The sequence below is a fragment of the Dicentrarchus labrax genome, unplaced genomic scaffold (assembly GCF_905237075.1).
Source record: "Dicentrarchus labrax unplaced genomic scaffold, dlabrax2021, whole genome shotgun sequence".
Lineage (NCBI taxonomy): Eukaryota > Metazoa > Chordata > Actinopteri > Moronidae > Dicentrarchus > Dicentrarchus labrax.
Window position 1 is genome coordinate 19,570,850 of NW_026136723.1, and position 121,896 is coordinate 19,692,745.

Sequence of the window (121,896 nt, forward strand, 5' to 3'; positions counted from 1 at the left end):
TAAATCCGGATCATTGACTGAGATGTTGGAAGGCCAATTTTGTTTATTTTGGTATTAAATAATGCATTAAGGCACTTGTTTTCATTGTCAAACTTGTTCTGAACGCGCACTCTGACATTTGTTTACCTTCTGTCCTTTTTTTACCACCACGTACTGAGCTGCTCTGCTGTCGCTGAGGCAAACATTTAGCCTTGAATTGTTCTGTGAACTTGTGCCTTTTTTGTAGGTCTTACACATGTAGGTTTAGAGCTGTTCTACCTTTTCAGAATTATTAAAAAAAAATCAATGTGGGCAAAGTTGTGATGCATTTAGTCTTTTATGAAACAACTGAAATGAAATCTGTGTTGGATGAAATGCTCCTCTGTACTCTTACAGTGGTGTGTGATGGGGTTTGGCAATATGAAAGAAACGCTAGGATATTGAATTACTACAGATGGCGTGTGGAACTGACATTGCTGTTTTGCTTTGCAACAGTATCTGTCTGCATCAAAATGGAAACCTTTACCTAAGTGCATTTACCCTTTTTTTTTTTTTTTTTCCCCACTAATGTGTGCAAATATCTTATTTTTAACAGTCAGTGCTGGCAAAAAAAAAACCACTTATCCTCACTTTGTTTCCCATCTGTCAATTAAAATAAAAGGAAAATGCCACCAACAATTCTATGTAGAAATGTACCGTACACACCGGATTTACCCCTTACTGCCCTGTGTCTCTTAACAGCCTATCTATCCAAAATGAATAGATCACACTAACATAACACAATTCTGTTCATTCATGAGCTGCATGGCACGATGCACCCAGGGTAACCTTTGCATAATCATAAATGAATTGACCTGCCCATGTGGCGGTAGGGTAGGAAGTGGCTGGCAGATTTTAAACAATGATTTACTATTGAGTAGCTGGTGAATTTGAACATTTGTCAGTGGCTGGTAGATGTTCACATTTTAAAATGTTACTTTCCCACCCTGGAACAGTCATATCACATAATATATGCCATCTGATGCCTTTGTCATGATCATTATCACGATTTTACTTTAAATGAGTATACTGTAATATATAACATTGCAATTAATGATCTGTGGAGGAAATTCAATCAGGCCCGCAGTGCTTTATAATGTTTATTGTAACAGCTTTCTGCTTGCTTTGGAGACTTTTGCTCAACAAGTTGTAGATGTGACTCCAGTCCTTAATGTTTCTGTATACCATTTCTTCATCTAGACCACACCCAGTTGGTACCAATCACTGATGGGGAAAATAAAATGACTGAAAAGCTAAAGTGTTATCCCTGTTTACAACACTAACAATCTATAGTGTCCAAACAGCTTTTATAATTTGACACTGATATACTACTTTCCTGAAACAATCAGTTTATTCACAGCTTAATTATAACTCGACATACGTGTCACTAGAAGAAGTGTGAGCCAAAACCGTGCTGTAGAATTGCCACGTGTAAGATAATCAGGTGTTGGGGCACATCACCTTACCTGTCATACTATAATGTGACGATGCCTACTGGGATAAAGCTGTAATCTGACAAAAAAAAACGTGTTTTGCCAGACAGCACACCTCGTATGTGTGATATTATGGTACACAGTTGGTGTTCATCCAGTGGCACAGAGATGCTGCATCTGTTGTCTGGCACTGTGACTGGACTCTTGTTTTTCTAATTAGTTGCCTGTGATATTGCCAATCTAACAATTCCAGTGTCTCCCGTTTTATGTGTAATATGGGTTTCATCTACCGGTAAATGTCTGTGAGCTTAATGGACAAAATGTTTTACTGAATGGGCAAGTCGTTATGATGGCGTACGTGCATAAAGGGAGAGGCAGGCACAGCATCTGCCACATATTTAAAAGTTATACTTTAAAATAATTATTGTTGTACAGAGGTTTTAATGAACAGGCAATAACAAAAACAGTGTGGCTGGATAGTTCAGAGGGTCTGTTCTTTTGGTTTAGGTGTCAATTTTAAACAGGATTCAGCTCTTTATTAAAGAAGTTTTGCTCCCCAGGACTTATGATAAGTTGTCCTGCCCCCTGTAATTATTTTAACCCTGCAAGTTATCTATGAACTTACGTTAGATGCAACAGTTGCTTGGTGAGAGGCCAAATGTCTTCGACAGACAGACGGACTCCCATAAAAATGTTATGACCACAAATAGTATAACAAATTACACCACCGATAAGGGAATACATTTGACTGAAGCAATAATTTGGGTTTTTAATATTACTGTCAGGACTGCAAATTGTCCCATTAATCTGCTGATTATTTTCTCAATTTCTTTATCAATTTTCTTTCAATAAAATGACTGAAATGAAATGAATGAAACAAATCCAATCTCTTGTTGGTTTCCTCTGACCAGCAGAACAAAACCCAAAGACTGTCAGTTTAGTGTCACAAACGTAACAAATATTCCCATTTGAGGAGCTGGAACCACTGAATTTCAAGTATTTTTCCTGAATAATTGTAGCGGTGAAGCTACAGATAGATTGCAACCAACTGAATACCGCTCGCATCTGTATTTGACAACCTGGGAATGAAAACGGGCTGTGTAGTCTGTAGGAGAAACCACGCTGTCTGTGAGGAGGCTCAGTCTTACTTTGAGAACCCCTAAACTAATAATTTCAGGTCTAGCTACTGTTCAAATTTTAGGCATTTGGCTGACATTAAAGCAAATAATGTAGTTCACTTCTCTTGGTTGCTTCAGCAATAGCACCTCCAGGTTAGATAACACATGATTGCTGAGGTTCCTGCAAGTGGGACAGAAAGTGGGGTAATACTTTCACAGAGCTTCAAGCAGTAGGAGCCTTTTAAGAGATGAAAGGTGTAAAATACTCTGTTAATTTCGTCACCATTCCACAATGTGTAGAACTTGGACAGCTTGTGCTATAAAAACTAAACTAGAAATGACTGTCCCTCCATATGTTATGTTTTAACCCCCCACCCCATTGCTGAGGCATAACAGGTTGTAAATAAAATCATGGTAAATAAAATAAACCTTGACAGTAATAACTGATAAATATCAAAATACCAAAGGTAAATAAAATGGGTTGCTCTAAACATGATTCAATTCAATTTTATTTGTATAGCGCCAATTCATAACAGAAGTTATCTCAGGACACTTTTCAAATAGAGCAGGTCTAGACCGAACTCTTTAAAACATTAATTACAGAGACCCAACAGTACCACCATGAGCAAGCACTTGGCGACAAGGGCAAGGAAAAACTGCCTGTTAAAAGGCAGAAACCTAGGACAGATCCTAGGTGGGTGGTCGTCTGTCTCAACCAGTTGGGGTCAGACAGACAGACAGACAGACAGACAGACAGCAACGGCAATCTAGGAGGACCATGGCAGGAGGCTCCACCAGGATCGATAAGAACCTGCGAGATGCATTCAGTCACTTTGGTAACAAGCTCAGGGATATCAAGAACAAAGCTCCTTGTACAAATTAACTATTAGTTGACATTACTATTCACACAAGTCATATTTTATAATGTTATACACTCCATATGCAATACATATAGTAGTTTAGAGCGACCTGTATTAAATGTTATCGATAATAGATTAGACTTAGTCTTTTTGGTAATTGGGGTTATTTTAAAAAATAATGGCAGGTTGTATCAAAAACAGTCACTTTCAATTTAAGCAGTTCAACCACGAAAAGGGTTGATGTCTTATTAGTTATTGGCCTTTGAAAATAGTCTTTTTGTGGTAAATCAAAGACGGTGCTCTGTTGCCTTAGGCTGAATGCTTCTAGACACTAATAATCACAGTAAGACCAAATAATCCATTCACAAAACAGTTCAGTGCAAAAATGAAATTCCCCATTCAAATACAGCAGGGTATAAAACACATAGACCCCCATGAAAAATATATTTTCTGTGACATGCCACTTTTTAAAAAATAAGTTTCACACTGTGGACTGTGGAGGGCAGTACAACACAATAACGGCAAAGGAGGAGACAATCTATATGAATTCAATTGGCTTTCTGCATATGTGCTGCATTGAACACAGTATGTAAACCGAATGTTTATCACTCAGGGTTACATTTAGACTGAATCTGCACTTTCTATTTGTCTACATCACATTTTGTAAAACCATTTTTATAATGTGATGTTGCTCTGACCTAACCAAAGTAAATCTGTGTGCCCCAGATGCACACAGACCAACAGTGGGTGCAAACGGAGCTCGTGGTGACCGTCAGACACCGTGGGTAGTAACTGTCCAACTTTGGGACTCACCGGTAATGGAGGAAAGAAAATGTGTTGTGAATCACAGGGAGATTTCTGACAATTTCTGGAAAATGTTGCAGAGGTAATCACTAGGCTGTGATGGTCAGCAATCTGAGCCTCCTGCTGAGATACAGAGATGTGTGGTGGGCAGAATAAGATGTTTGACGCCTTAAGGTGGGAAAAAAAAGCTTGAGCGTCTCCGAGAGGTATCTATGAATCATACTGAAAATTGGTTCCTGTTGGAGTCTTAAAGGTAAATGATAACCTAAATCTGTAAATGTATTTACAGAATAGCTAGGTGCAGCAAAATAATGAACCAGTTTATCTAGCCGACGACCTTTTTATTTTATTATATAATGTTATTGCTATTACTGTGCTCATTTAAAAAAAAAAGTGTTCAGAGGATGTTTAACCTTGAACTAAAATCTAGGGGTCAAACACTGAATGCTTGAAATTAGGGCTGTTAGTTATTTCCATTATTTATTAAGCTTCAGCTTGTTGGCAGAAAACAGTGAAAATGGCTATTTCCTAAACCCAAGGTGACATCTTCAAATGTCCTATTTTGTAGAATCAAAATGAATATTTGAATGAATAAACAGAATAAATGAAAGAAGATAATTTAACCAATTTATGTTAATGGTTCTCAGACTTCCTCCGTCATGGCCCCCTATGGAAACGTATTCCCTCCCATGCATACCAATTTATTTTTTATCAACCATCAACACTATTGGGGAAACTGACAAAAAAGTGCAAAGTTGAACTTTTAAAACATTATTATCTTGATCAGTGGTTTCTAGGCCTCCCTGAGGGCTGCAGGATTATCAACAAGACATTAAAAATTGCAACACAAAATTAAATTTTTTTCTCCAATCATTGCTCTCTTGTGAAATACTGCAGACTTTTACTTTTTCAAGCCTCTAAAAAGAATTCAAATGAACAATATGAGAGGCAGACTCCTCACTTCCAAGTCAAGGCTTGCTTAATTTCCATTGCTTGATTTCATTGCTTTATATTTCTAAGTATGTTATTTTTTACTAATTAGAAATGCAACTTAAAGAGTGCGTAAAAGTTTCTACAAACAAAAGACACAAATGCTCAGAAGGACATCTTGCTCTCAAGCGTTTGTGAATTTTACTAACCATTTTGCTTAATGGTGTCTCATTTTTCATCCCTGTCAAAAATCTGTCTGTGTTGTTCTTTACATGTTGTTCTGCTGTCTGCATAAATCTTGCTAACCTTGCAGCAGCATCAGAACACTTCTTTGGTTCGTGTTCAAATAACGCCCCACCATGTTTCTACAGCAGCCCAGATTAGAACGGACACACTAAACACTGACTCTAGATAGGGCAGTTCACCGTAGTTTCTACATGCTTGGAAGGCAAGCATTCAGTTGATTGCAATCTGCTACTTCATTGCTAGATGCCACTAAATCCTACACACTGGTCCTGTAAAGTAAAACCCGAGCTTGTTGTATCAAACACTGGCAAAAATAATAGTTTGTTAAATAACCCAGCAGTTTTGTAAAAGAATAATACTAAGACAGGGTAAAGTTAACCCAATCAGTCTTACACTGACTCAAACTGGGTATTTTTTAACCCATTGATTTTTATTGATTAAATTATAGTTTCCCAGCTAAAACCACAATATCATGATGTATTTTACAAGCTTTGCAGTAATGTTAGCTTTAACATCCATGGTTGGCCTTGTTAAGATTGTGGGTGACAGTTGTTTGTAGATATTAGTGGACTTAATTTATAAGCTATAACATTAGCTAGTGTTGCACACTGTAGGGAAGCAGAGAGAAGGCACTTCAGGAATATTCATAAATCCTTTGGAGTTTTAGCAGAAAATCCGACCCTGATCACTGCATAGAAATCAGTCCACAGGCTGTTAGGTAACTGAGAAAGTCAAGAAAGGTCTCATTTTTTAAGTTGCATCACAACAATCCCACAACACATTCGCAATACAAAAAGCATGGTTTTTGCCCCAAACTACATAGGATTAGCATAAAGTGGGCATGTCTACAAAGGGGAGGCTTGTGGGTACTCATAGAACCCATTTTCATTAAGATATCTTGAGGTCAGAGGTCAAGGGATCCCTTGGAAAATGGCCATGCCATACATTTAGCCTAACTTTGGACCTGTATTTAGCCCCCTTCCTGACATGCATGACAGTGTACCAATGGATGTGTTAGGTCATCTAGTTTCATATGATCCCAGTATCTTCACTCTTGCTTTAAAATGGAGCCTGCTACAGCCTCTGAAAGACAATGCAGAGTGGAAAAGGTAAGGATAATGGGGTGGCCAATCAGATTTCAGGGGTGACCAGTGCCACCCAAGACATATCCCTGTTGACAGTATAGTTTGAACACAGACTCCATAACTTACATTATGACCATTAATACAGCATGATAAAATGATCATAACAAAGAATCACGGTTTGGTTCTTTATCTTAGTATTGGAAATTGCCATTGTACCTCCATTCAATAAAGAATACTACCTAAAGAGCTCTGAAGTGTTATTAAGTTAAGCCAGGTACATGAATAATTTAAAGTGAAATGAAAGGCTGTAAGAAGAAAGTGTGATTGAGGATAACGGGGTGTTAAGATATATTCAGTTGAGGACCAGAGGAGAAAAAATGACAGAAGGAAATTTTACACTGAGAAAAGGAGGTGAGACACCAAGAACAGAGCAAAAGGTAAGTCTTTACAGGAGCAAAGAGGAGAGAGATGTGAATGGAAAAGAAATACAAATCGGGAAAGTCAGAGAGAGAAAGACATTGGAAGAGAGAGAGAGGAGAGAAAGAAGGTCAGACAGGGAGATGGAAAGTGCTCTGGCGAGAAGGGGTATTTATGTCTGGGTGTCGTCGGCACAGCGGGACGCCTTCTAAAAGGAAGCCAAGTTTGATACAGAGTGCGAGAGAAGAGAGAGCTGCTGTTGAAAGACGGCTGATGGAACAAAGAGCCCAAAATTGCTCCATTAGACTGTCCAGAAAATCACATTCTAAAAATGAATTTTAGAACAGCACGAAATAATTTATAAGACTAATCTATCAAAGTATACAAAAAAACGGCAATTCATTCTAAGGTTAATATTCTGTGAAAAAACAAACTGTCTGTGACAAATTAATCTTTGAATAATACATTTCACAAAATGTATAATTTAGTTAATGTGATTTACCGATTTGCGTCAGACTGATACTGTCAGGGAAAATGAAAATATGAAATGATTCCCCACTTTCGAAGACACATGACGTGAGACCTTGGGGCCAGAAGGGCAATTCTGGCGAAAATGAGTGTCATATATTAAATTAAAGCTCCTGGTGGAATCTATCCAGAGGCAAAGGCGCACTGCTGAGCACATTATAGAAGACAAAAAGAAATGGAAAATAACTTGTTTCAAGTCTTAATATAATATTTGAAAAATTCCCACTGTGAGTTTCTTGGGTGGCATGTTTTTTTACTTTTTCTTTTTGAAAATGAAACGTCACTCACTGCAACAACTTGTTGGCTCCCTTGCGAAGTTTTACATAAGCTTGTTGAAGTTGCCTTTAATTTTTCAAAGGAGTCTTTAATACTTTGTAAGTTTGGTTGTCTATAGTGTTATTTTAGGATATTAAAAATGACTTATGGTGCAGTATGTGTCAATAGATTATGATGTCCAAAAGCCACATAGCATAATAATAATAACATCTTTCAATAATGACAAAGTATCTAAAACAACTGTCTCACATAAGCATAATAAATCAACTTGTAATCTATAAGAACATGATTCAAGTAAGTATTGCCAAAATTTCAATCACATTTTTTGGCCAAAATGGCTTTTACAGACACACACTTTTGTCATAACAGTTTTCTCAGATAAGATATATTAATAATCATAGGTTCAGTCTAGTGTTTAACAGTTCCAATTTTACAGAGAATTAGAGCCGCAAGACTAAATGAGGTCATAAATTAAACTTCCAAGGAGCTGTGTTTAACACCACACTAATGTTGTTGAACCGTGGCAATATTGTAAGAATGAAGGGATAACCACATTGTGAAAAGACCTCTAAGCAAAGTCAACAGCGTTATGTACAGTCAAACATTTTCTATGGTTTTCCTGGATTCTGTAGCCATTCTATAGTTTATCTGAAACATACTTGTATGGCAGCATTTATTTGAATGTTTTCAGGACCAGACTTTGACACTTATCAAAAATGTTCACAGTAATTGAAATAGCTTTATCTCACCTCACCTCCAGCTGAGTGGAAAATACTCCTCTGTGACCAGCAAAATACATACAGTGCATCACACAATGCATACTTGACTTTTATTATAGTTAGTATTGGTTTATGAAAGCTACTGTTTATAAACTCCTTTGCATCAAACCTGCCAATGAAATAAAACTTTTCAGCACAGACCCATAATATCATAATGTATTTCACAAGCTTTGCAGTAATGTTAGCTTTGACTTCAATGGTTAGACTCTGTGAGGTGGTAGGTGACGGTCGTTCGTAGATATTAGTGGACGCAATTTATAAGCTATAATGTTAGCTAGTGTTGCACACTGTAGGGAAGCAGAGAGAAGGCACTTCAGGTTCATGTCACATCCTTTGGATTTTTGTAGAAAATCCGACCCTGATTACTGCATAGAAATCAGTCCACAGGCTGTTAAGTAACCAAGAAAGTCAAGAGGGGTCTCATTTTTTAAGTTGCATCACAACAATCCCACAACAACACATTGGTAATATAAAAAGCATGGTTTTTGCCCCAAACTGTATGGGATTAGCATAAAGTGAGCATGTCTGCAAAGGGGATATCTTGAGGTCAGAGGTCAAGGGATCCCTTGGAAAATGGCCATGCCGGTTTTTCCATTGTCAAAAATGTAGCCTATCTTTGTAGCTTTATTTAGCCCCCTTCCTGACATGCATGTCAGTGCACCACATGAAATAAAACTTTTCAGCAAAGTGATTTAAATGTTCATCTTTATGCCAAAAATACGAGGTTCCCATTGAATTTTACTCCTAGTCAGACACGTGTATGTAAATGTGGTCAAGCAGGGGTCACTGAAATCTGTTAGAAGACCAGTAGCTGCCAATTAATCGACTGGTTCAACTAAGGTTTGATAGCAATAGCACTGATCGAACATTGACATACAAGTATTTCCACGTTATAAAGTTTAAATGGAAAATATGCTACCTGTGTTTGACAAACACAAACATTTACGTTCAGTTGGAGTTTCTGGTCACCTAATGAATGTAAGTATTCACTCTCCTTTAGCTTTAGGTCTCCACTGACTCCTAAAATAAATATCTGTCTCTGTAACTTGAAGAGAGTGGTGCAAGTGAACCAAAACAGTACATTTGAGGTCTCTAAAGCCAAAATAATGAGTGAAAGAGGCTGAAACACTCAGGGATTCAGGGAACTGCAGAGAGTTTGTCAAAACGACACCTTTCACTTTACACATAGTAATTTGATTCATTGCTAAAATAAAGATGTTCATTAGAACAGCTTTAACTTGGGATTGATCTAGTGTGTAAAGATTTTTTTTTAAATCTTATATGTTGTGTTAACTCACACTAACGTTTTAATCAGACTTTCTGCATAGCCTTTCTGTATGGATCATTCAACACACAGTGACAATTCCAACAAGTTTATACAAACACGACAACCACAATGTTGGCAAAAGGCACAGTCACTTTCTGCAATTCTACTATGATCAATAAGCAAGGAGAAAAGTCTGTCAGTCTGTTCTGCAACAAAGTCTCTATAATTACAATTAACCACAATTAACCACAACATATAAAATACAAGTCCGACAATATTAGAACAAACTCACTACAGTTTCTAACAGCTATTTTGGCAGCAGCCACGTGGAAAATTGGAACATGAAACTGCTCAAATTGCAAGACAGCCAACCAAAATGTCAGACTTGCCAGAAATCCACCCGATTTGTCCAATAGCCAGATCATTGATTGTTCAGGGAATTAATCAGATGCCATGATCTCCTCAAACTGCATGTCAAACAACAATCAATTTGGCAAAGATTTTGCCTGATTCTCAAGTTAGTCGGGGGCAAAGTTAAAATCAGGCTTAATCCGTACAGTGTCTGGCCAGCTTAACGTAGCATTTTGAATACACTACCTCCTTACCATTTCCTCATCTTGTCCTTGTTTCACTGGTCAAAGCTTAGTCAGCAAATAAGCAGGAGTTTCTCCAAGATCTCAAATAAGTTCATCCACGTAAGTGCAACTGAAACCTATTGCAAGAGGTTAAAACTGGAGCCAGCTCTAACTCATCCACCTCTACCAATCACTCCTGTTGATACAAAGGTCCCCTAATGGAGTCAGCCGGTCAGCCATTGATCTGGTCCGAGAAGCATTTCAGGCCCCTCTGGTTGTACCAATTTTAAGATGTTTGGTCACGGGCATTTTGCCGGTTAGCTGTATTGATCTGACCTCGCAGACTCCGCTCATTGGACTTTTATGGCGCGTTTGTGTAAGAGTTGTTCTATGAGTTGGACTCATTGAAAAGGATATTGAGATTGGCAGTGAGAGTTCTTTCATGAGCTGGCCTGTTGGGATTGCTAGCGGCACGCTGGGTCCTACAGCTGAAAAATCAGTAATGTCTGTCGATATGAGCAGCAGGGGTCAAGCTGCCTGTCCTTATAATGCTGCACTGTAAACACAATACACAGCGTCTCAGGGTCTCTTAGTTTCCTCTCCATCATTCCCCTGAGGTAGCTTTAAGGCTGACAGAATTATTATCCGACCATATTTTTGGATTACGTCCTGAGACTCTATTCAAAGAGCATAAGCCTCAAAATGAAATCAGCCTTAAACACTGTGGCACCAGCTCATGTATTTTCAAGAGGTCTTTGTGAGAGGTGGGTTATAAATCAATTTTAGGATCGACCGAACACTTTATCTTGATTTTCAACCTTGGCAGATCCTTTAGGGGTCTTTTAAACATTAGTATATTTCTTGCACTGGCAAGTGGCGGTCGAAGCATCTGACTGCTCTCTTTATGTAGAACAAGGCGACTCAATCGGGGCTGATTCAGTGACTCACTCGTATACTATAAATGAGGCATATTAAACTGTACCTGTTGATGGGATGTTGGGCACAAATGGAGTGCGTATGCATGGTGTATTGATCCAGCTGGAATAGAGCTGGGGAGGACTTCCACATGGCCGTCATGTGTGAGATGCTGTCTGGACCTGGAGACAGCACTATTGATCAGCATGTCGAGGCTTAAGTAGCCTCTCCATTCAGACCCCTTGACGGCAACACACATCCAAAATGAAAGTAATCAATGGAAATGGTTAAATGACCCCACACAACTCAAACATTATGAATTGCCTTGGCACATTGGATTTATCTTTGTGGATTATGGAGCACTGTCTGACTTATTGACCACACGTGAGGCTACGTATCCTCCCTCAGGATAGACATTGTGTCAAACTAGAGCTTTGTGTTTATGAACTATACTCCCAGTGAGTCAGTGAATCTCTACTTCTATTCCCTTGCTGGTGCAAAAGACCCTCTTTGCATGATAGATAGGCAATATATGAGCCATTTTCCCCTTTTCACTCCTCACTGCTTGTAATCCAAACACATTTGAGTGGATGGTTGTCAAATGGTAGCGGGTAATCAGACACAGACAAAAATGAATAATGCATCACAATATGTCTGGCTATCATTGTGTTGATTATTGTCAGAACGAGCCAGAGCAGTGTTGTTGAAATAAAAAGACGGCACAGTTCTACCTCTACATCCAACAGCAAAATATACATTGTCAGTCTCTTTCTAACACACAGAATAAACTGCAACACAATACCAGAAAGTTATAAAAAGCCAGAACTGCAATTGTCAGTTCCTTCCCCATATATTGTAGGCTCCAGAGGCAAGAAGGTAGTCAAGTCGTCTATCACTTCACTTTGCCCCAGTAGTGTAGACACATTGACAAACAGTATAACGCAGACAATTGAGATTGATACAACCGTAGAGACACCCATAAAGCTCTGGACATAACAAAGCCAACCACAGCAGCAACACAAAAGCTCACACACAACAGTTAAGGACAACTGGGCTCAAGTGATCAAGCAGGAGTGGAAATACCAGAATATGCAGACTGAAAAAGCGAAATACAGAAATGTAGGTATAAATGATCACATCTGTCATCAGGACAAAGGGAAAATGGCAGATGGGTGTAAAAAAAGACGTTATAAATTTGAAACAATTCCTCCTTTTGATTCATAACACGAAGAATTGTGTGGTGATTTGTGAGGATTATTACAGTGAGAGGACAGTGTTTAGGAGGAGGACTTCTCACATCAGCGAGAGTGACAAAGACAGAGAGTGTGAGAAACTAATTGTAAAAATGACAGCAGCATTTAGCCACTGTTAAACGGCAGAGCTAAAAGGTTGGCATGCTGCAGAGATGGCGCTTTATTGAGCTGTTAGCCATTAGAGAGCAAGAAAATGTGCATACTCAATTGTCTTGTCATACTATTAGTGGCATATCTAGGAATTAAAGGGAACGAGTAAGAGCTGCAGTGTTATAAAAACCATAGGGAAAAACAGACATGTATGATAAAGTGGCATGAATGTCCAAAGCATGCATATAAAACTATAATCTTTTCTGACAAGAGTCTGACATTTTCAGTGCTGCTATTGCAATTTTTCAGAGCGTTACATGATGACAAGCCCTCTCCATTTTTATCTAAGCCTTAATGCTTTTAGCCCCACTTTCTGAATTAGCTGTCAGCCACTGTGGTCTCCTTCTCAATGCTTCTTTGGAGCTCAAATGACTGAATTAGGTTCTACCTTTAAAGATAATTGCTTAATTGGGGTCTTTTCATATGCTGTCGGTAGCTGAGGACCTGAGAAAGGCTCTGATAACTCTGTAATTATGCGGCTACAGCAGATATACGCATTTGTAGCAGAGCTGTGAAGAATGAGCTGACAGCCTCATGCTCTCTCTACGTCCACTCTCCCTCCATGGACTCTGAGATACAGCAAAAATTGCATGGGCCTCTTTCAACACAAATACATGAGTATTTGTGTGTGTGGCTGTCTGAGTGTGTCTGCATTGTCAGGACTCATGACTGTATCTCAGTAAATGAATGAGACGTCAGAGTATGTCTGAATCCAGCTATGCTGCAGGTATGTCTGGGAAAAACCTTGCCTCTTCTTTTATTCCTGCTGCACTGCCACTGTCTCCTTTTTGAAAGGTGGGAGAACACTATTACATGGTACATCTTCCTTATTCAAGTACAGCTCTTGGATACAAAGTGTCAGATGAAGTCTATTTGTGTAAGATGTTTTGGGGGGGGAACATCACATACATGGTGGCAGCTTTCACCTGAGCCTTTTTTCCAAAGGCTCAGCTGTCAATATAACTTTGCCCCGTAGAGAGCATGAGAGATGTACTGTGATGGGGAGGGAGCGGGGAGAGAGGTAAATACAGTTATGGTCTGAGGTGAATAACAGTAGGGTGTCAGAGGAAGAAGTGCGAGCCAGAATGGGAAGGAGGGAGGGAGGGAGGATAAGAGATGAGGAAGGGGGGGAGGGGGGGAGATTAGTTTTGCTCCGGTAACGACAGATCATAAAAACACGAAGGGGAGGAAAGAGGAGAAGAAAAAGAGAGAAGGGGGGAGGATTAGTGCCACTTCAGGAATGACAGAACATGGGGGAGTGAGAGAAAGAGGAGTGGGATGGGAGATGGGAGGAATCCTGGGAGTTTAGTTAGGATTAGTTTTGCTTCAGGGACTGGGGATTGAATGAGGGAGAGGGAGTTGGGTGATCTGGGTGGCGTCATGAAAACAAAACCTCTTATCAATCAATTGTTGACAAAGTGAGACCCAGAACAATCTTTCTCTCCCTCTCACCCTGCACTCGCAGGCCTCTGGGATGTGTATATTTACTGGACATCACTGGCAGCACACTTTTATGACTAATGATGCAGTGGCGAATAAAAGTGTTGAACTGCAGTCAGTGGCCGTCATATAAAGTCATATCTAAAAAAAATAATACAAATTTTGCTTTTTAAATTATCTATTTTGTATCCTATACATCGATGGTTGAGAGTTATTTTCATCTCTGATTGTTATTGGAATGAGATCAATGGTAAAACTATCCAGTAATTCAAAAGAAAATAGCAAAGATGGGAGAAATATCTGAGGCTGGGCGGAAACCACTGTTATATATTAATTTTGTATCTGCTTGTAAAACAGTGGGTAAACAGTGTGTGACTGACCAGATGATGGATCACATCACCTCATCAGCGGACTGAAATTTTTCTTGTTTTCTGGAGGTAATCCATCCCAAAAAATCACGACTAATTACCTCCATCAGTCCAAAACAAGAAACTAGTTTACAGCATGAATCAGAATGAGCATCTACAGCTGTTCCTTTTTTTCAGCTGGCAGGAATCTATTGTTGCCCCTATTTTGCTTTGGAAATGAAAGATTTGCTTGTGAGATATTTTTTAGTTTTACTGAGGCAATCAGGGGAGCCTTTAACATAGAAATAGTGCTCGACAGGGTGTTCTTTCCTGTGATAGAGGGTATGAAAAAGATGCAATAACAAAACATTTGTGGTGTCTGAAGTGTTCTTCCAAGTTGTGTAGATATAGGAAGATAAATGAGATAACATGGAAGATTGCTAACTAGCTCCATGGTTAATAGAAACTTTGTATAGCAGCCAAAAAAGGGGAACAAATAGCCGTGCTTAATGGGAATAAACACCACGGCTGGATCATATATTTGCTAATCAAGTTTCTTGGATGAAACTAATTTCATAAAAATATGGCAGTGACAGATGTCTTCTGTTTTTCATGCCAAAATGTACATGTAGGGAGAACTGACTGACATGTTGCCAAGCCAGGTGAATGTTGCTATGAGGTTGCGTATATTTTCTTCATGCTGTGCCCTGACAGGAAGTGATGGGGTGAAAATAGAAAAAGAGAGACTGAGAGAGAAAGCAGTACAGCGGGTAACTATGACTGGCCCATTAACAGGGCTGGTTGTCAGTGTCAGCGGACTCAGCTGTGGACAATGGGCAACAGTAGTTGCCGAGGAACATTGTTAAAAAGGAGCAGCACTGTCAGATCTGGACATTCTCCTAAAGTGTACATGGCTGAGGTCACAGGGCGCATGGTTAACACTAGCAAAAGAGAATAACAAGTCCACCGCTTTGTACAGATTGACTCTGAAGACTGTCCCAATGTGAATATCAAACCTCTACCATGACAAATAGGCAAAGAGGGCGAGGGATGAAGGGCCAGGCGAGAGTTGTGAAAAGAGGGAAACACGAGTGAATTGATGGAAAGAGGTTGCTGGGAGGAAGAGGGGGTGGGAGAGAGAGCAAGAGGATGTGAGGCAGATGGAGAGAGGTGACAGTGCAGGGAGAGAGAGAGAAAGAAAGAGACAGAAAGGGGGAAGGTTTGTGTTTAATTAGTGGCCCTGGAGAGTGTCTTGGTTGAGCCAAGAAGGAACATGGGATGTTCTCTAATTGGCCCTGCTCTGTGGAGAGGGAGGGTAGGAGGAAAGGCTAGAAAGAGAAGAGACAGACACAACAGGGAGGAGAAGAAAAAGAGGAAGAATGACTGGACTTTTGTCTGCTTGGCTGCATGTGTATATGAGCAAGCTGTTGTGTATGCATTTGTCCATAGAGGTATGTAACCTTAGTTACTGTACTCATTACATAACAATGTAAGTTTATGTTGTGTTATTGAGCTGTAAAATAAGCTGTGGTAAATTGTGCCTATGTTTCATTAGTAAATAGATACTATTTACTATATACTACCATACAAACATGAGAGCAGGATTGAACTTCTCATCTAACTCGTGGCAAGCAAGTTAATATGTAAATTTAAAAAAATGTTGTACTAGTTTCTTGTTCATTGCTCATTCTTATCCCCTTACTTCAGGGTAATTTTAGTTCCTACCTGCCATTGTTTTATGGGGCACAGTTGTGCGTGTAACAGTAGAATAAATAGTCTGATGTGAACCCCGAGAGAGCGAAGTTGGGTGTTTACTGACATACCAATGAAGAATTCAAGGTTACAGATTACGACCAAAAGTATGGTGACACTCTTTTCAACAAAACTTTTATGGATATTTGATCTAGTTCTAAATTCATCAGGTCGGACTTTCCCCCTTTGTCTAACTTGATGTGTGGCTATTTAAGCAATTTCATAAGTCTGCACTGAGTTGCATTAGGTGGAAGAATGAGGACGAACTCATCCCAGAAGAGTGGAGGCTGATATGGCAGCATATTAATGCCATAGTTTTGGAGTGAGATGTTCAACAATTACATATGGGTGTTATGTTTGAGTGTCCATATACTTATGTCCTATTAGCATATAGTAGAAGGTTGTGGTAGTGGTTGAGGAAGGTGGTGGTAGAAGGTGGTAGAGATAGTGAGTAGTAGGTGGTATATATAGAGATTTTCTATTAAAAAAATACATCCATATATTGAGTCAGCTATAACAATTTATATAGTTATTGCAACTAAGAGTGCATGAAAACTAGTTAACATAAGAACAGAGGAGCTGAAATAATTAACTAAAAGTAATGGATAAATGGTTACAGTACAAATGCAAACCTTAGCAAACTGAACTAAACACTGAGGTTCAATTGTATGAAAAATATTGTAACATCCACTATTATATACATGTTTATATGATTAGTCTGATGGTTAAACATACTCCAAGAGTTATAACTGGTTATAAAAAAGTCTCAATTTAATTCTGATGCAAACCAGCAAGAAGATTGACAATTTCTATTCTGCCTGACACAGGATTGGTAGAAACACAGTGGTTACAAGAATCAACACAAAATAAAAGCTCCTTGTAGGGGCTATAAATAACGTCCAGTTTGAAATGAATTTAAATGAACACATTTGGAACATGAATGGTGGTGTTGATGTGGGGTACATCTTACAAAACATCACATGAATAGATAGATAGTAGGTACAGGTATACATTGTATTGTAGCTGGTATATAAGGTGGTACTAGGTGGTATAGTAGATAGATAGATAGATAAGAGATGTAGCATAATGTAACACAGTGAGAAATATAAATTACTTTCTAAAAATTATATAATCCCATACTTGATGTATTTCACAGTAATGTGTGTGTTTTTACTGCACAGGGTCAAGGAGAAACTTGGTTGCCATGACATGGAACAAAGAGGAGTGGAGAGAAAGCTCAGAGGATATGAATAAGGGAGCAGGAGAGATGGATGAGGGGAGTGGGGAGAGGCAGGAGAGAGACAGAGATGGATGGAGTGAAGAGTCTGGCTGTACAGGGGCACAGCTATGGAGAGAGACAATTCACAGATGCACAGAGGAGATCCGGGAGACGCTTTGGAAAAATGACAAGTCAAGAAGTTGGGGAAGGAGGGATAATGAGCAAAGACAGAGAGGAAGGAGAGTGTGTTTGTGAGCAAAAGGGAGACACCGAGGCCTAGTGGGAGACATGGAGAAAAAAAGGGAAGTTTATAGGGGAGAATTTTGAGAGGAAAGGAGAGGAGGAGATGCAACAATAAGGAGATTCAGTAAAATGTTTTGAGAAAATAACTGTGACAGAAAGGAAAAAGAAACAGACTGAAAGAAACAGACTGTAGTGAGAGCAAGGGCTGTCCAGAAACAAATCAGGCCAGCTCAGCACGTTCTTCTTCATCCACCCCATTTAAGACGGTGGCATTATTCTAACCATAGCCCTAATCAATACGTGTGACAGCATATTGGTGATCAATCAAAGTGCCAGGACAGAATTGATCATGCTCAGTCAAATGTGACATAAACAAGGCCTTGCAGTCGATATGATGTTAGTGTATTCAGTCCGAGACAAACACTCTGTATCTCAATTAACTGCTCATTTTGCCACTGTATACTTTGATAAAGAGAGTCATTTATGCACACCTAAACAGCAGCAGAGTGAAAGATGATGTGTCAGAGCAACTACTGCCCAAAAAAAGAATTAAGTAGTAACTTGTTAAAAACAATGTTAACGTCATTGAATTATGTATACCTTTACACCTTTACCTCACCTTTATTCAGACAAAAAGAAAAATACATACTGAGCTGTCACTTTAATACGCTTTGTTTCTCCTTGTCATCTGCAGAGGGGAAAAAGGTAAATTACTAGAAACAAGAATTACAAAACATGTACACCGGAAGCATTTAAGTTTAAGTGAGTACTTAGTGAAGAGACAATCAGCAGAGAAACGGGAGCCAGGGAGTTTTTTTCTCTGCAAAGTTAATAACACAGCACACCACAGCAAAACAGTCAGATAGTGAAGAGCCACGAGAGGTGCCTTAATTATAGGTAGAAGCTAATTATGCTAGATTGAAGTTATGCTTACAGCACAGATGTCACCATATAATGAGACAGAATGGTGCGAGGGTCACGACGAAGGTGCAGAAGGCAGTGGACCACACATCTTGATGCTGGGGTCATACCAGATCCAGACACGGATTTAAAATCTTCATTAAAGCTCTGATAATTGTGCAGCCTATTGGATGTAAATGAGGCTTGAAGATCGATACCCCAATGCTCGGTTCAGTCTAATGGAGAAAAGAGTGATGGTGATACATGGTTATAACTATGCTGCTTCACATTACGGATAACCCTTGCTAACCCCGTGTACCCGCTACACCTGCAATTAAATGAGGATGCCTGTGGGAGAGAGCGAGAAAGAGAGGCCCACAGCTCAAAGCACAGATGCTTCTATCACAGCTAAATGATACTGTGTCTGACCTCGGGTGTAGCTAGCCACGGTGCATTGGGAGCTCTCGGAGCTGTAATGCACCATTATGATATCGAACGTCCAATAGCTTCCCCCCCTTCTCCTATCACCACCCCCACTAAGTTCCACACCAACCCCTCTGCTCCTCCTCCTCCCTTAGCATCGAATGGGAGAGCGTTAGCGTGATTTCCAGTAGTTGTGAACCCCGAGGAAAAAGCAGAATGGCTAAATTGACCAGATTACTGAGACTAATTGGTCCAATCGTGAAGAACTGGCTCATTAAGGTGTGTGTGGAGATAACAAAGCATGCTACTGGATGCAGAATGTGAAATGTGTGAATAACACACATGCAAACACCATGCAAAGTAAACACACACACATAAACACAAGCGCACGCAAGCACACCTGGTTTCAGATAATTGAGATTGTTATTTACAGTGTGGCACAGCATGGATTAATGAGATCTTAAAGGGTCAGTTCACCCAAATTACACAAACATATTTTCTCACTTACCCCTAGTAGTATCTAGCCATGCAGACAATTTTACTTTTATTTGTCCAAGTTCTGAGATATCCGCCTCTGGGGTTTCTGCCTCCACCTGAATTCCTAAGATTTCTTTTCTACCAAAGCAATAGTCCCTATGCGACCATATCTCCTGGAGAATATGTTTATATGCAACTCATTTGCGACAGCAAAAATGGTTCGTCAGCAACGTGATGGCACCTGGATTACATTTTTTATCAACATAATTAAGACACATTAATTAATGTATCTGGCAAGTTGCAAAAAGTTGTTATAAAATGTTTGCTGACAATGTGCTTACATTTTTGCCAATATCCTCTCTTGAAATACAATATTCTTGCCAAGCAACTATAATCTGGTGGTCTTCAATACTGTAAAAAGTGACTGGAGCTACATGGTGTGTTTACCTAAATAGCATTTAACTAAACAGCAATCTTTTCCAAACCCGAACTAACGTACTTTTGTTGTCTAACACTAATAACACACTGACCTCAGGATGTGAATCCTGGTCTCTGGTGCCGTAGTCCTGTACTTCGTACACCCACCATCCAACCTGGCCACCTCCCTGAGCCTCTCTCTGGTATGAAAATATAACACTTTGTTCCCACCAAACATAATCTTGGCAAGACTTACATTTCCTTCACTACTAGTAGTATAGTAGTTTCTAGGAGACAGGGAAGACAGGGAATAACTGTTCACATTGTTTCTGGTAACAGTTTTCAGTGTTGTAACCACCACAACAAAACAGAAGAAGAAGAAATCTCAGAGACTGATACCCCCCATCCTAGATAAATAAAACTAAAATGATCTCTATGGCTTTATACAACTACAGAGAAGAGAGAAAATATGTTCTTTTAGCAAGTTTGTTGGACTGACCCTTTAATGTAACAACAAGTCAGCTGTGATGTTCTGAAATTTTACATACAGACAGTAAATAATTAATCTGAATGATGTTTAGGGGCAGCAAAAGATGGCAATAGAGGGAAGAAAGCGTGTGTTTTGCCGCGCTGAAGGTCTCCATCGCTTCATCGCCCCTTCACTCCACAAGCCATGCCTCCATCACAGAGTGAGAGAGGGGAACGGACAGCGTTGCCTGAAGCTGACAGAGCAGTAGAGCGAGCAGCAGAGAGAGAAAGAGAGAAAGTGAGAAACACAAAACAAAGGCAGTGGGGGTAGAAGAAGGCAGAGCCAGGTGTGGAGGAGAGAAATACAGAAAGACGGAGCAAGAGAGCATGAGAGAGACGCAAATGCTACCCAGAGAAGTTGTCCTCTCCTCTGGTTATCCTCCATCACCCTGCCTGTGTTTTCTCCATCCCTGTGACTTTCTTCATGGCCCTTTGGCTCTGTGACCCCTGTGTCGGCTGCCATTTCTCAGCCCGGCCTTGTCACTCCGCTCCTGGCTCACATGCAGCCCACACCGGAGGGTCGAGTGTCGTCAGCGGAGCTTGAACCTCACACCATTGTTGTAAGACAGAGCAGATCCTGTGACGGACTAAATGTGACAGTTGAGCTGCTGACCTTTGGTCCGAAAACGACAGACAGAAACCGGCAGCCGGAGCCGCAACGCCCATGCACACATGGGTACTCCATACATAGAGAAACACAACCAAAGTAACACACACACACACACACACACACACACATTGTCTGTGTATGAACGTGTGTATAATTTCCTTAAACATACAGCTGGTTAAAATGTACCATATCCTTTTATAAAAGATGGTTTAAGGTAAGTGCGCAAATTATAACCAAGTAGTGTGAGATAAATATGTTGTGATTATGCGGGAAAATTGTTAGCTGGACTATTTCTTGGCTGGGAGCCATTGCCAGATCAAATGGTGGGGACTGTAGGAAGTCCTTGGTATCAATCTTCTCATCAAACTCTCTGCATGGAAGTGAATAAGCATATTTCCCAATATGTTGGGAAAAGTGACTTTTATTACTATAGCCTTTTATACAGACCTCTCAATCGACAGTCACATTTGAGATGTTTACAGCCATTAATATTAGTCTGGATACAGCACTGGAGGCTGTTCATTCATATGAAAGCTGCTCAGTGGTGCAAAAACCCAAAAGTTCCACTTAATACAATTTCCCAATATGTTGTGAAATATACAATGACTTAAACTACTGCATAATCCACCCTTGTCGCCATCTATAATTGCTACTGTTTATGAATGTTGCCAGGTAGTTAGCTAGCTATGTCCTCCTTCTTAAGTTAAATTAACTACTAAGTTCTGATTGGTCAATTGTTGCTGTGTAATTGCAGCAATGGCGTCCATCATGTGATAGACACTGGCCCAAAAAGGCTTTTTCCCATAAGCTTACATTGTGAAATAAGCGGCTGTACGATGGATACAGCGTCACAACCCTCGTGAAATTATTTGTTTTACTACCAGAATTTAATCCATTCAGTCCAATAACATTTTTAAAGTCTAGAAAATTTGCAAGATTCAATTATTTTTCCCCTTTCATGCAGGGATAAACTTGAAGTTAGCTGGCTCAGCCAGCGGAAGTCTCTAGTGTGCATCCTCTATGGGCCACTGGGCCCCTTAGAGCATGTGCAGTTTGTATTCATCCGGGTAATTTCTTTGCAACGCCAGACTCATACGTATGGCTGTAAACATCTAAATTGTGGCTGTCGATTTGGAGGTCTTTATAAAAGGCTAAAGTAATAAAAGTCACTTTGGGATTTGAAAAAAACAAACACATACATTATTTTCAAGACTTTTAGCTTCATTTGAAAATTACATCAACATGAATAATGAACTTTATATGTTCTGAATTAACAATGAACCCATGCATATACACAGCATAATGTACATTAATAATCCATGCACTGTGTATGAAGCAAAGTTCTTTTTTTATTATTATATACATACACCATTTTCTGTATCTGGGAGTGCAGAAACCATATCAGCCCTGAAAGCTCCACAGATAGTGTTTGCATAAAGAGACTCACAACATTAGAAAGAGATGTAGGAAGTGCTGGATGAAGAGTACCTTAACTACAGCACTCATCGTTGAACTACCATTTGTTTTTGTAAATGTCAGTTAATTTAAATAGGTTGTATAATCCCTGTAGAGTCATGACTCTGACTTCTCAATTAACAGACCGTGCCAACACTGGCTGTAGTGAATATGGAAATTACCGGGATTGGAGGTAAAAGGTTTCTCTGTCACAGCAGCGTTATGTGAGTTAAGGCAGAAGCGCTCCCTGAGGCATTTTTTCCCCCTCCGGCAGTCATCGTTTCCGTTTCTATCCATTCACTCTCCTCAGTCACTTACTATTTTCCCCTCTTTTTTGGCACCTTTTATACCAACCACATTTCACCTTCATTGCCTCCATCTTTTAAAACACTCCACCTCTGAGTCCTATTTTATGGTCTGGTTTGTTATCTGGCTCTTTATCTCTTTTTTTTGGGTGACTATCTCCTTAATGCTTCTCCTCCTCTTCTTTTTCTTCTTCTGGCTTACTTAAAAAATAGCCTGCGTCCACTCTCTTCCCTTTCTTCTTTTGCTTTCTTTCTCCCTCGCAGGGGCACACTTTCTCCCCCTCCCTCCACCCCTCCTGCTCTCTTGCAGTGTTTATTTAAGCAGTTTCACAGTCACTGCACCCTACTCTGACTGTGTCCACTCTCCTCCTCCTCCTCATCTCTCATGGACACACTTTGTATTTGTGTCTCTGTATCTCTGTATTTCTGTACTCCTCTCTAAATCCTTGTCTACTTCTCCTTTACTTTATCCCTCTTTCCTTTCACTCCTCTTCCTGGTGCTCCCTGCTTCTTTAGACATTCAGAGATTCAGAGTTACTTTAAAGACTTCACAGCCTCCCTCTATCGTTGGAGCTTTTCAGATCTGAGAGGAGCAGGCAGCAGAAAACTGGGCCAGATAGAACTAGGCAAAGGCAAGAGAAAATATATCTTTACACTTAGACTGTCTCAGAGACATGTAATTGTTAAATAAAAGGAAGATCTTTCCAGGCAGCTCGTAATTATCAGAAGAGATGGATGCCCTCAATGGGCAATTTAATAACCTGGAGAGGGCAGGGACTGTCGGATCTAGCTAATGTTTGAAAAGAGCAGCGTTAAGACACTAATCCCATTCATCTCAAGTTCTATATTCATTTTTCTTGTGTTAATAATAGCTGCACAAGGACATGCGAGCGCTTCAGTAGACTCGTCTCTTTTTAGTTTTAAAATGAGTTTGTAATGGAATTATAGATATCATATCTCAAATACCTGCTGAGAGTAATAACAATTACATGAGAATTCTTCCAGAAAGTGTTGGCTGGAGCCAGACACTTTCATCAGTAGGTTAAAGTGAAGATGGACTGATCTGCAGTTTAGTTATATTCTGTTCCAACATGCTAATTCAAACTTTCTCTGCCATATTAACACTAATGTGACATTCATAGTCAGAATGCAGATTTAAAGGGGAACTCCACCAATTTCGCACGTCAGTCTGTTTACAGGACTACAGATAAATTGCCTCAAGTGATGTCACTTGAGTGGCGGTTGAAAATGAAAAAAAATCTGTGGGGCCTGATCCTTGTCTCTTCTTGAGGCTAACAACTCAAGGCTACATTAGTCCCTGCTAGCGTAACACAGCCAGCTCTCCCGGAATATAAGAATAGTTATGTTTTTGTAACCTTAGAGTGAGCCATTTATATCTACAGATGCTACAGGTACAGGCCATCTTCCATGGGGTCCACCATGTTTAACCACTGTTACTACTGTAGCCCAGAACAGAGATTTCATACATTGGCTCTTTTTCGTGCATTTTGCCACCATATTTCTCCTTTCTGCTTGGAAGGGAGGGTAAAGTGATGAGTTGCGCTTTGCAACTACACCGCAAGACACCACTAAATCTTACACACTGGACCTTTAAGTCTTGTCATCACTGTGGGTTTTCCAAGCAACCAGCAGAGACTTAAGTTATTGCTCTCAACCAAGACTGTCTGGCACACAACTCCCTATAAAACCACAATGTGCTATTCCCCCATTTGTGCTAAGCGAAGCTAACTGGCAGTTAGTAGCCTATATTTAAGAGGGCAGACATGAGAGTTTTAGCTTTAGAAAAGCACTTTAGCAGGACTGAGGACTGAACACCTCTTTCTCTACGTCACACTGTTGCTCAGTTTGGCATCGGAAGCCTATTTCTGGTCCTCCATCCATGCTTTACAAATGAAGCATGAAACACTCTTAAGTGACAGCCATTCAAATATTCAACCACTCATTTACCAGTAAGCTCACAGTTGTTATTGTAATTCATTACAATGCTACACTATATGTGCCTCTACTGCACTACCACCCACCACTACACACAGAAACACACACATACATGCATACATCCCCAAAGCCTGTCCCCTACATCATTCACAGCCCCATTGACAGCTAGAACACTTTGTAGTTCTATACAATCGGTTGTGTACTGCGTTCCGCTCGCTCTCAAGACTACTTTCTAGCCCGGTGAGTCTGGGGAACTGTGTCGTCGATGACAGTAATGTATTCTGGCCCTCCCCACAGGCCTCCATGGACCTGGCTCCCTTCCTCTTCTTTTCCTCCTGGGACTTCCTTGATGTTGTGGGAGCTGAGGCCTGTTGACTACCTCCCCACCCATCCTTTTATAATGTGTTTCCTCCCCTGTTGATTCTGTCTTCCTGCCTTTATTATGGGTTAATGTCTTTTCTCCTAGACCCGGCAAAGTCGGATCGGAGAAGCTGTAAGAGAGAAACCACAAGGCAGACAGAGAGGATATAGTGCAATATAGTCTCATAAAACTGAAATGCAGATTATGTGCTGTAGACCCCGAATAATGCCAAGATTACATTCCTGCTCCAAAAATTGGATTATGTGACAATAGCATGATTTGGATTATGAAAAAGTGGCACAAATTGGATGAGCCTTTTTTCATCAGTGCGTCCCATTAAAAGCTGGATAAATGTTAAGTTTGTGGCAAGTTTAGGGGACTAAAATGCGGTTGGGTTTAGAAAACTACAAACAAATGAATTAAAAACTCTCTCACTTTGTATCCACCCATCTGTCAGCCAAATCTCTGCACCTTTTCATTCCATATGTCAGTGTCAAGTTGCTGTCTGTTTCTAGTCATTAAACCTTCTTTCTTTTGCATTTTCTTTGCAGAACTCACTCATTTGAATGAAATTTCAGGACACCAGGCGCTTTACAATATGTAAATGATAGACTACAGTATACTCACGCCACAGTCGTCACTCCTCAAGATTGTGCTAAATCCAGTTCACACACAGTTTGGACTTTGAAAAGAGTGACAACTACATTATACCTGAGATTTCAGGTAGTTACTGTCAAATCTGAGTGCAGACATGGTTATTATCTGCAATGCGTATTAGATTTGTACGAGACATCTAGAAGTTGTTGCAGATGCCGGTTAGTCTGAGATAGCGATAAGAGAGATGTGACATTCTCAGTTCAATTCATCATGGTTTCACCGATTCTTTTCCACCAGTTCTTGCATTCAACACCCGAAAATGATGAATTTGTTAGACGAAAAAGCTTGCGGTCAATTTGTCAAGTAAACTAATGGACAAACACACACCTCTCTTTGTCTGGCTGTTCAGGTGAGGCATAAATACTGTTGCTGCTGAAGTCACCATCTTTTGTCTGAATTAAACGTTGCTATGGTTACAGACCTTAATCACAGCTATGGCATTATTCATTGGTTATGGGAGCTAACTGGGTTTACCTGTTCACATACACACAGTGCGTTTTCATTCGCCTCTGCTTTGCACCACAAATTGAAATCCACTCTCATTAGTGAATAGCTTGTCAATCTCAAACACTGACGGTACAAACGTAGCCACAGACGCACAGCGGGGTGAGCCTAGGAGGAAAAACAGAAGAGAAAACAAACAATGTAGCATGGTACAGCCTCTAAAGTAAATCTATTTCATCTTTTTGTCAGCCACTCATGATGTTTGGCATATATGCTGTGACATGATCAGCTGCCACTGTCAACAATTTGGTATTCTAGCATGAACAAAGAGAGAACAGTGGAGTTTCTAGTTGTGAGCTGTAGCTGGTAAGCACACAGATGGCCTGTGTGTATCTATGTTAAACAAGGGATAAATGTTTGCACGGAAGAAGAGGCATCAGAAGAGTAACGGTGGTGTCTTTTTATCTTTCTTCATTCTCTTCATATATCTTTGTACTCCCTCGCTTGTCTGCTGTGGACCCTGTGTTTGTCCTCTAAACCGAATGATCACATTGACACAGAGGACACGTATACAGACATACACACAGGCCGCACAGACACATGGCCACATAGTGCTCAAACTTTAAATTAATTTACTGATGATATGTGTGGAAGAATGCACACACACAAACACACAAGGACACAGTCAGACACACACCTACAGGGAAACTTTACTCAGCTCTCTGTATCTTGGGTAAATCTGTTTGGCAGAAGTTGAATTTGGCAGAGCAGTTCCTCCACTGTGAATAACACTGAAACTAATGAGTTCATCTCTTCCACTCCTTTTTTCTCTCTGTCTCCTTCTTGTTCCACATTTGCACTCTTGTCCTCTCTCTTTTCTCTCCTTAGTCTTGCCCTCTGTCTTGATCTGTCTCTCTCACGCACACTCTCCTCTTCATTTCTCTGCTAGTTCTCCGTTTCTCTTTCTCTCCACTTCTCTGTTGGCCCTCTTGGACATCCTCTCTTTACCTGCACAGATGGTTTCAGTGCCTCCTCTGAGTCTTAATTATTCCGTCAATTACTGTGGGAAAATGTGCAATTAAAGTGGACAGTTATTCTGCGCCGTGTGGCTCTGTATTTATTGGGGTTACACCTGATTTCAGGGGCTCAGGAGTTTTTTGATGCTCTGTGCCATCTTTTCCGTCGCTTCTAGGTATGTGTGAAGGACATCTTGGGGGAATTTATACATTTTATTTCCCTAATCTTTTTCTCTGTAGGGATTCCCACTAATGGATGAAATAGTATTGTGAGCATATGGCCGACAAACAATTAGATGACATGGCGCAGTATATCAAGTATCTTTCTGGATCGCTTTACAGCCTACTTTAGTGTTGAAATAAGAAACCATGTCAACATGTACACATTTGGATTTTGTTCTTTGTAGTGGCATTGATCTGTTTTCTTGATATGCCAATCTCACTCAGACTCACTGTGCTCATTGCTGGCTTCACAGCAACCCACAGAGAGTATTTCCCTGGGAATGAGTTTGTCAAATCACGAACTGTGGTGCAACCAAACACTTATGTGCTGCGTTAATCCGTTGGAGTACTGTTCTAACCCAACCTTCGGGTCCGTGTCTCTCCCTCTGCTCTTCATTACGAGGCCTTAATCCTGACAGCGACACTCCACACACAGGGCAGCGTGGAGACGGGCGAACAACAGGAGACCTGCTTCTTCGCCGAAAGCCCAAAGCAAACACTGCAGCTGCTACGGGTGGGTGATGCTGACAGCTAGAACAGTGTGTGGGGGCTAGAGAGATGGAGAGAGAGAAAGTCATAAGTGCTGGATATGTATATCTAGACCTGTACACAAGTATCACAAGCACTAGAGCAATCGAGATTAGTATCCAGTGTAATGACACCCCCACAGAGAGAGAGAGAGAGAGAGAGATTGATACAGATACGGGGACAAAAGGGAAGATGAGAAGAGGATGCTTGGCTGACGAGGAGAGGAAAGAAGAGAGGAGAGAAAAGACTGAGAAGAGGAAGCTGGAGAGAACAGCAAATAAAAGAGAGAGAGAAGTGGAAGGAAGGGGAAGAAAAGAGAAGGAATACGAGTGAAAGATTAATAGGGAGAAGACGGAGATGGAGGATGGTGGTGGAGTAGAGTGAAGGGCCCGTGGCGCCACTCTAAGTCATCCTAACCAATGAGGACCTGGATACTGAGAGGGCTTGATCACAGCAGGCAGCTGCTAGCACATCATTTTGAAACCCCTCTCACATCCCTCTTCCCCCTGTCTTTCCTGCTCCCCTGCTTCCTTTTGCTTAGATTGCACGTCACTTATTATAAATTGTTTATTTATTAATTATTTTATTGTTGGTTTTTCAGTGGCTCAATATGAAGCTTCTGTCTTGGCTTGAAAATGAGATCCTAGATCACAGTGGGAGTAATTTGATAAAAGGTTAATTAAAATAAGAAAATAACATTAAAAAAATCTCTTCTCCTCCTCCTCTTTTTCTCTCCATCTGTAGACTGGCAGTAACTGTATTGGGTGTAACTGGGAGCCTCCTCCTCCTGCTCATTAATGAAAAGATGAGAAGGAAGCCGAGAATAACACAACATGATTTGTGAATATATTTCTCTCTATCTTGAGGGAATATCAAGTTATAAGCCTTTACAAGTTAATGTTGAGGAACATTAAGCTGCTGATGGAAAACAAAACGGGCCTATCTGCATAATGTGTCCGGTGAGCATATATTTACCATCTTCCAGACATATTCTCAAGTCTTTGGAGCCAACTTCAGTCCCATCACATTGACTGACAGGCTGACAGTGGCCACATTGTGTCAGTTCAGTGTGGCGTCAAAATAAATCCATACTATCACTCATTGAAGTTCAATAGTGGAGTACAGAGGCAAAATGCATCTCACACTGATAATTCACAGTTAATGGGAAGCAAGAAGAACAACAGGGAACCTTATCAGCTGCATGATGTAATGTTTACCGGCTTTTTAATTAATTATGAAAATTAGCCGAAGCGGTAGGCACACTGTGAAGTGAAATCAGATCTTTACGCTTATCGCAGCCTCGCAGCACTCACAGTGCGCTATTTGAATGACATCTCACGCAGAACACACAGTCCCACACACTGTCCCTCACGAGCCAACACACATACACTAACAAATACACCTTAGCACACACAGACACATTTACAAAGTATCTACAAATACACATACACTTGCACATGGATGCTTATAAAGTTCACAGATTGACATTAATGTATGCAAAAAACACAGTACCACAAAAACAAAATGCTATTGATTGGTTTTTACAGTTTTCAAGGTCTGAATAAAATTAGATTTTGCCCTTTGATTCTTGTATGATGACAGAGTGCTCCTCATTAAATGCATCTGTCAAAATGGACTGCAAATGTGAGCTTGCCTGATCTATATTTGTATGCATTGATCTGGAAAAAAATAGGTGAACCAAATATGCACAAACAAGCAATTACTCCAGTGGCTGACATGACATTTCTGTGGTGTTAGTTGTTCAAAAAACATATTTTTCTTTGTGTCTCCAATCAGCGATCAGTTGCCTCAGAGTTTAGTCAAGGAGAGTTATTGTTTTTGTTTTTGCAGGGGAGAAAATAATTCACAGACTGTTGAGAATATGTGGGCTCTACAAGCTAGTATAGTGGTATCACTGCCGTAGCATCATTGTTTCAGTTTGTAGTGTTTATCATTAACTGTGCAGCACTGTAGCAGGGAATCTCCTCTCTGTTAGGTCTTGATTACTCATCACACAAAGTTGGTCCCTGCAGGATGGAGATGGGCAACAGGCAGAATCCAATATTCCACCTTGGAAGACAACCTGCTCTGTTCCCGTCATCTCCAGCCGGATTAGGGAACAGGATATTTTCGGAAATGGGAGAGAGAGAGAGAGAGAAAGAGAGAGGCAACCCAAGCTGCCAAGTTTCCTCCTCCTCCTGCTCCTCCTCCTCCTCCTCCTCCTCCTCTTCCTTTTCCAATTGGACTTGTGTGTGAAGAAGTAGTGCAAACGACAAACGCGCACAAGACAGGAGGCGCTTTTTCTTTTTCTCAACTTCGGATCAAAGGAGGGGAGCCAAGAGACACGATGTGTCCGCGGGGAGAGACAGGATTAGCTGGATTAGCCCAAATGCACCAGTGATAGGACTGGGCCCTCCTGGACAGATAGGCAAACGCTGGCAGCTGGGCCTGTGTGCAGGGGCCAGATGAATTGGGGCCCAGCATTGTCTCAGTAAAACATTGCTCAGGACTGGGTTCAGCTGCATCTACTATTTCCCTCCCTCTCGTGTTTGTTTATCAATGATAAAATGGACAAGCTTTTGCTGTCAGGTGCAATGAATTCTAGTTTGGGTCCATAAGTAGGTCTTTCACCTCCTCTTCTTTAGAGAATTTCCTGTTTTCAGCATCAGTGCTTTACAGGGTCTCGCTGATAAAGTGTTATGAATTTGCATTGCATAAGCTGATTCTCAACTGGCGGTAGATATTGAGAAGAGACACTGCTATTAATCACTGAATTATTAGAAATTTATGCAGGAATAAATAATAAATGAACAAATAAAGCAGCATAAACATAAACCAGTCATTTATTTGGTTGATCGGCCTTGTGAAACTGCATTAATGATACACTGCCATTGCACCCCACGCTCTTTTGATTTAACATGTTTTCCTCTTGGGACATTAAATTTATCTTTCTTTTTTACTTCTTTGTGCATTATGTAAACTTTTTACACTGTAATTTACAGTGCAGATGCTTTTTTGCAAACATAATCCCCACGAGTCTTCTATGGCTGCATATACAGTATGCAGCACACAGCTGAATTTAAGTACTGTGCATCTTGTGTGATATGGTCTTGGCATTCATTTCTCTGCATGATGCCCCAAGGGTTACCCCATGGAATAGATTTCCTGTTATGTATCTATAACAGAAATCACAGAAGAGAAAGAAAAATAAAAGAACAAAACAGAGAGCAAACGGAGAGGAAGCAAGAGAGCAAAATGAGAAAGAGAGCGGTGAAAAGATGGGAGGGGAGCAATTAAACGAGGGGGGAAGAGAGGCAAAGTGAGAAATAGAGAGATGTGGAACTGTGAAGAAGGGGGGGGGGGGGTGGCATGTTATTAGCCATGTTGGTGTCACATTACAGCACAGCGGAGTTTGTAAAGTGGCGAGATAACTCTCACCTGAGGCCGTATGCCGCTGCCTTCACTCACAAGGACGGTCATGTGGCGAGACTAATGCCGCTGTGCCTACTGTTACCACTGTGCATGCATTTGTTTGTGTAGCTGTGCACAAGTTTGTGTGTTGCTGTGTGAATTTCGTGTCTGTCTGGGTCGCTGACAACATGTGTATGTTGCTGGGAATTAATGTGGTCCATGTCGAGGACCAGAGCTACCAAGAAGCAGCTCCTGCAGGCAGGTCTCAGCTGGTCCGTAGGACTCGAGGAGCAGCTGATTAATTCTCCAGTCTGCATGGTGTCCAAGGAGTCAAGCATGCACTGTTATTTATCTGCTCCCTGGTTAGTCCCTGGGAGGGCTCCCCCTTGGTCTCTGGTGACACCGTGGGCTGCACGAGACCACGGTTTTATTGTTGTTCGCTGCTGTCTTATCTGCAGCCCTGTCAACAAAGACAGAGGGAGAATGGAAGAGGGGAGGAGGTAGAGGGAGGGAAAGGGCAGCGAGGGGCAGAGCTTTACACAGATTGTCTTTACTCCAGCTTTGCAAAGAGAGATTGAAAGTATACCGCCTCATCCCTTGACTCAAATATTCCTGGTCAATGGAAACTGTCATAAATTTGAATGTAGATTAAAAATTTTCTATGGCTGTATGAGTGGCTTGGATGACAACTTGATGAAACAGTTTATCACACACTCCAGATGTAGCACCCTGCTATATGCATGTCAGGAATGGCATATATAGACATATTACTGAGATTTACCAGTGGAAGTGGGTTTAAGGCTGATTTTGCATACAATCCCACCCATGCCTTCGCTGTGTATTACAGGATCTGTGTCTCACGTGTGCATTATTTGGGCGTGTGTGTGTGTTCTAGGGAGACAAAGACAGAGTCATAGGGGAGGAGAAAGGAGACATGGGCCACAGTAATAGAGAATGGCTGTTTGTTACAGTACATTAGAAAACATTATGGCTCAGTTAGCAGAGCCTCAATGATGAAAGAACAACAACAGCAAAAGACACGCACACTTGCACATTTGCACATTTGCACACACACACACACCCCATAATCACTATGTGCAATCACACAGCTAAAGGGTAATTGCACATAGTAGGAAAGTGCTGCAGCTCTGTGCGGTATGTGAAGCACGTACTGATACAGGAAAAATGACCTCTACGTTCCATGTTCAGTCTCACCTTTTTTGTCTTTACTCTGCCAACATTATCACCTACCTAGTGTAGTAAAGGTGGGCTGTAACTGCTTGTGATTTTACACAGCGAGGCTCAGAGCACCCTGGAAGCTGCTCACAGTAAAAGGAAAGGATGGAATCACTCCCCCAGCAGGATAAAAGTACAGACCAATCACAGAATTATGGAGCCCTAGGGAGCACGACCTGTTTTCTGCTTGTGTTTAAAGAAAAGACATGCATGTCGTTTCGGTTTTCTTTCTTCATCTTCAAGTCTAAGATTTTCCTCTTCTTTTTTGTTTTTATTCCAAGCAACCTCTGAGTCAGTTTTATCTTTTAATTTATAAAGCCCAGCCTTTCCCTTTGTTCTCCTTCTCTGTCTCTCTCTACTGTAATAACTAGCCTGATTCTAGTGATGCTGGTAAATGGTGGCCCAGTTTGTCCCCCCCCGCCTTTCCCCACACTCCCGCTAGTGAAATTACCAGTTGGTTACTATAGAGACGTGTTTATAAATGCAGCTTATGACTCCCTTTCTGCCCTTTCTCTCGTTGCATTTACCTCCTCATTTTCCACACCTATCTTCCCTTCTCCTCTAAAATGACATCTTTCTTTTTCCTTTTTTCTTTCTTTCCTTTTGCTGTCTGTCTGTCTGTCTGTCTGTCTGTCTGTCTGTCTGTCTGTCTGTCTGTCTGTCTGTCTGTCTGTATGTCTGTCTGTTTGTCTGTCTCTCTGCTTTCTCCTTCATCTGTCCCTTCCATCCGGTTCTTTTGCCCTTTCTCCCCTTTCTCTTTGTCGAAATCTCATTATTTTGTTAATTTCGTTGCCAGCCGCTGTCAACGTGACTTGCTATGCAAGTCTCATTGCACAGAATTAATACCTAATTTACCCCAATACTCGAATGGGCTCCATTCAAACAGCTTCCCAATCTAGGTGTTTACAATACCACAGGGCTTCCATCTTTTTCCGGCTCGGAGCTCTAAACTCCTTTTCTTTTATCATAAGTAACTGTAGGGCTCTTCTTTATGATAATGCATTTGTGTGGGTATGTGCCATATATCATTGTTTGCTACCTTTGTGACCAGAGAGGTAATGTAAAGGAAATAAAAGCTGTGGGTTGTCTTTCTGCTCCCTCATGAAAGTCTAATGGAGAGCTGATTCATGCTTGTATCTAGCCAAGAAGACAATGGACGTATAGGCGTATTTATACCACTCAAAGCAAAGTGCTGCTGAGGCTACAGTTTTACTCCTACTGGGTTCAGGTGTGGAGGGGAGCTAATGCACAACAAAGGGTTACGCTTCATGTAATTATGTAATAACCAACCTACCCCCACTAGCTCCAAGCGAAACACTTATCTCCAGTTTTATTTTTTTTTGCAAATTCTAAGAGCTTGTTTAAAAACATATTTCACAGTGAGACGGCTATAGTTTATCCCTTAAAAATTCCCTCCTGTTTAAAATTCAACAAAAAAGACCTTTTTTTATTGTTGATCCTCATCTATGTATGTCTCTGTGATTGACAGGTTTTCCTCAGTGATAGTGATTGTGAGTATGTGGCTATGCTCTGGTCATTTCAGTAAAATGTCACTCTTCTCTGCAGCTTGGGGAGTTTTCAACAGAGCAGATTTGGATGCCTCCTTTTGTTGCCTGTCCAACTCTAATACCACTTTCATTCTGTCAGCATTGCGGCATGCCAGTCTGGTTGTATTATGTGTAGAAGGTAAAGCAAACCGAGCCTTGTGCATAGAGGCTGTCACCTTTTAACATCGACAAAAGTAAAGAAATGTGTTAAAAGTTCTCGGGTATTTATTTATATGTTAATGTAAGTTTTGGATTTTTAATATGTTTCAAGAATCATTTTTTGATGAAACATCCTAAATTGCCTTAATGGCGTATCTGCTTTCCTCCCACAAGCCTTTCTTCACTGCTAATTTATGGATGGGATTTTTCTGTTTCTTAGTGAACTTTGCTGCATTTAGTGGCACATTTACCCTTAATCTTTTCCTCATTTTGTTTATTTTAGAGACATGTGTAGCTGGGGAATAAGTGAAACATGGTAACATGAACATTTTAAATCCTTCCTTTCCAAAATAGTCTCCCAGTCAAACACAACATATTGTGTGACTTCTTTGTATTCTGGTTTATTTAGATAATTGCATTAAAATTGCACTCTATTGCACTGGATATTTTAACTAACATCAAAACGGTAAATATGTAATAAAGAACCTTGATGTCTGATTCTACAGGGCTGTTTCAGGGTTATCCTCAATACATAATGATGTTTGCCAAGTTTAAGTGAAATTTAAAACATTTCTGTTATCAAACTTTATTGTTACAGCACTGCAAATGATCTCAATATGATTTTACACCAATTATGTTTGGGCATTTATCTTCAAATATAAGAAAAATATACCAACAAGCTACATAATGTGCCTGGAATTACTTGGAACCCATTCAACAGAGGTCCATAATTCAGTTTCAGATGGATATAACTGTATGTGCGTGGGTGGATATAGACTCGGATTATGTCTGTCTGTTTGTGCATCTGCCTGCATCATGTCCCTGATTTTGTCTGTCTTGTCATTGCACCTCCTTTCCAACAAGCCATGCTGGCATGGCAGAAAAAGCCTGTCTAACACCCAGGCTGGTTAGATTATACCGTACAAGACAGCGGGACGCGCTGCCATGACATCGATGACACGACGTGTGTCACCCCTCCGCTGTCTCTCTGCCATTTAGCGATGTGGCACTCTATGTGGGGCCCTCACTGTATTTCTTGCCTTCTCTCTGTCTGGGGATGTGATGAGGTGCAGTAATATATAAGAAATGACTTGCTGGCAACTCATCTAATATGATTTGTGTAGGAGCTCATAAAACCTCGCCAAGCGTAACTTTAAAAGAATGAAATGGAAGGGCCATGTTGATTCGGCTCCCTCCGTCGCATTGCAGGGATCATAAATGCGTGTAGAATCGGGCTGTGGGATGAGGATTTTCTGTGAATTTCTATCAGTACTAATGAAAACCATATCATTTTATCATAAAATGTGAAAGTGCACAACGTGTGTCATCTAGCAGCCACTTTGGTTACAAAGACCTCTACCTGGGCAACTCTCCTTCAGTGTGTGTCATCCTGTAAGAAAGCAGTGAGGCGTCTGATTCCCCCGGCTTCCCCCCTGCAATGCCTCTGGAAATAAATAATAAACACATTTAATTAAAATGAAAATGCGCTGCATTTCTGCGTTAATCCTAATTTATTCGCCTTAATTGAGCTTCCATTTGCTTTGCCAATGGTTGGCAGAAGTGTTAATAAATAAGCCATTGTCTAGATGCCATGAAGCATTTAGCTGAGCAAATCCTAATATACTGTAGCACTTCACCTGCCTAATCAGCAGGAAGAAAACTCCTCAATGTCATAAACTTCTATATGCGACATCACACACAAACACACATGTTAACTGGCATGCATACACACACACTTATGCATGCCTAAGTTACACATATGCACGCACACACCCTGGCAATTTTTCTGCAATAATTACATCCTTTTCATTTTGGAGACCCATTCCAACATTAATTATACCAGTATAATGCAATCATAGCATACTGTGTGTTGTATAATATGCTGTGATAATATTTCCTTACTCATTTATCTTTTTCCTTGCCCAACATTTGGTCGGTGGTTGGACAATCGATCTATTTGTCCCTGTATCTCTCAGCTCTGTGTGTTGCTTATTAGTGTCATTTGGTAAGAGGATATCTCTCTGATGGCAGCCTTTACTCCCCTATTTGCTCCTCATCTTTCCCACCTTGTCTTGCTGTTTTTTCTCCTCTAAATGAAAGCTAGCTTTCTTTCTCTCAGGGCTAGAATAATCATTTTTTCAAAGCAGGGATTTAATTGCAAGTTAAAAGTCCTCTTCAGAGTCTTTCACTGTTCTTGAACTATGCTCCTTTGTCTGTCACCAAACCAGCATGGAAGTAAACTCTCTCTCTCTCTCTTTCTGTGTCTCTCTTTCTCATTAGCAAAGTTTTCCCTTCATTACCCTAATGTCACAATTTTGTCTCTTTCTTCTTCGTTTCAGAAACTGTAATTGGGCTTTTGCATGTTGGTGATTGTCTCTGTATCTGCTGCATGTAAAATCACCAAGAGCGAAATTTCACCCTGGGCATATTTTCACTGTCTCTTAACCTCCCTCTTGGCTCCCTTGGACTCCTGTTGGGAGATGATGAATAATTTTTGGAGAGTGGTGAATTCAGAGAGCATGAAAGAAAAGGTTGAATATGGACAAATTTCTATCTCTTCTTTTTTTCTGCCCCCTTCACTACCCAGTCCAAATGTTTCTCAATTTAATACAGGCAAGCTGGCCAAATATTGCACTTCATGCATTCAAAACAGTGTTTATTTGGAGCATCTGATTAGAGTCCATGTGTTTTTCTAGGGGCATAGCAGATATCTGGTGTATATATATCAAGTGGCATGGTCCTCTTCCATGTGGCTCCAGGCGAAGCATCTGCACACATCTGCAGAGTGCAGAGTATCCCCCGTTGCCTCGTTATCTTCTCCAGAGCTGCTTAGTGATTTATTTACCTGCTCACCACATGCCGCTCAGGCAAAAAGGACGAACGGAATAAAGGGAGAGAAAATGGTGAGAAAGAAAGGGGGAGGGAAAAGGACTGGATGGGGACAGGTGAAGAGAGACAGAGGAGAGAAAAGAGGCAATGAGCAAGAAAGAGTGTTCGGGCTGATGATAACATGCTGATGATGAGAGGAGCAGGTGGAAAGACACATTCAGTCGTCGTTTACAGACTGACAGAGCCAATGAAGGACCGGGGCGAGAGGAGGGAGGAGAAAATGAAAACAACACGACTGAGATTCAGTAAACTCATTGTGCCCTGTGTGCCGCTCTCAATTCTAATCAGGAGATTTGGTTTGAAGAAAATAAAATCCATGCAAACCCAAAGTATGCCACTTCACATTAGTCTGGGCCCTGTCATACATAAGAAGACATCACCCACAGCTAAGAGAGACCAGGTGGTGAGAGAGGAAGGGTATTAGTCAATGAAAAGTGACTGGTTTGTGTCAGGAATTTCAGCAATAATCAATGTGTTTGTTTGAATGTGTAAACATACTCTGTAGTGTAGTACACACAATTACATTTTAGAGACAATTTCCAGTATGAATGGATATTTTGAAAGACACAGAAAGGTACAATCTGTGATCCAAATGTAAATAAAACACTAAAAAAACATCACAGCACCAACAAAATCCAAAGCTCTATCAGTTTCAAATGGACTTTGCACCATAGAATCAAGCAAACAAGATGTTTTGTTACTGGACTAGTATAGTGACAATAAACTGAACTGATATGACAATCACACTAAATGCAGATTTTTAATTGTTTAGAAAAACTCAGTATCACTTTATTCAAAGGTGAGTGCATATGACTGAAGTGACACGTCTTTATGACTGTTGTCATTGAGTGTCATTCAGTCGATTATGTCATTTTAATGGGGTTATGGGTAGGGTTAGGGTTAACTGACTGAATGACAATCACAACAGTCAGAAAGATTCCTTTTTGTTCAAAGGCGTTTTGCCTTCGTTTGATAGGACAGGTCAAGATAGACAGGAAAGGGGGAGAGAGGAAATGACACACAGCAAAGGGCCTCAGGTCAAACTTGAACACATGGCTGAAGCAGCAAGGACTCAGCCTTGATACATGAGGCGCCAGCTCTACCAGGTGAGCTCCCAAGGCACCCCAGAACCCTGGAAAACTTGGTTACAAATCATTAGCTTTTCACCATGAAATATTCACAACTTAACAACCAAAAAATCAAAGTTAAAGTTTGGAAAAAAAACCCATCTGAGTTAAACATTCAAAAACGCAGCCGATGTGCTACATCAGGACTGTGTGGGTGTAGTTTGATCAGATTTGATTGACAGCAAGCAAACAACCCACCAACTGACATCAAATTCATTCATTGTTGAATCCTGATTGGTGCATGGTATTACATGACATCATCCTGTCCCAGCTGAGCCCCGCCCACTTGAAACCAGTGAGAAAATCTGTCATGTGATATAACCAAAACTGTAAAACGACAAATAGAAGACAGATAAATAGACAGATAGATGTTTTCAGGACTTTACATAATGGACTTGTTATTCATACATACATCACAGTTACATTCATTAGACCTATTAGCCTTTTTTCATGCTGTACATATTTATGTTTATTGTTCATTCTATATTTATGAATCATCGTACATCTCTAAATATAGTATATCTATATCCACTTTGCTAATGTATGCACTTTCTGTTCTGACACTAAACTGTTTTTTATTGTACAGGTATTCACTCTGCAATGAAAGTTGAATCTAATTTAATCAGTCTCTTAGATCCAGTACACAATAAGTGGCTATACAAAATGAAAAAAATAGGTAGATGCAAATGTGAAAATGTCAGCATTATGTGAGATTTGCTGGTTTCCCTGTTTGCTGTGAGATTATCATTGTTTTGATTTTGATCTATGAATTAGTTTGTGTCAGTTTGGTACATGCAACATTTTAGACAGATTTCTAATGATAAACATGGTACCTCAGTTACCACCTTAACTATTACATCTCTATAATGAGCAGATGGGTTGGCAGTGACTGCTGGCTTGCCAAGGTCAACCCCCGGGTACTCAGAGATATCGGCGCCTGCAAGGCAGCACTTTTATCCACAGCCAAGACTCACGCTGCTCCCTGGAGCTCTGCCTCTCCTCCCCATGCCACCCCCTCTGTCCCCTCTGGATCTGCGAGCTTAGCTAACTCAACCGTGTAAGCACATCTCCCCCACCGCTGGAACCAGCCTCTGTGGGGGCCCTTGCTTGCTTTGCCACACAGCACGCACCAGGCACGCACCGCCAGTTTCACTGGAAGCCAGACAGACGTTCATGGAGAAATCCCCCCGCAACCACCCTCTTGTGCTCTCAGCCCTTTCCCAACCCAGCATGCTGGTTTTACCCCAGAGGTACAGTGCCAGTCATGTCACAGCCAAGCCCTAAATTGTCTGGGGGTCTGAGATCTTGCTACCACATTCCACTGATTTCTGTCTGCTGCAGTTCGGGGGGTGAGGGGAGGCCTTGTTCAGACCAATCACGGTTTTCGGAGCTGGAGTGCTAAATGACCCTCTTAATGTCACTGGGGAGAAAAATGGGCAATCTCTCAATTTGGCATGAGCCGGTCTGTGGCAGCAAGGCAAGAACTTGATAGAGTGTGGAGGTTTTAAGCGGCGGGAAACCTGGTGACCTTTCCCTGTTTTCTGACGCGCTGACTCGATTGCCCTTTTGAAAATGCTAATACCAAATGGTTCTCTACAAAACAGGTCCTCTGAGAGGGCCCTTGGCGTGTCAAATAAAAAGGTGGAAGAAGACCACAAGCAGTGTGTGTTCAGAGGGCACTGTGTCAAGTTTTGGGGTTAAAGCCCCGTGTAATGTGAGACTGCCTGCATCCATTATAGAGTGTGTTTATTTTATAGCAAAATAACTTTTCGCCCAGTGTGTAACATTCAGGAGGCTCTATTGGTAGAAATGGAATATAATATTTATAGGGATGTTTTCATTAGTGTATACCTACCTGAATATAGGAATTGCTGTGTTTTAGCTACCTTAGAATGAGACATCTTTATCTACAGATGCCACAGGTCGCCTTCCATGGAGTCCGCCATGTTGAATTACCTTTGTTTCTACTGTAGCCCAGCCAAACACTGGCTGTAGAAAGGGACTTTTCCGCGAGTTTGACAGCCATAGGAGTTCCTCCTACACACTCCACAGCCAGTTGTCATTCCCAGGTCATCAAATAGAAATGCCAGCAGTGTTCAGTTAGTTGCTATATGCAACTTCGCCGCTAGATGCCACTAAATCGTACACACTGGTCCTTTAATGCACAGAATAAAACTAAATTGGTCTCATCTGAAGGATCAGTTTTGATTTGTATGGAACTGTTATGAAATCACTGTAAGCCTGCGGTTTATGATGAAGTCAGGCTTGTTTCTCTGCTGAAAAAGTATTTATTTCTCTCCTTGTAGCATCTACCCAACCTTGCACATGGCACGTAGCTGCTTAGTTTCTTGAGCTCTGCAAAAAACACATAAAGAGCAACTTAATTATTTGCGATTTTATTCATTCAACGGGCCACAGAGGTGTGCAAAAGGCAATAGAAAGCATAATTATCCTAATGGAAGACTGAGATGCATGCCCTTTGTAACACAAGCACCTCTTAACAGGCAAATCAATAGCACACTACGGCTGTGCCCTCAGCCCTGGAGTGGATCACCTCCATCTCCACTATCGAGCACTGATGATCATAATAAGCTGCTTTGATGCGATTCACATCACCACAAATAATGAGGCATCCTCAATCGAGAGAACGCTATTACCTTTTCCATCTCTCTCTTTCCCTCTCTCCCGCAAAGTTCAACATTAATGTAACTAAACAAGTTTCTCTTCAAACCTCTCCAGGGTTTTAAATCCCACTCAATCATTTACTTTTTGCCTTTCTCTTTCCTTCTCTTGAAGTTTGAGTGGCATTTTTCAAAAGATTAATTAACATTTGGAAAAACCATCATGTCATGAGAAACTCAGTCTGGCAGTGTGATAAAGACGAAAATAGAACAATAGAATCTGATGACCGTCTCTGCAAAACATCACCCTTGTCGATTATCAGCTCATCAGACAGCACAGAAAAAGAAACAAGTAGGACATATTCCTCCAAAATGGCCACCGTACATCTGGGTATATTCAGCTTAAAAACAAATGTAGCGCCACAGAAAGTCTCTTAGGAGGCTTGTATACCTCGTCAGCTGTGTGTCACTGTGCTATGAACAAGTAATGCTGATTGCTTGGCTCATTACTTCTCCTCACTGGACTACTGACTAACAATACTCCACTGAGACATTGCACTTGGCCTTTGTACAAGTGCTTACAGCAGAGCGGACTGTGAGGCTTGCTGAAATAGCTCTCTGAGCATCAGCTGATCCCCCTGTGGCTCATACTGACGTTCACAAAAAAAGGAGCCAGGGTGCTAGGGGAGAAGGAAGAACAGGGGGATTTAAATAGAGGCAGATATTGCTTCGTGACTCTCATTTGGGAGTGCTGTCAATAGGGTCAATCTGGAAGAGCTATCTTGACATGTGATCAGGAGCAGAACAAAAGGAGTAAGACCTCTCAACTTGTGGACGATGAATCTGACTGCTCATATATGCGCCATTACTGCGGTGGTATAGTTGAATGCATTTAAGTCCGTGGAAGTAGAGATGTTTGGGTTGTTCATGGTCAGCAGCCGGCCCTTCCAACAGATGAAGCCTGTGTGAACGTGAAAGGTATTCGTCTCAAAGAACTATTCTGAAATTGGTTATAATACAGGGGGGAAATAACGTGAACACTGTTTTTTTCCAACCCGCACAGTGTGGATGTGAGTAACAGGTAGCTAATTAAACCCAGCAGGGATGCAAGCCAATGATTTCATGATTTCAACTCCATGATTTCTTGCACTGTAATCTTAAATAATGCATTTCTTTAATACAAACTGGAAACATGTGAAAGACACTGTGAAAGAGTTTTGGCTAGCTATGCAGGGTGATTACTTGGTGGTCCCTGGTTGAGTCAGATTGGGAGGAATAATTTTGATTTATAAAAATGAAATTGATTTAGTGGGGCAGAGGCTTGTGGCTTTTACTTTCCCATTTTTTCCAAAGTTTAAGTTCAAAGTTGGAGCAGCTGATAACAGTACCGAAGAGAAAATATGTCTAAGCATCTGATGAAACTGGAATACATTTAGTTACCAAGTTAACATTTTGTATGATTATAAACTTTATTTCAGAGACAATTGATGACTAGATTTTAATGTAACATCTGAGATTTCTTGGACAGATTTCCTGATAAAATAACTTAAAAAGTGAAATCCCTTAAAGGTACACACACTACGGGGTTTGCCCTGAGTTAACAAGTGAGGTGTGACAGCAGTAATGGCAGCTTGTCTACTTTTGCCAACAACCACAATTTGTCTATAGCAATGAATGAAAGGCACCAAAAATGTTTCATTTTAGCCCAGTCATTGACCATCTGTTCTCAGTGTCACTCTGTTATGTAGACACGAGCACTAATCACACACACACACACACACACACACACACACACGCATTCACATATATCCAAATCAGCCACATGCCAGACAGTACGGCAATTATTCAAACAGCTAATTAGGTCAGTCAGCTCCTTCGGCCCTGCATGCGGAGGGTTGTGCAAGATGGTCAGGCCTGACACAGTGACCTCATGACGGCTTGCCTTGGCATCACTATCTGGGATTGGCCCAAAGCCAAAGGGATGAGTGACCCAAGCATCAGTTGGACTCATGATTGAAATCCTGAGCATCAAGTACAGGCCTTCTGGGCATCCTGCCATGTGTCGCTGTGATACTTTACTCTACAGATATAAGACAACCAGGAGTAAAGTCCTTTTGAACATTTGGACAGGGTTTAATTTTTCACCCAGCAGACAATCCCTTGAATCAACATTTGATCTTAATTTGGGAGATAAACACAGACCATTCACATACATCTGCGCAGGACCTGCACAGATGTATGTGAATGTGTTACTAAGACCTCAGTTAAATTGTCATTTCTAGCTTTTGCTTCAACGTGTAAATGCCAGATGGAGTTTACAACATGGCACAAAATGACAGTAAGGGAGAGTAAACGATTACAAAAAAGGATACAGTGTTAATGTTTTTCAGAATAGTGCAAATTTGGAAGGAAATGTGGAAGGCAACCAGCATTATCTGTAGATAAAAACAGTTCATTCTAAGGTTACGAAAACATAATGATTCAAAATTTTATGAAATTAATGATTCTTAAACTTTATTAAGTTTATTATAAAGTACTATAAAGTTTATTCGGAAGCATGCACTGCTTCCCCTGATTTGCATTAAAAGTTTCCATGACCATAGTCAGAATGGCCACAGTTATGAAAATAAGTTACAGCCTCCTTTAATCTTCTCATGAGACCTTGAATCTTTCTTGCAACCCCTTGGGGGTCCTAAGCAGCAGTGCTGAAGGAAGTATTCAGAGTCTTTACTTAAGTATAATAGCAATACAAAGTCATTGTAGCAATGCCTACATTGAAACTGTTAATTAGGTGAGAGTACAAAAGTATTGTAAGGAAAATTACCTGAGGGTCTTTCTGTCCCCCCCAGAAAAAGGGCAGTTACAGTAACTTGTTGCATGCAGACCATTTGGTAAATACAGCAGTCTAGCACTGGCTTTGTTATGAGTAATAATAGCCTACAGGATGTATACTGTAAATGACACTGCATATTTCTCTGTCTGACAATATATCAATTAATCAAACCATTAGTTATCGGCTAGATGAATATTGAACCTACTGTGTAATCATCCTCCATAATCAGCTTGTCTTCCTCCTCATCTCATTCAAAATCTGTGTTCCCATTTCCTAATGTGAAGTCATAATCCAGCGGCTGTGTTTTTTTTTTTCTTTCTTTCCAGAGAGCTCACACAGGGAAAGGTTGATGTCCGCGCCAGGACTTGCTCCGGTAGTGATTGTGACATTTCTCTTTCTCCCTCAGGGCTTTGCTTCACCCCCCTCCTCTGTACACCCTCTCATCCAAAATGCTCCAATTTCTCGGGAGCAATATCTTCTGCTCGCAGAGAAAAAGGTCACATGCTCCATTATTTCAAAGTGAACTTTCGACCTAACATTTACAGAGGAGGCAAAAAATAGCTGTCGATGTGAAGACGCAGCAGGTTTAGTATGTCTGTATATTTTTGGATGAAGGATAGATGGATAGGTGAGTGGAGGCAGTGTGGCAGGATTATCATTGTTTGACAACACAGAGCTAAGTCTCTATACAAGGGATAACAAGGCTGAGAGGGCTAAGTGGTCACACATTGATCTAAGTCTTTCAGCCACGTGCTGTACAAGCTATTATGGCATATTGCAAGTAATTTCTATGCTAATAATAACTGTTCTCCTTGTGCATTGTGGAGCCCTTACGTACAGGACACAGCCAACCCCTGAGGCTGTGATGGCAATGACTAACTCTGCCTTTTGACTCTGATTCACACTGCCAGTCAATCCTCTCTTTCCAGTGCAATTCTACCTCCATAGTTTCTCATTAGAGCTGTGGGCAAGCACGGTGATGAGATGCAAAGTGAAATCTTTGCCATTCAGGGTGTGTCATTAAGTAAGCAAAGAGACACCGAGAGAGAAGCTGTGTTTACTGGTGACGCCCACCTTCCAGCCAATTGCTGATCATTAAAGGATTTCAGGGACACTACCATTACTTACCATCAGACAGCAATGAGGACGAATAGAGAGGAAGAAAGAGAAGAGAGAAACAATCCTTTATGAATACATTCAGATTTTTACTTAATTGCTTCCTGAGTCGATGCTCGTCCTGTGGTCAGTTGAGGCTGCTGATTTGAGCCTGGTTATTGACTCAGCTGTTGTCTTTTTTTCTGTACAAAACCAATCCTCAGAGTGTCACAAGAACAGACCCAAGTGAGGAAAAAAAAACTCTTAACCAGATAAAAAGTAGTGTACAGTAAACATCACCTCTTCCTGCTTTTCTCAGCATTTGTTTATACCTCTTGTAGCTCTCGACATGCAGTCAGGTTTGTCAATACTTGTTCATGCTTGTACTTGTTAAATATTATTGCAGAAGGCTTATGTAGGCATTTTCAATCTCAATTCAATGATTGTGTGTCTTTCATTGAAGCCTCTCTTCCCACCTTTATTTGCATAATATTCAAATCATTCTGGATATTAACTATAATAAAAAAAACTAAACAAGATAAAGGCTTCCACTACCTGTGTTTAACATGTGTTATGAAAGCCTCGTCCCATTTTTTAGAGGGTCGATATTCCCAGTGCTATTACAACGTTTATAGTTAAAAAATCAGTTCTGAGCCTTTTTGGATTCACTGAAACACAAATTTTCTGCATTGTTCAGTTACAGCTTTCTGGAGCTTGTGCAGTGAAAAATATTCCTCTTCCCTGTAACAGTCATGCTAATACTTTTCTCCTCTTTTTGTTTGCTCATCAGACACATGCTGCTCGGCTCTTGTTTTCACTCTCCTCTCCTCAATATTTCATGCCATTGAAAGCACATCTATTCTTGGCGTTCCCCATGCCCTACCACCTACTGACTGTCAAAACATAATTTTCTATCATTCGACACCCCTCCACCTTCTTAACCCTCTCAGTGCCTCTCGGTCTTCCAAAGAGAAGCCATTAGGCTGACCTTAGGTGTACTAAATGATCTTTTTTTTACCTTCTAAGCCACATTTAGGTTTAGTTAAGAGTTTAAGCTTGAAGCTAATCCTGTGGCCTAAAATAAAACTTGACTTTTGTCAAAACAATGCAGAACATGGTGTGTTTGCTCTTTAGATGGTTTCAAGTGAGGCTGCATCACTTGCTCTGTATAGCAAAGGCCACAAACTGTTAATCCAATCTTGTGGATGAAATGGTGAGATTTGATACAGATGCTCGAGGGCAATCTATTATACATTAAATCTATTTTGAATTGCTCGATTACTGAATACTGAAAGTGTGTGTGGCCTATAAAGAAATTACCATCTAACCAAGACTCAGCTTCTGTTGGCAAATCAGAACTGAATTTGGCACTCTTGTCCTCAGAAAGGCTTTTAAATAGGCCTCCCAAATTTGATGTGATGGTCCAATCTTAGATTTCTTATTAGTTGGTCAGTTTGCACCAAATATTGTAGAATGCTATATGTATATATTCAATGTAAATACTATACTAACAATAAACCAGCTAATACCTAAGAGAGCTGTGGGTCAATGAATTTCACTCAGGACACAAGTGTTCCAGTTCTAGCATATTCCATTTATACACAGGCACCATAAAGCCATCTATGCTTCAACCATCGTGCTTGTCACATAGTCGAACACCATCCTTCACTCACACCTTTATACTGCTGGAATTGGAGGGGCTGTGTCCAGCAATCTCTGCTTTTCTGTAACTTTCCAAAAACAACATTCGGGCAAACACAACCAGTTTGACACAACAATTGGCCAGGTGCGCAGGATAAGAAAGAAAGAGCTTTCTTTGTTTTTTCTTCACAATATTGCTTCTGTCACTTATGGGTTATGGTTCCATTTTTGCCTTCAGACATGGTCTGACAACTCATCACTGCATTACACTTATTTTTTATTCTAAGCAACTTACATTGCATACATAGAAGCCAACAATTGCAAGAATCATGCAAGTTGATCAAACTTCCTGAAATATGAAGTGCTGCATTAAGAAACAATGAGAGAAAGATTTTACTAAGATATTACTGTAGCTATTTATTTATTTCCACCTTAAATCTTAATAGAAGAAGGCGTGATAATAACTTTAACTTAATTACTATAACATACAATGGCTTTACAGGCCTAACCCACCACACCAGCAGCTCTCAAACTCCAGCTCTTTAAGAAAATAAAAGATTAGATTTCTGATTGTGTTCCAAGCCCTCATATGTTGACCTTGTCTTAACTTATTAGCAAGTATCGTGCCCTTAATCCATGCCAATTTACTCCTTACATTATTTTACCATTTCATTTCTATTTGTTCCTCTAAACAGATTGTCCTCACAGTTCATCCCCTTGCTCTTCCAACCCTCTGTCCTTTACGAGCATTTACCAGCACATCACTCCCTTCCCCAAAGGCTCAGCCCTCATCCTAGCATCCATTTCCCGGTGCTCCCTTTTCATCACGGGCCGACGCTGAGGAACATTGTCCTTGATTGCTTGGCAGATGCCATTATCCTGGGCTTATATCTTCACAATCACATTAGCCATTTGCACAGCTGGGTACTTACTGAAGCGAGGCAGGTTAAGCACCACACTCGAGGGGACAAAATGATGGAGGCCCACCTGGAGCTTAGGCCAGGACTCTCCTCAGCATCATGCCATTACCAAACACACTGTTGGCCTTTCTTCCATTTAGGTAATGCCTCCATATCTGCCTCTCCATCTTCTCTCTCTACACTCTTCTTTTCTCAGTTTATACTTTACTCTTCTTTTACCTTCCCTACCTGCCCCATGATTCCTGCACTGTAATTTCTACCTACGTCTAACCTCAATCTATCCGTGCCCCCAGGCTTTCTCTATTTCTTCCTCTCACACTCTAGAACTTTTTTGTCCCTCACTCTTTTTTTATCAATCCCTCACTTGTATGGGCATGTTGGAGTTAAGGGGACTGCAAAATGCAGATTTGCACCAAATGAAAGAAGTAAGGAAAGGAGGATGAGGAAGGTTGGTAAGGTGACTGTGTCAGCACAGTTTGCTAACACAAAGCTGAGCCAGAGATACATTTTTACACACTCTTACTTTCACACAGAAGTATTTATTTGTCTGTGTCTCCAAGTTCAAAAGGCTTCCGTTGGTGTTGTTATTTTTGTCACAGTTACTTTATATTCAATGTTTGACATTTCACTAGATTAACTGATTAATCAAATAAATTGTTGTTTACTGACACCGCCACTGGACATTAAACTCAATCAAGACAGCATCATTTTAATCCATTAGCATTAAAACTGAGATTACTCCAAAATGAGGTATAGGGAAGAGAGGAACAGATAGAGGTATAGGAAATTAGAGATAGCACAGATGGAAGCCAGGAGGAAGAATGAAGAAATCCCGAAACCAACACATTTTATAGTAGAATATTGCTTACACTGGGAATGAAGTTGGTAGGAAATCAATATGAAGTCAACAAGGATATATGAAAGTGTTGAGGCTGATTGATGATAACAAATTATCTGAATAATCAATATGCCCATAGCTGCTGTTCATGAATTAATCACAAACAGAGCCAGAGTCAAGGTAAGGAGACATGGTTACTGTTACTATAGTGTGTACCAATACTTATAGAAAAATACCAACCATGCAGCTGCAGAGGCTGCAGGAGGCAATAAGCATTTATAAACAGAGCATCACATGGTACAAAGTCGAAAGAACAAACGTGTTCAATAACTTATGACACTGGGAAGCTTTACTCAGACACATGTTCAAAATACACAATCATACACACAAAGCACATCATAAATATGCATTTGTGCCTCTGCTGGATGAGACGGGTCCAAGAAACATATTAAATGTCACTCTCTATATTTCCATCTCACTTTTATTGGCGCTGCGTGGTCGGTGCACGCAACAGGAAGCGAGAGATCATCAGTTTATGAAGAAATGGAAGAATATGCTCCCTGTGTGCAGCACTTTCCTCCTGAGTGCGAGGCGACAAAAGGATGACAAATGTTAGAGTGGATGGAGGCGAGTGATCCAGTGGAGCCGCACAGATAGGTGGTGGGACAGTGAGAGGGAGAGTTGGGAGGAAAAAAGTGATGGTACTTGCTCTTTCATCCGCCCCTTTACTCCAGTCGCCACGGCAACATGCCTGGAGGGCACTCAAGAGAGGCGTCATCACTGACAAAACAACAGAGAGGCAGAGAGTGAGTGAGAGCAAACGAGAGCAAACTAGACAGACAGCGTGTATGAATGAGAGCTGAGAGAAGAAGTAGGTAGCAGATCTACAGCTGACTCCAGATACTTCTCCCCACTCAAAGAAGTGTGAATTTGACCTTCAGGGACTCGGCTAAGAAGTGTGATGAACATTCATTCATCATTGGAGGTCATTCAGATTAATCTTTGGATCGCTCAGCTAAAGTTTCACCAACAGCGTCTACGTACACGTTTATGGGTGTGAATATCACTGATATCCCCTCCAAAAAGGACACTATTATGAGATATGAAATTGGCAAAGTTAATCAAACCGAGGCTAATGCTTAATATTTGGAATTAACTGAGCCATTAATACTGCAGGCTGCCTTTAGGATAGATAGAGTGGTTAAACCACCACCGGCTAAATTAAACAGGTTAATTAAAGTCTCAAATTTTCATACACTTCCCCTCGGTCTGTATTTCACACACACATGTATGCACACACATACACGCACACATAATTACTTACACACATGTTACTTATGATGGCCTTCCATTGGCTGTATTAATTTTCTAATCTGAATCCTAATTCTAACCTTAAAGCCAGTGGAACAGTGTCTCCAAAATAACCTCAAATCCAAAGACCTAAAGAATGATCTCTTTCACAAAAAAGAAGCAAACAAAATAAATCACACCAAAAGTCATACATTTGCATGTATATTTCTAATATGGAATCCAGATTAAGCCTTGACCACCACACACAGATGAGCACAGGTGGCACCAGGGGTGGGTTTATGAGGGTTAAGCTCCTGATGTTTTCAGCAAAGCCCAGAATCATTTGCTGTTCCTCATGCGTCATCTCGCCACACCAGAAGATCAGCGATTTGCCCGCCTAACAATTGTCTGGGGATTTCTTAATGCAAGGTAGCAGCTTGAGCTGTGGCGAGAATGGCTGCTAACAAACTTTACGCCCCTTACTTCAAGGACACGCCTTTCTTCATACGATGCTCCCCCCACTCTCCTCTGTAGTGATATAAACTGGAGATAAAGCTAATCACTTTTTAACATGGAGAGATTAAAATGTCGAAAATGGATCTCCCAAGCAATGCTATATGGTATGATTAACACTGTGTTAAGAAGCAAGTCCTGGACCTGAAAATGTGTCTGAAAGCTGAATGGTGGTCGACGTCAGATTAGGTGATTATAGAGCGTTGTTGTTGTGATTTGGTCAAGAGAATAGATAGATGATAGACTACACATTGGACCCTGATCCATCATCATGTATTCTGATCCCAGTATTAGACAACTCTCTCCACCAACCATGTTCGCTTTTCCTTTAATTTGTCACCCATTTGTATATCAAACAGCTTCCACTTTTTCTGGTTGTCAACAGGAATTTAAACAGTGTGCTTGTAATTAACAATGATAATGATTCAATGTGTGATAATGAGTCATTTCACAGCTGGTGAGGCTTTTTTTTTTGTTAATCCCAAAGTCAAATCTGAGCCTAATCTATAACAAATAAAAACAGTAGACCTTTTCTACAGGTGACATATGCTGTATCTTCAACAACGTTAAAGTTACTGTCCATTCTATTATCCTAAATCCTTCCTTCCCTTCTAACAACCCTTACTTTCTTATCCCAACCGACACTTGCTGCTTATGATTATTAAGCTATTTAAAACTTAACATTAAATCTTTTTTTCTTACTGTTTTAATTTGCAGGATTGTCTCCACACAGTTATTGATACACACACAAAGTCACGCACGCACGCACGCACACGCACGCACACACACACACACACACACACACACACACACACACACACACACACACACACACACACACGGCGCATGTTTTGAGGGGGCGGGGCCGCAGGATAGATGGACGTGTGAGCGCATCTCCTCCATCAGAGGGCGGGCTTGTAGCGTTGTGTGCGCAGCGTGTGGTTGCTGCTGCTGCTGATGATGAGAGGAGCGGCAGGTACACAAACCTTTCAACGGAGATCGAGCGGCTTCCAAGCTGTGTAAAGAACAATAAACACCGCCGACCTCAGCTGTCAGCCGTGAATGTGGTACCTTTCTCTTGCCTTACCATTAGCCTACCTGTGTGGTTTCTCTCTAATGAAAGCAGAATTTTGCCAAACAAATGAAGGAGTGAGTTTGAAAGTGCGCAGCGGGTGCGAGAAAGAAGTCCAAATAGATTTTGGCACAAGTGAAGACGTGCAGATGGGTCTCCTCGCAATGGGATTTGAGTTGAAGAACACGTAACCAGTCAGAAGTCACCCTGATTCAACCCGTTGTTAAGGTAACTGGGAACTTGAAAAGGCGTCTTTTGACCGCTGGGATGTTGTGAACGACGCGTCGCCTGGGACAGAAGGAAGAGGGCAACCAGGGCTGGACGAGCACCGGAGGGATTATGGCTCTCGCAACGTTTTCTCTCAGCCTCATCACGCTGGCGCTTGCAAACTTGCACCTGTCGAGAGCCAGCGACCGGCATGCGGTGTACTGGAACAGCTCAAACCTACTGTAAGTGGCTTTCTGCAGCCGTAACGCAGCCCCGTCCGCGTTAACAGCAAATTAACTTGTGTTCCTCTTTGTTGCTGCGCACCTGAGCTGATAACTTGTTTACAACCCAGTGTTCATCCTCTGCAGCGACGTGTTTTCTTTTCTTTACAGCATCAAGCCCTTGAAACACCACGGAAATACAGTAAATAAGCCACGTAATTTACCAGTTTTATGATAAGACATCGTTCTATCAACCTGGTTGTCTGCAGTAGTCAACAGCTGCGCGACTAAATACTTTATTAAATACTTCTTTTCATCTAAAATAAAAATAATAATAAAATAATAATTCCGAGCCTCTAATTTATCTTTGTTTTCCAGTCATTTAAGAGTACAGTAATGCGTCTCCACAGGGGAACTGTCTCTACAATGTTCCTTGCCCTCCTTGCAGAGTGGTTACTATATAAACATTTGATTTCTATCCCACATTTAATCAATCTACTGCTTCACAATAACGACTCATTTAAGGCGTCATCTTTTCATTTACCCTGCTCTCAGCTTTGCGTTTGTCCATCATCCTGACGGCCCCCATGCAGCACACGAACATCACTCACATACACAGCTCAAAACTTCCATAAATCTGCTTTGAGCATGTACTTGACATAACATGCGTTTATGTATTCAGGCACACATACACACCTCTGAGCCTATACTTGGACTTCCTCCTACAACAGTATGGTTGCTTACCTCAGGTAAGCTCCCCCAGGCTCTGCTATCTCTGTCTACCTGTGAGCTATAAAGCCAGCTTGCTGTGGGGCAGAGATCGATGTGGATTCTACTGCCTTTGTCTTCTCATTAGGCAACAGTGAATCCATCTTTTTCACATTCTTTTATCTCCTCTCCTCACACAACCTCCCTCTTTGCCCCCCCCCCCCCCTCTCTTCCTCCTCTATCTGTGTTCCTCCTCTGTCCATTTGTATTCACCTCAGACTCCTATCGCCTCTCTCTATCTCATACTTGGTTATTTTCTTCCCTCTCTTATTTTTCTGCTGTGTCTCACTAGCCGGCCTGTCCCCCTCAATTCCCCTTTTTTCCCCTGCATTTCATTACCGCCCCCCCATCTGCTTCTGGTCCCTTATTCACCTCCCAGGCTCTCAGTTGAGAGTACACATACAGTAGATAATTAGAATTAGAAATTGTATGAACGTTATTTGATTGTATGTGGCTGTGGGATAATTCAAATATTTGAAGGTTTCCTCAAGTCAAACAGGGAGGAAACTGCTCTAAAACCTGATGGAAACAGTCAAGGTGGTGCTGCAGCACTCTCAGTTACTCATTAATGTTAATGTATGAATGGCAGAGTCACATTCAAAACTATTTTAGATTTATGACTGCAGTTAATCCCATCAGTGTGACATGAATAGCGAAGGGGTATATTAACTGAGACTTACTTCCATTTAAGCTCTGTAAAAGTGCTCAGGTTTTTGAGTGTCACAATCAGTATTAGTCCTATCTATCAATTTTAATTAGTCTTTCAGCGTGTGCTCCATCTAAAATGATTTTCACAGGATGGGTAACGTTGCTCAGTGTAGTCATTCATTACAGTGTTAGCACATTTTCTGGCTTTAAACTGGCATTTATGTGTTAAAATTACAAATATGGGCTCATATTAATGAGTCCAAAATACTGTGTGTGAGGGAGAAGCAGAGAGGGAGGGAAACAGAGAGAGAGAGAGAGAGAGAGAGAGAGAGAGACAAAGTGCAGGTGTGGGTCTACATGCCTGCGTGTGCAAAACCTCTCCTTTCACCACAGCGAGATACAAATCTCTAAAATAATGCAAAAATTGACCCAGTTTGCAGGTAGCAGACAAATCCTCAGAGGCTATGGCAAGAATACTGATGGCCATCAAGCTTTAAAAGGCCTTGGGCTCAGGGCCACTTCTCTACTACTCCGTCTACATGGAGAACCAGCTGAAGGCCTCAGTTGTTCAACGATACAGCTCCTTCTCTCATCCAGCTCTGGTTATAGAGACAAGCTCAGGAGGGAGTAACAAGAAATGAAGGCAGCGACAGAGAGCCAGAAACCAGAGGCCTTCAGGGCCAAACTCGGGTTGAGGCCTTAATGTTTTACCCTTGAGCGCAGCATTCAGTGCAGATGGTTATGGCACAGCTGCAAGAAATGGGATCACTTGGAAGCCAAGCTGTTTGTGCCAAAGCCATGAAAATGGCTTTTTATGATAACGCACAGCTAGAAACGTCTTGCTCTGGTGTATTGAAAGTCAAAAGGAGACTGTCACACTGTTGATACCCAGTAATACTGTGCTGTTTGATTCTTTGTGGTTTTTTTTAGGTAAACAAGATCAGACGATTTAGTAAAGCTTTTTCCTCTGCTGCGGACAATTTGAAACGAGATGTCTCGATTATCATAACCCTAAAGAAATAGCTCAGAGTGCTTTGATTACCGCCCAAGTCCGTCACGATCGCACTACCCCCCATTAGAAAGTGTTGCTCTCAGCTTCCGCTCTCAGCAGTGTGCCTGGCCAACTCGTTACAGATGTCCCTGCTAATGGCTGACTGAGGCAGGAAAAAACACACACGCAGGCCATTAAATCATCTCGCATCTGAGGCCATCTGCCAATTAGAGGGGGGAGATGTGGAACATCTTGAGAGCACGCGGGAGCAGCGGTGCACTGCGGTAGCCTCGCCTACCCACAAGCAGCGTCCCATGCTCATGCCACCTCCTCCCATCAGGTGTTTGGCCTCAATGGTTAGACAGGCCGCATCTCCATAATTGGGCACCCCATGCCAGCATGATCAAAACAACGGCGCAGCTTTCATTCACTCTCCCACTCCTTCCCTCAGTCACACAGTGGCTCTACTAATGCTTATAACTTAGCAGGACACCACGGCAGAAAGTCTTTGCACATGCGTGGGAAGGAATAGCAGGGAATTGAGTTTGAAAGTGTGCCACACATTTCTTTGCTAAATCGCCATTCCCTTGACTGCTCAGCAAGATGAAAGTCTTCTTTTGCTGTTTGTGGCTGATCCTCAGTGAGTTACAGCGCTGCGTGTTTCATGCTACACATTATGACCCTGAATTGGACCTGAAATGGTGTCTGTCAAGCCCCTAGACCACATGAAGAAAAAACAACCCAGTCCCCAGCACACCGTATCTGGTGCTACAAAATAAATTATCACCTTGACGAATAGCTTCCCTGAGAGTTCGAGGTACAGAGGCCTGGTGATCAATGTTGAGTCGAGGTGCCGTCTTACTCAACAGGCTCATTAACCGCCAGGTCGGCCTGTGTGGGTGTGTGCAGACCCAGATAGAGTTGGAGGTGGTTCCCTGCGGGGCAGAGGAGAACCCCGTAGGGAAACATTTGTAGATATTTAGTTGCAGTAAAAGGGAATTGTTACTGAGAAATAAAGAAAAGAGAGAGTGAGTGATGGAGAAGGTGATGGATAAGGAGAAATCTGAAAATAGAGGGAGGCAAAAAGAAGGATGCAAAGTGTGAAGAATATTACTGTAGGGAAGAGGTAGGCGTAATGGAGAGACTGTGGTGGAATGGAAGGAGAACATGCTGGAAAGGTTGAAAGTGGAGCAGTCTGTCAGGAGAAGAAAGTGAGGGAAAGATTGATTGAATTGGCCAAAAGTCAGGAAGGGTGAAAAAGAGCATGAGTTTTACCGGATATGGAAGTTAGGTTATTTGGCCGAATGTGTTGTAGCCGCTGTTTTTCCGAGGAGATGATACCCACAGGAGTTGATCCGTGCTAATGTGGACACAGGCTGGGTCATTCATGTGGACCAATGCTCAGAGACAATAGCACCCACCATCCACCTGCCCTTCTGCCCTGCGCAACACGGCGCAGGCGGAGCATACAGGAGACAAGCGGATTTGATATCTGATTACATGCACGTCCGTCTGCCTGCAGCTCCGTCTCTGGGCTGTCTCGGCAATTTTGCATACAAATGCATCTTATTCACTGGCATTCAATTTATTCTTTCACATTCATCGTACCACACAAGTGCCTCAGACAGCATTACATAGCATGTAGTTTTTTCCCAGATGGCAGTTGTTTTAAATGAGACTGTGTGAATAATATTAATTGAAAAGTGCAATTTGACCTTTTATACGTTTTTGAATCAAACATTTCTCCCCATCTCTAATAAAGAATTCCTCTCTCCAGCTTTCTAAGTTGTTTGTGATAATTTGATGCTTTATATTCTTTATCTCTCTTTGACATCCAGAAGACTAGTTTGATGAACAGGCATTTTGAATGAATAGTTAACTTGACATTATCACCTGGCTTCATTATGCTGTATATGCACTGGTGTCTCAAAGCTTGTTGGACTGCTAAGCGGTATGCTGGCCATTTTTAGCTCAGAAGAATCTGCTATGAGTCACATAAATGGATGGAGAAACACTGAAAGGATGTTTAATGGTTTGCATGGATCCAAGAGTGGTTGTGCGGATCAATACATTTATATGGTATGGGAAGGTGAATGGACCCTGGCCGAACAAAAACACAACAAGGTTGCTTTCTGAGTAGCAATCAATCTGGGTGCATCAGGTGATCAATGTCCAAATGCATTTTTAATTGGATTTCATGGTGTCAGTAAATTGCCATGAAGTATTCGGAGCCCTGCCCGGGAAGCACAGATCAAGTATTGCCTCGGAGGAGCATGCTTGAGAATTGATTATTACGGGCTTGTCAGTCACTGCTCCGGGGTCCATGCTCCATGGAGGCCTTAACTATGTCTACACTAAACAAGGCCTTGGTATAGAAGCAGCAGCCGCTTCAGACAGACAAAGGTTAAAAAAACACGAGGCTGAGCACAGATGAAAGAAAAAGTTTGAGAGCTAAACAAAATGCAGAGCAATATTCCTCCATTAGATAAGCATGACAGAAGAAGATGTATTTGACTAAGTCTGCGAGACCTAAACAACAACTGTAAGTTATTCATCCACAAGATAAAAATGAAAGTTTTTTTTTAACAGAGCATACATTTAGATTCGGTCTGCTTCACACATTGAAAGGTTAGGTGAGAACATCAGTATACTGTATATTTTTGCCAAATGTCTTACTGCTCATCTGCTTAAGACTTTAAAGCAAGCTAAGCAAAAAAAAAGAAAAAGCGATCCATTAACGATTTGTAGTTTATATTTGAGGTGCATTGTTGCTGTTGTTGAATGCTCCACAAACAAAATAATTGCAAAGACTAAAGAAAACAGCACAAACACATTAATGTTCATTGTGGGCTGTTGCTCTTGGCGAACGCTAATTTGACTCTACAGTGAAGTGAACATGAGTTGAATTAAAAGGTGGGTGGGGATACAGATAAAATCTCATGAGGAGGCACTTAATCAACCTGGAATTTTATAGATAACAAAAGGGAAATTGTGAAAACTTTGACTACTGTGTCACAATAACATCAGCTAGCGGGTTACTTACTTTATCCTCTCTGGTCCCTCTAGAGGTCTGAGGCACCCCAAGCCTAATGAGCTTCATTATTATATGGAATCGGCAGGTTTGGTGGGCCATTATAGCCTTTTCATGGGCTCTGATGGGAAAGTGCCATGGGACTCATCTGGAGCTACCTCAGGTGCTACTTTCATAGGGAGAGTCCAAAGAAAAACATAGTTAGGCCTTCATCAAAAGCTATTAGCATTCCTTGTGCTCCAAGGTTATAAAAACTGCACTTAACTGTCAGTGGGAACCCAGAGGAGATAGTCCTGATCCCAGACAGGTAGAACCAATTTCAGACTCAATGATTTGAATGCAAATGCTTTCCACAATGAGGGCTTTCCAACTTCCGAATGGTAGCTCCACAGTACATTACACTGGGAGTCTGCACCGCAGTGGCCGTTACCCACTGGGAAATTACATTGCCGCTATGATGGAAATGGCTGCCATGTAGGAAAAAGATCAAAGCTGTTGATAGGTGGACGGTCACTGGCTGGAGTTTGATTATTTGGGAAATGGGCCTTGTTACGCTACATCGCCTGGAAAACGATATGGCAGCCACAGCAGTTGGTCAAAATAATTTGTTTTGTTATTGAAGCAGAAGGCCTCTTCTGAGGTATGGCAATTGAGGTGGTATTTTGCACCGACCAGCGCCCTCAGAGTTATCAGTATCCCTTCATAAAAAAGGCAGCAAGTGAGGACACAGGTTTGTGCTCTGTCATATCTTGTTCTCTGTTCATTCCCTTCAGGTCTTGAGCTGTGACAGGTCTTCCCTCTAATGCTCTTGGGTGCTTAACAACAGCGGTGTTACGAGAAGTGGAAACTGTCCTCACAGCTTAGTGGATGATACGGCTCTAGTTTTCCTTTCATGTGAGGGCAATTTCGAATATGGGCAGCGTAATAATTAGGTATTCTGTTATAATTGAGATTTTTCCTATTGAAGATGTAATTATATGAAGGTCTGAGACCCTTTGGCAGCCGTCATCTCTGTAATGAGAATATTTGAAGAAAATTGAAATCTCTCTCTAGTGCTCTGCGCATCCAGAATGACTAAAAGTAATTTGACCCTTCAGCAGCAGCAGCCACCACCTCCAGTGGCTTAATGTATCCCTCTTATATTGTTAGAGGGAACATTTAAATCGGTACATCTTCAAGCGAAACTGTTCTATTACAAATATGATAGCAAAGTCTTTAGAGCTTGAAAGTGTGATGTAAGTGGATTGGACGGGAAGCTACCTACTGGCAAAAAATGAAAGATATATTCTTGTGAAGAAGCTGGAGGGCTGTGCTGCTCAAATTTTTCATTTGCAGATATTTGAATACTCTGCCCGGTGAGGTAGCTACACATTGGGTGAAACAAAACACTTTTTTGGAGAGAGCACACTGTTGTTACTGTTACTGTTAAACTATACAGTATGATCTGGCTCAAATATGCATGGCTTGTGTGTAGAAGCCATGCATATTTGAGCCACTAAGGACCACCGCTCCCTCAAACAGAGACCGTAAACAATAATGTGAAAGCTGCACAACTAGTGCTGTAAAATAATATTAAAACTGTAAAGTGTCTATTACACATATTCTATTAGACATATAACTAATTTTGTTTTTCATTACACTTAAGAAATTATTTTTTTTAATATAAAATCTTATGGGGTGAGGAAGTACTGTGATCTTGTCTTAACTGTGCCCTGACAAACAATTTTATCAGTATTTTAACTTAATTAATCTGTATTGAGAAAACCAGACAAAGCTACAGTAATGTAGCTCACACTCAGTGATAATAGCGAGGTCTGTATTACTGGGATAACTAAAATTAGTTATATTATTATTATTATAAGTAATCATTACATTGCTGGTTAGTCACATCTGATGATAAAAGCTGAAGACATCAACATCTAAATTTGTCCTGTTGACAGCTCTCAGTCTCCTCTATTAATGCTGAGATAACCTTACGTTAGCTAATGTATGTCAGGCTGTAAACCTTTTTTATTTTTATTTTGGCCTTTCCATTACATCTTTTTTTATGTCTTACTCTCATCTATCAAGTACCAAGCTCAATGTGGTCAGAGTCAAAGGTCAAATGTAATTATGTCATTAAACAGGTGACTAATTGTAACCTTCTGTGCTTCTGTTAGGGTAATCTAAATGATCTATTTATGAAATTATTGTAATGTTTACTGACCCTGTCAAGCCCTAACAACCAGACTAGTTTACTAGCCGCTAGCTGTTGGCTGGCTGTAGCTACAACGTGCAGGCATTTCACTCCCAACACTGGCTTGTGATGCATGTTTACCAGACAACAGTGAACCGGTTCATTTTGTAGTTTGGGTAACTCACAAAATAAATGTTGATGTGTAAAATCTAAAAATGAGAAGCGTGCTAACAGCTTTGATTCTGCCTTTGATTTTATGGGCAACAATTGGGTACAGGAAAATTGTAGTGACGGTACATTTTATGCTTTAAAGGGGTCATTGTCACAATCTCTGGCTCAAACCCTGAATACTTAATACAAAGTGAGCGGATCAGAGTACAACTCTAGTCAGTGGTACAACACTCCTTTCTCTCCTTCCATGTTTCCATATCTTCAACCTCATCTTTTAATCAGGTCTCGTGTTGGTCTGCATCAAAAATCTATTTGGAATTCATTTGCCGCCTTGATGTGTAAATTCAGTTATGGTTAATACATGAGCTACGGCACACGCATAATCATGTCTCTCTACTCACACACATGCATTTTTTTCCCTGCCTGGTGTTCTCACCCATTGATTTATATGGACAATACGTGACTCATCCCGCACTATTGGCATCCTCCATCAGTGGGGGGTGTTCCTTTCCCCTCCTCTACCCTGCCTTCCTCCCTCTGGATCAGTGTGTTGTGTTGGTAAGAGACACGGCTGTACAGTGCAGTGTGTTATTTGCATTTGTTACAGCCCAGGGGGTAATTTGAAGAGGGATGAGAAGGGGTGTTGCCCTGCTCGTTATCACAAAACTTTAAATGCTGCACTATTAATGACTAAATTATAAAGGAAATGTATAGCGGAGCAAGTAGCCTACCTGTTTGCCATAGTCCCTTGTTAAAACTGTGCTAGTTCTCCTCTGGCTATGTACCAATCTGCTGCAATGCTTTGTTTGTTAAGGTATTTATTTGGTTGGTTCAGCTGCTTTTCGATAGCTTTGGGCTATGTACAGCAGGCATCTGTGTGTGGTGTTCTTGTGACCGTAATAGTGTTAAAGCCACATTTCTTACATGACATGTACTTTGTGTGTATAGTATGTGTCAGTAAATGGCTTACATCATGTTTTTTTCTCATGGTAGCAACCTGTGTAATGCTGCGTGGGACTGTGCCTAGACCAGCGTAGTGTGTAAAACTGGGAGACACACAGAGACGAGTCCAAATCCTCACCATGCTGTGTGTGGGTGTATAGAATATCAATGTCCTGCTGAGCTCTCTCACTCTGTGTGTGTGTGTGTGTGTGTGTGTGTGTGTGTGTGTGTGTGTGTGTGTGTGTGTGTGCATGTCTGGCTGCTATTAGGTGGCATTTAAGGTGTTTTCATGTCTCATTATCTGTCTGGCTTATTCGTGTGTGTGTGCGTGCATGCTTGTTGGATTGATTGTCGCTGAAAGTAATGATTGTATCTCCTCGTCTTTGGCCCTCTCTGTCTCTTTAGGTCAGTCCTTCCCTCATGCCTGTGTTTCCTCTCAGTTTGTTACATTTGCCTCGCAGAGCAGCAGCCCTCTCTGTCTTCCTGCCGTGTCGTTTGAAGTGTTTTTGCTCAGCCTTCTGTTCCTGCTCCATTCTCACCTTGTGTGGAGTCAATGGGAAGTCCCCAAAGACCGCTTCGCTCAACCGCATTGCTGTGCGTGGGAGGAGAGTAGGCACTACCGCCCATTTACCTCCCTTTAATTTATTGCTCTATTGCTATTGAGAGAGTGAATCACATATATTGAATCGTTATTTAGATTCCTTTCGCTTGCTGAACATGCACTTGACTTTCTAGTACAGTGTAAGTACACATGAGTGGAGCTATGTCTTCTTTTTCTCTGCAGTCTGTGTGTTTATGTGTGCAAGTGTGTCTTTCAGTATAGCATGAGATATATGTACAGTAAGAGATAGATGGTTATGATAAATAGATTTGCTTTTGCAGCACTTAAAGGGATTCTGTGCCACTTCCCAGGAGGAAGAGGAAGAGAAAGTGGTAGAGAAAGTTGTGACAAAAAATAACCAAAAGGAAGAGGAAGAAAGTAATGTTGGGGGAGGGAAGAGTGGAAAAAAAGGGAGATGGAAGAGAGAGATATAAGGTAGTGCAGAGATGTAAAGGCAGAGTGGAAGTGGGGTTCGGGGAGGTGGAGGTGGAGGGGGGGAAGGGGGTATTCGTATGTAGAAGAGAGGAAGAGTCTGTATGGAGAATATTAATGGCGTGTCAGGAAGTGGAGTATCTTTAAAGACCTCAACCTTTCTTCTGTGCTCATGCGTACTGTATCGTAACAAGCAGCTTGGCGGCACTGCTGTAAAAACCAGGAAAAAGAGCAGAATATGGAACTGAATCAGTGGCAGAATTGAATTCACACATTCATTACAAGAAGTAGTATTTGCAGGAAACAAATTGTAATAGCCACAACAACTGGAAGTGAGAAACACCCACAATATCTTTCCTTACCCCTTTAGTCCAGCATTTAAGAGCATTTATTTGGCTCTACAAAACATGTTTATTAGAGGTGACTTGTTTGTTTTTCTCTCATTATCAAAATCACTTTGCCTGAAGGTAGAGATCTGGCACACAACACCTGCTCCGCTTGCTGATTTAGATACAGCAAGCATTTACTCTCCTTCTCACACTATCTATCTATCTATCTATCTATCTATCTATCTATCTATCTATCTATCTATCTATCTATCTATCTATCTATCTATCTATCTATCTATCTATCTATCTTTTTAGTCTTTCCCATTCACTCTATGTATCTTTCTCTCTGTATTATACGCACATTCTCAAACACGCTCACCGATTTTTGAGTTGCACCTGTGTCAGGACTCTGAAATCCCTCCCAGCACCTGTCAACAACGGGATCTACAGCAAGAGGAAGAAGAGAGGGAGCTGCAGGTGTGTGTCTGTGTGTGTCTGTGTGTGTCTGTGTGTGTCTGTGTGTGTGTGTGTGTGTGTGTGTGTGTGTGTGTGTGTGTGTGTGTGTGTGTGTGTGTGTGCGTGTGAGAGGAAAGAAATCGTGAGGAAGTAGAGAGACAGAGGGAGAGGGAAGTGATGCTCATTTACCACATGATGCAAGGAAGAAACACGCTGTCTTTCATGGAAGCCTGTGTCACAGGTGACAGTCAATGACAGGGCCAAGAAGAGGCCTGTCAGAGAGGCAGGAACCAAAGAGTGGAGGAAGCACAGGAAATTAATATGGTATTCCTCATATAGCAAATGACAGAGAGATGCAAAGGGAGTATAGGAATGTAGTATGGGGGCAGGGAGAACAACAGCTGAGCACATTTTTAAGAGCTAAATGATGTAGTGAACATATACAGCCTGAGGTCGTTGTTTGTGATGGGAAAAGCAAGTGTGACACACGGCGACTGCAGAAGATGAATTCCTCGTGTGGAAATTGGTCTAATACCAGGAGGTTTATTCCCTGGGAGCCCTGACTGCCGTCAAGAACATTGTGGGTCATGATTGAAAAAAAGAGAGACTGTAGACTGATCAAATTCACATCTCTTGCATTTATTTTTTTCATTTGATCTGGAGTAATGTAAATTGGAACATCAAGCTCTCTAGTTCTGGTCTCTGTCAATATAAATCCTGTCTGCTGACAGAAAGTTTTCTTGAAGCATTGTCACGATTTCCTAATATCTCTTAACAACTTCTGTCTTGGCATTTGCAATTCATAAAACAGGTTGTAATCCCTAATTAGCAAGCTTTAATTTCCCTGACAGGAATTAACTTTTGGTCAAATTAGAGGTTCCATTAAGTTTTGATTCTAACCTCCAGCGCCTGCTGTATAGGGGTAAATTAGTGCCAAGGAAACCATATCTCTAGCTAATGTGCAGTGCCAGGAAGATAACAGCAGTTTCAAAAATGCCAGGGACATTAGCATTCCTGCATCGTGCTGTGTGTGCGAGGTCTCCGTTTTTAAATCTATAAAAAAAATAAATTGCTGTTCGTCAGCAAAAACCCTGCTTCCCCTCCCCCTCTGCCTCCTCTTCATTAGACAGTTCATCAGCAATCTATCATCATATGTATTATTTATGAGCACAGCCCAGTTCATTCTAAACACACAGCACAGGTTTCTTTAGTTATTTAGGTTTCAGTTATATTTTCAAACTAGTGTCAGCCCTATTGTGTATAGAGGGAGGGAGAGAGAACTCTAAGCCTCAGAAAATGACGCTTTTCTGCTTAATGAGGACTTGTTCCCTCCCAGCATTGCCACCTCCACTCGAGCGGAGAGGTTTGCTGCTCTACCAGCCCCTGCTCAGTGTCTTGTATGCAAATACCCATTTTTCAATCAACCTTGTGGTTCATTCTGAGGCGTTCGATATAGCTCTGGCCTTCTGCAAAGTAATTTACCCAGAATTCCTTTGACCTCCAGGGTCACCTGAGGGAACGACACCTTTAATCACTAACCTCCACTCAGTTTTCATGGCCTCCGAAGAGCCAGAAGAGGTCACTAAAAGTAAACTGGCTGTGAGTTTGTATTTAGAGGTACAGATGGTGATGTAAATGACTGAGCCATGTTATCACCACCAAATAATACTAATAAAACATTAGGATCCAGAGTTTGGTAATTTTACATGGTAATAACATAAGCTCTGACCCAAAGTTGTTGATGATTGACCCACCACTAGCTTCTTTCTACATGCAGGAAAAACTCACCCAGGTATCACAGAAACAATCTCAGGTCAGGCAACATTTTACTGAAAGTAAGTACGAGCACACATTGTGATATTGTATATAAGTTAACAACTGCAGCAGCACTAATGAGGCAATTAAAAGTGAGTAGAGTTAACTTAAAGTTATTCATGGGGATACATTGCCTCTATAATTCAAAAGTTCAGTTTCTCAAAACAAATTTAAACATTAATGTGTTAATGTGACTGTGGTGACTCTCACAGGCCACGTGACCTCCACAACTCTCTCGCGACATTTCATTCACACACAAAATCCCTAAAACTCTTCCCACCAGTCAATAGAACAAATTAAGCTTCTTGATATATTGTAAACACACAAGCTTCTTATTTAGCTATGGCAAACTGATTTTGTATTTAAAATAAAAAAATATATCATTATTTTATCTTTTTACTGTAGCACTGAGAATTGTATTCTGAAAACCCAGTTTTCACCAGACTTTTTGTATTATTATTCTTCCTAATATTACTATTATCATTTTTGTAATGTTTTCACCCCTTTAAAAGAAACTCCAATAATTATTTTGTTAATAAAAACAGAGAAATTGTGAATTCAAGGTAATAAGATTGGGGCAGGTGCAAAAAATCTTTTGCACTCAACCCTATTACCATACCAGCAAGTAGGATATACTTGCTGGTGTGTGTGTGTGTGTGTGTGTGTGTGTGTGTGTGTGTGTGTGTGTGTGTGTGTGTGTGTGTGTGTGTGTGTGTGTGTGTGTGTGTGTGTGTCAGAGAGAGAGGTTTCTGAAAATATCTCAATATTCACCCCATTTCATGATACGAACATTCAGTGCTATTGCTGGAAAGCAGTGGTTCCTTTGTGTGGAGATGGTGATGGGTGTGTAGTGTGTCTGACATTCGTGCAGAAAACCGGTGTTCGAGTCCTGTCACCAACTTGCAATGAAAGTTCACCTTTTTATTAACCCTAAGCATACTGTAGCTTTTTGCCATAACCACATTTTTCCCCTGATCCTGTACTTCCTGTACCACTACTGTAGAGAAATATGAAAAATGTTGACGTTGGAAGTGAAAAAGCCTTTTCTTTGAGCGTAATGTTGCAGAATACTTCAACACTGACATTCAATAGGGTTGAAATATGTGCTTGTGAGTCCCTGAAAGAGAGAAGCTTCACCCTTTTTCAACCGTCAAGGTGCCCTTGAGCAAGGCGATAAACTTTTAATTGCTCAAGTAAGGCTGTTTAATGGCCAGTGGTGCAGGACTGGTTTTACTGTGTGTGTAACCCTCCTCCTTTGTGATTTTAACCCAGTGCTGTAAAAGTGTTTCTCCCAGCAGCCTATATGACAGGTCTGAAAATGTAGGGAGGAATTACACCTGAACACACTCAGTCTCTGAGATGTTTCCCTTACACACGCTCACCCACTTCAGCACCAGTTAAAACCACTGAACAGTTTATACTGAGATGTAGCATCAGTTTCTGTGCAGTAACCTTTAACACACAAACCCAAACACCGGATCTTCTGCTTTCCTTCCATAAGCCCCGCAATCTATACCAAGACACACCGTAAATCCCCTTGAAGATTCTTTACATCTCCTGTGAGCGCCAACAGACATGCGTCCATGCACAGTGTGGTTCGACTCAGATTAAAGATCCTTAATCGAGGAATAATTGTGAAATTGTATTGACTATTGAGAAATTATGCAAATGCTCTTGTTCCACCCTTTTTTTCTGCGAATACACGTAGAGTAATCATCATCACAAATTGATTAAAGTTTTGATTTGGGGAGAGTTTTTAAATGCTGTTCAGTTATCAGTGATGTGCTTTTATAAAATGGCTAATCAACCAAAAAAAGTCTTTGTACAGCCTGAATAACATAATGTTTAACTAATCAAGGAAGAAGGGTTTACACCCACACACACACACACATGCACAGACAGCAAAGCCGGTAACTCTGATTCCTCTCTGTAAAGCCCTGCAGGTGTGGTCCACTCCTCCTGCGCTGGCTATTAGCACAGCCTATCATTGGTATTCATTTCCCGCTCCTAATTCCCCCACAGTATTTTTTCCCCTCTCACTTGACAGAGGACCGTGGGTTAAACGCCGGGGGGAGTGCTCCATCACGACTAGATCTGATCCAATTAAATACAGATTTAATCAGCCCCGCAGTCGGCAAGTGAATACACAATCTGATCAGGCTGGTGGTAACTGGAGGCCCAGCAGCACGGGCGCTGGTTTCCATCCACCGGCCGGAGGATTGGCTTAGTAGATGAGGAGACACCTTGATCCTATCTGACCTGTCAATTGAGCACATCCAAGAAACTGCAGACAGGTTCGGTTTTCACTTTTAACACGCTGATGGCATGATGAAGCTGCTCATACTTCTCTGCAGTGTCCACAAACCCTTGCTCTGATGATGCCTTAGTGATCGCTGATGATTTAGTGTTGTGAGATGATGCTAAGGCGACAGAGGCTCCTGTGGAAGATGTGCAAGATTTACCGTTGATGCAAACACTCAATTAATTAATGATTTAGGGATTGGATTATATCTGTGGCAGGCGGGAACGATCTGGAGGAGGTTAATCTTTGGTTTACTGGCAGAGGAGTGGGGCCCGTCTACCAGCGGCAGCGTAGAAAGTAGGGAGAAAACACCTCCCCCTGCCAGGGAAGGAAGATTTTTTGCCTCCTTCTTCCCAAATGGCTGCAGCTGCTGATTGTTGAAACCTTTTACTCTGCAGAGGAAGCAGTACTGTGATATGAAGTACAGCTCCCCAGTGCCCCATCAAAGTCCACTGTAACTGCTGTGTCACCTTCAGAGTTCCAAGGGAGGATTGTACATGGGGAGCTGCTGCAGAGCCTACTAATGAGGAGTCATTGAGCAATGGGTTGCTTTTTAACAGAGCCCGATGTCCAGGGTCATTTCAGTTACGACCCGAGACTTAATTACAAATGCTGCTGTTTAGTCTATGGTGTGTGGTGGTGTGTTTGTGTGTTTGTGTGTGAATGTGTTAGTCTGTGACTAGACATTGTTATGAAAAATAGCGATTCTGGCTGTCACTCAATTGTCTAACTTTAAATAAGTAATGGCTGCCTCAGTTAGCCACGTCCCACACAATGCAAACATAACACACTATGGCATTAAGTGCACTGTTTAGTGTCTGAACCAAATCCAACCTGGCAAGCAGATCGCTGTGGCTGGCGAAGTTAACAAGCTCGGGGTTTGTTCCTCATCCAGCATGCCAGTCATTTATGGTAATGCAAACAAGTCCCCTTATTTTCTGTCTCTCTAATGTTTACAGTGATGAATTATGTGCTATCAGATCGTAGACTCATATCCGGAGCATCATTGACATTCAAAGCATTCCTGCAATCTTTATTGAAAACCACAGAGGATAGATGCCTGGGATTCTTTGCATTATTCAGAAAATCTTATCGCAGCTTATTGTATGGAAAAACCTGCAATTAATACAAAAATGACTTTAGGAGATCTCATAGTGCTTGCCAAAGAAAGGTCTAAAGAGCTATAATTTGTTAATTACACTGTGAAATGATTCCAGTTTTTACTCTGAGTATTTCAGCCACATTCTGCCCTTGGGATGGACATCCGATCAGTAGTCTTTAATTGCCTCATGTGTTTAGAGAAAGACTCACCTCACTTGTTATTTCCAGGTGTAAATGAGTTGAGGAAAGAAAGGTTACCCTGAGCCCCACAAGACTGTGCAGTCCTTCAGGGTGGTCTTGGATCACCCCTGCCGTAGTCTGATATCTCAAACATAGCTGTGTTTGAAGTGCTCGGTTGGGTGCCTCCACTTTCTGCACTCGGGCGAGAGTCGTGGTGCTTGTTCAACTCTGGCAGCCCCTCTGTAAGTTCCTTCTTTTGTATTTGCATACCGAACAAACAGGAAATTGTGTTCATTTGTATGCAAATGTGTTTGTCCCCAAGGCTGGGATTTTGAATTAAAAGTTTTACCGTCCCATTAATTCCAAATTACACACAGGCACTGACATGGGCTCCTCCGCCCGGCAGGGGGGTATCCGACTTGCCATCCGAACGCATCTCTGTCAGTTTAGGCTGTTTAGTTTGCCATCTGCGAAACGGAGTCGGAATTTGGATTTAATCTGGTCCACTGATTTGCAGATTGATCGTCTGCACCACGCTGCAATCTCCTCTTAATTATCTCACAAAAATATGCAAAGATTTCGGTGTGATTGATATTCGAGGATACTACGAGAGACAGACGTGAGGAGGCCTTGAAGTGGTTGACTGACAGTTTGTGAGGAACATGGTGAATGAGAGGGAGTGGTGAAGGCCGTCCACCGTTGCCGATGTAGCACACCTCATCAGCCCTGCTCATTAAAATACATGTACAACCTTATGAAAAATGCATGACCCCATCAATGACGTGTGGCATGTATGTCCTGATGCTGACAGTCAAGGTAATATGAAAAATTAGTACCTGCACATCAGCTTCTTAAAAGGGATTTAGCATGAAGGGCCTTGTCTTTGTCATAATGTTGCTGATCAAGCACTAACATTGTATAAATTAAGCTGTTCAAAGTATTGATTATAGTGACTGAATACCTTGTTGTAATATTGAGTAGTAGATAGATAGATAGAATTCTGTCTTTTTTAAAGTGCGTTTATTTTAAATAAATGAAAATAGCTTACAATTTAACCTGCATTTAAAACTACTCAAGGGTAACCAAATCTGCTAGTGGCACTTAAAATAATGAATGTGAAAGTCTGTGTGCGAGAAAAGATTAATTAATCAGAGAAACAGATGAATCGATACATGTTCTGATCTAAATTACGCCCTGTCCAGCCTTCCTTATTTCACTAGCACCACATTCAAGAGAAAAAAAGCCACCAGTGTAACATGGTTCCAGCTTTTTATCCGGTTATTTTTATTGTTTCAGTCTAGATCTATATGGAAATACCATAACGTAGAAGTTATAAAGGCATTTCATTACTGGGCTGTTCTTACAGTATAAAGTGATAGGCCTGCTGTCACTGTGATAATGTTCTTTTGTGTTTTTAGTTTTATGGCTATGGTTATTAATTATTTATTATGGTTTATTCACATATAGCTCAAGACTTCTACCACTAATACACTAAAAATATATGCAAGATATATTCAGAAAAATACAAATCTAATCTGGTTTTCACAATGATGTTGCAGCTGCTGGATGAACATCATCTATGAATGTGTAAAATTATTAATCTTTGCACACAGAGAAACAAACACACACACACACACACACACACACACACACACACACACACACACACACACACACACACACACATACACACAGTGCTGTTCACAAATTAATAATGCATGGAGCACATCTTGTACACATGCAGACTTTTGGCAGGCATCTGATGTCTCTGTGTGATGAGCCAAGGGGGACACATCATTTTTGACTCTACAGTCAGAGAGTGATGGTGGCTGAGTGCTCAGTTGCCAGGTTTTGCTAATGAAAGAGGAAATTTGGCTTTGTGTCTTTTCAAAGACTTTAAAACGGGTTATGTCCTTTGGAGGTGGTACAGTATCTAACCTGGAAGGAGCTGATGCCTGACAGGATAAAAAAATGACTTTGACAACGAGACAGACTTACAATCAGTAATGTCAGCTCATAGGGGAATTCTCCTTTTTGCTAGAAAACACAGAAATAAACATATTATGGCGTAGGCGCGAAGGAACTCAGGCAACAATACTAGCTCAGAAAATGTTTTATCAGTAATATGCCTAAATCTATTCCTTGATTTTTTTCATTTGTTTTCTCATTGAGGGTAGCAGAATATGGACAATATGAGAACTTTGTGTTTTGTTATAATAAATGCATTGTTTTCAAGAAAATCTACCTGAAGTCAATGTTGTCCAAAGAGAAAAAGAAGCTGCCAAAAGATAAATCTATAAAGTGTGTATTTTGTGTGTAGTATATTAAATAAAACACAATAGACATTCAGCTTTCATACTGTGTATAACAATCTCCCTGTATTGATTTTGAGTGCATAAATGCAGCTAATACGAAATTTAGTTATTTTGCCAATACTTTATCTCAATAATAAAACAATATTCATAACGTCTATTCAAAGAAATTGTTTCTACATTTCATGGAGTTGTTTATTATTTGTTACTGGAAAAATCAATTAGAAATTTATCAAGACCAGATGGCATCAGGGTTGTTTTGCACCTGAACAAAACCATTTTTCAACACTCGGCGAAAACACCAGGCAGATTTCTGTTTTCATTAGCAGAACTGGCAACCACACACTCCCTGCTCAGCTCAGCTCACATCACTCTGATTGCAAAAAGGATGTAAAATCCCTCATCACTGTTTGTTGTCATGTCAGACACCTGAAGTCTGTATCTGTGAAAGATGTCATATGTAAAATTTTAATTTAAGCAGCTTCTTTTATACCATACCATTTTTAATCATTATATTTATATTTGACTGGAAACGCAGATCGGATTATGCTTAGAAAACTTGGATAATAAAGAGAATAAAAGGTCTTTAAACGTGTGTTGGTTTAGTCAGTATCTCAGTTGCTGGTTATTTTAGTAACAACTGCAGGTCTGGAATAGATATGCAGTGGATTTGGATTCAGGTAATTGGAGCGAATATTTAATGTAGATATGATTAGTCAGTCGTGTTATATGCTGCACCGTCCTTTCTCACTATTTCAGAGGGCCTGCTGCCTTTGTACCCTTGTGTGACAGAAGGTACTGCTTTGTAATGAGAGTTGTTGATATGTTTCTGCACCAGTGCCACTGAGACAAATTAGAGTCTGTTTATTGTACTTAGTAGACAAGGTGAATCGCAGAGTGTGAGAGGAAAAGGTAAGAAAAATAGTGTTTCAGGACGAGCGTACAGGCAACACACTGGAGCTACTAATTATTAAGTTATAATGCAAATAATGATGTAGACGTGTTATTTTTAATGATATTTAGGGATAAAAGGCCACTATTTCTACTGTAGAATAAACCCATTCGGTATCCCTGGTTTTGGCAGTCACACTTTTAAGCAAATGCATGCAGAAAATAAGAAGCAGCTTTAATCAATCACAAGACAGAGCAAGTGACAGCTGATTAATATTCGTCAGAAGAAAAACCTCAACTTTGCTTCAGAATCCATCGGTAACTATTGAATCCGTTGACTGCCCGTGAGCCTCTCTGCTGTTTCAATTGCCTCACTATTGTTCTGTCCTTGAATGAACTGTCACAGAGCACAATATAGTCAGTGGTGTGCATTTCCTGAGATGGAGAAGGTTGTCACAATTGCTACAAGTCATTCTCTCATGTGAGTCATCATGAGTGTTTAAGCAGTGACTTGGAACACAGACTTGGACCAGATGAAACCTGTGTCTATAGGAAAATTGTTGGTAAAAGAGGACGCAAGGTTAAAGGACGTGGCAGAAGAATGTGGCACAAAATGTACCAGCTCCATTATCGCAGCCCCCAACTTGGACATCCTATCCACCTGTTATTAGCACTGAATTGGGAGAATTGAATTAGACTGACTTGTCTTTAAAAGCTCCTAGAATCTAGCTGCCAAAGCCTTTCTGCCTTTCCGCCCAAGAGCCAGCGAGGGTCAGCGGGAGCGCGTGAGTGGGCAACGACTGGCAGTCACAGCCACTCAGAGACACCCTGGAGGGGGGAGAGGAGAGAGCCGACCACAGCTTGGCAGCTCCACTGGAGTCTGATAAGCTTTAATGGCACCGCCACAATGATTCACACCATGTGAGACACACACACACACACACAGGCATGAACATACACACACACTAAAACACACACACTAAAACACACACACACACACACACACACACACCTCTAGCAGGCTTGTGAGGAATGATTTCTGGACCCTGGATAAATTTGCAGTTGCAGGGAGTCTCTATTTACCAGTAATTGCATTTCTCTGCCCTCTTTCAGCCCTGCCTTCAAAAATGTTCTGTGCCTCAGGAAGTTGAAGGTGGCTGGGGAAAAAGCAACAGAACATGTTGTCGGCCTCACATGGTGCTCTGCCACAAGTTGACAGCTTATAGGCCAATCTGTACCATACATGAATACAAGCCGTGTGCGATACATAACCTGTCAGACAGACATGTTGCATCATCTGGATTTCCTGAAAGCCTGCTCAACCGAAAAAATGTTTTAACCGCAGTGCATGGGTGTCTACTTGCTATACAATGACTTAATTGATCCATTTACCCACCATCACAGACGCAGCAGCAAATACATCCCAGCAAATGAAGATGTTCAAACACAACATCTGTATTCACTGCAGCTGTCTGTTGGTGTAAATTATGATAAATGGTTTGGGTATTTGGTTAATTTTTCATGGTGAAGTAGGCTTGGGCTTGCCTGTTGGCATCAGGGCAAACAGTTATGGGAATAAATAAATAAAACAGCCCAGTATCCCTAATAATTATGCTTATATTGAACAATTCTGAAGCACACAACTTGCGTCCAATGCCAATGTTCAATCCCATTGAATGAAGGATGGATAAGAGACAAATATAAGGGGGGATGAATGTGCAGCATACTTTTACACTGGAGATTGGTCTTTACATCCTGGCACAGACAAACAATTCATGGTCACAATCTTTCCCTAACCTTGAAAGGGTGTTTCAGTGATATAGTAGTTGAAGGACATGTGAGAGAAAGATTTTACAAAGTCTAAATAAGAGCTGCAGAGTAAATCAACTCAAAAGCATCATCTAGTAGAGCTCTAATAACTTGTAAACACCCATGTTCTTGTACTACTACTACTATAGTACCAAATTACTGTAAATCTTAAGGTCCAGTGTGTAGAATTTAGTGGCATCTAGTTGACAGTCTAGTTGAATATCATTTCACCCTTCCAAGCGCAAAGGAGAAATTACACTGGTTGCGAAAAGTGCGGAAAACACAATTGCCCCTATCTAATGCCAGTGTTCGGTTTGTCCTTTCTGGGACTTCATGGAAGGCAACCCGCAGCATCTGTAGATACAAAAGGCTCACTCTAAGGTAACAAAAAAAATATTATTTCTATATTCAGGTGATTATACACTAATGATTATGCATATTATATTCCATTTCTGGCAGTAGATCCTCTTAAATGTTACACACTGGACCTTTAAGCTCCAAAAACCACTGGATGCTACATTATCTCATAATTGATATTCATGTATTTCATTAAAAAAACCTGGTAATCGTCCATATTTTTAAAAAAACATCCACGTCCCCAGTTTGTAACACAGGTTTTCTGTTATAGATTTGCAGCTCAATCCAAAACAAAAATAACCTTGATGATATTGCTACGACATCACCAGGGTTATTTTTCTCAGGCTTTACAAACGTCCCCGAGAGCCACAGAAGACATACAAATGTTTTCACAGGCTAATAAAACCTTATACCAACCGTGACGAGCAAACTGATCTTCTTGTGTGAGAATGGTGCCGTGTCCCTTTAACCATACTGTAATTGCCACATACACTACATTAGGTGCAGGACAGGGCTGGCCATTAATCATAACGGTTGGCGGCTTGATCCCCAGCTCTCCCTGTCTGTATGTTGAAGTGTCCTTGAGCAGGACACTGAACCCCAAAATTGCCCCTAATGTGTGCAAGAAAGAAATTAAGTGTCTTTTGACAAAAGCATCTGAATGGAATTTAAAAAATCAATAATCTAATTATTTGACAGTGAATGTAATCTGGCATTCTGCAGAGTCGTCTTATGATTAATGTTCTGTCTGACAACAAGGCTAAATAAAACAACAATGCAGAGAGAGATGCACCGACTGCGACATATGTATCCTTATTGAGTGTCTCTTGACTGATCAAAGGGATTGTGTATAGAAACTGCAGGGTTTGGGAATTGTTTGATATCAAGATATATGTTCATGCTGGAGAGAAATAGAAGAAATACGTGTGGCAAACATGAGTGATGGACTGGAGTACCACCACAAAGTAGTGCCTTCACTTAATCTACACTCAGCTAAGTTGGAGACACACAGGGAAACACCACATGGACAAGAAAAAAAATCAATAGTCTGAAACAGTTACTTGAATAAAATACCCAACTCTGTCCAGCTCACTGCAGTTTTTGAAGCCTCAGCCTCCCTAAGTCTAAGAAAAGATCCTTGTTAGTGGGAAGTCACTACAATGCAATAATGCACTTAGCAGCTTTGTCTGTAGAGAGTGACTGCTGTGCAGGCTGCTAGCAAGTGGAACAGATTGCAGTATTGCATATGACTCAAAATGTCCATCTGCCCCCATTATGTGTGCAGTGTCTTTTTTTTCCTCCTTTTTTTTTGCTGCTTTCAGCATTATGCTTAAAGTGTGCTCACACATCTCTCTCTGCTTCTGGGAGTTCTGTTTTTTGCATGCAGAGGGTGGTACTTAAACACACACACACACACACACACACACACACACACACACACACACACACACAGGCAGCCTCGGTACAACAGGTAATTATTTGCAAAGAATGGAGCAAGTGCGTGGGGTGCAAATTGCATTGTAGGATGGCTCTGCAGGACAGAGAGATGTCAATTGAAGAGGCTGCCATTTTTATGTACACCTCATCCATTGTTCTCCACAGTGAATTGCAGGGGGCAGTGTCACTGTATTTACATGTACCTCTCAGGACGTGGGTGTATTTGTTTGTCTCTGTCAGAAAGGATGATTTGCCCCTCACTGGAGAACACTGGCTGTGCACAAACTGCCGGTAAATGGGAACATGAGTTTAGCAATAATTCTGAACCCCTCTTGAGAGCGACACCGAGGTGCGCAGAAAGCCTGTCGCCACCTGTCATAACCCTCAAAACAGCAGGTAGGGCAGAAAAAAAACACCTGCCTGTCAAAACTCTTTTCTCTCTCTAATTGTTCTACACACATTCAGAGGATTACTGGTTTAATTCTGCTTTATAATCACTGCTCATTGTTCCCACTTATTGTTTCCTTGCTCAATTTGTTTGTTTGTGTTCACACTTTGGCAACACAAATGTTCTTTTGTCATGCCAACCAAGCGATTTGTGTGCAAGGCAATTTAATTTAATTTAATTTAATTTAATTTAAGGAGAGAATAGAGGAGGAGGAGCAGGAGAATGGGACGGGGAAATGAAGAGGCACCTGCAGACTTGGGAAACACGTAAAGCAAAGAAGGGGATGCAAAATTAAGACTGTTTTAGTTGTATCTTTCAGGCTACATGGACAATGTTTTAACCAACATACAGACAGAAAATGATGGATTATTCATTTAAAAGGACACAATTACCATATTAAGTAGGCCATTTTTTAAATTCATGAATCAGGCTGCTATATTTGGTATCTATTTGTCTGGAGATACAATAAGAACAAAGCAGCCCATGCATATGCCTTAAGAGATGTGTTTGATAATCCCAGGTCGATGCTATACACTTATCTATTGAGATTAAGTTTCAGGATCCAGTAATCCTCGATAGGATCTCCTATTCATTACAGCTACTACAGCTAAGATTGTGTTTCCCTTATTTTCTAGTTCTAAACAGAAAATATTGTCAGCCAAAAACAGAAAATGAATTTGCAACCGTAGAATGGATTAATAAAATATATAATTCCTCTAACTTTGTGATAAAAGAATACGACTGCTGCTGTAGTGATAAAAGAATATCACAACTAGCTATTAGTGCTGCTAGAAAAATGTATGATATACTGAATGATGAAAGACAAACAGTCTTGTTTAATTTTCAAGAATCCAGTATTAACGGTACAAGTTATCAGCGGCTGTTTGTCCGGTTTAGCAGAGAACGGTGCCTGTTTTGTGAAGTGTGACGTTCTACAGACTGGAAAGTGTCCAGCTCACTCTCAGCTGTGGAATTGGGTGGTTCAAGGCCCTTTGCCCAGCACGTAGCGGTGCCCAGAGCCAGCGAGAGAGGAGACTGATCGAACTGGTTGTACACTGGGGTTGTCAGGGGTCTCCTAACTTCCTCACAAATCAATATGGGCCTTAAACCGCAGCCAACCGGCTGAAACTGGCTTCAATTTCCTCCCAACTCAGGCATTGTCCACGTTTCTCATCAGTAATGACTGAGCAGTTTGAATTGAGCCAAACGCCCCTGTGGGCCAGAGAACACTGACTCATGTTGTTCGCACACATTAATAATGCATTATAGCATGTAACACAGGGTAATTAACTCTGCTGCTAAATACAAGCTCAGTCCAAAGTGCCATTCTGCCAGGATGCTGTTTGCCTAGAGTGAGAAAGTGTAGGGTGATGACTAAGCCATCCATCTTTGTTGTGAATGATTATAGGCTTTACACTTGTTTTGTTTTTTTTAGTTTGCTTTGCATTTTGTTTCATCATTATGTCAGCAAGAAGTGCTACAATTAGATGCATATTATTCAGCTGCTCAGTTGTGAGCCAGACAGAATCTCCTTTACTCCTTGAATCCAACAATATTCAGTCTGAAGAACAGTGTGTGTCATTACAGCACCTCCTATAGGACTCATTTAAAATGTTTATCTATAGATGCTAATACGAGTTTCAGTACTGATACCAAAATGACTAATACTTTTTTTGAACATGAAAGAGGAGCTGAAACAATTGGCTGATAAGTCAGTTGGCAGACAAGTAATCAGTGACAATTTTGAATGATTGATTAATCATGTTAATTATTAAGTAATCTTTAAGCATATCTTTGGACTGTTGGATAGACAATGTAAACAATGTGAGGATGGTATTTTAAATTTCCAGCATAATATGACAAGATTTCTCACTATTGTATGACATTTGATAGACCAATCGGTTAATTGATTAATCCAAAAGATAATAATTAAGATATTAATCAATGATAATTAAATAAGAAAAAAAAAATCATAACTCTACTTCTACTTATCAGCTTTTCCCAAACCCCATCCACACTGAGGAAGGTGGAAAGCTGGTTGAAAGCTCTGGAAAAAGCTAGTGCACCTCGAGTTAAGATTTTATTCTGTCAAGAAGTTCTTTTCCATTTCTTAATTTGTAGAGTCGGAAGGTTTTCCTTAAAACAATCTTTTTCATTTGAAAATATGCCAAATGTCTCAAATGCATCAATTTAATGTGGTTTTAACAGGATCAACCATCCAATAACTTTGCCTGAATGTAATACAAAGTGAAATAAGCACATTTTCCAGTTTTAGACTGAGACTAAGAATGCTACCAACCATTTGATGCTAACTTTCATTCCTTGAAAGTTTTTGATTCTTGATGCTACAAACATATCTCGGTCAATAGTTAAAAAGTATTTAGGTTTGACGCACAGCGCTGCCTATTTACCATAGTTCACTGGTTAGTTCACTTTCACTGTTTTCTTACTGACCGTGAAATCCTGTTTCTTTCACTCTCTCTTGCTGCTTTTAAGTTAAGACAATCCACATTACGTTGGCTTGCACATTACAAATAGACTGATTCTGATTGTGATTTTCATTCTGCCAGCCCTAATCTAACCACTGTAACAATCTAATTGATCACTTAAGTATAATTGGAATCACTCGAAGCTTTATGCTCCAATCCATGTTAGCCATGCTTCAGTCCCCTCTAACATTGCTTTTTTTCATCCTCCTTCCTCTCTCTTTCCTCTCGCTCTCTCTCTATCCCCAGTGGTTCTGGTCCACTGCTCCCCCTCCATCTCCCTTGCTCTTTATTGACTGTTGAGTGTAAGGCGGTGTTAAACCAGCATCGATGTAATAGTAGGCATTAGCCCTTTGAACTGCCCTTAATCTAACTGTAATAAACTCACATTTATTTTGGTGGGGTTTTTTTTGTCTCCACACACACACACACACACACATACACACACATAAATATTTGTGGATAGATATCTAAAGTGTGTAAGGGAGAGTGCTGGTCCTTGCATAAATGGCCTTTGTTATGGGGATAGCACACCCAGAGCAAAGCCCTGTCAAAAGCTCTTCTGTGGTTCGGTGTACTAGAGCCGTGCTTGAGACTGGCCTTTAATTGGAATGTAATTGGAGAAGCACCATTGATCATGAATCACATTCAGCTCCGGCTCCCTACTCCCTGAACTCAGGGCTGCTCCGTTTTCCACTGACTGACTCTTTCTCTCTCTCTTTCTATCCCACCTCCCCTCCTCCTCCTTCCGTAAGGAGAACGTCAGTCATGTGCAGTGGAGCGACGCAGAGGAACAAGGCCCCCTACTGGGTCCAGAGCGTGTGGGTCAATGTGTGTCTGGGGCACAAACCACAAGAAACAGGAAAATGGGAGGAGAGGAGGGGGGGAAAGGGAGAGAAGAGAGGAGATTAAGAGAAAAAGAGGGTGGGAGCGATGAGATGGAGAGCAGGAGTGGAATCATTTGTAATAGCCTGCGCGCTCTATTGCGCCATTTCATCCAGCATTTAGTTAAGCGAGATTTGTTTTGTTTTGCCTTTGTTGTTGGGAATGCTCGGAGAAGTCAATTTGTTGGCTCATTTGTCAAACGCTGGACTGCGTCAGTGGCATCTCAGCGATGTCATGGAGCGGAGAAAAGCTCTCTCACTCAGCTGGAGTGTAGATGGGAATCAGGCTTGTGGAGATTGCCTGTGTACCATTTTAAATGTGGACTGGAAAACAATGAAAACTAAGGGCACTGGCAGAGCACCTCTGTCCCAAATTGATTCTTAAGTGGAATAGGGCAGCATGAGCGAAGAGGTGGAGGGAGGTATAGAGAGAAGCAAAAAGATTGCAAGACACTGTAGGCAGGGAGCAGAGCTGAACCATTAATAATTTTTGTATCGAAATTGAAGTTTGAGTGTTTTTAAATTGCAAAAGCTGTGATTTGAATCATAACATCACATAAATAACAGTGTCTCAACAAACTGCAGGAGGTGAAAGTTTAACTTGACGACCACTTATTTCCCAAACTATAATGACAACTGTTGATAGCAAATTTACAGACATATACTGTTGTCGGGTTATAATGCTCTATGCATGCTGGTGAGCACATGTCAGAAGATGGTTTTGTTAGGAAAGAAACACCACTCTGTTTAATTTTGATGTACTGATCACCACGTCAGTTTCACACAGGAAGAATGAGGACAACTGGCAGACAGTGCACCTGTTTTTGGCTGTAAATCTATTTGTAGGCTATTTTCACCGAAGACATTTGAACACATCACAGTAGAAAAAGCACAGATGTAAATAACAAAATTAATGATGGCTGAATTCCATTTAGCTGCTTCAGTTTCAGGGACCTGGTATTGTTAATGCTGACTCAATGTCACACTGTCGTGGCTTACTGGGATGCTTGAATAGAACAGAGGCACAGGCCTATTGGAAGAAATAATATGTCCATTGTAGTCAGTGCAAGGATATTAAGAAAACATGTCTTGCATGCACCGCACATTTAGAGCATATTGCACTTTTGCAGTTTTTGTACATAATGCTGCTATCAGCCACCATTGTATTGTACTGCTAGGTCACTTTGTCTCATTTTTAACTTTTGTCTTTGTCTATATTTTGCTTTTATTTTTATATACTGTATTTATATGTTCTGTGCAATATGTTGAATTCAGTTAAAAGGGTTTATGCTTGATCCAAAAGGTTATTCAAATCTGTATCGCCGTGGCAACTGTGTAGACCCAGATCATTTATTGTTTACAAAAGGTTTTCATAATCCAGACGGTTATTGTTAGTGGTACATATCTTATCATAATTTAAAGCTGACCTCCAGGATTCAAAATTGGTCATTTATATTAAAAAACCTGTCAAGTTTATGACGTTTTGAGCATGGTTAATGGCGTTTTCTACTGCCTACAAGTGTGAATCTCACTCATTTCTTTGAAAATAAGTGAGGACATCACCAACAAGCAAGTGCATTATTTTACCTGATTTTATTCATGTAGAGATAAGTTCAGTACTATATACAAGAAACAGTGTGTTTTGTTTGTTTGTTTGTTTGTTTGTATTACTTTATTAATCCCACAACGGGGAAATTCCCTTGTCACAGCAGCAATTTCGTGAACTAAATAAATACAGATATATGTGTAACATATAAAGAAACAATCTTAATTTAAATTCTTATATTGCTCCTTTATGCATTTCAATGTCCTTTCCTCAATTTGTTCAGCTCTAGTAAGGAGTGAAGAAGAAAAAAGGAATGAGGAAAAGAGAGAAGCTGATTGTGCTAGAAACTAGAGAAGGGTCAGGGATCCTTCTTGGATATTTATGAGACTTAAAGAGTGACATGAAAATGTGATCAAATGGATGAGAGCGAGTGAGAGATGAATGTTTGAAAGCGATTAGTGATGAAGGCCTGAAAACTGATGTCGGGTTGCAGTATTAGAGAGAACAAGAGCAAACAACAAGCCAACACTGTGCAATCAAACAGACAAACAAAAAACGGCGATGAATACGGAGCGGCAAATGAAAATGAATGAGGAAATGAAGTGGGGGGTTTGTGAGATGTGAGAGGGCCAGGAGAGAGGCCAGAGGGAGGTTGAGAGTCAGAGTGAAAAGAGATGGAGAGAAGGATGGAGAGGGAGAGGAAAAAGTGAGCAAGCAAAGGGGGGAGGTTGTTGTTTTAAGATCAGTACGGATGAGTGCGTCTCCCCTCTCTGGGGAGGGGGACCATCGGCTCTCTGTGTCTGTCACTCCAGTCGTTTATGCCTCACTTCGAGGGAGAGGTAAAGGGCGCTCAGTCGTTTTTGTGTGTGTGGGTGTGTGTTTGGGGTGGCTCATGTGAGAATGGGGGCGATTTGGAAAGGGAGTGTAATCACCGAATGAGTCACCCTTCCTTTCATTAGGTTGTTTTTCGTCCCTCTGCCACCCTTTTTTCTCTCCTGCCTTGTTCTTCCTTTCCAAATACACGTTATACTGTTCTTCCAGCTTGTGTAGTTGCTGATTGCCTTGTGTTCTCAAAAACATACATTTTAATATACTGTTGTTTGGAGGTTTAGATGACCACTGGTATGGTTTAAGGGTGCATTATTTGAATGATATATAATTATTTATTCTGTAAATGTAAAAATGCCAATCACTGTTACCCAGAGTTCAAAGTGAAGTCCTAAAATAGCTACGCAACAGTCTAAAACCCCATGACATTCCATTTACAACAAAATAAAAAGGAGAAAAGTAGCAAATCCCCAATACCAAAGCAACCACTGATGTTGAAATACTGGTCTATTGCACGGGGAAATAAACAGCTGAAATGTAATTTTAAGATGTCAGTGTCACTGCACTTTATTATGGTGGAATTAAAAGTAGTACATAATGTAGGGTTGAACTAATTAAGAAGTTTAGAAGAATAACATTTTCATTAAATCAGTTGACAGTCAATATTTTGTGCAGATAATTAGCTTTTATTCATTCTTTTATTGATTGATTCGTGAATTTATTCCAACTCATGCTGTTTCAAGAGTTCCAGTGGCTCATATGCTTTTTTAATTCCACACTGAAACTGTGTTGAAAGACTTCCAAAGAGTTTGACTCAGGCTAAGGCAAAATTATTGTTTTTTAAAAATACAGGTGTGCAAAAAGTGACAGCGGTAATTGCAATTAGTCACTTTCCACCCCTGTTACTCACTTTAATCACTGAATAATGAAATTAATTAAGAATTGACTCTGCATGCTTATGTAAAAGGATGAGATACATTGCTGCTTTTAAATAAAAGATAAATTCTCAAAAACATATTAAACAACTAATGACTAAAAGTCATTGCTGGTTTTATGGTCTGTTTTTAAATATCTTTAGAAGGACGAAACCCCATTATTTTATTTTATGTCACTGACTGGCTGACATCTGATATTTAATTAAAGGCCAGTATCAGTCAAATATATTAGCAAGCTGATTTATCCGTCTAACCCAAGCAGTAAGTAATATCCGCCCTGTCGTAAAATTAACACTAAAATAGGACTCTGTTTCAATGTGATAACGTTCATTTGGCTTAAATTACAACATGACAAATGTTCAGTTTTTGGTACTAATAATTCTATCATTGTTGTAACTAACTGGCAGCAGCCTCAAAAGCCCTCCCAGACAAAGTTATCATTGTTTTTGCAGGTAGGCAGGCCTGTCACCCTGAGTGTGTGTTTAGCCCAGTTGCCATGAAGGTTATCAGGCCAGTGCACAAACTAGACTAGAGGTGGAGGTGGAGGGGAGGCGGGGCGGGCTCCCCACAGGTTAGGAGGCATAAGTATGCAGCACCAGTTAGGTGCTTATTTTTACCTGTGTGTGTGTGTGTGTGTGTGTGTGTGTGTGTGTGTGTGTGTGTGTGTGTGTGTGTGTGTGTTTATGGAGCTGTCTGTCCATGTCTGTTTATCCGCCTGTCTCTTTGTGTGTGTTCATGCGTGTGTGTGTGTGTGTGTGTGTGTGTGTGTGTGTGTGTGTGTGTGTGTGTGAGCATCTCCCAGCAGGAGCAGCCAAAGTGCGTTCCTCTAATGTCATCCTGTGGCCGTCCTCCAGCTAAAAGCCAGCGGCTCGCTCTCCTCTACACTCCTCCCCCAATGTCACCTTTCCTCTCTCCACTTTTTACTTTCTCCTCCTCTAACGCCTCCTCCTCCTCTTCCCTTACTCTCTCTCTCTCTCTCTCTCTCTCTCTCTCTCTCTCTCTCTCTCTCTCCGTGTTTGTCATTTTTCATCATCTGTCCGTGTTTGCTAATCTCCGTCCTTTCTCTGCTCTCCGTCTCAATTCATCATCTCTACTTGGGTCTTGTGCTGAAGGTTACCGAATCGCTGATAGAGAGAAGACGAGGAATAGACGATCATAAAGACTGACAGGGAGGGAGGGTGGGGGTTATCCTCTTATCTGTCTTTTTTCCTCTTGTCTTTCTTTCTCTGTATTCTATTCTCCATCTCTGCATCCCTTTCTCTCTCTCTCTCTCTCTCTCTCTCTCTCTCTCTCTCTCTCTCTCTCTCTTTATTTCTCTTTCTCTTTTCTCTCTGCCCCTCCTCACCTGACCTCTGACCTCTCAATCTTCTTTTTCCTGTCATTTCTACCCTGACACCGCTCACCTCTCCCTCCCTCAGCTCCTCCCGCTGATCCCTGCATACTGACAGCTGTCAGTTTCAGACAGACGGACAACACTTCACAGAAACAGCATGTGAAGTGTGTGCGGGTGTCTATTTGTGCTTAATATGATGTGAAGCCTGTTAGTGTGATCCGTGGATGAGGTCAACACTTAACCCTGTGTTTGCTTTGCCGCTCTGAACAGCACGTGTTTACAGTTTGATTTCTGCATGTTAAATACGGTCAGATCACCTTGCTCTGTCATGCCTCAGCACAAATGAATGTAAAGCTTCACACACTCACACACACATACACACATACATCACAGCTCAGTACATTAGGCTGTTAGAGTATTCTATCTTTACGCACATAAGGTCACATTCAGAGTTCCTGTATGCCTCGATACACCGGCCGGCTGCATTAGGCCCAGGAATCATGGCAAAGCAGCCTGCCTGTCTCTATCTGAAATTCTAATCACCACTCGCAGACATTACTATTCAGTCTGTGCTCCTGCTGGCTGCATGCGCAACGGCTAAGCTTTGCACTAAAGTTTTGGTTAAACCGTGAAGGCCAAAGCCCATTTCATAACACCCATATTTGTATTACATATTGATAAACACAATCTGCCTGTTACTTTCTGCCCCCAATCTCCCGTCTCCTTCCCCCGTCGGTCTCCCTTCACCTTGGCCTCCACCGGTCCCCGTTCCAACTTCAAAACAATGTTTTTTTTTCCCCCCACATTCGCTGCGCATTCAGCGGATCCATTTCCTTTGTCACAACTTATTTATGCATTACACATCTTTTCTTAATAATCTCTCCTCTCATCTTTCAATTTTCCCTCCTTTGCCGCCCTCCGTCTCTGCATCCCTTTCCTCTGCCTCGCTTAAAGCGTTTCACCTCTCCACTATCTCAATGCCCGGGCACACTTCCTCCCATTCGACTCAATTCTTATCTTCCCCTCTATATTCCTTCATCTCTTCTTTTCCTATCCTTCTTCTCTATCTTTCTGCCCAGCTACCTCTTGCATCCTCCCTCTCTGTGCCCTCTATCCCCTCCCTCTCCGTCCTCCTGCCCCCACCCCAGCTGAAATTAAACCCCGTTGGCGTGAGCCTGGCCCGACCACGTCTCCCACCGAGGCTCAGCCACATGGACCCAAGAAACAGACCTTGAAAAACAAGATAAAGTACATCAAAACTGCAATGGGTTCACTGCTCCATGGGCAGTGTATATTTTTGGATACCATTTCACATTTTTACACTCTCCCCCGCCCTGCTCCACCCAGTCTTGTCTGTGTTTCTCTCCCTCGTCTGTTTTGCTCCGTCCCTCCTTCCCTTCCCTTCCTTCTCAGACAGACATTGTCGCAGTCTTGACAGTGAGGCGAGTCTGCAGTGATTAACATTGATTAAAGTGGCTAACGAGTCTCCTTTTCATTCTGTTGGTGTGAGGCTCTGTGTGTGTGTGTGTGTGTGTGTGTGTGTGTGTGTGTGTGTGTGTGTGTGTGTGTGTGTGTGTGTGTGTGTGTGTGTGTGTGTGTATTTAATGTATGTGTTTCTGTGAGTGTGTTTTTGTGTTCAGAACATGTCCATAAAGCTGTCACTCATCTGGGCTGGGTGTGTGACAAAAGAAAAGCCCAGCTGTGAGTGCTTAGCAGTTTAGGTGTCTGTGTGTTCATGGGATTGTACGCAGGATAATGTGTGTGTGTGTGCATTTGTGTGCTTGTGTGTACGTAGTATACAGTGCACATGAAACACACAGTAATTGGTCTGCCTGTTAAGCAGACTCTCGTCCTTTGTTTTCCTGCCACATGGACCATTTTACCCACAGATTCACACATGCTGCTCTATTTGGCTTTCAATCAAGTGACCAATCAAATCTGTCATTTAACCTCAAGAGCAAATTAAGTGTGTCATGGTGTTTCATTATTTCAAAATGTGTGGTTTTTTTTTCTTTTCTTGTGCTTGAATTTGTGCATGCATGCATGCATACATGTCTAGAGTTTTTTTCTTGCTAATCTAAGACAATATTCAAAATTTCTGTCAGTGTTTGGTTTAGACAGCATCAGTGGATTTGGTGCACAAAATAATGGCAAATATTGTTAGCTAAGTTGTTGGCCATGGCTGGGCAAAATTTTTGAAATAAATGCAAGGATATTTTAAGCTGCTCTAATCAATATTTTATATTAACAATTGATTACGTAGTAAGGTCGAATATCAAAGGGGACTCTCATAGTGATGAGATTTATTATCTGACTTTGAATTTCCCCTCCACGGCAGCGACAAGGCTGTAAAAAACCCACTATATGCTTCCCAGCACCAAATGGAAGATAAAGTACACAACTAGCTGATGAACATAGTGGAGCATTTGGCAACTTAAGAAAGAGCCAGATGTTTCCATCACGGGTGGTGGAGACCAAAACTAAAAGAGAGTGAATATCTAGTTCACCTCAGTGGCCACAAACGCAACTTCAAATGATTTCCAGTGCTGTTGTGTGTTTGCACAATAAGCCACTTTTTGCAAACACATTCACCTCAACAGTGTATAGGGCAATAATGTATCGTTGTGTTTACAGCTTTTTTTGCTGCCCCCAAGTGGCCATAAAACATTTAATTCAGGTATATGGAATGCACCAAATACATCAAATATATATAAAAATATGGCAAATCCATTTATAATCACAAATACAATAATCATATATAAAATAAATCAAACTGTGCTTCAATCATTAAATGTGTGAAATAACTTCACTGACTAATATTTTGAATTATTAATTACATCCTGCCTAGAATCTAATTTGTAGAACAATGTACAATTCCAGCTGCATAAAAGCATACCAAATTCACTTTCAAAAATAGGTGGCGTATCTGTGGGGGTTTAAACAGAAGCAGAACATTTGCATGTGCTGTATGACCCAGGTGTGATTGAGCGTGTTGATTTAGTGTTGTATGGTACCTGAGCACAGTAGCCCGTGCAGTAACCCTCCTGGCTGAGGCAGTGTAGGCTGAGTGAGCCTTTGAGGCGCACAGATTCACATCCGACATGGCTGCCTGAGCCATAAGAACAACTCCATGAATTATGAAAGGGCACAAGCCCATCGCTGGGCTGCACTGAGAGGGGAAGAGATGGGGAGAGAGATAACTACACATTGTAGATAGATAGAAAGATAGTGTAGAGTGAAGTAAAGTGGAAAAAATAAAGGAGAGAAAGATGCACTGGCACAATAGGAGAGGGAGATAAAGTGTGCATGTGTAGTGGAGTGAAAGGGTGTTTGTTTTGGACTGAGGAAGAAAGTGTGTGCTTGTCTTTGTGTGAATTTTTTGCCTGTCTGTGTATGTCAGTAAGATCGACGCTGCATCGTTCCCAAATCTAACCAGCTGCGTAACTATGCCATTGGATTAAGGCTCATAGCTGGGCCCACAAAGGCAACATTTTCACACAGACATTACATACACCACACAGGCTTTGTTCCAGCCTCTTCAAACAGTTTTCACTGCGGAGGTGTGACAGCACGCCAGGCGGGGATCTGCTGCCCACCATTTTCAGACCTCAGCAGAAAGGAGGAGAGACAGAGACGGGGGAATTTTTTGCACCAATTATCTAATGTGTGATCTTAGGGCCTGGCTGCCTGTCATGCGCAGCCTCTGGTTTATTCTGTCTTTTAATCTTTCTAGTAATCTTTTTGCCACTGCTGAGCCGGTGTCACAGCAGTGAACTCCAAGACAAGGCAATTCCATTAGGAGATGGCATGAAGCGGCATTCATTAATGGCGCCAGCCAGATGCTGCACCATATATCGAAGGGAGGCAGGGGGGTGTTTGAATTTGATTTGATTCCTCAGGATAATGTATTGTGCCTCATAACAAAGTTGTTCCAGAAAGGGGGTTTCCATATTCAGGATGAGGCATTGTGACTACTGAGAGAGCAGGTGGATTTCCTTGAGTATCATTGTGTGGTGTAACACACTCCCCTCCCTTCCCTGGCAAACCCTCACTTCGTTCCAGGTCTATATCCGTGAAGCCTCACCTGAGCCTGCTCAGTATTCAAGGTTTTCAACTGTCCACTCAAATCTTCTGTCAATCTATGGAAGGCATTTAAGCAGAAAACAGCCCAAACATGTAGCATTTCAGCCTCCTGCACCAAGTCTCTCCAGTTTCCCTCTTGTCACTGTCTGCATGCATTACCAAACAGCAGCTGTGGTGTTAGAAATTGTCCTGAAGAAGTAAACATGCTGTACGATGCCTCGCCTCTCCAAGGATGTCTAACATCGAATGCTTTCTGAACGCTCCCCTCTTTATCTCCTTAGTTACATAAGCGCCTATATGTACCGGCAACCTTCACATTCCATATAGCCTTGGGAGACAGAAAGTGAGAGGAATGATAGAGCGGGAGGTGAAGAAAGTATGAAAGAAAACACAAAAGACCCAGAGAAGGGAAGTACAGGAGAAAAGACAACAATAGGAGGAGAGGAACTGCGCAGGTGACGCTAGACGAGATAGAGAGGAACAGAGGGGAGCGAGAAAACGTGGGCTGTGGCCAGTCAATTATTCAGAAGAGAAAGGTCTAACGTACCTTGGGAGCTGCTTTGAACATGCCTGCATGGCATCACTTGCTAATGGGCCACAGATTGACATGCTACCTGAGCAAACTCCCCCACCCCAGTAGCTCTTTTTGTCCTCCTATACAGGTTCTTATCAGTGCTCTCTGGTGGAACGTGTAAATAATTACTCCATGACCACTCTGCTGTGCAAGCTGGAGGGTTGTTTGCACAAAGAAAAGAGGGTATATTTTAAAAGGGCGATGGGTTATTTTAAGAAAATGGGTGAATTATTTATGGAGGCCTGCTCTGGAGTGTTTGTGCTTCTGTATGTTTGCTGTATTTGGGGATATCACAAGCTGGAAATGACGTAATGTGAGGGTGTTTATTTGTTAAAAACTAGGTGTAAGTTAATTGTATTTAGCCTCAGTCATCAGGGAGTGTGCTTGCTTTGACATTTCTTTTATAGTTTTGAAAGTGCATGAGGGTGTGCGTTTATGTGTGTTTGGTGGTCTTTTGGGGGGGGGCTGCGTACCTACATGAAACCCTGGAGTTGCCATGGCTCAGAGATAAAAGACCAGATTATTCTACTTGGCATCCATTAGGTTGGCGCTGCCTGAATATCATCCAGTCTAAATCTGACCCAGAACCACTTTCCTTCATCTTTCTTTCTTCCCTTCCTCCTCTTCCCCACTCCCTCTCTCCTGCCTTTGTTCTCTTTCCTCTCTTTTTCGTTCTCGCTCAGAGAGGGATATGTGTGCCAGCCCAGAGTAGAGGCTTAAAGACGGAGGTTTTTGAAAGCGAACACCCTACTGTGGTTGACTTCCTGTGAGAGCAGCCGAGCCCCTCACACACTGAACTTCAAAGCTTGCATACCGCACTTTATGAAGATAGTAGAAGTTGTCTCATGGCTCACAAGTCTCTCTGTGGGTTTACTTTTGTGCTATATTTTACTTATAGTTTTCTATATGTTGTGGTAATTCTGTGTTCTGTTTTACCTGCCTGCCTGTTCCAATCTTTAATTTGTCGTTTTTTTCTTTAGATGAATATTAAGCTGAGGTGTGAACCTGTGAACCATCTTAGTCTTTTTCTTAAGAGTGTCCTCTGCTCTGTCAGTGGCCAGACAGTTGGAGATGGGCGAGATAAGCACTTTGTTTTTGGACATGGCCACAGCGGGCTAACAGGAGCTGCCTGGCACCCTTGCTGAGGGTGTGTACTGTGGAGAATTCATCTTGATGAGAGCTTCTTTTGTGTGTCACAGCCCTTCTGCTATCTCGCTTTCTGTCTCTCTGCCTGTCTGTCGGACTCTTTCTCTCTCTGAGGCCAGCACCCTTTACATTTAAGCAGCAGTACACAGCAAACAAAATAGAAATTGGTATGTTCCCACAGATAATATGTCAGGTTTGTGGCAAAAAAAATGAGGCTGCATTGGGCTTTGATTTCCATTTTGGTGTCCCCATACCAAATTTCCCAGCAGTCTCATTTCCACTTTGGGGAGATTGTAGTACCAGTATTGTTGTATGGAATGGTTGTAACAAGTACAATATGCAAAAAAAATTATAAAGGTAAAATGTATGACATAACAGCATTATAATGAAGTACTGCAGCCCCTACAAATCTTGTTCTCCAGATTTAATGAAACATGTTTGTTTGGTACAGACCCCCCAAAACATTTCACATTATCCTGATCATTACCACACTAATCTTGAATCAGATTGCAATATCAGACAATATAATTGCAATAAGATGTTTATATCATATCATGCAGCCCTACTAATTTTCACATGATCCATGATTTATCATTTTCTGATTTAAGGCTGCTTCGTTCCAATGCAGCAGGCATCATATGAGGTCCATTTGGTGAAGGTACTTAACAGATGTTAATATGTTACGTACATAATTTATCAATCATGGTGTTGGAATTATATTTCTGTTCTGTTTTGAAAGAAATTATACAGATTTATTTATATTTTGAACAACCATTGCTTTGTCACTGTGATTCAGTCATTCAATGAAAGTTTTAGAAGATTGCAAAAAACATTCAAGCAGACGTTCAACTCATTCCTCTTCCTCATGCTTTGCAAAAAAGGAGTAATCTCTCTTTATATATACATCCCCCCAAGTTCAGCATTTCCTCTTCAAAAAGCAACTTAAAATTCACAACTGCTGTAGATTGTCTTTATTTTGGGTGCCATCTCCTTCACAAACTCCAAATCAGTCTGATTTACACCTGGTGCCACATTCAGCGACCTGAGAACATGTCAAATTCAGTGTTGTTTGGAGTAATCTGTGTCCTTACCTGAACTCACACATACACACACACACAATCGTTTTCCACAAGGCTGGTACAGTCCATTATCCATGTATGAATGCGGGACCTTTGTGGGAGAACGTGAAGGAAGGGATGAGGGGAATGAGTGGTCCTTTTCATGATCTGACGACATCATTCTGCAAAGAGGATTAATAGTGAAAGAAAGACAGGAGTGTGTTGGGGTGTGAGACAGAGCAAATGAGAAGTGAGCTTGCAGTGAGACCAAGAGAGCAGATGTGGGCGATCAAGCCTTTAATAGTGAGGTACAATTAGAGCCTCACCTTGAGAGAGATGGACCCTTGTTATCGCGGCTTGTCGCAGGATGTAATCACACCACGAACTCAGCGGGATGGATGACTCTTCAAGACTGGCCGTGACCGAGGTCTGACATCACCTCCTGACACCTCTGAAGGTTTTCTGTCTTCTGTCATTAGAGGAGGAGGGCTTCCATTTATCTGTTTCCCATTTCACCATTTTATTGTATTGTGTGTGTGTGTGTGTGTGTGTGTGTGTGTGTGTGTGTGTGTCATCTATTATAATTATAATATATTTTTGGACATTACACAAACTATAGCACTGATATTTTGGCCAATTAAAATCTCAGTTGGATTACTAAACTAAACCATAGTCAGTAAAATAGGGAGTTTATTGTTGGATTTGAATGCTCACTAATGTGTAAGCCATATTGCTGCCAGTCTAAGATGCCACACCAATGCAAAGCCCAAAGCGCAGTAGCCAATTATAGTCAGAAAAGCATTCCCAAGTGGTCCTTGGAAGCATTTCACTGTATTAAAAGGAGAAAACATGCCCAGTGTCCTCTATTACATTTTTTATGCAAAGTCTAGCTGGAGGAGAGCCACAGTTTAATATTCAACTGTGTCATCCATATTTCTGTTTGATATTTAAACTTCCTCTGTGGATGTCTAGAAAGTAAAGAGCAGCTTAAGCCACATAGATTAATCAATGAAATTTATGCCTGTTCATATTTCCTCTGAACAAGCTGGCGGCATCCCATAATGCATTGCGAGTGATTTAATCAGAAGTTGGAGCTGTGGAAATGGCGTTATTATGTTGATCATGATCATGTTTTCTTTCCCTCACTGCCACAATTCAAATAAGAAAGCCCACTGAGACAACTAGTAAACATGAAGTGCCCTTTGCATTAGGCCAGTGTATCCAAACATGTTTTTTTTTTCATTCATGACTCCTTAAAATGGAGCGATGTCTGACCTCGTTTAAAACGTTTCATGCAAGTTGTGTGCCATTTAACCAAAGGGGGATTTTCAGTTCTTGAATTGTTTTAAAGGCTTGAAGAGACAAAACTATCCAGTATTTCACCATTAAGTAGAATTTTAATTAGTTGTTAAAAGCATTCATCAAATGCTAAACATTGTTGGTTCTAGCTTCTTAATTGTGAGGATTGGCTGTTTCTCTCTGTTTTGTATCATTGGAAAGTGAATATATTCGCGTTTTGGACTATTGGTCAGACAAAGCAAGCAATTTGAAGCTTGGGCCAAGTGAATTGTTGTAGGGATTTCTCACCATTTTTCAACATTAGTAGTAAAGTAATTAATCAAAAAGAAAGAAGAATGTTTTTTTTTCTAAGTTGTTATCATGCTCATCATCCTGTGCCCACTTTGGAGGGTTCCAAACCCTCAGCTTGTGTGTATTTGTGGTTTATGTTGTAAGCACCCGCTGATGTTGGAGTCCTGACTCATCTCTGCATCATCTCCTCCACCAGCTTGGACTATAAATCCAGTGGTGCTGCCAGAAATTCTGTGTTCCCTAATATGTGACAGACTGCATGCCCTTCTCATAGGTGCATTTGCCTCAGTTATGTTGGCTAATGCTTTACATTTCAGAACGGGTCCCCCGAGCCCCCGACCACCCACCCACTTTACTAAAGGCACGCCAAGAGCAAGGCTGGGGGAGACAGAGACACCAAGCAACTGAACTGCAGGGTGGAATAGTGAGCAGAGAGAGTGTCCTTTAACCAAAAAGATCTATTTCTCAGCCCCTGTGTCGGCAAGAATCAGCCCCACAAGCTGCTGGATGTTCTTTAGCTGAGGCTGCACTGTGGTGTCCCTCTGAGAGGGGAAAGCAAAGAGATTTTGCTTATGGGAGATCAATAAAGCATCACTTTAGAGCTGAAATCCATAACTTTCTGCATGTTCAAACTACAACAGCAATTCAATTGAGCATTTAATGTTGCACTTGAAGTTGTTTCACCTCATTGTTGTTGGCATGCAGTGTAAATGCCATGACCAGGCAACATCAACACAAATGTATTAATTACTAGAGTGATTAATTGATTTGAAAGCTTTGGCATTTCAGCATTTCTCAGCTGCAGACTAGAGAGTGTCTCCTAGCAGTGGAGCACACTGTGGATGTGATTTGACTGAAGTGGAGCTACTTTATAAGAAACAGCTGAAAGCAAGCTTTGTCCACACTGAGGTCAGTCAAGGAACAGAAAGGCTGAAATGTGATTCAAATTGATAAACTGTTCTTGAGGTGATCGCCTTGAAAAGGTAATTGCTGTCAAGGTGTCCTTGAGCAAGACTTGTAATTTCTGCACCAGAACTATAGACCGAAAATGACGATACTGCAGCTTTACAGGATATATCCAAGGTGTAGATGTCTGTAAATGTTAAAGAATTTTATTGCAAAGCTTCCCTGAATTAAATAAAGGCCAGAAAAGAAATGTGGCAGAGCTTTTTTTCGAATGAGGGAAGCAAAGGTGGAGGGCCGGGGAATATGCCGTGGGGAGGTTTATACAAGGATGGGTAAATATGAAAAGGTAATGTTCCTCAATTTCTCTGAGGCCAGAGTGGACAGAGGTTGTGGAGGAGACTGGTGGATGACTCCCAGTGGTCTAATAGTGATAGAAGAGAGTTGCAGCGTTTGCCTCTTCCTACAGACTGGCTCAGCACTTGTTCCACCCTCAATCCTCCATTTTGGATCGAAACATTGTAAACCAGGCCGTTAATTGCGGCGTTAACTCAATCAGCGACGACTCACAGGAGATATTGTGCTTGTGTGCGCGTGTGTATGCTCGCAATGCATGTCTGATGGTTGTCTGTGTCTTCTGTGCGCATGTGTGCGTGCACGAGTAATGAGTTTTGGTGCTGAGGTACAGAGAAAAACAGCAGAGCCCAGCTTGTCCCTGCCAGGGGACTCGATTGGAGGAGTCTTGTCGGTGGTAAACAGACGATTGGTGAATGGCATTTAAGTCACGCTATTTCGCGCATCGGTAGTTTATCCTCCTGATGAGGCTGATGTTGATTACCCCAGAGAGTGTGTTTTTAAGGTCATCAATGATGATGCCACGCTGACCTCATCTTTTCTGAAATAAGCTTCTACAAGAGCTAGACAGCAGCGCTGTAGAGGTACACAGAAAGTACAAGATTTTACATAATTACTTTGATAAAAAGTTTAATGAACTAATTTTTCATGGCAGCCATCTTCAAAAGCAATAATGACAAACAACGCAGACACCAAAAAACAGCTTTGTACTGTTAATTACACATAGATTACTTAGTGTTGGTGTGGATGGTGTGATAGTCTGTGCAAAGACGAGAGCATTTATGCAAAAGCCGATTCTTTAAATGTAATCTCTGGTGCTATTTTTGACTCAAAAAGCTCTGTTCATAATTATTATATATATTATATATTATTATATACAAGTACATAAAGCAAGTGGGAGAAGACGTCTTCAGATATCTTGGCAAGGAAACTGAATCAAGAAGGACATTTTGGCCAAATAAGAGAAAATTGGTACTGTAAGCGTTGGAAGAAATAAAAGTACTTTGCTTTAAAACAGTTATTTGACTTTCATGGTCTATAAAAGTAAGCCTCCAAGAGTTTTGTGATATGTGTATTTGCAAAGGATAATACTGGTGTAATTATATTCTTACTGTACCTATCAGCATTAATACCTATGAAGAGATGAAAACCCACAAGTGTTTCTTTTCCACAGTCAGAAGCTATTACTGTCTTTTCTCCTGTAAGGTTGGACTACTCTTGTCAAAAGCAACAACTTGTCTCTTCCAGCTGTTTTTAATGGATCTTTGGAAACAGTTGGAGCCTCTGGCAGTAATGTAGGGCGAACCTGTAGCAGAACAAACAGCACTAACTTCAGACTGTGAAGAATACCTTGGTGGATTTAGACTTTTCCTATCCATTCATGTCAGTAGAAAAAATAAAAAATAAAACTCAGAAAAAATAAAACAAATACAATTGCACTGGTATTATTTTCCTTGAAAGCCAGCAGCGCTCATGCTTCTGCTTTCACTTTGATGCAGTCTGGCAAAATTATTATACAGAGAAATGACAGAGGACACAGATTTGTTTTAGTTTTAAGCCTGGTGAAGCAAAACAAAAAATGATTGACATCGCTCATGTGGAAAGTGAGGGAAATATTTTCTAATAATGTTTCATATTTCTCCTCGTTTTTGTGACTTACAAATTATTGTTTATGATCTTTGCCTGTTATTTTTCACTACAGGAATTATAGATTTGTTCTGTGGTTGTAGGAGATTCTCAGTTTCTGTCCACTGAACTGTACGTTTTAGAGTGTCTTAGCTGTAGCGCTACTTCACCATTGTTATTTATTGATACCGTTGGTATTCTCCAAAGACTCTTTTTAACGCAGATGTGAAAGGTGCAGTGGTGCTATCTTTGTCTCACTCTTCCTCGCCCCCCTCCTCCTCTTTCTGTCTTCCTCTTTCTCTCTCTCTCTCCCCTGCTATCTGCCTCCCCTGGCAGTCTTCACCAGCTTGTGCAGCCTTTACTAACTAGCTGCACACTCCCACTCATAGGAAAATGATGATGAGACAGCAAAACCACCATAGAGACGATGCACAGCGGAAAGAGAGGAAGAGAGTTGGAGAGAGGGAACCGGCTGCAGGAAAAGAGAGACAACAAGAGAATGAGAGCCATCAGTCTTTTTTATGCACTTTTACCACATATATGTTCATCCCCGGGGAGCACTATGTCTCTGTCTGAGCCTCTGCCTCCCTTTCTGCGCCTTTCTCTTTGTTGTCATCATTCAATGCATTTTCCTCCCTCACCCATCCCCCTCCTCCCACTACCGTAAGTTATTAAATCTCCTCTCACCCCCTTCTTCTGTTTCTCTTCTCCTCTCTTTCCTCCGTTCCTCTCTGCCCTGCAACCTTTCTGTCTTGTGCCACTAAGTGGACTGCTTATATAACAGCGTACACCTAGAGGGACTCCTCTCACCCAGCCAGCCTGTTCTTCTCACTTCACCCTTTTAGTCTCCTTTCCTCCTGTTTTTCCCCTCTGCACCACCTTACCTTCTCCTCTTCTTCAAGTCATTTTCCCCCTCCTCCTCCTCCTCCTCCTCCTCTTTCTTACTTCCTTTCTTCCCCAGCTTCTTCTACTGCTGACTTTACGTTTGGAACAAATGGTCCTCCTGCTGTGTAGTTATGTCTAGTGAGTCAGAGTGATAACCAAAACAGTAAAGTAACAGGGTTGCTTGTTCATCTACTGCTGAAACAATTAGTCAAACAACAGAAAATTAATCAGCAACCAATTTGGGTTTAATTACTGGTAATTATTTAAGTTATTTACCAACCTGAAGTGCTAAACATTCCAAAATGTGCTGCACAAATGTGAGTATTTGCTTCTTTCTTTCAGTTTTATATCACTGTAAATTGAATATCTTTGGATTTTGGAGTGTGTATTGGACAAAACCAGCAGTATGAAGATACCTCCATTGGCCCTGTACGATTGTAATAGTCATTTTTCACTACATCCTGACATTTTATACACTAAACAATCAGTTAGGGATGTCAAGATATATCATGAGCCACCATACAAATGTGTGAAGATTAAAAAGGAAGAAAAGGAATCTTTTTCAGTTATGATTTGTCTTCACTTTGTTAAAAAACATTGTGAGAAAATGATATTGAGTACTGTTAATTGTGTTAGATTGTGAGTTGAATTGTAGCGTTACAATAGAGTCATCTAAACCTTAAAACAAAAGAACAAATGCATCGCTGGTCCTTTAGCTGCATTTGCTGTACTGTCTCAGTATAACCCAGCATGCTCAAGTGCTCAAACACAAACACACACACACGCTCCCTTACTCCTGCTCTTGCCTCCTTGCATCCAGCTCCTCTCGCACGCCGCCATCCTCTCACCTGTTTCTCAGTGACTGCATCACTCTCGACTTTTTTACACGCCACTCGCATCCAGGATTCTCCTCATCGCAGGTTTTCATATTCAACGCACCCTCTTTCTCCTACTTTCATCTTAGGTCTATCTACTTACCATTCTCTCTACCCCACACCCATTGTACCTCTTTATCTTTCTCTACCCCTCTGCTCTTCCCCCATCACAACCTCCCCCCCTCTCTAAATATAGTCCCTTTGAAGCATAGCTGTGTTGTCTCTTCCCGCAGCACTGCAAGACAAAAGTCTGTCATCTCACATCTGAGCAGCAGGGATAGAAAGCACAGATAAGATTGATGGCCCAAAAAGAAACACTGGTTAAGAGAATTGATATTCATCTGCCTCAGCGTGTGTGTAAACGAAGACAAGGAGTGGAGATGAAAAGGAGGATGGGAGAAGATCCAGAAAAGAGAACAGTTGTAACGCCACTGCAAGAAAGATGGCGAGACAGAAAAAGAGAGAGAGAACGAGAAGGAGAGAGGTGCCATGACATTTCTGATCCACATTTTGTAATTGAATAATAATCTCTCTGGAGACCTGACCTAGTAACGTATGCACGTGTGTGCGTGTTTGTGAGAGCGTGTCCGCAGCTTTGTGTGTGTGTGTGTGTGTGTGTAGGCACAATGTATACACAGTGAAGGATGGTTGTGAGTGTGTGCAACTGAGTGCTCATTTGTATGTGTGTAACAGAAAATGTGTAAGAAAGAGGAGACAACCAGTAGAAGAGAAAAAATGAGTGCAGAGGAGAAGTGTGTGTGTGGGGGAGTGCTCTTTAAACATAATAAAGCACAATACCTCCACCTAGTGGTGTAAGGTAGTCATTACAACTATAGTTGTTACAGGTTACACATCACTGCAGCCAAGGACAATTCCCATCTCATCAGCTCACCTGCAGGAGCCCTTCTAATGACTTCTACTTTGTCTAATTACAGATTGTGTAATTTACATAATAAGTATACTTAGTATTATAAACAGCTGAGCTCACAGCGTGGCGGCTGAATGCAAAATCATATCACATCATTGCCTCAGTTGTTCAGCAAGGAGTCTTGAATCAACTGAAGGGTTACTGTACCATCATGTACATCACGCACACACACACACACGCACACACACACTCACTCAACCTTAGAGTGGCCTTCCTTGGTTGTCGGGGGAGCTTGGTCCATCATATGTACTGTGTGCTGGCTGGTTCCCCTGCGGCCAGAGCATACATCGCCACTGACAGGATCTCCTTCCGCCTCAATGACCTGGCCTGTAGCTGGCTCAGGGGGGAAGACAGGAGTGCAGATTATCATTCTCAGCACCGTCCTCAGCACTCGCCACAAGGCATTTAGCGAGGAAAATGTGTTTTTGTATGCAGAGGGGGGTAGTAGTTTAGGTGTAATAGTTTCTCTCTTGAAGAAAAGAGGGTGTTAATGTATGCAGAGGGAAAGGTCTATCGCTCTCTGGCCTCTTTGAGTTGCTTTTATGTTAACTTTAGTGCTGAAAAGATCAGTTGATTAATCGGTTAGTCAGTAGGCAGAAGATTCATTTATTTGATTAATCATTTAATGTAACTGATGTAATGTATCAAGTAAAAAACATTACTATTTACTGCTTCTAGCTTTTCAAGTGTGCAGGGGCAGATCCAGAGAAATATTTATGGGGTGGTAAGAGGGCGGCATGGAGCCTTAAAGGGTGGCCGAAAATACATGTTAGTTTAACTGCAAACATTAGTAAAGGATTGAATAGAAATATCTAAAGGTAACATTAGAAAACTATAAATGATTATAACCAAATCTTCAGACATTTTGCCAAATACGTGTATTTTTTCACTTCATCTAAAATGTTACCATAACACATTTAAAATGAATCAAAATGAATGCATTTAATTTGATACAAACTGTGGTGGCAGCTGGGGGGGCCAGGCATTTTTTCAGGGTTGGCAGCCACCCAGTGTACACCTCTGGGACTGCCCCTGTAAATGAGTATTTGCTGCTTTTTTCTCACTGTAAATTAAATATATTTGGGTTTGTTTGTTTGAAGATCTGGGCTCTTTTTTAGAATCAATATAATAATTGTACAGATAAGTGTTTAAGATCAGTGTTTTGGGGAAATAATCTTATTCGCTTTCTTGCCAAGAATTAGACAAGAAGATAAATACCACTCTTACATCTGTTCCATATTAAACTACAGCCAGGAGATTGTTGTGTGAGCTTAGCACAACGACTGGAAGGGGGGCAGCTAGCCTGGCTCCATGTATGTATGTACAGAAATCCGCCTACAAACACATCTAAAGCTCTTTAATTAACATGTTGAGTTTGTTTGTAAAGTGCAAAAATGACAATTGGCAGTTTTATAGGGGGGTTATTTGCGGGTCTATTTCTTGGCAAGGAGTGATTTTCTGGAGTCTCGTTGCCTGGCAACCTTACATTTGTGTCAAGGATCTGAAAGTGAAACAATCCTTTAACAGATGTAACGATTCTTTGTGTGCAGCCATAGTTAATTATCCACATTTTTCTATCTGTCTTTCCCTCTTTCTTTATCCCACTTTTCCTTTCTCCCTCTCTTTCTGTCGCTCTGTGTGTTTTTTCTTTTGTTAAATCAGGCTACGAAGAGAGGGATACACGGTGCAGGTCAGCGTCAACGACTACCTGGACATCTACTGCCCGCACTATAACACCACCCAGCGGGGGACGCTGGAGCGCACCGTGGCCGAGCAGTACATCCTCTACATGGTCAGCTACCGCGGCTACCGCACCTGCGACCCCCAGCTGGGCTTCAAGCGCTGGGAGTGCAACCGGCCCCATGCGCCTCACGCCCCCATCAAGTTCTCGGAGAAGTTCCAGCGCTACAGCGCCTTCTCGCTGGGCTACGAGTTCAACGTGGGCCAGGAATACTACTATATCTGTGAGTCAGACGACTTTACGCCACTTTTTTCATTGTGATGCATAGAAAAGCCTGAGGATGTTGCGCATGCAGAGTGGCTCTAAGGCTGCGGTCACCCTCATGTATTGATGGCGTGTGGGTGCTGCTAATAGACTGTGGAAGTTCAGCTGAGGACAGGGCGGTTGCTCAGTCGCAGCGCTGCAGTTTGCACAGCTGATTGTTGAGGGCGGTGCGGCCTGCAGAGGGCACAAGGTTGACGTGTTGTTGTTTGCTCTCTGTTTTAGCCACGCCCACCCACCACCACGGCCACAGCTGCCTGAGACTGAGGGTCTACGTCTGCTGCTCCACCGGTGAGACCCAACAGCTCCTCTCTGCCCTGCCTCCACACAGCTCTCTCCAACTCATTTTACATCATCTCCTCTCGTTCTGTGTCACTTTACCTACACTTTCCTCCCTCCACCTATCTCTTTCTATCTCCCAAACGCACATAGACGCAGAGAAAGGAGAGACAAAGAGGGCAGAGAGAGAGAAACAGACAGAGAGAGAGAGAGAGAGAGAAAAACTAAGATCAGACAGTCTCCTCTCAGAGAGAGGCTTTTCTGCCGCTCGCTGTCTTGGCGAGGTTTTGATGGTGGCGTCTTTTCCCTCGAAGCAGTGCTTTGAGAGTGATGGTTTAATGTTATTCTCTGTCTCAGTGCTATTACAGTAATGCTCTATCTCTCTGTGAATGACATGCTCTCGCGAAGATGTACAAAAGATGTAAAAAAAAGAAAAAACTGTTTCACAAGATCCAGCTCTCTCTGCCCTCTTTCCCCCCTAGCTCTCTTGACCATCTCATCCCCTCTCCCTCCTCCCTCCTCCCTCACCGTCTATCTCGTCTTCTCTCTTTCTGGCTCTCTGATGCCTGCTGCTCTGTATAGTGTGTGTGTTATTTTTACCCTGGTAGCCTGCTCTCTCCCCTGCAGGCCTTTGATCAGGGAGCCCTGTGCTGAAAGCCTCCCCCTCTCCTCTAACCTTGTCAGCACTAATACATCCCACACTCAGGCCAGTGTCAGCCCCTGTGTACACATCACCTTAACACCCCCCCCATCCCAGTGTCACGGCTAATCTATTGATGTGTCTACCACGCCTCCATTTGCTTCTGTGTGAGTGTGTGTGTGTGTGTGTGCGCGTGTGTTCGAGGTGCTGGAGTTTGAGCATGTGTGTGCGTGTCTGCACGTGGTACTATGTCAGCCATAAATTTTTTAACGTGTGTTTGTGCGTGTGCATGACTGACTATGTGCACATTGGTGCATTTAGTTAGTTTACAATCCACAACCTTTACTCAGCAAGGTCATTTTAACAGCTTGCTATCAAAAAGCTGTTGATTTCAGCTGCCCCCAGACCGTTTTCATTTCCTCTGTGTGTCTCAGCCCTTATAAGATTTAAAGATAAGACAAAGATGTGAATATTCATGGCATATGCTTTACATCTGTAAAGAGTTTCAAATTGATTGCTACCAGCCTCTATGTAAATTCTCTGTAAATGCTATTTCATCCTCCTAACTATGCAGTGGAATCACAGGCTCTCACCGACACACATATTTAATTGGAAAAAGCAAAAAACATACACAAAGATGTATACACATGCATATCAACAAACCCACACATCATTCATTCGTGGATCATTTGGCAATGCAGACTGAATGTAATTCTGTCTAGACGAACAGTAAATGTGAAAATGATTTCTGTCCACTGGTTCCAAATGCTTTTAATCATCAGATGGAAGACTGGAGTCTCGGTCCAGGATTTCTTCATGCTTTCTCAGAGGCAGGGGCACGCCAACTGTTTTTTTTCCCATATCTGTACAATATAGTGGTGCCTAAAATGCACATTTTACTCAGTCTTGTTGTTTTAATGGGCTGTTTTCTCTCCATGTCTCTCTCTCCATCTTTGTTTCTCTCCTCTGCTTTTTTTATTCCCCGCTCTTCTCTCTCTCTCTCTCTCTCTCTCTCTCTCTCTCTCTCTCTCTCTCTCTCTCTCTCTCTCTCTCTCTCTCTCTCTCTCTCTCTCTGTCTTTGTGTGTATATGTGGTGTGTTTCTTAGTTTCCCAGGCAGATGATGACTCCAGTCAGACTCCTCCTGACTACACAGTCAGGCCAAACATCAAAATACACAACATTGGTGAGTGACTCTGAGTTGCTGAAAATGAACAGCAGCCAATTGTCAGATGCTGGTCAATATTTGGCTGTGGCTGCAAAGCTTGATTTGTGTACAGATCATTGTGGAAAGGAAAAAAACATTTGTTAGATTTTTATTCTATGGTTGGGAAAAGAAAATCCACAGGGCATAGCTGGTTGATGAGTAAAACCTTTATTTTCTGCTCTTGATTGTTTTGCAATATGGATAAGACAATGAATCATAGCAACTTGATTCAACAGTAGTGACACCATTTACTGTATTTACAGGCATCTCTGTAAGAAAGCAAATATGTACGTGAACAAATTAACCCATTTAACCCAACAGTACACCCAAGAAATCTAATATGCAACATAAAATGATAGTTCCAGTTTATTACAACTTACTTTTCTTACTTTTGATTATTTCTATCAGTTATGATAATACCAATAATCACCAAAGTAAAGCACCAAGGCAGTACACCAAAGCACTATTGGCTGAGGTACTGACCTTATTACACAGTTAATTTGTCAGTGTCATGATAAAATTCATGACTGGACAGAAATCAGTTTTTCACGTTGCCTCGCTCTTTCAAATAAGTTTGGTTAACCTGGGAATTTGTTGCTAGAGCTTGAGCTACCCCGTCAGACTTATTTTTAGCTGTGTCGTCAGATTCCCAAATCTCAGCTGTGAACTTGAGGTGAGTACGGGGGTATTACTACCAATAAGAATGATGGACAGAACTATGAAAATAAGCTGTGGTTAAATGTAATTGAATACACTCACTAAATGTACTTAAGTACAAATTTGAGGTACTTGTAGTTACTTGAGTATTTCCTTTTCATGCAGTGTACTTGTACTCCACTACCTACTTTTTACTCCACCTCTTTGTCTGATAGCTGTAGTTACTAGTTACTCCCCCTTTTTTTTTTTTTTTTTGATAATTTGAAGACTTAAAGGTCTAGTGTGTAGGATTTAGCCCACCATGTTGAACCGTCATGTTTCTACAGTAGACCAAAAAGGGATAAACAGCAACAACACTGGCTCTAGATAGGGTCGCTCACGTTTTTTCTGCATTTCACGACCACCATAGTTTCTCATTCGTGCATGGAAGGGGATGGTGAGGTGGGGGAGTTACAGTCTGCAACTAGACTGTAGATGCTACCAAATCCTACACTTTGGACCTTAAGTAAATTATACTGATAATTCTTAAGTAAGATTTTCAATGCAGGATTTTTACTTGTAGTGGAGTATTTTCAGTGTGGTATTTAAGTAAATGATGTGAATGCTTCCACCACGAAAAATAAGACATAAAACTTTACCTCCTACAGTCAACCACACACACACACACACACACACACACACACACACACACACACACACACACACACACACACACACACACAGGTAAAACCTTCCTTTTTTTCTCTAGTGCAAGATCCACAAGGTCAGTAGAGGTCTTGTAAGGAATGAAAGGTCCATGTTTACCTAAGGAGAAAGCATGTCAGTGAGCGAGTCAATTGTGCAGCTGAGTGGTTACATAAACCCTCTATTTTTCTCTCTCTTTCTCCATCCCCATCTCAAACAAAAGCCTCTTGCCGGGAATCATTTAGTATGCTTGTTTCTGGGAGCTGTGGGCAGTCTGTGACGAGGGCTAAGAGAGTGTGACCTGCCTGAGATAGAAACTGAAGCCAGCAGAGACAGAGTGAAAAGAGCTCTTGAGCCATCAGCAACGAGAGAAGGCAGAAAATAGAGAAACAGAGGAGAGGGACAAAGGCTGGAAAGATGGAGAGACAAAGTGAGAGAGAGAAAGTCAGGAAGGAGGCAGTGGAAGAGATATGCAGCAGGAAAAGCCTCACAGATAGAGGGACCGATAAGGCAAAGAAAGAGAAACAGGCAGAAAAAGAGATAAAACCAGAGTGGGGGCAGAGAAAGGGGGGTGCAGAGAGAAGGGGCAGAGGAAGAAAGAAAGAAAAGCTCAGTGGTGGGCGAATTGCTCAGCAGTAACTCAGGCTTGAGCTTACGTAGAATTTAATATAAAAAAACACACACTGGCAGAGAATCATAAAAGATCATAGCCTCGAGCGTTGTGATGCATTTTGCTGAATACATTTGGCGGAATAACAAAATCAGGACACACAGATTTATGCGCACTCTCTCTCACACACACACACACACACACACTCACACTTAAAAACAAAACGTACCCCTGATGGTCTTCCTGACCGCTTGACACCCACTCTCTGACTCACCCTCAGGACCAGACCATCCCACAGACTGGCTTAGCATCAACAAATCTCAGCCTCTCTCTCCACATATGTTTGGACTTTCTGTCATCTTTGTTACTTTATTATTAGCTTTGCTTCTACGTCACATTTTCCTTATTTAACATGGTGTTTTACGGATAATTTTAGGCTATTTTTGTAGTTTCGGCCATCATTTCTATAACAAGAGTTTTCTCACAACAGTATTTGCCAATATGTGGAAACATGGTGACATTGCTAAAGTCAGGCAGGGCAAGAAACATGAGCAGTAAGATGATCATCCAGGTTTTAAACAAATCTCTGTGTCAGACAAACTTATTCGGAAGAGAAAACGAGGACCAACAATAAAAATATTTCCCAATCTGTCTGCTGTAAACATTCATCACAGTTTATCATCATTTGTGAAACAAGATGTTGCAATTTGCAATCTGTGTGTAAGCAGTGCTTACGAATCACTTTTGTGAAATGGGACGCTGGCTTGGCTTGTTAACAACCTGCCTGAACATCTGACTCGTTTACATTTCTTGCCCCATTAGAGTGTTTCCAACTCTCAGCAATTACTAACTACTAATTGGAATACACCAGAAAGGTCCAGTGCATAGCATTTAGGAGTTACTACTGGCAGAGATGGAATATAATATTCATAGGTATGTTTTTATTAGTTTGTAATCACCTGAAAATAAGAATTGCGTTTCAAATAATCGTAACTTTATAGTTTCCAGCAGCAAAGTTTAGTATACACTGCATTCTAACCTCTGTAACATTCTAAACACTTTCCTCCTATATCAAATGTATGCAGCAGTAGAAGAGGCCTAAAGGCTGAAACATAAATTATATTCTGGGTCAGAAAATGCAACTGTAAACAGATCATTTCAAGAGAAGATCAATGTGCACTAGCACCCTCGATTCATCTGTTCTAAGTTGCTTGTTATTTGCAGATTTTCTCAAAATCAGTCATAAAATGTAAGTTGTGTTGCACCAAGCGAAGCAAAAACATTTCATCCAATATCTACAGTCATATATTCAGTTATCAGGAGAATTGAAACCTTTGGTTCAGAAACGTGTTGGACCACTTTCGGTGCTGATGGCGGCTTTAGTAGAAACAACAGACATGTAGCCTCTTAGCCTGAGGAATCAAGTCCTGCATTCAGAACCTTGTTTGTGTTTTTTAATGTTTTTGGATTTATATTGCTGATGTATTGATGTGTCTGTTGCATTTTACTGGTGTAGATGTTGATGTTGTAGATGCTAATTTGCACTACTTCAAACTGTTGGGTAGTTTACAGGAATACATCATATTCTATAATATGTTTGTAGAATCGCTGTATTGTGAGATCTGTAACAAGTCAACTTTTCATGAAACAGACAGTTTTCTGATTTGTGACAATGCATTTTCCAACTAATCCATGTGGGGTTTAAACTAGTTTATTCAGCAAAAGAGGTAGGAGAATTTTCTCAACTCATAAAGGAACACTTAATCCTTCAGTTTATCAGAAAAAAATTAATTAAAAATCACCAAATTTGGAGATACTTGGTTAGGTTTCTATGAAGGCAAAGGTGATCTCCCCATTCTTAATTCTGTCTACCAAGTTCTCATTGGTCAGCTATTTCTCCGTGGAAATAGCCATCGATAAGCAAGCACTGGCCATCACTGAACATACCGGAGATGTGGGTAGTGATGTACAGTTCTGAAACCAAGCTAGTAGCCTCCCAGTACTGAGGCTAACATTGTCATTGTTAAGAGCACAAACACATCAGTGCTTTGTGCAATTGTTTGAGTGATTGTATGAATGGATCCCCCTTTTTGGATATTATTTTTTTAGTAGGAACAATATCAGTTGATTATTCACTCTAAATGTTCCTCAGACTATTCCAAGACAAGTGTTGTACTGTGACCAAGAGAATTATCCTATCTTAGTACCCATTCCTTCCGTGATTAAAGCATACATTTGCTCTGATGTTAAGGTATGCTCTGGCATTAAGGCATCAATCTACAGACATTAATAGCAGAGTGTAAGCCAGTCCAATGGCCTCCACACTATTACACCTCCCCCACTGACCTATAGAGCCGTAATCATACATGATGGGTCCATCGCCTCATGTTGTTTATACACTGCAAGTCTACCATTGTTGCGATGTAGTGGGCACGATGATTTATCAGACCAGACAACCTTTTTCCACTCATCGACAGTCTAGAGCTGATGTTTCTTATCTCACTGTAAATGCCTTGGGCGCTTTAGTGTGGACAGGAGAGCTACCCTGAGTGCTCTTCTGTTGTTACACCCCATACAGACAAGACTGCACCAGATTGTGTTCTTGGAAATTGATTGCTGTATCCCACAATGGTACTGTGATGTTAGGTGTCGTACTGTGGACCTTTGATAACTTGTTATGGCCCGAGGCACACGACGTCCCCCACATTTATCTTCCAAGGACAGCCTCCCTAAATAGCAAGGGTTTTTGAAGAGGTGCATATTGTGCAGCTTTGTGATTGTCAAACCTCTTCGCACCCACAAACAAGTCTGTAAGAACACACAAAATGAATCCGTTCACATGCGAAGCAACTGTGGATGTGTCTGCATGTACTTGACAGGATGTCTCTTCCCCCGGTTGCTGAGTTTTACATTTTACTTCTGGAGCCTCTCTGGTAAAACCTTATAGAGAGACAAACCGGATGGTGTGAAAGCCCCGCTGTGACCTGTGGGCCCTACCTGAGGCAATGCAGGTTTATATTCTCCCTCATGCCTTGCCTGCCTGTTTTCTTTTGGAGTTCATCCCGGTGCACTGCAGTGTGAATGTCAGTGTCGTGTGTCATCGGCACGGACAGATACCTTGTGTTCCTTAAGAACAACTCTGACGTGGGCAGGCGTCACACACAACCAGGAAAAACCAGAGCGGTTGGATGGTTTTCTATCGGACAGAAACAGCAAAAACAAAATTCCTTGCATTCATCAAACATCAGCTGACATGTGGTTGTTGTCTCTGTCTGTTATCTTATCACCTTTCTTGTTTTTAGTTGTAGCCAATTACTGTCTTCATTATATTTAGACTCCAGAAAAGACTTAAACGTCATAGTGAAAGAGTATTTTGAAGACATCTTGCTCTCTTAATTTGATGAATTTCCTGTTGATAGCCAGTTTGATTTGATGGAAGAAGAAGAGTCAGCTCAAACTTTTACGCACCAAGACATCATGATGACAACATAATAAAGTGAAAGTAATGGGATTTTAGTAGACAAACGACGATTTTTGTCAGTTTTTGGGTACAATTTGTCAAATAGATATATCCTTTCTTGTATCATAACAAATCCAGTGCAATTTTCTGCTGTTAAACCCACATAGTTTCCTAATGATACAATGTAATATCAGTATGTCACATCTCAAGGCTTTAAACTCTTCCATCACCCCTCCCCCTCAAATGCATCTTTCTTTTATGTCTGATGTGGGTTAATGTGACTGACGTCAGTAAGAAATTGCAGCTTTCTTGTGCACTTAGTTAGATTACCTGATAGGAAAAAATCGTTTTTTTCCCCAACATCTCTGCAGCTTGCTCAGGTTGTCCTTAAACTTGTGATGGAAATGTAAGCAACAGAGCTCTGTTAGGTTCCTTTTTGCTTTACTTTACCATGTTATAACACTCTAGATATAATGGGAAGCATTATGTCGAGACAGAGCATAATGACTCAGTGTAATCCACTTTTTACAGAATATTACAAAATGGGTTCTCCCAGCTCTTTCTCCATCTTTCCCCTCCAGCTAATATTATGTTGTGTCTAATCAATGGCAAGGCCATAGTAATTTGGTTTGATTGAAATCCCTCTAGGATAAAAACATCATTAGTGTGAAAAGAGGAATACATGAAAAAAAAAACAGATCAGAAACAAAAGTGTTTTTAATTTTCCATCCCACGGGGAAAATGGCCATATGTAGCAGTGCTGATGATAATTGGTGGTTTGTTGATAATTGCATCATGTCTCTTTCTCTGCATATGTTAAAGCACAATTTGCATGCATCACACATTGCCTTTAGATTGATGAATTAATAATGTAGTAATGGTTCGTTTCCTTCTGTCTGGCACACACACATACTCTCTCGCTCGTTCACACTCACGTTCTTCACTTTTCTCACTTTTCTCTCTCTGTGCCTTTTTCTCCAGATGAATTTAACCCTGAAGTTCCCAAACTGGAGAAAAGCGTCAGTGGCAGCAGCCCATCACGTGACCGCCTTCTTCTCACCGTGGCGATGATGCTCGTGTCGGGCATCTTTTTGTCCTAGCGACTGTCACCGTGAGTGACACTTCATGCATTGCTGGACCGCCTTGTCCAAAGGGCTTTGTATCCACCAAGTTGTTGATGTGAAAGTTGTCAGAAACACAGAAGAGAATCAAGTAGAAACAGAACCACAATCAAAAAGACACAGAAGTAAATCCTTGAACTTAACTTACCTGGACTTTAAAAAAAAGGAGAGGCCTTTTTGCTGTCATATTTATACCCATGTATTTTGACACTTCATGAGTTGTTGGACATCAATATTATATGAATACCACAGCATTTCATGCAGGTGTGTTTGCCACAACATGAAGACCACAATCACAACGTATATTCAGACTTCTGTGCTGCTGTGGAGAAAAAAGTGGACTTGTAATGAGTTGGATGTAGACTACACACTCTTATTGTAGCATGGACATCAAATCACCTGAGGAATTTAAGCTGCGCTGTCTTCAGCTGATGAAAGCAAGGCTTTTGTAGCTTTGAAAAAGGTGGCAAACATGGACTTCTGCAGTGGATTTTTAGGCCTTGGACCACGGACCAAGTATGCTGATGGATAAAACTCAGAAGTAGTAAAGAGCAAGCTGGACTCTGGAACTGTACTGATCTTACCTGGGCTATACAGGATATTTATATAATCAGTCAGTGATGAGAACTGCTGCCATTGTCCTGGACATTGAAGAATGTTTTCACACTGGTGGTGAGAGAGCTGCTGGTAATAAGAATCCAAGGTGGTTCTTAAGAAAAGGGAAAGACTTTGTGAGGATATCCACAGGCCTTTTAAGAATCCATTTTCTCCAGACATCAAAAATACCCCTGGCTTTGTGATAGGTACAGATGCAAAGCCTGCATTTCTTAGAAGATAGCGAGTGCCCTCTTAGAACTAGTCTTTTGTCTGCATTTCCTGCCTTCACACTGTAAACCTAGAAAAATACAGACTCTGGACTAGTAATTTGACGGCACTTAGACTTGGTAGATGTGTGTTTTGTTCCGATGCATTTACCTTCAGCACTTCACGTAGATTTTCCGGATGTCAAACCTTTCTCCTAGCAGCAATCAGCAGAGTCATTCAGAATACCACTAATTTACAATTCTTAAAAACCTCTCTCAGCAGCAAGTTCCCTTTTAATCCCAGACAACCCCGTCTATTCCTTTTCCACTTCAGAGGTTCCCAGCCAATCAGTGCTGATGGCCATTATAGCAGTCACAGTCACCATGGAAACGACCCCATACAGTCGCCGGAGCGCGGCAGGTGCCTGAGGGGAAATTGTGCTTTGAGTCTCAAAGTAACGCTGCCGCCATTTTGTTAAAAAAAAAAACAAACACACACGTGTGAATGTGCAATTAAAAAGAAGTTCACTTTTTTATATTGTAATACAGGACAATGTAGGCTGGCATTAATCAAATTACAATGTTGTGCTTTTTTAATTTATTTACTTTTCAAATGTATTTATTTTAACATTAAAGTATATTATTTATCTACCTAATTTATTAGTGTGCATTTGTAGGCCTTTGCTCAATAAGCTATTGTGCCATTTTTTATTCTTTTTTTTAAACAGTGGAATTTTTACTGCAGCATTTTGCTTGTGTAGATAAATAGTCAGATGTAATTGAGCCTGGCAAAAAGAAAGGGTGACTGGTTATGACTAATCAGTAGGGATATACATTCAGTAACCCTACTCTCATATAACAGATACAGCTAACCAGATTATGTTGCTGAAAAGCATGTCATAAACCAACGATGAATGCACAGACAGAGCCGATGTTGATGGAAGGGCAGCATTCCTCAAGTGCTGCGCTTGCGAAACGAAGGAGTCTGCAATGTAATGTATATTTATAATACATGCCGGTTATGGAATGTGCGTGCAACTGCACAAGCGTGTATGACTGTGTGTGTGACTGTTTGTGAGTGTGGGAGCGAACAAGAGAAAAACACATATGTGTGCACATTTGTGTGCGTATGTATGTAGAATGTGTTTGTCCGCGCTTTTAAAGTATGTGGCATTTAGAAATTTCGTACCCGTTAAGGAGTCGTTTGTAGGATCTGAATATGCAAGTGTGTATGAGAGAATGTGCTCTTCTGTAATGTTAGTTTACGTTACGGGGTTTGGGAAGCGGGTAAAAAGCATTTACTGATGTTGAAGACAACCACAAGAAATGTGTTTACCTTTGACAAGAATGAATAAAAAAAAACTGTAAATTGATCCAAGAATGATTAAAACAATGCCAATTAAAATGTTTTTTGCAAATTTACTTTTGTGTATTTGTCTATAGGTGCATAACAAACTAACTGTACTGTTTCTATGCACAGAAATAACATACAGCCTTCACATTCGCCTCTGTCTGCCCTTTCTTTATCTTAACAGTGACTCCTTCACCTTCACTCACCCTGCACTCACTTGTTTGTTTTTCTTGAGTTCTACTTGAAAGCAATGCTCTCCCTCTTTCTCTCACACTCCACTTTTAGATGTGTTGGTTGTGATCAGACATGTAAACAGACAGCACTCTTGCTTCACGTACTCTTGGTGTAAAACTATCACCCTTTCTCACATGGCCCATCCTTACAGCACCTCGCTTTGGTTTCACAAACACTTCGTCTGCCATAAAACATAATGACAGCGTGGGGGGAAAGTCACGGCTCCACATCTCCCACTCATTCCATCTCTTTTTCCTGAAAAAAAAAAAAAAACACCTGCAAGCCATTCATGTCTACACAAATCTGTCTCCCTCTCTGTCTCTCCACGTCGCTCTCCTCTCCCTTTGCCCCTGTCAGCTTCTTTCTAATCTTTGTAAGCAGAACAGAAAGAAGCTGACAATGGGGAGGGAAACATGTCTCAGATGTACTAATGTCCGTGTCAAAAGGGACATAGGGGGCAGATAAGATTTTGTCTTTGATGTTGCACATCAGGCCCGGTATCACATAAGCGAGAAAGAGAAAGAAGTAGAGCAGACGATGCTGTCGGCTGTCAGATTGCGCTTCCCTCTTCCTGGGTCAAAGACTGTTTATGTGCGTATGTGTGTAGAGGGCTTGTGCCAAGAAAATTTTGAAGCTAATTTAATATACTTTATGTGATTGACACTTTACTTGACAAAATGTGAGTCATACTTAACCAAGCAGGTTACAATGAAGTGATCATGTCTATTAATATCTGTTCCGCAGCAGTTTGACCCTGCTGTGAGGGAGCAGCTTCTGATTCTGTCTGACATTTGTGCATTTTAGCTGACAGTTCGATAATTGTTGAATATTACAGTAGGTTTTGGCTTAAAGTTCCATGCCTACTTATAGGTCTGGACTTGCACATAAACGTTTCAGTGTTTTGACACCGGGGAACCGGAGAAGGGTTTTAGCTTCTGCTCCAGGGCCTGAGTTGACAACTTAAACCATCATTTTGCAGGAAAATCGCCCTGCTTCATTTTTTGGCAGTGAAGCTGTCTCTAGTTAGTTATGTAAGGGAATTAACACTGTCACATTAACACCTTAAATTCGTGTCTGGAAAAGCTTATGTTTTGCTTGTGCCGAAATTAAACATTAATTGATCTGCTTACTATTCAAATGAGAGGATCAGGAGTTTTGGATTAAAAATGCCTACCTTTCCTGGAGCAGCGGATACAGAGCCTCACTTTTATACCATGAAACAGAGATGTAACAAGTGTTCTGTCCAGACTTTAACTAAGGAAGACATTCCATTAGCAAAAGGAGATGACCTCTTCTCCATTTGGAGGCATATTATCGTTTTCTGAATCATTTACTGTGAGATAAGCCATCTGTAGCATGGGCGGCCCGTGCCGTCGAGAAGAATTCCCCTGACAAGCTGCACCGTCTGGCCCTAACAATGAAACAGATGCCTCCTCCTCAGAGAACTTGTTATGGCTCAGCACATCAATAGGACAATCACTGAGACTTGTGCTGCCTTCAAGTGCCCCTTGGAAGCTCCTGTTTCAAGGTTGGGAGTCATAAAAATGAGTTGTGGCTCATTCAAATGCCTCTGGCCAGAAAATGATATAATTGACTAAATCTGGGTTCTTTTTTAGTGTTTTATTTTTGGAATCATGCACAAGCAAGAGATTTGGCAGATGCTTTGGTCCAACATGTTCCCCCTACATACAGTACACACATATCAATGGTTGCTAAATTGTGAACAGAAGGAGGTGGGAATCGAACACTAACTCAACACTAACAACCACCTGAGTTACTGCTGCCCAGGGAATGAATAATGCATGTTGGCAGAATGATGAATGAATGAATTTGATTTCCACCAAAACTAGATCATGTATGACAACTACCCATATCAAAGCCAGCTATTGACACAAAATGTCACTCACTTAGCAGTTTAGTTTCTTTGGAGCTCAGCTTGTATTTGTGATATTTATTTTAATAGAAATGTTTTGCAATCCAGAGTAGCTGCCAAGTTTCTCTCAGTGCCTATAAGCCTGTGCACAATATATTTCATTTTCTCACTTTCCCGCATTAAATGGCTGCTCTCCATTGTTTTTAGGATGATCTCTTACCTGTTTGTGAAGCCTTGTTTTTGCTGAAGGATAGGAAAGAGGTAGAGACAGAGAAAGGGACGAAACGCAACCATACATTTTTTGTATGCATGTATTATAACAAGTAGGGTTTCAGTTTGTGCTCAGATTTTATAACAAGACATTCAAGACAAAAATAGAATGACATGGAAAACATCTCTATCAGCTAACATGTTGCTAGACAGCAGATATTATATTCTACACCCAAATCAGTAACTACCTAATCTTATTTTCACCCATAGGTGTCGCCAAAGCTTTCTTTAGTTTCTGCTGGGAAGAAATGCATTCAGGACATCTGAAAAACATTATGCAACAGATTGCCTATAAGATAAAAAAGAATTCTGAAAAGCAATGATGAGAGTACTGAGTTGGTTTATGTATTACGTGGCCTGTACCCTGAATAGATTTTACTTTATTCTAAGAATGTCTGAATACAGGTTAAGCCGCTGAAGTTCAGTGGGACTCAAATTTAATATCTCCTCACTCATTCAGGGATTTTACTGTGTCATCATTGTAGCCCATGTTTTATTCATGTGAGGCTGCTAGTGTCAACAACACGATGAATCAGTGAAGAAAGTTAAGTTATCAATCGGGGTTTAAAAGGGCCATCAAAGGCAACATCAGGCAGAATCTCTTATGTAACTGCTGAAAGGCTGAAATGACCTACTGTACTAACATTTGTTCTCAACCCTTCAGGATTATATTAGTTCAGAGGTGAGTCATCACAGATTAAGAATAAATTTAGATTTCCATGTTAAACAGACTGTTTAATAATGTCAATTTCTGTTTTACATGGAAATCTAAATTTATTCTTGTCTTAATCTGTGCACACTAGGGACGGGTTTGTTGATGTTTTTTGCTCTTTTAATATTGCGCACAGACAGAATGTTCTTTTAACGGTTCACATGTAATTCTGTCAGTGCAATTTAGTACGGTATGCAGGGCTGTATCTACTATTGAAGACACTGTTCTTAGTATTTTTTTTTAACCTGGCTATGGCCCTACTGTTCATCTGAGTTTGAAAGCTAGATTTTTAAAGTTTAAACAAATTGCATTCTGTTAGTTTAATGGAAAACCTTACTGTTTTATCATGGTAAAACTCAAAAGTATAAAAAATAGACAAGGATCATTCTCTTTGTTCTGTAGGAGCAGCTCGACAGTTGTTACAAAGGATACTGTCCCCTTACTTTTGCCTACCTTCCCTAAAATGTACAATAACAAGTACCAAATTCACAAAATTTCGGGAATTAAGGCATCTAATCTTGTTTTTGACCAACTTGCCTGATTTATTCTGCAAAGGTTTTCTGAGCACAAATACCATTTTTTCCAGAACAGACCCAGAAAACAAGTACATAATCCCCTGTATAAATCTTGTCTTTACACTTTGCTTTTTGTACGGTATAACTTGGTAATCAATAAGCTTTGGAGGTGCTGACCACGATTTCAGGTGAGGATAAAGATAGGCGCACACTTGTAACCACGGTGTAAAATATGTTTTAATAATTCACCAACATTTCAACATTTCAGGTAGATTATTTTACCTTTCAACAGAACGAGGGCTACCTGGTTCCCCCTGCTTCCAGTGTTTATGAAATCCTACTTGCTGCAGGTAGCATCTTCATATTTAGCATTCGGGAAGTAGTATAAAATGTCTCATCTAACTCTCAGGAAGAAAGCAAGCATTTCTCAAAACCCTGAAGTATTCCTTTAAGCACAGTATTTGAGTAAATGTACTTTATGTTACTTAGGATACAAAGCAGTAAAAATCAACCTGTTCACCTGGTCACTGGTGGGATCTCTGATGCGTGTCCTCTGGTCTGAAAGTAACCTAATGGGACCTCTTCAAATCTTCCCAGGATTTTGGATTTGACTTGACACTTCTACAGCTTCAGGTCACTTTGAGTCAACTCTTCTCCTCTGCGGACGGAAACTGACCCAGGTCGGGGTTTGAGCTGAGATGAGGTGAGGAGACATTTTGGGATCCAAAATGACACCATTTAAGCCCAAGGGAAATATAATGCCAGCTTCTGCAACAAAGATACAAGGCAGAATAGGGGAGGATGACGTGACAGTCCACTGGTGACGTAAGCATGCTATCAAGGCAGGTAACAAACACTGATATATCAGTGTTCACTTTATTATGTTTCACAGCTGCCAATCAATACATGCAGCACTCAGAAGAAGGATCTGTAGGGATGGCAAACACATTCATTAATAGTAGATAATTGTTGTTTAGAGCAAAAAGAGTCATGTTACAATTTAAGTGTGAAATCTCAAAGCAAGAACAATGTAGCTTCATTAAAATAGGCAAAGAACGTGCATTTATTGGATAGTTATAATGGACCTAAATTAAATCATGACTTCTAATTTTACAATGACAGCCCACTAATTTAAGGTTTTATGAAGCAGACGTTCTTGGTCATGTTGTAAAGAGAGGCAGGAAATGTGAATGTGCATCTTAATTAGAACAGTGTTAAGCTTCCTAGAGGGCTTTGCTTTTGCGCACATTAATTTGGGCTCTTGCCAATCCTCCCCAGATCAGTTGACTAATGTGTTGACAAGTGGAGAAAAGTTATCACAGAATATCAAGCAGACCACATTTGCCATCTGCAGCAGCCTCTAGTACTAGCAGCAGCGTGTATGTGAAAATGTTTTGAATATTAAAGAAGGCAGAATTTGAATGTTATCCTGGGCTAGAAGAAATAGAGATAGATTGTAGATAGAAAGAGGACTTTAATATGTATTTACACTAGCAAACATCAGTGAAGTCAGACTCATATAACCTTTTTTTCTATGTAAACTGTTATCTATTTTTCTATTAATCAATTCAATTCAAATCAGGCTAAAGCGTCTTATGAATTATAGAAAACACACTTGAACTTTGCTCAAAGCTGCACTAACTCTGTTAACAAAAACATCCCGGCCGTGTATACATGGATGTAAGATTTAAGGTGCTTTAACTGCAGCTTCTTCTCGCTGGCGTTAGCACACCGCCTTCTCCACAGATTGTGGAGAAAGTTGAAGAATTTGTAATCAAATGAAAAAAACAGAATATGCGACAGCCTCACAAATTCCCACCATGGGATGTTTTTTTCTTTTTAACAGCACCCCTCCAGCTTTCACTTGTAAAGAAATCTGCCTCTCGTCTCTTCTTCCTTCCAGTGTTCTTTTCCTTTTCTCACATTTTCTAAAATTTACTCAACTTCTCACTGCTCTGCCTGTGGCCCTTTCATGATCTATTAGGATGCATTTCATTTAACCCTTCTTAGCCCTTGTCTTCATTTGAAATAGTTGTACCTTCCGTCCAGCCTCCACAATGTTCCCTAATCACCCCACCACCGTCCTCTTCCTCTCTCCCTCCAGATTTAGCTGTAATCCCTCATTTCTGGTTGCTACATCTGCACACCACTCAACAGCTGGGGACCTACTCACACACACAACAACAGCCAGAGACCTTGTGCAAGTGTGTGTGTGTGTGTGTGTGTGTGTGTGTGTGTGTGTGTGTGTGTGTGTGTGTGTGTGTGTGTGTGTGTGCGCAGAGTGACACTTTGGGCATCTGGTCAAAACTTAAGCCCAGGAATAGCTAATGGTTGTCTCCAAAAAAGATGTTGACAAAGTATTTATGTCAGACTGAATGGTCCAGGATGTTGCAGACTGACACAAATAAGTATCAAAGGAAATAGATAACACTGTTTAAAAGTGACATTCACAGAAAGCTGCAAAGAAAGTACATCTTGTGTGGTTTGTAAACAAATTTTAAAAAGGAAATCCGGTTTAAAGATGACAAGTTTTATTACCAGGAACTTTGATTTCTCACTTTTGATTCATTGCTTGAAATTGCTCTTTCAAAGTTTAAAACAGTAGAGCTATCATTACTTCATATTTTATTAAAAGTCTTTACTAAACAGCCAATGCTGGCAAACTCATTCAGCTCATTTGAACTGAAAAGTAAACAAGGTTATGAGTCTCTGTGCGAGCAGCTCTTTGAGGTTGTAGCCTACTTAGGCACAGCAGCACTTTGAGCTAAATGCTAACTTTAGCATGCTAACATGCTGATGTAGCTGATGATGTAAGCATGTGTAACCATCTTAGTTTATCTTGTTAGCAGGCTAACATGTGCTAATTAGCATTAAACACAGAGGATGATGGGAATGTCCTTAAAAAAAAGTGGATCACCAAAGTCAGAAGTCTTTATCATCTGTGCACCATGGATAGTTTTTTCCAAATGTCATATTTGTACAGACATTTCACTAAATAACAGAAATGTCAGCCTCATGGTGGCGCTAGAGAAAGAGTCAGGGGATGTACAAAATCTCGTGCTAATCCAATACAATAGCTGAAAGATTATTCGTAGGGCCAAAGTGATGGACCAACATTGCTATCTAGAACCATGCAAGTCCACTCTGATGTTCAATACAAGCATACAGTTTTATAAATGCAAAAGATCATGCAGCATGAATATTTCATGTTAGATTTTTGGTTGAATGACACATTGGTTGTCAACACGAATTCATCTGCTGAACTCCTCAGTGTGATGACGAACCACCAATATGAAGGGGCATTTTATTAAAAGGTAAAGCGTGTGTTGCACTTCATAACTATATTTTGTACCTTGTGTGAGCATGTGTCAAATCCACTTACTTCAACTGACTGCTTCAGATGTCACAAGGTATCCTGACTCACTTCCCATGGGGAATGTTTTCCCAAATGTCATATTGACAAAGTAATTTTGCAAAAGCCTTTCAGTTTGAGTTTTTTTTTTCCTCTGGATTTTGCAACTTTTGATGCAAACTCTAACCGACATGTGAGACTTAAATATACACGGTAAAAAAAAACAGAAATATGGAAACCGATTTCATGAAAACATTCAAGATTTCACAAACAATCTGTGTTTATAAGTTGTCAGTGTTGTCATCATGTTTCATTGACAGCTATGCATTGGCTTAAACAGTAAGCTATTTCTTATTCTGGAGCATAAATAATCTTTGAGGCTGAAGCCAAACACCCATTCACAGCACATAAGACTCGTGTGAGCGCCACATTACACCAGCAGTCTGCTGAGTGTTAATGGCCACAATGATGGATGAGATGTTAACACAAATTGGTGAAGCATTCAAATGAAGTGAAAGAACAGAGTGACATCTTGCTAGAACTTGAAAGTGTTGGAAATGCACACATTTAAAGGTTTTTTTCTTTATAAATCAGAAATAAAAAGTAACAAACTTTTTTTTTTTTTTAACAGTAGGTACAACAGTTTTTTAAAGTTTGACTGGCAACATCTGTGTAGTGCAGAGTTTGTAGTGTTCACGGACTGCGTTGCATATGTCGTCCTTACAAATGAATGTTTTTTTCCCCCACAGCAGCAGCATGACTGTTGGTTAGAAGCCAGCAGAGGTCTAGCCTTTAACAAGTTGCACCTGTGCCTAATCAAACCCCTGCCTTTATATCTGAGAGTTTCAGTAAACACTGAGGGAGACTGGGACTGAAACAAAGAACAACTTCTCTTTTAAACACGACATGTAAAGCTGTGGCACATGTGGTGTCTTTCATATGGTACAACGCCTTCAAACTCAGCCACAGTGTACTGAGCTTTGAGGCTTTTATATGAATAAATTAACCAAAAGAATCAACACAAACATTTGACAACGACTCCCCTTGAACCAACTCTTGAAATATCCCTTTAATCACATCTTCTTTAATCAGGAAATTTAACAAATTAAAGAAGATAGAAAGTGTCGGTGTGTTGAATGGCACATCAATAAGGACAAATGTTGAAGGTCTGTCCAGTCAGGTTGTATGTGGGGGGGAGGGTCGTCCAGTAGGCTACTTATCCCCTCTACAGTCATCCATTTTAAATGTAATTTCACTGTGAATTGAAACAAAGTTACAGCTGGTCAGCCCGGGGTCTGAAAACTGCTATTCAGACTGACTCAAAACCTAAAAGGGGTCAATAATACAGCACCAGTAGTGTGTGTAGTGTGTCAACACTATAAATGAAAATTGTTTTACTGATGCATCTAACATATAAAAGACACATAACGATTATTATTGTCATGAGCAACATGCACCAGGTGATTTTATGGAATCTAGGCAGGTCGGATAATACAAAAGAATTAGATTAATCTCTGTTAAACCCCTTTTACATCAAATATTGTGCATGTACAGTATATGTTTGAGCATTTATTTTTAACCCTCTTGAAAGCATTTGTGAGCTTTGAGTTTAGAACATTTTATCAATGGTACATGTATTAATGTTTACTGCACAAACTTTAAACCTGCTATGGAATGAGCTATGGACTTAACACTTATAGATCAAAATCTAACTAGAGAAATAATATTTTTTAGGTAGGTTGACCTCCATGATTTGCTTGATCTCTGCCTGAATGCTAATTCCCCCTTTAATTTTGACTCTTGTTTTAGCTCTGTTTTTGGTCTCCACCAAGAGATATACCTGGTTATTTAGTTGTTAAATGCTCCACTGTGTTCATCAGCTAGTTGTTAACTTTATCTGGTCTTTGTTAGGAGCTGCAAGAAGCATACAGTGGGTTCACTGGAGATTTTCTTCCTACAAATAACGGCCTGCTGCAGCCGAAAGTGGCAAAAAAAAAAAACTCATCTAGTTGTGATAGTTTAATATAAAAATACAGATTGCCACTTTAAAGCAAATGTGTTCATTTTTGGATAAACAGTATATAGTCTTAGATACATTTACGATCATCTTGCAGTTTTATTTGCTTTTTTTCTGTAGTTTTTATGGTGTATATATTGCCATCAACCATACTATATGTTGACTGGACAGTAAATGTGCTACACTTTGGTCTTCTTTGGCGCATTAAACGCTCCACACACTGATCAAACAGCTAGTAAAACCGTCAGTTTCTGCTCTGATGAGTAGAACCTGACTGTGACAGGTCACAGTAGTGTCATATTAACAACAACTAAAATGGATTGTAATCCCAGCCCCTCCCATGTACTATAGATTTCAATTTTTATTCATATAGCATCAAATCATAACAGAAGTTATAAGGGCACTTTTTATATAGAGCAGTCTAGATCCAACATTTCCCACATTTATTACTTTTACTTCTCCTTTTTCATATCCACTTGATAGCAATGCTGCATAGTATGACTGCCCTCTCAAAATGTGTATATACAAGTGTTGAAGTGGAGGCAGCAATATCAAGCCATATCTCATGTGGAATAATGTTACGGTTAAACAAATTAGAACCTGATTTGTTTAACCGTAAAAAGTCATTTGACTTGGGGATTTCTATTACCTCATATAATAACATCAGCATGTCAAAGCTGTCAAATTAATTGTGACACCTTCATATAATTATTAGACAAATTAGATCACAGATGAGATGATTAACGGCCTGTATCTTACATAAGTGGGCAAAATGAAGGCAACGCTTCACATCAGTGCCTGTTTCCCATCACAATAGATATTGATACTTGTGCATGTTTCTTTTCCCTTTCACCTAACTGAGGACAATTGAGATTTTGAAAAAATGTCTTTCCACCACTTTCAATTGTTCCACCAGCAAACACTGTGAGAAACTCTGGAAGCATTAGCAAATTGTATGCTGAAAAGCTATGTTCTCAAAAGTAATTTTGAAGATTAATTGATGTTAAAATGCCAGTTTGCAGTTTTCCCAAACTCTAATGGATCCATTTTTTTTTTTTTTAATCCTAACATATCTTATTTCACTTTTATGAAGGATGATAATGATTTTCAAGTATTTCTTATCCATTACATTTGATTTAAGTAAAAGACAACAGAGACCATGGGACTTCCTAGTTCATTTCCCCTTAAATGACCCAGAACAAACTTCACTCCCACTGTGGCATCGAGGTCCCAGAATGGGCATGAGAGTCGGTGCTGACAGACACTGATGACTTACAGGCACAGCATCAGTTTATTTCCAACCCGCTAATGCTGCTCCCCAACTACACCCTATTAACACAAGTTTGAGAGCAGTTTTTTTTTTTTTCAATGTGGAAAGAGAGTGATTAAAAGGCCTTTATCCGTAATCAACTAGCCTATATGAGGGAAGTCCGCAGTTGTGACCTCTGCCCAGACATGCAAGGGGCTAAGCCCTCATAGGCCTTCACGATGTGTTATGAAATACCATTGATTTTACTGAGTGGGATCAAATAGAGGTAAAATTTACACACACATCTGGAGCATTGTGTTTAAAATGCTTTAAATCTATAAATGGATATTGAAAGAGCAATGATGATGAAGGATGAGTAAAAAAGGAATGACGTGTGTGATGTGTCTGTGTCAGTGGGGGTGAGTTGAGTGAGTTGAGTGCAAATGTGTGTGTGTGTGTGTGTGTGTGTGTGTGTGTGCGTGCATGCTCAAGGCAGTACTTATTCAACATAATGAAAACAAGTCAGAACATGGTTACATGGTTCACCTGTCCTGACAGAGCTGTTACACAATCCCTGCTCAGTTAAAGAGACATCGCAGTGAAACAGAAAAAAACCAGACACTGGCTTTTTGCTGATATTTGCTATAAATTATGAAGCTTATTCATATTATAGAATTTTCACTCAATTAGGGTCGCCATTGGCAGTGGTAAACTGAAAATTTGTGTTAGTTTTCCATACCTACCCCTCCTTGCATTGTTCTCTGTCATGGATTATTTGTCTTTTTGAGGTGAATTTGTAATACTTTTGACCCCGCCCAGAGAGGAAGTGGATGATGTCTTCAAGTAGGGTTGTGTTTATTGTGTTAATCCAGCGATTTACTTACATCTGAACTACTCACTGATGTGGTATTTACAATTTTGTAAGTGGAAATTTTCGGATTGCTTGTTGTAGCTAGTTGTGACAATAGTGTCAGAGCTAGTGGAAGTTTTTCAAGTTTTTCAATTTTTTTAAATCCTCTTTATTGTTATCTGCTTGATTGTTACTACTAAATGTAATGATAAAATGCAAAGAACACAAAATCATTTACAAAAAAATATCCCCTTACAGCTATAGTGTTCTCAAACCACTTGAATGGCAGGCAAAATTTGAACTTGACCACCCATGTCAAAATACAACCTCACAACTTCATTTTGAAGGTTCATTTTCAGAATCAGAATGACTTTTATTGTCCAAATACAAGGAATTTGACTTTTACATTGCTCTCAATGCACCTACACAGAATAAGCATAAGTAAATAAACAGGACAACAAGCTCAACAAAATAGACATATATATATATATAACAGAAACAATAACATTTACAATAGTGCAAAGGCGCAGAGTGCAAAGGATGCTTGGAATAGAGTGCAGGTTTCTTTATGTACATAAGGTAGGTGTTTATGACGGTAGTATATACATTACATACAATATGCAGTACATGCTTAGATGTGTTTGAGTGATGGTATATATGTTTTAAAAAAGAAACTGATTATCAACAATGAAAAAAAATAATAGTAAATAGTTTACAGGTAAAGTAGAAGTGTTTATGCTAAGCTAAACTAATCGGCTTACTGGCTGGCGGTAGTTGCATTATTTAGTATACAGATTTGAGAGTGGTGTTGATGTTCTTGTCTAACTCTCAGCAAGAAAGCAAAAAAGTGTACTTTCTTTTTTAAGTATATTTTTGGGGGTTTTATTGCCTTTATTATAGTGACAGCTAAAGACAGATAGGAAAGTGGGGCAGAGAGAGAAAGGGGATGACACGCAGCAAAGGGCCACAGGTCAGATTCGAACCCTGGGTCATTGCAGCAAGGACTAAGCCTCGGTACATGGGTCGCCAGCTCTACCCACTGAGCTAACCAGGCACCCAAAAAAGTATACTTTCTTAAAACAGAACTATTCCTTTAATTTTGGTGACCTTTTACATATGATTTTGTGCCAGATGCAAAGTATCTCTTTATCACTGACCCTGGACAGAACTGAATTGTCCAGAATGGAAGAAGCTACCATACAGAAAT

General features: G+C 40.9%; 2 protein-coding genes and 1 long non-coding RNA gene across 7 annotated transcripts in view; all 3 read left to right on the forward strand.

Annotated features, from left to right (window-relative positions):
• The window catches only part of cks1b (CDC28 protein kinase regulatory subunit 1B), a 4,092-nt gene extending 2,816 nt beyond the window's left edge, over nucleotides 1-1,276 (forward strand). For all 3 annotated transcript variants that reach the window (XM_051389806.1, XM_051389807.1, XM_051389808.1), the window contains exon 4: nucleotides 1-1,276. This exon is cut by the window's left edge and continues 960 nt beyond it. The gene's annotated coding sequence lies outside the window, so the exon portion shown is untranslated.
• Nucleotides 1,277-15,690: 14,414 nt separating this feature from the next.
• On the forward strand, nucleotides 15,691-29,590 carry LOC127357835 (uncharacterized). Of its 3 annotated transcripts, none has more exons than XR_007882315.1 (3): nucleotides 15,691-15,892; nucleotides 17,375-27,940; nucleotides 28,699-29,590. It is a non-coding gene; the product is annotated as an uncharacterized LOC127357835 (long non-coding RNA). The 3 variants fall into 3 exon arrangements; XR_007882316.1 differs by having other exon boundaries at nucleotides 17,375-19,257; nucleotides 20,454-29,590; XR_007882314.1 differs by having other exon boundaries at nucleotides 17,375-29,590.
• A 21,377-nt stretch (nucleotides 29,591-50,967) lies between these two features.
• On the forward strand, nucleotides 50,968-109,688 carry efna3a (ephrin-A3a). The gene is made up of 5 exons (XM_051390301.1): nucleotides 50,968-51,595; nucleotides 98,468-98,769; nucleotides 99,033-99,098; nucleotides 100,833-100,910; nucleotides 107,324-109,688. The coding sequence occupies exons 1-5, from the start codon at nucleotides 51,486-51,488 to the stop codon at nucleotides 107,440-107,442; spliced, it is 675 nt and encodes a 224-aa protein (XP_051246261.1). The 5' UTR covers nucleotides 50,968-51,485; the 3' UTR covers nucleotides 107,443-109,688.
• The last annotated feature ends 12,208 nt before the right edge of the window (nucleotides 109,689-121,896 follow it).

Coding starts and splice junctions, on each gene's coding strand:
- efna3a (XM_051390301.1), top strand. CDS start 51,486: ATGGCTCTCGCAACGTTTTCTCTCAGCCTCATCACGCTGGCGCTTGCA. Junction 51,596..98,467: donor TGGAACAGCTCAAACCTACT/GTAAGTGGCTTT, acceptor TTGTTAAATCAG/GCTACGAAGAGAGGGATACA. Junction 98,770..99,032: donor CCAGGAATACTACTATATCT/GTGAGTCAGACG, acceptor TCTCTGTTTTAG/CCACGCCCACCCACCACCAC.